General features: G+C 44.7%; 4 protein-coding genes, 2 long non-coding RNA genes and 1 other non-coding gene across 12 annotated transcripts; 3 read left to right on the top strand and 4 right to left on the bottom strand.

The window, feature by feature from the left end:
- Nucleotides 1-52,533: 52,533 nt before the first annotated feature.
- Nucleotides 52,534-60,097, top strand: TARDBP (TAR DNA binding protein). Of its 3 annotated transcripts, none has more exons than XM_077311531.1 (7): nucleotides 52,536-52,679; nucleotides 53,495-53,748; nucleotides 54,064-54,227; nucleotides 55,048-55,188; nucleotides 55,880-56,050; nucleotides 56,877-56,994; nucleotides 57,977-60,097. In XM_077311531.1, exons 2-7 carry the CDS (start codon nucleotides 53,511-53,513, stop codon nucleotides 57,997-57,999), a joined length of 855 nt encoding a protein of 284 aa, XP_077167646.1. In that variant the 5' UTR covers nucleotides 52,536-52,679; nucleotides 53,495-53,510; the 3' UTR covers nucleotides 58,000-60,097. The 3 variants fall into 3 exon arrangements, with proteins under 3 accessions (XP_077167644.1, XP_077167646.1, XP_077167645.1); XM_077311530.1 differs by having other exon boundaries at nucleotides 57,916-60,097; XM_077311529.1 differs by having other exon boundaries at nucleotides 52,534-52,679; nucleotides 56,877-60,097.
- Nucleotides 60,098-61,898: 1,801 nt separating this feature from the next.
- On the bottom strand, nucleotides 61,899-76,994 carry MASP2 (MBL associated serine protease 2). 3 transcript variants are annotated; one of them, XM_077311525.1, is made up of 11 exons: nucleotides 76,836-76,994; nucleotides 75,780-76,002; nucleotides 74,740-74,917; nucleotides 73,986-74,117; nucleotides 70,122-70,318; nucleotides 68,173-68,320; nucleotides 66,653-66,771; nucleotides 65,389-65,467; nucleotides 64,358-64,495; nucleotides 63,655-63,729; nucleotides 61,899-62,722 (listed from the first exon to the last, which is right to left on the bottom strand). In XM_077311525.1, exons 1-11 carry the CDS (start codon nucleotides 76,841-76,843, stop codon nucleotides 61,947-61,949), a joined length of 2,073 nt encoding a protein of 690 aa, XP_077167640.1. In that variant the 5' UTR covers nucleotides 76,844-76,994; the 3' UTR covers nucleotides 61,899-61,946. The 3 variants fall into 3 exon arrangements, with proteins under 3 accessions (XP_077167640.1, XP_077167641.1, XP_077167642.1); XM_077311526.1 differs by lacking the exons at nucleotides 61,899-62,722; nucleotides 63,655-63,729; nucleotides 64,358-64,495; nucleotides 65,389-65,467; nucleotides 66,653-66,771 and adding an exon at nucleotides 67,249-67,375; XM_077311527.1 differs by lacking the exons at nucleotides 61,899-62,722; nucleotides 63,655-63,729; nucleotides 64,358-64,495; ... (2 more) ...; nucleotides 68,173-68,320; nucleotides 70,122-70,318 and adding an exon at nucleotides 73,292-73,452.
- On the top strand, nucleotides 67,335-105,076 carry LOC143824345 (uncharacterized). Of its 2 annotated transcripts, XR_013226754.1 has the most exons (10): nucleotides 67,368-67,495; nucleotides 68,750-68,973; nucleotides 72,385-77,048; nucleotides 78,051-78,183; nucleotides 83,258-83,342; nucleotides 87,726-88,069; nucleotides 91,337-91,434; nucleotides 102,674-102,777; nucleotides 104,216-104,306; nucleotides 104,894-105,076. It is a non-coding gene; the product is annotated as an uncharacterized LOC143824345 (long non-coding RNA). The 2 variants fall into 2 exon arrangements; XR_013226753.1 differs by lacking the exons at nucleotides 83,258-83,342; nucleotides 87,726-88,069 and having other exon boundaries at nucleotides 67,335-67,495.
- On the bottom strand, nucleotides 83,550-83,624 carry TRNAT-GGU (transfer RNA threonine (anticodon GGU)). Its single transcript has one exon. It is a non-coding gene; the product is annotated as a tRNA-Thr (tRNA).
- On the bottom strand, nucleotides 84,914-87,819 carry LOC143824344 (somatostatin-2-like). The gene is made up of 2 exons (XM_077311532.1): nucleotides 87,687-87,819; nucleotides 84,914-85,507 (listed from the first exon to the last, which is right to left on the bottom strand). Exons 1-2 carry the CDS (start codon nucleotides 87,786-87,788, stop codon nucleotides 85,298-85,300), a joined length of 312 nt encoding a protein of 103 aa, XP_077167647.1. The 5' UTR covers nucleotides 87,789-87,819; the 3' UTR covers nucleotides 84,914-85,297.
- Nucleotides 92,536-95,817, bottom strand: LOC143824346 (uncharacterized). The gene is made up of 4 exons (XR_013226755.1): nucleotides 95,219-95,817; nucleotides 94,372-94,480; nucleotides 93,610-93,774; nucleotides 92,536-92,933 (listed from the first exon to the last, which is right to left on the bottom strand). It is a non-coding gene; the product is annotated as an uncharacterized LOC143824346 (long non-coding RNA).
- Nucleotides 105,077-113,181: 8,105 nt separating the features above from the next.
- On the top strand, nucleotides 113,182-120,865 carry LOC143824605 (uncharacterized). Its single transcript, XM_077312033.1, has 5 exons — nucleotides 113,182-113,239; nucleotides 114,342-114,433; nucleotides 114,884-114,974; nucleotides 119,318-119,452; nucleotides 120,027-120,865. Exons 2-5 carry the CDS (start codon nucleotides 114,374-114,376, stop codon nucleotides 120,068-120,070), a joined length of 330 nt encoding a protein of 109 aa, XP_077168148.1. The 5' UTR covers nucleotides 113,182-113,239; nucleotides 114,342-114,373; the 3' UTR covers nucleotides 120,071-120,865.
- The last annotated feature ends 21,717 nt before the right edge of the window (nucleotides 120,866-142,582 follow it).

The following is a 142,582-nucleotide window of genomic DNA, read 5'->3' as shown; positions in this document are numbered from 1 at the left end:
TTGGCCTGCTAGCCAAAGTGATAGTAACCAGAAAAGAACCTTTTTGGAATTAAATGTTTTTTGTTGAATTTATAAACACAGGAAATTAAGATAACTGCTCAGAATGTCACTTGTGGAAACACCCTTTGTTGTTGTTGTTGTTGTTAGGTGCGAAGTCGTGTCCGACCCATCGCGACTCCACGGACAATGATCCTCCAGGCCTTCCTGTCCTCTACCATTCCCCGGAGTCCATTTAAGTTTGCACCTACTGCTTCAGTGATTCCATCCAGCTACCTCATTCTCTGTCGTCCCCTTCTTCTTTTGCCCTCAATCGCTCCCAGCATTAGGCTCTTCTCCAGGGAGTCCTTCCTTCTCATGAGGTGGCCAAAAGGGGCCTATCTACAAGTCCTTTACAGGAGTGTGACTCCCCTTTGTACTCTCTTATTAATACAATATAAGCATCACCAGGGCCAAGTAAGATCTGGATATAATCTATTCTAGTCCATTACTACAGTTCCAAAGACTGGTGAATGGGAAACAGCCACAGTTAAAAGATGTTTGGAGAACTACTCTTGCCAAGTGGAGGCAGCAGAAAGGAAATGAATGGCCCTTTGGGATCATTCCAGAATTAGACATTTTCCTCCCTCTGAGAAACACTCACACTAGCAAGAACCCTCAGACTCCAATGGACACAAATGTAGCCCTGCTGTATTGGAAAACACACACACACACACGTGCGAATACACACATAAATACACAACCACTAAAAATAACATAGTTCCAAAGAAGGCTCGCACAGCTACAATACAAAGTCACTTTTGAGAGAATCTAATTTTAGTGTATCCCTTTGAGTTTGTATAGATTGTCTCCCTACTGAATGCTCAGACAAATATTAAAAAAACTTGTGAAAATTCCAAGTCATAACCAGCTAAATAGCTAAAAGCATTGCGAGATTTGCTACCCAAACTAAAGAAAGAAATATTGACAAGAATTATATTAATCAGCTTTCTTCACAAAGATATTTTGTGATTTTATCTGTTCATTACAGTCATGTAGTAGGATTCTTTTATATTACAAAGAACTTATTATTCTAATTGTATGTTTCCACTGTTGTCTCCAAAGTTTTTTGACTTTGTCAGCTGGACTGTGACAACCTCCTTCCTCTTGCTGAGTATCAGAAATTAAACCACCAGGTTACTAGCATGTATAGCCAAATGCTGCCTCTGGTTTCCACCTTCTTAGGGAGCACACTTCTGCAGTGGCCAGGTGCCATGGCACAGATGCAAGCAGCTCTTCTTTGCATATGCACACCCTTCAGGTGCAGCAAAGCCTTCCACACAACAGAATTGTTGCACTGATGTACAAACAGCTCTCAAAACAGTCACCACACCCATTCTGGACTTCAGTTTTTAAAGATCTTGTTAGTCATGATGGCCATTCTTAAAGCTGTCAGGAATCTTAGTGCTTACTTCTAGTCCACATAGTTGCATGGCGGCAGAAGCTTGTACAAAGGCAGCCAGCCTGATTGCATTGTCCCCCATTATGACCCAGGTCTGCTCCACTGTCTCAATGTCAAATTTTAATCTGCAACTAAAACTTTAGTTGATTAATCACATTAAATAGTTAATTGGCTAAAAGCAGGGCTTTCTGTTCCAGGACTGTGTGCATGTCTGTTATAAGAGCTGAAATCATTCTGGGCTTGAGAGTGAGTGGCAAGATCCAAAGATTCCTTATCTGGACAAAGAACAAATCTGTAACATTCTTCTCTCTCATAATCTCATATTATACATATAATGCCAGGAAATAAAAACACACATTTTGTTTTTGAAATAATTTATGCAACCTAACCATGGTTATGAACTTATAACCTGGAACAGAAACACCAATATCCCTGCCCCTACATATGCATGGGGAAAACACTATGAAAAGTATGTGGGTAAGGGAGATGCCAGGGCTAGCTGAACAAAGGTATGCAATAGTCACACTGTTGATATAGGTCACACAATTCCTTTTCTCTTTTGGAGCAGAATGTTTGTATTTCCTAAAATCCCAGTTTGCCGCTTGCAGCCCCAGTGGCCCCTCACTTACCCCTGAGGCTGCAGAGAGGGAGAGTGACCGCCTACCAACATGTCCTCTTGAGCAATCTTCCTCTGCATCATCTACTTGCCTGCCTTTGCTTCCATTTCTGATACTACAGCAATGCAAACATCTCCTTTGCTGAAACGGAGCCAAAACCCAGCTGTCTTAAGCATGCAACAGGCTTGGGAAATCCTTCAAACCCTGAGGGCCCTTGTAAAAAGCAAAGCTCCTATGTGTCCCTTAGGCCAAACCCTGTCCCCACATCACTCAGTCCAGGTTGGAATTGTCAATCCCAGAGATTTTTTTCCTCTTGTTATTTCTCCAAATCTAAAGCAAAGCTGGTGAATTAAATGGAAGACCTGATAAGGTGTAATCTTGATTACGAGATTTCTAGGCCGCTCCTCTCCAAAAAGACCTCGGGGTGGCTGTGCCCACCTAAACTGGGCCTCTCATCTAAATGGGGCTCCCAGCCACAGCAACTACAATGCCAAGCACAACACAGACAGACACATGAAGTGGCATTATTAGCCCCATGATCCATCAAGTTCAGTACTGTCTACTTGGACTGTCTAGGGTCTCAAGCTGAGTTTTTTCACATCATCTCCTAACTGATCCTTTTTAACTGGTGATACCAGGGATTGAACCAGGGGTTTTGGCAAGGCAGGCAGATGCTCTACCACTGAGCCATGGTGCCTCCCCACAATCTGGGTGGGCATTATGCTGTAGTGCAAATGTTGACTGCATTGCAGGATTGCATGTGAAAGGGGCCAGTCTAAATGAGATGTGCTTGCATGGGTAAATTCTTCTTGCTCATCAGGGTCACATTTAAATGAAGCTCAATATAAGATGTGTGGTGCTCCAAGTTTCTCTACACCCACAGACAGTATCCAGTGAAAAAAGAGTGGGACTGGGAAATCTCACTGGACAGTGATGTCACACTGTACAATTAGACATTATGGGAAGAGCAAGAATAAGAGACTAGAGGTCAATATCAACTCTAGCTCCAACCTAAAACTGCCTCACCTCAAACAGCAGATTACAAATAACTGAGCTGGCCAGCAAGAATTACTTGATATTGTATACCCTTGCAAGCTTTTAGGTATTTACAATACTAAACACTTATGACTTTAAAGTTCTGCTTAATTGGTTTATTTTTTGTGGTGGTGGAGGCAATGAAGTGCTCTATGTGCCTTGAATCCTCACTGACTATAGGTCCACTGCAGACCCACAGAAACAACTTTGATAGTATAAGAGATGCCACACCTCAGCCTTGCTGTATACCAGCAACAATCCGTTTCACTTAGTATAAAGATCCTATTTCCAAGTAGTTCCAGAATAAATGTAGTTCCTGCATTGTGCAGGAGGTTGGACTAGATGACCCTGGAGGTCCCTTCCAACTCTATGATTCTATGAAATGCATCCTCATCCCCCCCCACACACACACACACAACTGTGCCAGCTCCAGAGCTGGCTCACAGGCTGTTTTCATCAAAACCTACATTCCAGTTATTTCCCATTATGACCTACAACCTTACGGGAGATTTTCTTTATTTCCTTCTTTCCTTCCTTTCTTTCTTGGATTATCCCAATGCATATTTGACATCCCTGTTCTATGAAGTACTCTTTCCTCCTACACCTGTGAGTTACACCCAGATCTGTTCTCTGCCGGGCCCCACCCAGGTTCAGTTCTTTCTTTGGTCACCTTTCCTAAACCCAGCATTTATGGTAGCTCCTCCTACATTCATCTTTCTGAGAAGCATCAGGGCTTGATTTGCCCAGAATTTCTCACCCACATGGGCACCAACTCATTGACTTTAGCAAATCACTGAAAGTGAGAATCTAAAAGAAAGGGTTAGAGATTACAGAAAAAGTTGTAGCCATTCTAAATTTAGCAACTACATTTCAGACTTCCTGAATTACCAGCATCTTTTTAATAATGGAAATTCAACTTTAAGAAGAAGAGTTGGTTTTTATACCCAGCTTTTCACTATCTGAAGGAGTCTCAAAACGGCTTACAATCACCTTCCTCTCCCCACAACAGATACCCTGCGAGGTAGGTGGACTGAGAGAGCCCCGACTGAATGAAGGAATCAATACAGGAGTCACTGTGGCTCTTGAGAAAACAATAATGATCTTGATGGATCAATGGTCTGATGCAGTATAAGATGGCTTCATGTGTCTTCATATGTGTTGGTTCTGTACTGAAGTACCTGATATGTATGGAAGACTTTTGATAACTTAACCTTTTATGGAAGACCGATCTTACTTTTGTATTGTTGAAACATATCTTCTGCACTGGAGACATCCCTTTCTTCCTCCCTTGAAAGCAAGATTATGTTCACTGAATTATAGGAAAATAGAGTCTAGAATAGGGGTCCCCAGTATAGTGTCTGTAGGGGCCAATGGTGCCTACCAACACCTGTTTTGGTGCTCCCTGGGAGTTTCCCCCTACAAAGCTTCTAATTGACCACTGCAGATTTGATGGGGTTTTTTTAGTTGCTTTGGCAGCTGTTATAACCAGTTATACCTAACTGCCACCAGTAGGCCTACCACCTTCCATGAAAGTGTCTGAAAGTGTTTTACTGGCCATTAACTACATCCTCTGCAGCAACGCATTCCAGTGACGTCACACACTGCAGTGTCTATTGTCTATGCTGGCTTCACAACTGCCCTCATTTGTCACAAATGAAGGCAGCTGTAGTCTGTAGGGGATGTCTGAAAACCTCCATACAGGTGAACCAATGAAGGAGAGCAGCTGTGCAAACTTAGACCCCATATAAATTGCACTTCAGTGAATGGCTAACAATGTTTGATCAGGAAATTGATTAGAACTCCGTTATGAATGGCTGTACAACAACTATTCATAGTTCAAAATAAAAGTATGTTCTGTTTAATTGTATATAAGGCTGATTAAAATTAGTTATGCAATATATGCTAAAAATAAATGTCTCGAAGCACCTGAAAGACCAACAAAATTGTATTCCAGCAAAGCTTTCATGGATTAGAACCCACTTCTTCATTAATACAAATTTCTGTACTTTTTGGATAAAATTTAGCAATATAGCAGTGGTCTTTTAAATTATTCAGTTTCCCACAAACCTCAGTATTTACCAACAATTTCCCAGAGAAAACAATTTGCTACTCTACTGCTACTGCTGCATGCAAACCCACATTAATTAATTGTGGCCTAAAATTAATTGTATCCTACAAGGGGGGAAATGAAAAGCTCCCCTTCCTCATTGTCTAGAGGAGATTTTTCTTGGTCAAAGTCAACATGAGTAACTATTGACAAGACTAATATATTGCCATTCTGCCATTCCAGTTTCTAAGGCATCTGCATTGTCAAGAAGTGGGCAAAGGCATCAATGAAGGGGAGACCAGCATTATTTCACATGTGTGGTGGAGAGTGACATCGACATCAAGTCACAGCCAACATATGGTGACCCCATAGGTTTTTCAAAGCAAGAGATGTTCTACATAGCAACCCTTGAATTCCTTGGTGGTCTCTCATCCAAATACTAACCAAGGTCAACTTGGGCTTACCTTCTGGAGACTGGAATAGATTGGGCTAGCCTGAGTCATTCTCTGAATTTCATATGAATTTTTTACAATTCTCTAGGTAGGGCAGGTTTAGCCCTATGCTAACTGGTAGGCTAGGGGGAAAGCAACAGCAACATTGGTTTCTTTGATTGAAGTCTATGGTTTGTCAATGTTAAATGAGAAATGTGGCTGTGGAACTCATGTGCAACATAGTCCTTTTCTTGCAAAAACTTTGGGCCAAACTATGCACACAGGAATTTAAAGAGCTTTATTCCATCCAGCCACACAGCAGCTATATGGAATGACTATTAAAACAATAAAGGAGAGCCTGTTTGGGCTTGGATTGTTGTTGAGGGGAAAGGGGTTCCTGGCTTCCCCTAAGCTGGTTTCCCATGCTAAAAAGGCACTGGGGGGTTAAATGTGTTTCTCCATTTTTGCTGCTCCCCTGGAAATAATGCTCCCTTGTGGTATTTCTGCACAGGAAAATGGGTTGGGGGGGGAGGGACAGGAGGAACCCTTCCCCTTGCAGAGGGGCTCTCCTTTATTTTTTAACAACCATTCTCTGTGCGGACTCTAAGTCTTTAAAAACCCCACACATTGTTGCAATTTGTTTTTCTTTGTTTTGCTTTTCTGGGAGATGGCAGTAATTTCAGCGATTTGGGTGGAGCACAGGGCTGGCGCTGCATTAAGGAAACTTTTAAAGATACATTATGTTCATTCTTCATTATTTATGCAAACGATACAGAGATGCTCATTACATGTGCCTTTGATATTAGTACTGTAATGTGAGAAAGGCCCACAAGTTTGAATGGATAATGCAAAGATGTGGCTTGGATGTGGGGTTCTTTGTCTGAATTAATAAAATAAATAGTTAAGTGGGGCTGCAGATAAGGCATGCAGATCAATGGCTCAATAGTGACTGTCTGATAACAGCAATGTCAGAATCTGCCCAACAATTAGATTTGTGGGAGGGCAAACTGTTCTGATGGACTGATACATAGATGAGCTTGTACAACAATATATAAACGGTTTTCGGATACTTACATGAATTAGTGGATACTTTGCTATATATTCTAATGGCCAATAATATGATAGTATCCAACACTGTCTAGTAGTTCTGAGATCTCTTGGGAGCTGATGCTGGTGGATCCAGTCCAGGTGGTTTTAAAAAGTCTATAGGCAAGATATGAAGACCTTTTCTTACTGAATTTATCATGGCAAGCAAATTTATACCATGGTGTTCAAGTGTCATTTTCCAGCTGTCCTTTGTTAGCTGTAGGCTCCTTTTATGGAGAAAAGATAAAGCATGAGATCTCACCAGAAACTTTTACTCCACTTTACCTCCTCACCACTTGTCCTGTCTTCTCTCTGAAAGGGAGAGAAGGTGGATGGATGTGTTTGTTTCCTCCTGAAGCACTATACTGGTCTTGCTTTCTCTCTTGGGTAGAGGTAGGCAGTGGTGAAGTGAACTTATACTGTATTTTGGTTCAGAAGCAGAAAGTGACACTAAAAGACATCCTGGCTAAAATGGAAGGTACTGGTTTTCCCCTCATCCCAGGTCTCCAGAGCTGTTAATGATCTCTGTTGACGTAAACATTAGTTCTTCTGTTTCATGATAATTGAGTGGCTCAGCTGAGGCCACTATCCCAGTCAGCACTTACTGACAGGATAAGCTCAGCTCAAGACATGTTACCATGGTATTGGCTTAGGCTGCCATGGTATCTCCCCAGCTGGAGAAAGGCGAAAGCACACCTTTTGCTTAGATATAATAGAAGAGGACATCACCTTAATTCCACCTCCATTAGACCTCGAAAAGTCGACAGCGACCCTTCTCACCTCATCAATATTCAAAAGATCTCCACCCCCCTACTGCCAAAAAAGCTATAACTGGGGAAGTCAGAAATAATGTAATGCAGTATTGATTATTTTATGGTACGATTAGGTGTAATTACATCTCTCAAATTTTATTTTAATGCCACTTTCTACTACTTTTAAGCCTTTTAAAATGATCCCAAACATCTCCCTTTAATGGAATGAACATGGCTTCAATTTAAACGCAAAACAGTCTTTTTTCTGTTAAAGTGTGACCTCAATCTATTTGAAAACATAAATTACTACTATGTATAAAACCATAAAAAATGAATGATGAATTTAATTCTGGTGAAGTACAAAGGACTTTGTGAGGAGGGAGACGGAAATAGGAAAGAGGGTGGCCGTAGTTAAAAACGCTGTTTATCCAGATGAGAAGGGACAGTTGAGGTGAAGAGAAGAAGGATAAGGGGGAGATGCGACTTTTACTGAGACACAGTGGGACAAGTGAAGGACTTTTTTTTCTGATGTATTTGAAACAAAGGAGGAAGAACAGCCTTCTGCATGTGAATAGTACCAGGTCAATGCTCCATATCGATGACCTTGATTTCTAAGAGTATAAGTGGTACAGCGTCAAATAATGTAATAGGATGGGGGCAAATGATTTAAAAGCATAACCTTAACTGGTAGCAAAATAAAACAAAAATCCAGTGGCAACTAAAAAGCATGAGCTTTGGTAGGGCATAGCTCCCTTCCTCATAAGCAGAGAGAAAACTAAAAAAAATTGTAAGTCACTTCAGGTCCCCATTGCAGAGAAAAGTAGGGTATAAATGAGGCAAGTAAAGCTGTGACTCAAAAAAGCTCATTTTGAAATAAATGTTGTTAGACTTGAAGGTGCCACTGGACTTGTGCTTTATTTATGGATTCAAAGGGCTACTCTAGACATGATGGACTTGTGGATACCCCTTGGGAATTTGGGCTGGTTCCCCCCTTCAAAATAAAAGGCATATATCTGCCATGATCTATCAGACCTCTATGAAATGACCTCGAGCAAGATTCATGACCATTCTGGTAGTAGAAAGTAATCTATGGAAATAATGTTTAGGGAAAACCTTCCCAGATCTCTCAGAGGCAAAGAAGGAATCACTAGACTCTGACCCAAAACCTGGGAGGAGAAGGAATCTGTGTCAATCCACCAACCACCCAACGCCATTCACTCTATTAGGGACTTGTGTTTGAGGCAGAGCAATGTGAAGCCAGTCAACAGCACTGCAGTGCTTGGCACCAAGCCAGAACACCAGTCTTTTAAATTCCAATTTATTTATTTTATACATTTATTAGTCCTGTGTTTATTAACTCCTCCACTTCAGGGTGGGGCTCTGGTAGTCCTCAAGCAATGCTTATGGCTGTAATACTTAGTTTATTATTTTAATGCACATTCCATCTTTTGGTGAGACAGAATAAAGTGTTTGACAGTCAGGTTTCACTGGAAAAATTTAAATAATTTGAAAACTGTAGTGTACAGTCAATGTGAAACAATAGAACAAAAAACACTGCGTTGTAAGTTCTCCTGTAAATATCTTTGGCATGAAAGCAATAAATTTGGGAGAGGACTGAAACTTCTCCCTAGATCATCGTTTTCCCCAATTGTCCCTTGACCAGTTAGCAGCCACATTGGTGTGATTGTTTTCTTCTTCCTGGGAAGTGATTCCAGCCAATGAGCAATTACAATACTACCTAGCTGATCGAATTTGGCTATTTGATGTCACAAAACCAATTCACACAGTGCATAGTGAGGATGCATTGCACACAACCCTTCCCCCCCCTTGTAATGTCTCCCTGAATTAAAAAGGAAGCACTTTTCACAGCTGACTGAAGCTGTGCAAAAAATGCCCTTCTGCCTCAGTCCTAATACAAAAATTGAGAATCAAAACTGGGGTGCTGACACTGTTGGCTCAACTCCTGAGATCCTTTGGGAGCTGTCCCAACTATTTAAATCAGATAATCTGATTCCTTACTCATGAGATTAGAAGAAGAGACTGGAGATGAAATCAAAGGGATGGTGGTTCTTTATAAAGTCAACCAAAGAGGCACTACTTGGGAAGAGCCAGGAAACTCTGATGGAGTAAGAAACAGTATAATAACTCTCTGCTTCTCTCAAACTACCAGAGCCAATTTGGTGTGCTCATTCACAACAGACAACAGCTGGATGAAACTACCTGCCCTTTCAAATGTGAGACTGAAGATTCAGAGAAGATGGAATTAAATCTAAAACGGAGAAAACAGATGCATAAACTGGCTAATTGTGATGGGGGGAGTGACAACCACTTGAGAACCAGAAATATTAAAATATAATTGCCAGGTAAACCCTGACAATACTAATGTTCGCTCGTTACACTTTGCAAAGGAAAAGAAGTCTAAACAGTCATGGTATCAGCTACTTGGGGATGAAATGATTCTTCTGTCTCTCTGCTCTCCATTACATACTTCAAAAGACATTAACCAACCCAGAGCCTCCCTAAATAAGAATGTCAGAGAGGTCCATTTGCGGAGTGTTGTAAAGGCGGAGGGGGAGAAGGTATGGCAGTGGATGTATTTAGTGAGCTGAAATGCATGAACTTGACTGAACAAGTATTGATCAGGGAGGTCAAAGAGGGCATGCCCAGTGCAGGGAGGCCGCCTAACGAGCCCTGGAGTGAATCTCTGACAATTAGATGAGGCTGGACCTTTAGGATTATGCACCGAAGCTGTATGTTCATCAAGGGTGACATGGAAATACATCACAGAAAGAAACCCACTGCATGGAAGAAGCCATTCTGTATTTCTGCTGGCAGACGTACACAGAAAACAGCAGATACAGCAGCTGAGAGATGCCTCCACCTTGAAGAAATTTTCAAAAGAAAGCAATTATTTACATTTACAGTAAAGATTTTGTGGTTTTACAGGCTCATCATCTGGACAAATCAAGAAACTGACAGGCTCAGGGCAAGGGCCATGCAACATGGTGAGTCACGCTGCTACATAAAAACACAAAAGGATATTGCACGGGCGTAGCAATTTGAGGCAATGGAACAAGACTTAGATGATGTAGGTGCACTTGCACCAGGCCTCAGGTGAGTAAGTCAGATGGTGGCAGAGAGGGGGTGTGGTGATGCAGCATCACTAAGCACAGCCCTTGCTGTGTCCATCAGGGGAACACAGCTCTGCTCTTCCTCCACTGACATGTGACCACACAAAATGTAAATAAACTGTAAAGAATGGCACCGTCTGTCAAGGTCCATGTGAAAGGACTCCATATTGGTGGAGTGGATGGTTTAATGAGCACATTAACTGAAGCAAATAGGGACCCCTTGGGTAAACCCAGTGACTATTATTCTTCTGATTGTGTAGCACTTTGAATACAATCTCCAATAAAAATGTTTAAGAAATAGGTCTAACAAATCTGCAGTAGGAGTCTCTTGCCAATGGGAGTTTAAAAAAAAAGACTTCTGAGATATTATGAGGCATTCATTTCCCCCACATTGTCAAGCTCTTTTCGCCCTTGCTAAAAGTTGCTGTTTGCTACACCTTTCATAGAGAACATTGTCAGAGATAAACAAAAAGAACCTTGGAGTTCTGGATGCATTTTAACCACAACCACCCCCAACTTTTGTTCAGCAAATTTATCCACATCCACCTACCCTGCTGCATATCCATTTGCTATGCTGATCTGCAGCAATCTGGTCTTCCAAGTATTCTCTCACATGCTTTTCATCAAAGGCCAGAGCTCCAAGGTTTTCATTACTTCCTAATGGCCCATGGGCCGGCTGTATATATTTTTCTTCTTAAAAACTAATTAAAAACAAAACGCTAAGTAGCTTGGGCCAATCTAGACCAGCCATTGATTTTGCCTCCTTTCCTCATCTATTAATGGGCATACCTACTTTCTCGTAAATCTTTGCCGTGATATATTTGAAAAGGCCCTTTAGTGCATACCTCCATCCAGCCCAGCATCAATTCATTCTCTTGTCTACCTGCCCTTGAAAATCAAAATGGTACTCTGATTTGGCTGACTTTCATTTCCTTTGTGCATTTGGATTGCTAGTTTTGACATTTCCAACTCATTCCACATTGTTAAATTAGAATCCTGCAAATCCTCCCAGACTGAATCTTGGTCCTCAAAGTCTTCTTCACAAGAATCATCATTTTATAATCCTTAATTACAGGTATCAGATTAGACACAGCAGCTATTTTCGCCCAATGCATACCTCAGACTAATGATTTGCCCACACAAATAGCAGAAGGTAGAGTCACAAGGCTGGAAAAGATCAGTAGCACATTCAGGTCAACACCCTGCTGTAAGACAGGATATTGTATCCTTCAGAGATGACTGTCTTTCTTCTTTAAAAGGTTCTGAGAAAGACCATACTGCCTCCTTTGTTTCATTCTTGAGCTGCTCTTAACTTTTATTATTAAGCTTTCCCCAATCTGTTTCTGCTTCTCTGTTGCTTATATAGCTCGTTGCTCTAGCCACCCAGAGCAATCATCTGCTCTCATCTACTTCTGTTTTACAAATGCATGAACCCTTGTATAGCCCTTCCTGTTAAAATAAAGGTTAGGAAGTGGTTCCATTGGATTTCAGTGGGTAAAGAGAATTGTGATCTTGCTGTCTTCTGCCTTTTTTTACATTTTTTAAAGCATCTGCCTGTTGAAGGGCTGTGTGTATAAAGTGCCATCAAGTCACAGCCAACATGGTAACCCCATACAGTGTTCAGGACAAGAGACTAATAGAAGCGGTGTGCCACTTCTCCCATTCAAGTATTAAGTGGGACTGACCCCACTTCGCTTATGGGATCTGACAAGAACCGGCTAGCCTGGTCTATCCAGGTCAGGGAATGAAGAACTCTGTAGAACCCACAAGGTTTCACAGTATTCATTATTACCTTTAAAGCCCTTCATGGCCTGTATCTTCCAGTAGACTTATGTGCCAGAAAACCTTCATCTTGTGGTGTTGTCTCTTAGGGCTGTCCATACAGACACAGCTAGGTCACAGGCCTCTGGAATGGCCTACCAGAGTGGGTGCAGAGGGTGCCTCCATTCACTACATTCAGGAAGGTGTGTAAGAAAGCTTTAGTCCAGAGATAATTTGGTGGAGGACAGATTATTTCAGCAGAGTTGGCTGCATTCTGTACCCTCTTATACTGTATATTTTAAAATCATGTTAATAGACTGTTGTAAGGTAAAGCAGCAGAGTATAGCCTGATCTCATCAGATTTCAGAAGTTAGCAAGATCAATACTTGGGTAGGAGACCACCAAGGAAGACTCTGCAGAGGAAGGCTATGGCAAACCACCTCTGTTTCCTATTTGTCTGGAACGGCTTTCACTAGAATTGTGATAAGTTAGCTACAACTTGATGGCCGTTTACATACATGCAATGGACTGTCACATTTTACAGCCTTGAAAGTTGGTGTTGCATCATAAAACAGAATATAAACGGTGACAGAGCACGGAAGAGTCCATGAACAGATCTCCTGTGTTGTTAAACATGGCAGCTGCTTGTGATAGGTTCAAATTAGTGCTGTTGATTGGAGTGAGTTCTTTTTTGAGAACAATTTCCCTCATTTTAATTCACTACAACCAGTGACAAGGAATAAGTGAATTATAGAAAATGGCTCCCTCCTCTTGTACACCTGCCCAACGGCTGCTATTTAATCTTTTAAAATTATGGAAGATGTGTACACAGATGCATTGGCATATCTCATTTGACCTTAAATACAGTACAGGTCTCTGCCAGTTAGTTATGGAATGTACTGGGTAGCCTTAGATTTGACTCTATTCTTTCTTCTTCTGACCCTCATCTGCAAAATGGGATAACAACACTGGCCTGCCTTACAGAGGTAATGTAAGGAATAATGAAACAATACATGTAAAGTACTTTGAAGATTCAGAGGAAAAGATTACATAAATACTAAGTATTATTATTGTGACTGGATCCTAGTTTTAATCACCACACCTACCACCTACGTGCAGGGCAAATGTTTTCTCATGTAGCCATCTGCTGTAATTGCTACAAACAGGCAAGGCAGTGAGAATTAATGGATACTTCACTGCTTTAAGGAAATGTCCATGCATTCCTCTCTTGTTGAAAGTCCACCAGAGTCATCTGCCACAGCACGGCTGACTTTCAACGAGAGTGAAGTGCCTCAATCAATTAGGTTTCTTGAAAAACTCACACCTGTGTGGCTAGCCTCACTGACTGCTGACATCAGCTTGACATTATCACCTTCTTTAAAGATGAGTATTTTATTCATAAGGCTACGCCTCCCTGAATCCAATCAAGTTTTCACATCAATTAGGCAGACTGACATCAGGTTTAACAATGTTTCCCTGTTCCTGGATTGCCAAATCTAAGTGTCTGTAAGTCACGAGGCTCAGTTTATTCTACCACAGTCAAGAGATGTACCAGTTGGAACAAAAAGCAACATGCTTTTCATAGGTCTGTTTTAATTTGGAGGGGAGCTGGGGTTGCATTGGAAGTAGTCTACCTCTAGATGAAATTTTGAGTTTAAAAAAAAACTAAGGAAAATAAAGTAATATTGCAAATGAAATGTCAGAGATGATTTGTATGCTGTGATCTTATTTATTTATTTATTTAGATTTATATACCGCCCTCCCCGAAGGCTCTTAGTGCTACTAGCAGGTGAGCAATAGGAAAACCTGCAGAACCTGCTTGCCCAGATATCATAGAAGGACAGAAATGGTGGACAATGGTGGCTTATAAGTCCCTGGGAAGCTGAATGTGTAAATTGGTCCAGCTAGCTCACTCAGGGTCTCAAGCTAGTGTACTGGTTAAGGGCAGCAGTATCTAATCTGGTGAGCTGGGGAAGTTCTCGCTCATCCACATGCAGCCAGCTGAGTGACTGTGGGCTTGTTATAGTCCTGATAGTAGTGTTTGTACAGGGCAGTCCTGCCAGAGCTCTTTCAGCCCCACCTACCTCACAGGGTTTTAGGGATAGGAAAGGAAGGCGATTGTAAGCTGCTTTGAGACTCCTTTGGGAAGTGAAAAGGGACATAAAAACCAACTCTTCTTCAATCAAATCAAAATTTTTCCCAACATGTGAGATAATTTGACTGGAAATACCAAGTGAATCAGACTTTCTCCTTTATGTACAAAAATGGCGAATGTAAAATGCTTTGAGACTCCTTTGGGTAGAGAAAAGTGGCATATAAGAACTTTCTTCTTCTTCTTCTCCTCCTCCTCCTCTTTCTTTTCCTTCTTCTTCTTCTCCTCCTTTCGAATGAGATGGGACTAGCCTAGGCCAGCCAGGTCAGTAATAGTCCTTAGGTAACCATTCTCCATTCCCTTATAATACAGGGAACTAAATAATTCTCGTGTATTACATGCATCAGGAAATAGGACCCAATAATACCACTGTTGTCCCATTTCCCACTATTAGGGGATAGGGCCTTGCTGAGCCAAACTGAAGACCCTGCCCACACCATCCCACATCCCTCACCAACAAGGCAGGCTCCCTCATCATACACAAAAGTGGCCCTAGTCAAATTCACCGATATCCATAGTCTATTTGGCTCTTTGTGGTTTTCAGGTAAACAATATTGTCAATTTGTCAAGCTGTCTTTTCTATGCACTGAACTATGTAGTGACAGCAAGCCAGACTCACACTACAAATTAGGTAACTATTATGCAGAAATTTATCACAGGGTCCCTGCACTGTAGAATACTAGGCATAAAAGTTAATGCAGTCCTGCATGGACAATCTCACTCATTGCTGTTTTCTCTGTGTGCTCTGAGGGGGAGAGGGGAATCAAGCAATATTTAGGACTTCCAGTCAGATCAATTCCACCCCTTTAGGTTGCACTGGAGGAACAACATGATTGTGCAGTCAATCCCTGGGGCCATCTCCTTGCAACACCAGAGGGGCCTTTTGGTTTCCTGTTTTAAAGGCTGGCCAGAGGCTGTTTAGGTGAATCAGCGCATTTCTTATGAAGATTCCCAGGGGATCTATCCACATGCGCCACAATCTATTTAAAAGTTGGCAAAGGCTAATGCTCTGGGAGATCCCAAAAGGACAGTCTTTGTACTACCTCTTCCAGCAGGAGAGAGTCTGTCTTGTTATACTATCTGCCAAGCCAATACAAACAAACGAACACAGACATACACGATGCACACACCTGGTCATGTTTGGCAATGTACAAGTATTTTATTGATCTAACAGACTAAATTTGAGGAACATTCAAGAAATTCAGAAGACCAGAAAGCAGCTAATTTCGGGGGGGGCGGGGGGGAGATGCTTGGAAAGCAGACTATAAATTGTGAAGCCCACATGCCCAAATGGATTGTACTTGCTCAATGGTGAGACCACACACTCTGCATATGTCCAGAGACATGATGCTTTTCAGGCATTTGATACAAGCATTTATAGCTCTTTAGGATGGGCTGGATATGAGTCATCAAAAACTGCAGTGGAATAGGGGAGGGGATCAGCATAGGCTTGACAGATGAGGATATGGAACACATTAGATCATTTGTAATGGACTGTATGGCATAAATATGTTTGAGAGCACCTAACTACTATATGATGCTCCTTGAATTAAGTAATTTTCAACTGAATTTCTTTCCTCATTGCTCAAGTCAAAGAGCTCCAGCTTTGACTCCCCATTCTATAAGCTTAAGAAACTTGAAGATGAAACAACTCAAAATTAGCATTGCATATTCCTTTTGCCCAATTCGGCGGCGGCAGGAGGGGGGAGCACTTGTTTTGATATTTGCAGGAGCAAATTAATTTGAGCCTTCAGATAAGATCTCAGACACACCCAGATGACACTTACACCCCCAGCCACAGAGGGTGATAACATCATCGGCTGGCTTTGCTGCTGTTGTCTTTTTCGCCTGTTTCTAGGGTTATGAAATACATATTTTGTGTAGCTGGCTAATGCCAAAGTTTCAAAATCCATGTAATTAAGATTAATTTAAGAGCTGCATTGGATCATCTTGTGGCATCCACCCATTAATTAAAGAAACACTTTGAATCTCAGGTGCCTGCCTTAATATTTCACCTCACTCTGGCACTGTTAAACTGAAGTTGGCCAAGAAAATAAAAAAATGCCCAGGTGTACAATGCTAGGAGTCACTGGTTAAGAACAGGCTGTTTTCTCCTGGGAGACAGGTGCCCTCTTCTGGAAGGCCTGCCATTAAGTGGAAAGGGAAACATTCTTTGTATGCTTATATGGATACACATAGGGCCTTTCTCTATCTTCATATTATACAGAAAATTAACTGCAAGCATAGCTGGAGTAAGGCAATATGTAGGGCTTGTTGTGGTTTACTCCAAAATCCATGAAGCAGAAGACTCAGCAGCCAAATTAAAGAGTGATTCATTAAAGAATCAAGGTTTTTTAAAGAATCAATTGAGACTTCAAAACATGTAGAATTTTATCTTTTTCATCTATGCTTGAACTCAAAGAGAAAGTCAGCAAAATTTAATCCTTTATGTAAGTTACCACACAGAATCGTCATCAAATGGTCTGTATGTGTGGAGTTGCTATATTTCTAAAGTGCATGCATGCTATGCTCGCCAAGGTACCTCAAACACCACCTGTTGTCATAGGTTACTAGTATAATCTAATTTTCATCCAGAGTGATGGGGCCTTTATGGTGGTAGTACTAGCTTAGGTTCCTGACTAAAGCAATTCAATTCCGAAAGAATTAATTGATTGTTTTGCTATCGTTAGACTTGGGCGTCTGGGCTGAACCTTTCTCTACTAGTTGGTTTCATATATGTATCGTTTTTAAATTGTCTAACTGCTGCTGCTTATCTGACTGCATTTTTGTGTTATTATTTTAGTGGACTGGAAACCAGGAAAAGTGATCTGGTTTTTTTAGAAGCATACAGAGGCTGCAAGTAGCATTTTGTAAGATATATTCAGCAGACTGAATATATGCACATGCATTAGTCTCCTAGCCACTGTCATGTTGATGAGTGAAGCATACCCAGCGCTTAGCCAGAATCTCTCCCTTCAGCAAAAATCTGCCTGCTTCCTCAACTCTGGTCAGCAGCACCCAGCAAGTGCCACTCCTAAGGGGTCAGAACTGCCTAGGGCAGGCAAGCTGTAGAAGGTCAGACTCCCCCCTACCCATCTGGGGAATGCCTATATAGAACAGGGAGCATCCTCTACAGCAAAAACATTTTGCCGATGCTCAGGAATATGCTATTATTATCTTTATTTCCTCCCCTCCTCTTCATTCCTTTTAGGAAAATGCAACTGCAAGACAGATATGATACTACATGTGGGTTACCCAAGAAAAATAAACATATGGGAAGAAGCATAATGACAGGGTTTTCCTCCCTCCCCTGCTCTCATCGTCTGCTGAAATGGTACAAAAGTGTCAAAAATCTTTTTTTCAGATTTTTATCTGCATCTTTTGGTTTCTGCAGCTGCTGAGGCTATTTGTTCCATGTATTTTTTATCATCTGATCTGTTGTTCTTGCAGAAATATAGACATGGGTTTTAAATGGTGGGAAATGGCATTTTTCTTTGCTCCATTTCCACAACACTTCCTGAGACCAAGCCCAAGGTGCTCTGTGTTTCCCCCCTGCAGTCTCAGTGGCCCCCTGCTGGCTACGGCAAAAAGTAGGACTATTTTTCATTCAATCTGACTTGAACTTCTGCCACACTGTCACCAAGGGATGATCCATAAAGCACAATACTCTTACAAGCAAAAGATTTCATATTATAATTGGCATGCAGCCCCAGTGGGACCATCCTGTGTGATTACTGTGCATGCAATGCCTATAGTGAAATATTGGTATATTGGACTGCCATACAGCTATGAGCAATGGCAAGCTAAGTGATTTTGATTTTTTTTCCTAAATAGCCCATGATCTGAATATAAATTTTTGCCTTCCTTTCCCATTCTTCCTGATTAAGAGTTCTGTGAAATCTGAATGCCTGCCTACCATATGAATGACGTTGTTCTGGTCAAACATACAAACCTATTTTCCTGCATATCCTGTTCACTGGAGCCAACATGGTTACATTACTGTCTTCTAAATACCAACATGTCCCACTCCACCTTGTAAAGCAGCAGCTACCTGTTTAGAAATCAACAAGTAGGACTGGCCAGACCTGACCCATTCTTCGCTTTCTGCTCATTTCTGCCACACTGCTGAGAAACAGTGCACTCAAAAGTACACCATGATTTGAAAGCGCAATATACTTCTGTGTAGTCCTGTTTTTCCTGCTCCTGTTTGCTGGATTTGCTGATCTCTTGTAGTGGGGAAAGAGAACAAGGACTGCCAGCCCATCTTGCTTGGCTTTCCATAGGACCATGGCAGAAGCTACTAGGTAAGAAGCTGCCTCGTGCCAAGCCAGACTAGTGGCCCAGCTAGCCCAGCCTCCTCTGACTGGCAGAGGCCTTCAAGATCTGAGGCCTAGCCCTAGCCAGGATCTTAAGCCCAGCCTCTACTATGTACTCAGGACACCGTAAGCACTGAATCTTCTGTAGGTAAAGGACAAGTTCAACCACCAAGTGATAGCTACTAAACTGCTGCCTCAGAGATAAAGTGCAAATTTAAGGAGCCCTTCTGGTAACACCACCATTTGCAAAGGAGAATTCAATCATGTGCTGTTATTAGGTGCACCTCCACCTAAAGTTGGGGTATGGTGCCATTTTTTTCCCTGAGGTGTCAGTGCAACTCTACATGTGTTCTCATTCTTGGGGAAAATGTTCATGATTATTTCATTTTGTGGCGGTAATGGAAAATACATTTTAGTGCTTGTGTTCCACATTTGCAATTCATGTTCCCATACATGATTACATTAAGTCTGTGTTCTGTCATTTTTGATGAATGTAGCTTGTTTTCTGTAAAAAACAGACCATGGGATGGAAAGTGACAGAAGTGAAGCTGTAACAAAGGGTGATCAATTTTTCATAACCATGGAACCAAAAGCAAAAGGAAGTCCCTTGGATCCTCAAGGGCAGCTTAGGGAGGAATGAATAGGGGAAAGGGCACTTCAGTCACATGGTGACCCACAGCTATTGCTGCATTGGTAAAAGGCAGTAATGGGGCAGTGATGGCTAATGATGATGCTTTTTCTTTGCCTGAGGTTGACAGTCTGGCTTTTCATTATCAGCTCCTTGGATCAAATGTCGGTGCAAGTGGATTTAGTATTAGCTGCTCTGGGGATGAGGCATATTTTAGTGAAAGGGCATATGCTTGGCATGTAGAAGGTCTCAGGTTCAAACAGTAGTGTTGCTGTTTAAAGGATGTTACATAGCTGGGCTGGGACGAAAAACCTTGCTCGAATCCCTGAAGAGCCACTGTCTGTCAGAAAATATTGGCTAGATGGACCAATGATATTTGTTTACATATGAGACTTAAATGTTGTTGTTGTTGTTAAATTGGTTTGTAAATGGAAAACCTACACTGGCCAAAATGCACACAGGAATGATGTATGGTTCTCTTCTGCTCTACCCAAATAACTTTAAACCCACAAATTGGTACATTTCATTGAACAGTGCATTAAGGGTATATGCACAGGATTACTTTCTCAAGTTATTTGCAACAGAATAATTTGAGCTTTAACATGTAATTGAACATTGGGGTAGATTGACTGATTAAAGACCTTTTGCTCAACTAAAAATGTGCCCCTGATTAATCAAGCAGCAGCTGACGTTTAAAATTACAATTCTTAACACTAGTATTTCTAAAAATTGCAGGTGACATGCCATCTTAGAAAATGTATTCTTTTTTCTTCTCTTTTGCTCATGAGGGAATACCTCTTTGAGGATGCCTTCTTTGAAACATGCATGCATCATCTGGAAACAAAGATTGCATGCTTTTTGCCATATGCAAATTTAATCTTAAATCTTATACAATTAATTAATGAGTAGCACAGTTCTGTGCAGGGGTATTCTAGTCTAAATCAAGTATTTTTGTGGAGTTCAGTATTTTCGTCCAGGACCAACCAGTGGCTCTACAAGGCTGTTTGTATTATTTTGCAATTCCTGAAGCAAACCTTTGAGAACTGAGTGATATGAGCCTGTTTGAATTTTGTAGTAATAAGGACATGAAGTCTTCTTTGATTTGGTGCGATTATACTATGAATTTTGATTGTTCATGACTTTATTTTTTATTCATTATTCATTATTTTATAGTTTGTAATCCGCCTTGAGATATGTAAGCCAAGAGAAAGTAGCAAACAAATGTTCTAAATGAACCCATTGTAACCCATTCATGTTGCAGTTTTTAATAATAACCTAAAATGAGGAAAATCATGGACAAAACAGATTTTAATGAATGGTGACAATGATCTGCTTTGTTTATTTAAGAAAATATGCAAATAAATGTTTATGGACACCTGCACATCTTCAGGTATGTTGAAGACAGCCCTAGGAAGAATTATAAAAATCAAAACTTTAATGAAGGCAGTGGAAGTAATCTATTAAAATGTATTTCTTTTTTTTTTAAAGGGAGAGAGAAAAAAGCTTGAGGAAAGGTATTCTTTGAAAGCTACGAAAGGCAAAACAGGTGTGAGCTGAGACAGCTGCCTGTGTCCTATGCATGGCTATTTCAGCTAAAGCCTCCTTAGAACTTAATCTCAAGGACCATCTGCTTACAGCAAGCACTTGTTTCTAGCTGTGGCAAAATGGCAACAACCTCAGAAAGGAACCTGTACACCCCCCCCCCCATTTGTTCTGCTTGCCGGTTTTCCAGAAAACAAAATGGACTCCAATTGTATGGCAAACAGCATGATTTTTTTTAAGTTCGCTGTCATTCTTGGCCTTTTACAAAAATGTAAGCAGAGGCTAGAATCTGCCCCCCAGGTTATCTGGCCAGATTCTGAGCAAACATTCCCTCTGCACAAGAAATAAACAAATACAAAGATACAATAATATTTGATTGTTGCTTAAAACAATAGCAAGGTTTTTAACATTTAGTGGGATGTCTCATAGATTATCCCCCTCCCCATATCCCACAGCCATAATGACCAGCTGGAGAGGTCCTGCTCTGGATCTCCCAGTTTAATGTGAGGTTAGCACCTGAGTGCCCGCACTTTTTGTTACAGTCCTAGCTTTAAGAAAACTAGCAACTAATGCATTGAAGGGGGACACATTTATATGTTTACATTCTCCTGAATTACCCAGAAGTCAATCCTGTGGCATTGATGGGCACAGTGTTCACTACCTCCAATGTCAGGAGGAAATTGTCTCTCCTGGGCAGCTACAGAGAAGTCCAGCCAAGAAAGAACCTTCCCTTAGCATCTAATAAAGACTAATATTGCTTTTAAGTAAATATTAAAGGAGGGAAAAGACTCTCCACTTCCTTTGCAGCAAGTTCATTTTGAGTCATTTTATCTCTTTCACTCACCTCTGTATTTTTCTTTCCCTCCCCAAATAATGCAATTAAATGAGTCAGCTTTCTGTCTTCCTGTGGCAGCCTCTGCCTCTAATTCAGTTTAAGGATGGTGACCTTTGACTCCTTTTTACTATACTAAACTGGCTAAGAGAACACTTAGCAATTTCTCCACTACCTACTGGAAGAGAATCTGGATGGATGGGGAGGGGGGGGATGAGAGTGAGAGATAGTGAAGGGTTGGGGTGGAGGGGGAGGAAGGGAAACAAACTTTCACATAAAATTATGGTATATGGATAATTGAGAAGTTTAAAAACATGAATCTAATTGTGCTGTCCCTGGAGAAGCCGATATTGAGCCCTCCTATAAAAGGCTTGGAGTTACCCAATGGTGATTTATTGCTAAATCCTAGTATTTTTCAATACATTATAGTTTTTAAATTGTGTTTAAATTGAGTGTAGAAGAGCAGAGGCCATTAGGAGATGCAGAAATGATGATTATATTTAAATATTCATGCACGCAGTACCTTATTATTGAATCTGAACACTAACAAAATCAATATTAAGTGCGGTTTGACATGAATTTATTTATGAATTTCGACTCTCTAAGTACTGTATTTTTTCACTCAAAAAATGGTGGGTATAATGTAGTAATGATATCAAAACAGAGTGTCAGAGAGCATTAGCTGGGGAGGTTATAAACCTCCATATTACAGGGCCCAGTGCCGCCCTCAAAAGTGCTTAGTACACAAAACCAAAATGCTTTTTTTTATTTATTTGAAACACGTAAACACACACACACACACACAAAGAAATAGGAAGGAAATTCTTGGTCGGAAATTGCACTGCCGTGGCTTTCTTTACTCTCAGGGCCAGTGGAGGAGGTGGGGATGCACAGCATGCAGGGGTCTGGAGAAAAAAAACAACAGCAAGGAACATCCCCTATCCAACATGTTAATTTCTAGTGGAAGTTCATTGTCAAGACCAAGGCAGGATCAAGGATCTAAACACAGGAGAGTGCTAGGACTGCCAGCTCCAAGTTGGGAACTCCCTGGCAATTTAGGAATGGACCCGTGGAAGGGCAGGGGTTGGGGAAGGGATAGATCTCACCAGGGTATAATGCCATAGAGTCTATCCTCCGAAGCAGCCATTTTCTCCAGGGGAACTGATCTTTGTTGTCTGGAATATCCCTAGGCCCTGCCTGGAGGTTGGCAACACTGTATATGGCCTGGAACATTGACAATTACGGGGCTTATGCTATAAAATCAGAGTCCAGTAGCACCTTTAAGACCAACAAAGATTTATTCAAAGCATGAACTTTCGAGTACAAGCACTCTTCCGGAGACAGAAGAGGACATTCAGCACCAACTAGGAGAATAGAAGCAGAATAAAAAATTGAATCACTATGTATTCTATGAGGAATCGGAATGAGGCAAGGCGGGCAAAAGGAACTAGAATGTGGAAAGAAGATGGATGGAACAGAAGAAGACAAGCTAGAATTCTTGAACAGAGAAAATGGGATTCCAATATAGGGTTCAGGAAATACTGCTCAGTTGACCAGCCAAAGACATGAGGCCAGTGTGGCTTAGTGATGAGACAGGTATTGGGAGCCAGAGGGTTCCCAGATTTTACAGAGCTAAGCTGACAAGGTCTAGTTTAAGCTCCTCAGGGCCATGACTCTGGCCCAATACATGTGGACATTTCTCAGTATTTCTGTGATAGAGCAGTGTTGTCGTCTCCTATACTCTAAGAACATTACCACTACTATAGAAGGTGGACCAGCATAAGGCAAGAGGTGAGGGCAATAGTGCTAAAACAGTTCATCTGAGAAAATGGTAGATTATAACACCCTGCAGGTTCAAATCCAGACTTGCCCATGGTATTCATGGGGTAAGTCATCAGTGGGTCACAGCTACAGTACTGTGATCAATAAAAAGGAAATTTAAACTTCCTGAGAGGATGAATGTAAGGCATTCTGTAAATGATGAACAGCACTGCTGGACAACCTAGTAACTGGCAGTTACCAAAATTTTTTGCCATGACCTCCAGATGGAGGGGAAGGAAATGGCCAAATTGTATAAACTAAAAGCATGGAGATCTATGATCCCACACTTTCAGACTGTATTCCAAGCACAGAGTACCTGGAATACCATCAACTGAGTAACACAATTGACTGAATTGGCTAGAGGTAAACTGTACCTGTTTTCATTAACAGTGTACCTTATTCCCTGTATCTACAGATAACGACCCTAAGACTGAACCAAAAGCAGAATTTAGCTCTCATGACTTTAACAACTGAGTAACCAGCAGTAACTGAACACTATTGTACCTTGCTAACAGGAAAAGCTGCATTTCTATACGCTATGCCATTGTTAAAGACATTGGAACTGCAACAGGTCTGGCCCAGGGTGACAATTCATGGAAGCAGAGATTCAAAATAATAGACTTTCTGTCTTCTATTTCTGATGCAACAATTATTTCAAGTTAGAGAGCTGTTTCTGGCCAAGATACCTCATTGCCCCAAAATGTGAGTTTGGCAACAAAGTTTCCAGACAATAGCTTCCCCAAGTGATGGCAGTGTCTCAAAGATGAGGGATGTAGAAGAATAGCAGCTACCAATTCTGTAGCACAATTGCTGTGCCATCCATGGTGAATGTGCTACCTGTTTCTGGTGGCCGTCAAGCACACTGATGCCTTGCATGTGGAAGAATCCCTTGAATTCTGACATGTTTTCCATCTCAGTCTGGGGTTGACATGTAGCATTTTATTGCTGGCTGCTACAAATTTTATTCTAGCATCTAGGGAATGGATTTTTTTGCCAGCTCTGCCTCTATGCACGTAAACCATTTTCTGTCATTTTTGCTTTTCACATAGACATGGATAGCTGACTATACTTCCTGATGTTGAATTGCAGCTCAAATTAATCTCATCCCCATTTCCTCTTGAATCATTTCCTTACCCAGTCTACTTTTCTCTATTTCCCAGTGCTGTTTCTTGGGCTTTTAAGGGATTGGCAGAGATCTTGAGGGGCTCTCAAACTGACACAAAAATGCTTGTAAAGAATCCCCATTTGGAAAGAGTTTGATCATGGAGCAATGCCACAACAGAGGATCATGATGCATACATGCCACAGGCAGCTTAGGGTTGGGGCCATACAAACAGACCTCATTAAAATTAAATTCCTTTTTTAATATCTGAAAAAGAGAGCTTGGGTATAGCAATCTCAGCTCGAGTCCCAATGAGAAGAAGCATGTTCTAATTGTGGTCTATATTTTAATTTCTACACTTGTGAATATTGTGTGCAATTCGACAGCCTATCCACAGTGAATGGGTTCCAGCAATTCCAGGTAGATTATGCTGGGTTAGCATTCGTAAAATGTTTTCATTATACAGAATATCTCCCACACTTTGCTTTTATATAGCCTAGTCCTTGACCATGGACAAAAAGGTTTAGAGCCAGCACAAGGTAGCAGTTAAGCAGCAGCAGCCTCTAATTTGGACAACTGGGTTTGATTCTGCACTCCTCCTCTCTAGAAAGTCCATCAATCCAGACAGAGCCCAATTGAAGAAAAAGGTCAGTTGGGCTCCTCGACATGCAGGCAGCTGGGTAACCTTGGGCTAGTTACAGTTCTCTTAGAGCTGTTCTTACAGAGCAGTTCTCTTAGAGCTCTCAGCCCTACCTATCTCACAGGGTATCTGCTGTGGGGAGAGGAAAAGAAAGGTGTTTGTAATCAGGTAGTGAAAAGCAGGTTATTAAAAAAACAACTCTTCTTCAGTTTAATGCCCCTTGGTGGCATGCAGCTACTCTCAAGCACGGTAAACTGTGTCTTATTCCATTTGCCTTACTGAAAGGAATAAATCCAGTGGGTCACTGTGCTGAATCATCACTTACAAACACTCTCAAGTTGATAAGCAGAGGAGAGGGGGACGCAACAATCTCATGCAACCCGTACTTGCTTACCCTTTTTGTGGGGCATTTGCCACCTGTTTGCTCATTGTCTGAGTGATATTTCATCATTGTGCTGTCTACATGAGCCTGGCTAGCGCAGAATTGTCAATCAGATTTGGCTATGTGCCTATGCTAGAGCTGCCTCCTCTGTATGCATGAAGAATTTCACCATATCGCCTATCCTCCTCAAGCAATCACCAAAATGTGTGCTTTTTCTTGAAATCTGTCTCCTGACTTCACCTCAGCCCCAAGACTTAATATTGGTCTGGGAGTCAAAGGTTTGGAAATGGCTGGAGAAGCATTGAAAAGTGGCTCCTAAGTGGCAATTTCTGTCTAGAAAATTTCTATACCACCTTTCAATTTTAAAAAAGTCCACATAGCAGCTTATAACATCATAAATAAAAAATTAAAAGAAAGCGCCTACAGAAAAGGTAACAAAAGTTTACATAAAATAGACATGGTGCTAAAACACATAGCAAGATACTATCTTGCATTCTAGGATAAGGAAATGGAGGGCTTAAAAGTAATCCAGTTCAAAGGTGATGAGACATATTTATGGAGAATATGTCTATTAATAAGTAACAGCTAACAGAAAGTGGAAAGTGCAAGTTAAGAAACATTATGCTTAGTAATTTGTGTTTAGATCTGTATTTTGTATGCCTTTTGTTTCCATATAGTTCCAATATGCATGTCCATCTCTTGGAACTGCGATTCCGGCATTTAAAATATTTTAATAAAAATTCATCTTGTACAATTATGCTCATGAATTCTCAGCAGGAACTGTAATACCATGTGCTAAAGCCAGGAGGAGTATATTATGTATTTGAGGTGAAATCATGAAGTAACATATTAAGCTCCTGCAAAAGAAATTCACTGAGTAAGACAAGGGGAGCTATTGTGAAAAATCATTGCCTTAAAAAGTGTGCACAATGAGAGGGGGATGCAAGACAGAAATTAGGAGAATGAACAAAATGTCATATGTAGCACAAATATGTTGCAAAAATGGGAGGCTAGGACCTGAATGGAGGCTGGTCTTGCTTCCTGACCTAAGAATGCTCTAAGAAAAAAAATGGATAAAAGAGCAGCCACTAACTCCACAATCTGAGGATCAGTTCACACCTGTCCTCTCAAGTGGCAGTAATTCACTCCAGCAGTAACATCAGTCGCACCCTGCCTCTTTTCAATACCATATGCACTGATATTGTAGTAGGTGGTAAACTAACCCTGTTCACGTCAGATTACTACACCTGCTGAAATGAGATTAAACACTTCTGGCTGAAATTACTGCTGGAGTAAGCTAACATTTCTTGAAAGGGTAGGTGCAAATGCAAGGCAGAGAAACCACAAGTTCTGGCCAACACTTCAGACAGGTTTAAAATGCAACTGCCTGTGAGAATACGAACCAAGAAAATGACGGGAGGTCTTTGGGAAGTAGATCCAAGTCAGTGCGCATATCCAGACTGTTTCATTTGAAAATTGGTGTGTGCGGTTGGGGGTGGGGAGTGGAGTGAATTTACATTAGACTTTAGCAGTTATTCTTATTGTTCAGTACTCTCGAAATCCAAGCCTATTTTTTTTAATCCACCCCAAACAGCTACTGAATAATGGTGGTAATTCATAGTCTAAGGAAGAGTGCTTGCATTCGAAAGCTCACCCCTTTAATAAATCTTTGGTCTTAAAGGTGCTACTGGATTCTGATTTTGTCATGCTCCTTCAGAACAACATGGCTACCCATTTGAAGCTACTGAATAAGTTCTTCAGCAGAAGTGTTCTGATTTGGTGGCTCTTTACCCAGAAGAAAATTCATCCACCAAAGCTAACATGGTTTAATTTCTCCCTACCATTAAACAAGGACTGGTATCAGCATTACAATGTACAAATTGTTTGTTTCTGCCCTCTCCAACTCATTCTGCCATTTCAACCTTACTTTTCTTCCTCCTACTCTCAGATTCTTATTAAATCAGCATGATAAGACTAGTTTATTCCTTAACTATGTGAATATCCTGGAAAACGTAAATCCCCAAAGCATAGCAACTGGATTTTGAAAGCTTCCCAAATCACACAATGAGTGCACAACTTCAGCGGAATCAGATGCTTCTTGGCTTTGAAAGGGAAATTATAGGTGGGCACCCTAATATGACAAAATAAGGGAAAAGTAAAGGAGTGGGGAGCTAGATTAGGAATAACCATATCCCTTGGAATAGCAATGCACTTCAATATGCCACTGTTTTGCAAGGCTACAGGGGAGGGAAATGCTGGTCTACCTTATAGAAGTACTGAAAGGATTACTAAAATAATGAAACATATTTAACACATTTAATGCACAGTGTATGGTTGAGGCCAGATAGAACAACACAAGGGCTGGCCTCACTGCCAAAGTAGAAGATCTGCCCTCCAGGAAAATCTGGAAGTCCCCCCCCCCCCCAAAAAAAAAGCTTACTGAAGGGGGCTGAAACGATGCATAACGCTTTTACTAACATTTTTTTGTAAAGATTTGATTGTTTTAACTTATGTTGTCACCTGCCCTGAGCTGTCAGGAAGGGCGGGGTATAAAAATAAAGATGATGATGATGTAAGCCAAGGTCTCGGCAATAGAACACATGTGCTGCATATAGAAGATTTCAGATTGTATCCTTGGTGTGTTCTGCTAAAAGAGGCTCAGGTGTTCAGAAAGATCTTTCTCTAGCTGAGACCTGGAGATCTGAAGCTTCATGGAATGGCAGTTATATTTGCTACAAAGCAGTTACACATGGTCTTTTGTTATGAAGACAAACTATAGGTTCTAAGCTATACATTCAACAGTCCCAAGATTCAGTTTGTGGCAGCTCTAATTAAAAATCTCAGGTGCTGGGAAAACTTTAGACCCTCAGGAATTTCTACTTGTCAGGACAGGTAGTCCAATACTCTGATTCAGGATAAGGGAGTCCAGTATTAGGTAGTCCAATAGTCTGATTCAGTATAAGGGAGCTTGGTATGTTTATATAATTAATGGGGCACTGATCCCAAGTGCACATACTGAGGGGAAATACGGGTCAGACGTAAAGAAAACATTTCATGTTTAATTTTAGAAAACAAATTCATGCAAAGGCTTTAAAGAGGCAAAGAACCCCCCCCCCCACACACACACACACAAGCAGACCACTATGCTGGGGGGGGGGAATGGGACAAAAAGGAAAACTCCCTGCCTTTCCCAATAAATCGATGTATTTTGCTCTAATTTTATTTGGAATATAAAAGGGAGCCTTTAGAAAAGTGCTTAGGAGAGCAGAAAGGAGGAAAATGATAGAGGTGGCATGCACAGCTAACATTACTCTATCTGTATTAAGAATCCCATCCTCACATTTTATTGTTACTGTCAGCCGGCAAAAGACAGTGCTTAAAACAAAATAATACATAATGTATTACAGGGGCATAAACATCAGTAGCCATTTTTATCTTTAAAAAAAATGTGAAGGAAGGAAGGAAGGAAGGAAGGAAGGAAGGAAGGAAGGAAGGAAGGAAGGAAGGAAGGAAGGAAGGAAGGAAGGAAGGAAGGAAGGCCAATACAACAAAATGTAAACTATACAGAGACAGTGAACTAGAGGAGCCCTAATTTAAATGTTGGCCACTAACATAATCAAAAAGATATTACAGCAAATGATCAAACTAGAGACCCACAGAGATCTCCTCAGTATTTTAGTAGCTGCCTTCTCTCAACTTGGTAGTAGAGAAGACAGAGAATCCTGCACTGAAAGGGCAAAACTTTCAGGATAACAGGATGAACTATGAGGAACATGTTATTAGAAGATTTTGTCTGACAGGTACCCAAGGTAATGTATATGGCACATTTTTTAAATTGTTGGAGGGGAGGCTTTGTGCACCTAATGCACACAATTAAGTCCTGTGGGGATTTTCGTTCATTCAATTTCTAGGCAGTGGCTCCTGGCCTGCCACCTCATGGTATCTTACAACATAAGCGTGCAATAAGTGCAGTTACACCATTATAAGTCAAGGGACTTAGAAGGCTGCAGGTCAGCTTAGAATGGCACTGTGAACACTCAGGCCCATGAAATAACAGTCTACTTGAATCCAGGCATATATTAAGAATCTTAACTCTTCCTGCTTTATTTTAGAAAAGCAAGTTTCCACCATTTAAGCGCGTGCAGAAGAATTAAAAAAATATGTAAACACTGCAAAGTCTTAGAGACCTATGCAAGGGTGGTAGTTGGAGGGCAAAGGAATATTCTGGTTGAGTAGATTATCCTGTGACCAGTGTATATGACCTTGATTTTCCAACCTCATTCACTGAAATTTGGCACTGAACATTTTTTGGGCAGGTCTACAGTGATGTGCACAGAGTGCAGATACGTTCCTTCAAAATATGGGGAAATTAAAGAGCCTGCAAGGCTTGTGAATATGGCAAGAAAAAGGCCTGAGCCCATCAGCAAGATTCCTTTTTTTAACGTGAAGAATATTCATGTTAAATATTTCAGCTGACATCTGGATTCAGACTCTTCTGAACATCTGGATTCAAGCCCTCATCTACTTTCTTTCCTATAACAGACAGTTATTACCTTTCATTTGCTACCATTTCCAGGTATCCGTGGGGACAATGGAGGAAGATTTACCCTCTACTTCCCTACATGGTGGCCTCTGATTTGTCACTTTATATCACATAGCTCAATGTGGCAGGATCGCAAAGGACAGCTTGAGCTTGAATAAGTCCTTTTTTAGAATAGGGGAAGGAAGAATGTATGTCATGAAGATGGAGAAAATGTCATTAAAAGACGTAAAAAATCAAGCAAAACGAAATAATGGGGAGAACTGCATGTTTCAACCTCTTGTTGCATCCAGGGTCATATGTACCATGTACTAAATGTAGAAATTCTACACAATTCAAATGTTGTAACAGAAAAAGCTCAGTTCCATGACTTGTGCATATAAATGTAATAATATAAATAAAAAATAGCCTGAAACAAGTACCCTTGCATATATTCATTTACTTCTAGATTGGACCAAAGGCCCCTCCAGTTCAGCATCTTGTTTCCCACAGTAGCCAACAAAAATATTCCTCACAAGCAGGGCAAGAAGGAAAACAACTGCCAATACCCTCCATTCCCCTACTCTAAAATTGGTATTAGTAGTATGCTGATTCTGAATATGGAGGCCCTATTTAGCAGTGATGACTAATATCCATGAACATGATGTCATAATATCCATGATGTCATCCTCCATGAATTTGTCTAGTTTCCTGTAAAAGCTATCTAAACCAATGGTCATCATGTCTTAAGGCAGTAAATTCAATTAATTATGTATTATGTGAAAAAAAATCTTTCTTCTGTCTGTTCAGGGTCTACTGTTGATAAATTTTATTGGATAATCTGAAGTTTTTGTATTGTGCGAGAAGGATAAAAAGTTCTTTCTCCACTTTCTTCCACTTTGTCCCCACTTATATAAACCTCTAACTGCCTTTGTTCATAATAGGATGGGAAACAGATCTATGCAGGTGACTGAAGCTGCACTTCTTCTTTGCATGAATTCTTATCTCAGTCCAGTCAATTTCTGAAGTTTCAATTTCTGAATTATTTCAAAGCTATCATTGCAGCCACTAGGATGAGAAACTATATTTTGTTTAAAAAGCAGTGAGATTCTTGGGTCATGAAAATCTGCATTTACTACCAAATTCTACAGCAGATTTGTATCCCTGATTATATTCCTTACCTATGTTTGAATAACACATCAAGAATGTTCTTCCTGCTCTCCATAGTATAACACAAACTGACATCATTAATATTCTGTTAGGAATGTCTGTGCATGCAGGATCTTGCTTCAGAGCATTGAACAAGATTAGATGATTATTGGGGCCACTTCCAGTCCATTTACCACCCACTTCTTCCAGCAAGAGACAAGATGAACAAACAAGAGGTGAAGACATTATGCTAGTATTAGCCAACATCATGTGAACCTGGCATGCTGGACAAGTATCCCACCTGTTTTACTGAAAAAACTAGGCCAAGATTGCTTAGGGTTTGTTTTCAACATTAAAACTGAGAACTGGGTTGAAAGGTGTCAAAGAAAGGTTTTAAATAAATAAATACAATCAATAAAGAATAACAATCAATAAGCAACCAGCAGCAACAAGTCACTAAACAACCACAGTAGCAATGGTCGTTACAGAAAACAACAACAGCATAGGGCAGACAGGAAAGCAAAAACCATTATTGCTAATGACCTGGGAAAATATGTTTATTGGGTGACAACAAGGAGGCCATGGAGAATAGATACAGGGAAGGAGTTTCCTAGATGAAGCACCTCAACCCCTTGTACCTCATGCAACCCATTTTATGTGAGGAAGCAGCTACTCAGAGCAAGTTCAAAGAACTGAGCAGATTAATATAGGAGCAAGTGGCTCTTAAGATGATGTTTTGTTCTAAAATACAGCAACCTTCTCTACTTCTATTATGATATAAAAAGACAGGCAGACTAGGTGAAGGAACAATCTATAGATGGCACTGCAATCTATATGCACTGCCTGAACACCCACGAACACACCACATGTGCTGCATTAAAAGATGCCATACAGAATCACATTCTGCCTCTCATCAATGCTGACCATTTCTATATACCTTGGGAATGATGTATAGGAGATATAGAATTTAAATTTAAAATAAAGAAAAAAGCCAATATATAAAGTTGGACTATTCTGGGATAGATATACAGGCACCCCAAAAGCATTGCCTCTACTAGACAGGGCTGGATATTGGTGTAGGACGGACACCAGAAAAAGTTAAAAGGCAGTAGTATATTTGCATGTGATGGTAGGTAGCAGAAGGCTGAAACCTGCTCCCATCCCATTGGGGGGGGGGGGAGGGAACAACTAGTGAGCAGGAGGGAACGTGGCAAGATATAATATAACCATGTCAAATCTCAGAAGCTAAGACCAGTACTTGAAAGGTAGACCACCAAAGAAGACAATGTCAAACCTCCTGTCCTGAAAGCCCCTTGCTGAACTGCCATGTTAGCTGTGACTTGACAGCACTTTACACACAAAATTAATACTTTGGTAACCTCAAGCCTACTGACTTTAGAGACCCTTCTGTTTGGCTTAATACAACTGGCTCTCCATTTGGCAAAAAGGGTGGAGAAAAGGAGGTTATCAGTGAAATGGGCCTTCTCCTCACAAACTATATTTTTCCATAGCACAGCTCCCTTTTCCTGTTCAATTGCCAGTTATCTGGAAAGAAGGAAAAAACTGCAAGGAAGCTCTTGAATATTCTTCTAGCTGGTTGCAAGAGGATTCCTGGTGCCATCTAGTGCCAGGAAAGGAGAACTGTAGAGCTCTTGCAAGGAGCATGAGAACTCCAGGCACAGTGGGGAAATTTGAATAATAATAATAATAACTATACAATAAGTTGATTGGTATTTATTTATGCTGCCATCACATGAAATATACATGATTATGAGGCTGATAAACAGTTGATAATTTATACCTCTTCCAGTGATCTCAGTGATCTTTAGCATGTTTCCACATTTTTTTTTGAGGACAGACAATGGGTTTCAAAAAAATGCTCTGAGAGACCTTCTTCTTCCTTTGGTGTAAGATAACCCTATCCTTTTTGCTTCTCCTTCTTGCCAAACACATTTTTAAACTACACAAAGATTGTATAAGTAGAAGCATTAGGGTCTACAAGTGATGATTTCTCTTTCAAACTAACTGCAGCACTCAGAAATAAAAATAAGTCTACAGTTTGAGAGATAAGCAACAGGCAGACATCCAGCTGGTGTGTATTTTGCCTGTCTTGCTGCTGTTAAAGAAGCAGAGAAGAAAAAAGACTGCACTTTGAACAGCAACAACAATGGCAATACTATCATATGCATTTTATAGATGGAAAGTTTTGTCAATACCATGACAGAACCAGGATTTGCACTTAGAGGATTTATCTTGCAGACTGTTCTTTTGTTTGCATTTGTAAGTTGGTTTTCTTGAGAATTTTCTGCTGTTTTCTTAGATTACTATGCTTATTAGGATGAGGAGGAATGACAGAAAGAGTAGGAAAAGGCCAGAAGGACAGGGGGTTACTAAAAATAATCAGGCAGTAAGAAAAACACTGCTACTTTCTCCCTACTTTCCTGACCACAGTAGTGTGGGATGAAAGGCTGTCTACAGGAAGAAGTATGAAGCAACAAAGATCCTTGCTCTGGAGAGAGGTAGGGAGCCAGCATGGCAAAGGGTATAATTAGCACCCAATAATCACACTTCACAAGCAAGGAAAATGTCACTCTTCCCCACCTCCCCTTCCTGCATATGACAGGGATAGAAGCACACAGTCATGTGAGTTGTTATGGGGATGGGGGGAGAGAAGAATTTGTAAACAAAAGATATTTTACCTATCCTTTGGCTGGATGTGATAATGGAAATAAATCTGGAAAGTTTGGACATACAATTGTATTTAGGGAGTATCCAACAGATTAAAAATATGGACCTCTGTGTGGTATGTATGGTACTTCCTACAGTATATCTTTAGTTGTTTTTCAGAATCAATATTAGACAAACTAAAATGAGATGTCCTGGCCACATACTATGATACATTAACTTGTGTATGAAAATGACAATTAAAGCTGTGGTGTAGAGATTCTATTGCACCAAATCCAAGATAATTATTCCCTTTTCTGGGAGGGGGAAGATACCAGCTGGCCCTCCTCTTCTCAGAACACTCTCTTTGAGGAGCAGAATAAGAATTATTTGTGATCATGCTTTGCGAAGCAACAGAGTGGCAGTGCCTCTTTGTGAGTAGATCTATTAGCAAGGAGGGCTAATAGAGGCCTTCACAACCCACAGGTTTTTGGCTAGCAAGTTGCTCACTAGTGAAATATCTTAGGCTGCTGCATCACCTGACAAGCTGGGGTAAGCAGACTCAAGAGAGAAATCCAAAGCAGGTCTACCTAGAAATCTACTTAAGACTATTATGTGGGGCTTAGTCTCAGAAAAAAATGTTCGTAGGGTAGTACTACCAAGTGTTCGTGTCAGTTTAGACTTTGTGGAGGATGTCAAATGAGCCGTGCACACCGGCCAAATACAGGAGCACTAATCAATGATTCACCTGGGATTTGATGCAAACTGAATCAGCATTTTCTAGTACCCCCTTGTGGGGAAAAGAATGTTGATGCAAACACACCCTAAGTTTTAAGCTTGCTCTTTTCTTATTGAGGCACATTCCAGCCAGCATAAGCAGCTCTGAAGAAACCCTCCTTACCTACAATGATCTTCCTAAACTCAGTTAACAAGACGTTTAAAAAAAATGCTGAAAGGAGATAATCAGACCATCTTTATTAATTTTCCCCTTCCCCACAAGCTAATAATTGCATTAGAAGGATGAATATATAACGAAGTCAAAACCACAGGAGTTGCAAAGGAAAGAGGGGAGATTGAGTGATCATTGCAGGTGGAAGTCCTCACATCAGAAGGAATGCAAAACCTGTGTGGTTTTCACAGCCACAAGCACAGAAACCTCCAGAAAGCCTATCAAATTTAATAAGAATAATAAGAATAATCAACATTTTAGAGTTACAGCACAAGGCAGAGAATGGTGACGCAGATAGTCCAAGGAACTTCTTAGATTAGCACAGTCTGTTTCTCACTCTGGTACCCTTAAGAGAGCCCAAAAGCTAACATCTGAGAAGATTCTATGCAGGCTTATGGCAGAACTGCCTCTGGAATAGTGTTGCCAACCACCAGGTGAGGTCTTGAGTTCACCTGGAATTAAACTATCTTCAGACTACAGCGAGCTGTTCCCCTGGAGAAAATGGCTTCTTTGAAGGGTGGACTCTATAGCATTATATCTCACTAAGGTCCCCAACCTCTCTAAACCCTCTCTAAGCTCCACTCCCAACTTCTCCATGAATTTCACAAACCAGAGTTGGCAAGCCAACTTTGGAGGTATTCATGTTTCTGTGGTGTTACAAGCAGGTCAATCATGATAGCTTTTCAGTTTTATGCTAAGCCTACCTGTCTAATGATGTTCAAAGTGTGATATGTTCCCTGAAGAACCAAGTGTCTGTTTGGAAGAACAAACAGCTGCAGGGGTGGCAATTAACTCACCATGATTTTGGGGGAAGGGCCTCTTCCTCCCACCACAGCCCAGACTCTGCTGCCCCCTGCGGTGTATGCACCATCTCCACTTGGCTGATCCACCCTCCATCTCTCTGGTGCTGTTATGAACCCTCCAGCACACACAGTTAATTAGGGAAAATATCCTTTCTAGCAATTTAAATGATTTTGGCATTTTCAGGAGGGCACATGTAATATTCAAATTACTTCCACTCTGTGCCGCCTTGTCTTTGCTTGGCTCGTCTTCCCAGGTGAATTTGCAGTCTCTGAAATGCTCTAATTTCCCCACACAAGCCATGTCAAATATAATTTTGGTGCAAAGTTGGTAATTATACCTAACATCAGTCTGATGTTAAAAACACTGAAAAATTTAGCAAGAGGAGACGAAGGGAGAGACACGCACGGCTGAGGCCAGAGAATGAAGGCGGGTGGGGGCCCCCTCAGTATTTGTGCTCTTTAATTAATAATAGCATGTTTTCAGGAACCAAAAGAAAAAAAGATGTGTTTCTCCTGAACTGACTGGAATTTGCTTCTGTCCCAATTACACTTTCTCACCCAGAAGTTTGGTTGTGCAGCTGGTTTGCTGGCAACACCACAGACAAAATGCAAAGCTTCAGTAAACTCCTACTGAGACTGAAAGCATGTAAGCAACCACAGATTCACTCCTGCCTTCCTTAGAGATAATCCTAGCCATTTTCACCCTCTCTAAAAAAAAAAAAGAAACCTTATTGAGTCAATCACAAAAGAGCACATCATTGAATCATGAAAACTGGCAGGATTTTTGTTTGTTTCAGTCTAAGACCTCACAAAGCACAAAAGAAACATTTCAACAAATGTAATGTGTCTTTGCTCCAAAGAGAGGAATTAACATGACGAATGAATTAACTGGCTGTCATCCTCAGTTCCCCAGCTCTAGTTCTTTTGTTCCCCAAAGATACCATGTCTGCCTATTTTAGCAAAGTTCTCAAATTCAATATATTTTTTTATTTCTGACACTACCGTCCCTGTACAAATCTGTCTTATTCTCAGGAGGGCTTCCTGATCCTTTCGAATGTTAACGCCTGATACTCAGAAACAGGCTACTGTTAAAAATTCTAGGCAGCACAATCCTATTCTGGTCACTGTAATGCTGTGGATATAGTGCGGTGTTTGGTTACAGGATATGCAAGCTCATATCTCTGTTTGGGAATAACTTCCTGCCATTGCTAGGTAACAACAGTTTGCTTTCTACTCTTATATTCAAACAGGAAGTTGAAAGTGTGTGTATGCGTGTATAGGGTCAATTGTTTAGTACATTTCATTACTTTAATTTAAAACCTTCATTTTTGTACATTTCCCCTCAGTATGTACTCTGGGAAAGTGGTCTGGCTATATCAGGTGAAGTGGCCCTGAATATTCACAGTCTAGTAAGATATGACAGCAAGAACCTATCAGTTTGCCATGGATGCTGCAATGTTGTGATAGCTATGATATCCCTGGATAACAAAAATGTTGCTTGTGTCCAAGATATATAATACTCAACTCACTTTGCAGGTAGCCGATAGGCAAATGCCTCTGCTGGGTGGGATTGCGCCTGGGAGGCCAGGCTAACAAGGTTCTGCAGCATGCCTCATTGAGTCCTGTCAACACCACCTCCCAACTGCCTTAATCTAAAACATGCCTCAGACTTAACCCTCCCACCCCAGGAGGATCAAATACAGTTGTAAAGCACAAGGGTGTTGACAGGGTCTCCGTCTGTAGCTTTAAGTCTGCATGTTCCTCACATTCCAGCCAGCTCTCAAGTAGATGGGAGGAATCTCTGTGGATATGTATCTCGAGTGGCTCACTCCACTTTGCCCTTCCAACCAAGGTTTGTTTTCCTGCATTCTGCAGAGAAAGTCATGTTGGGGAAATGGCTGCTTCCTAGGAGGAAGCTGTGCAGCAAAATGGTCATCTCAGCTATCACCACATATGCTGACCCCACCCTGTAGAAGGCAGGTAACATTTAAGTGATCTTAAAATCCCTTGTTGGGATTCACCCTGGCTCAGCAAAGGTCTACCCTACCACTCCTCCTCCAGGGACAGATGGCCACCATAATTGCTTCCAATAGATCCTTCCTGAACTACTGTCTTCTTTGGTTGGTGGTGGATGTAAATGAAGCCAGGAATGACTTTCTGAGCTAGACAGCATTCCCCCCCCCCCTCTAATAGCTTTATTGACATCCTGCCATGTCTTTAATTTACAGACCTTATCTGCAGCCTACCTAAGATTCTTTGTGACATGGATGCTCCAGGGGTAAAGAAGCACTAGCCTTGGGAGCTTATAGTTTATAATAATGTGTACTGCGAGTCAATGTGGGGTGGGGCCATTTTTTTTTTGTCCTACCTCACAAGTAGGCTAAATGCTCCTCTGAGTTCCTTGGAGGAAGGGAAGGATAAAGACAAAGAAAAAAGAAACACCAAACATTGGACTATCCTGTTTTAACTGTCATGCTGACCCTGAAATTATACGAAAGGTGAGGTAGAATTTTTTTTAAAGTTTTTATTATCCTTCCCAAGCTAATTCCAGTGCTTATTTGAAGGAAACCAGTGGCTGTTAAACCTGTTGGAAACTGGCTTTCATCTATAGCATAGATCCACCTAAGAGCGTATGACATCCATTCTCAACTTTGCCAGTTTTACTCAATCTATATAGGAGGAGTTTCCCTAAAATGGCCAAATGTCTACAATGTCAAATACAAGACAACACATTTCCTGAAGATTCCTTTTCATTGCCTATATTTTTGGCACAGGTCTGGCTGCTGACCGTCAGTTCTACATCACTGCTGGAGTGACATGACTGAGCTATGGTTGATAGGTTGTTGCAGCCTCTTTCTCTTCCCCTGAGCAACACTGTGCCAAAGTGAAACATTTCACTCCACCCCGCTTATCCATCCCTGCCACAAAGGCTGCATCTGTTTTGAATTAGGCCTCACATTTGGTTTCAATCTGCCAGTTTCCTGCTACTGTCCCTGATGAAGAGAGACCGACGCTGTGGCTTCCCGCACATATAATGGTCTAATTGGTGCCTTGTTGTGCGCTGCAGGGGTGGGGGAAATGTTGAAAGTGAAAGAGACAGAATGACTACACAATGAGAGCAGATTTCCCTTCCCAGATTACTGCATTCTCTATGTGTGCAAAATGCAACTTTCGTTCCTCAGGTTCTAGTACTTATTTCTGCCTCATCCCCTGTCCCCATCAAAAGCTCTTCCAGTCTCCTAATTGAATTCTTCCTTAGCAAAGGAAAGTTTTTCTTCATTAGGGAGAAGTCAGCACATGGATCCAATCTGGGTTCGTACAGAGCCCTTAAAGTCTTCTGTGGGTGGCTAACTACAGCTACCGTGAATACTACCAATAAGTTACAGAACTGGGAAAACACCTAAAAGGATAACAGGAGAAGAACAAACCTGTTCCATCTTTGCTGCAGGGGGGATTAATTCTGAGGACCAAACCAGATATTGACCATCCTGGCCTGTTAACATATAAACCAGGGTCAGGGCACCTTGCATTTAACAGCTCAAGACTTCATGGCCACTATGACAGCCATTGGGGACATTCTTGTTACTATGCACACAGTAGAGCATATGCTTGACTTATCTTTCAATGGAGATTAAGTACTTGGTCTGGGAATGGAGGAATTTTCCACTCGACCCTTGCTGTGGACTGACCATTACCTGATGAGTTTTATAGACATTTGGATCTTCCACGAAAGTCCAGGACCTGTTAGGTTGGTCTGCTCTAGAAGGCTGGTGGATCCAAAGATGCCTAAAACATTGTTTTTTGTCCAAGCTTTTAAACCAAGGGCTTAAAAAAAATATTTTATAGTCTGCTTTTGGCATGCGGATTATTTTATTTATATCATTTCAGGTTGCCCAGTATGTATTTAATGCTGTCGTTATGCCCTGTTTTGTTTTAATGGCATTGGCCTGTTTTTTAATGGTTGTGTTTTAATGACTTTGTTTTTAATGGGTGTTGTTTAATGGGTTTTGTATTATTAGCTGTAACTGCCTCAAGCAGATCCCTGAAGAGGTGGCATATACATTTTCTAAATAAATTAATAAACAAGAAGTGCCCTGATCTGGATACCTGAGGCAAGGCTGATCAGGTCTTGGAAGCTCAGCATGGTCAGCCCTGGCTGATATTTGAATGGAAGACCACCAAAGAACACCAGAGTTGCTACACAGAGGCAGGCAATCTCAAAGGTTCTTGCATTGAAAACCCCACGGGGCTGCCCTAGGTCAGCTGCAACTTGATGGCAGCCCCCCCCCCAAAACAAAAGAACAACCAAAAACATGTCCCCCACCCCCTCCACACCTCCCGTACACAGAAGAGTACAACTGAAACATCCATCTTGGAAGACCTACTTCTAGCACTTTTCTCCATTCTAGCTCCAAGTGACTTAGGAAAGGCCTAGAACTACAGACTGAACAGAGATTAGACATTGCTTCCTACATATTTCCTTTAGTAGTAAAACTGCTGTCCATCTCCATCTTAAAAGCTTGAGAGTCTTGACTCCCACACTGAAAAAGCAAGGGAGTATGAGAAGAATTACCATTTTTCAATTTCACCTGACAAAAAGGTAGTATCCTTTACTGAATTCTGCCCACACTGATAAAGGATATGGTAATCCTGAGGCGATCTTACTGTGATGTGCTCTATGTAGGACTGCCCTTGAAGACAACCCAGAATCTTCAATTGGCTCACTTTGCACATATTATTCCCATCTTGAGATGCTAAGATGGCATCTTGTTTAACTCCAAATTCAATTCAAAGTACTGGTTACTCTCCTTAATGCATTTTACAACCTATCATCAGCACTCTCTCTCACTGTGAACTTTTGTGGCCCTTTTGTGCATCATATCAGTTCTTCCTTCCCCATCCTCTCATGTAGAAAAAAAGAATGAATTGCAACCCATTCTTAGGCCTTTTCTGAGGTATTAGTCTTTGAGGTTGTTAGCAGCACGCTGACCCTCTTGGTATTCCAAGAAGGTAAACAGCTGTTTAAGAGGGCATTTGAAGGTAGACAGTAGTGTTTCATGCTGATTGGTCTGTTTTATTCCTAGTTGGATTTATTGCTGGGAATCTACGATTGTAATGCTTATTGAATACCACATTGGGGCCTATTCTAGAAGAAAATAGGTCAAGAGGATTTTAAGAAAGCTAACCAAAATATACAAAAGAAACTGTGTTTGCTTACATCTGATCCTTCTTACTTTGGCTCATCCGTTTTGGCATTCCCTCTTTGTGGTGCCTTTCCCTCTCTCAACATATCTTGTCTACCACTGATCTTTAAAATTTAGATTGGGAGCTTCTTGGGGAAGGGTTGCATCTCTTTTCTCCTTATGTTACAGTATAAAGTGCCACAGACACTGATGGCACTATATAATAAAAATCTACTGCTAATAATTATGAGGAGAGGAAGAGATACCATAAAGTGAATGAGGAGGTTGTCAGCGGCCCTGCCACTGAGGCTGCTGCATGGCACACAGTCAATATTTGTTTGTGCCTCTTTGAAGATGGGAGATGAAAGCCGTGCAGGCCTGGGCTGCCTTTGATTAGCTCCTCAATTTTTACAATGCAGCTGCAATTCTCTTTAGCTTTTTCTTCTGAGCATTGCTTTCCCCAAGTGCTGCAAAAGTCTACCACCACCCCACTTCTCTGGGGAGGTTCAACTTCAAGGAAGGATAACAAAGAAAAGGGTTCGATGTAAAGGAGACTGGACAAGATAGGGGACCCTAAGGAAACTGTTGTCGCTTTTGTTTTTAATTCCCTTTTTGCCCTCAAACCACAACAGGCTCCAGGAAGAGTGTGTGTGTCTGTTTCTTCTGCTTGTGAAACAACAGAGAAAATACAGTGAATCCCAAAGTTTTTTTAAGGTCGTCATAGGGAACTCAATGGAGGTGTGATAGCACCAATTCTGCCAATTTTCTTCATGGGAATGAATCTATGTTCTCTGGAGGTCAGCAAGTCTGTACCAAAGATCCCTCTGGGATATCTATACAAGAAAGGGCTAAGGCAGGCATGGGCAAGGGACCGATGCCAGTCTGAACAGACAACGCTGGGGTAAACTAATTCGTGCTCTGATTCGCTATAAAACACCTTTCGGTGTGCATAGCATTTTCATTAGAGTAACAAAAGCCTATGTAAGGACTCTCTTGACTGAGACTCCACATTCCTATCTCAACACTGTGGTGGGACCTGGATGCCACATTTTAGTTCATTCCCTTTCCACATGTCACATCTGGCTAATGTAAAAGGGGGAAAAAACTCAGCCGCACATGTTTTGATTTGAAGCCCTTTTCTTCCAAAATGCCAACATTAAAGAAAGGTTTTTGCTTTGTAAAATTGAAACTCTAAAATGGCTCTGTAACCCAATCTGGGGGATTAAAAGGACCACATGAAAAGGAGGATAAATAGCTGGACATTTACTTCCTACACAAAACTTAGAGGGGAACATGTGCCTTCCAGCCTGCTGGGGAAAAAATGGGACCTTTTGTGAACATCTCCATCTTTTGATTTTGCATTCAAGGAAGGAAAGATGTTTGGGAGCTGTCATAGATCCCTATATGCTGTTATGTATCTTTTTGGTTCATGTGTGTCCTTGGAAAGGCTGCCAGATCTAATCCCCAAACTCTTGAGGAAAGGACTATATTATCTCCAGTATTCTATTTGTATGAGAATTGGTTGATGTGTTTGGTAAAATTATAGAAATACATGAAAAACCACCACTGGGGCATTCTAGCAATGCTGGAGAAAAGATTTGACTATTGGTGAGATACAGCAATGTTCTCTGTACAAAGAAGACACATATACATTGCATCTCATGTGAAGAATGTGAGACTGATAAGCCACAATATTTATTTTCATACAAGCCTGAAAGATGCTCTGAATGTGTTCCAAGTCAGAAAATCCTGATAAGAGGGGGGAAAGTCATGCTATGAGCTGGAGACTGCCCATTTTCTAAGTCAGTTATGAGCTGGAAACATGTTAACGCTCAAGCCCAGGTCCAGGGGGAAAATTTGGGGGCTTATTCAAGCTGAGAAGTATTTCTATTGCATTGATTGTAATGTTTTGCCACTATAGCCTCATTTCCAAATGCTCTCTTTCATAAATTTCACTGTCCTCTAGTGTCTCTGAGCAACAGCTTTGTCTAATATTAAGATATTAAAAGATATACAGAAAGATTTTAAGAGACTTAATAAAACACAATTAGCAGAGTGCATGACTTAAGCAGGAAGATTATTTTCTCTGTTTGAAAGAAAAACCTACGCGTTGATGGTGTTGGATGTCAGGAGCCTTTCAGAGATAATAAAACTGCCAATCGAGGATATTTTCAAATATGGAAATTCTCATCCTTTATGTTTTATAGTCCCCTCAGTGAATATTAAAACTTATTATAAAGCTCTCAATGCAGCAACAGCAGTAACCCCTTAAATTTGCATTCATAACTATGGCAATTATACTTCTTTTTAAAGAGGCCATGCCCAAGTCTGGGGGGTATTGCCCCCGTGAATCTTTGGAAAGCCAGTACCCTCACTGATTTATCCCTAGTGACATTAAACACCTGTGAGATTTTTGATTTTAGCAAGGAGAATGGCATCCTACACTTCACCATGCAGACAATTTAGATCAACAGAACAAAACAGGTTTTCTTCTTCTATAATATGATTGGGTCAAAATAACACCCCCCCCCCCATACACACACTGGAAATAATATAACAGGTAACACTGCCCCCTCACGTTAGGACTGCAAATCCCATTAGATTTAGCGCACTGTGATCAGATTAAGGAACTGAGATCAAAATCACACAACCATTGTGAAGCTAAGAAAGGTTGAAGTGCAACTGTAAATCAGCTTTTTCCCCCCCTACAATCAAGAAACTTGATACAAACATTTAAAATAACCTCAGTATTCCATACTTACTTAGGCAAATCTATTTAAAACTGCCTTCCTGATCTTCACTGATGTACAAAACCATTTAAAATTGCCTATTTTTCAGCTGTCCTAACCTGGATAGCTCAGGCCAGCCCGAGCTTGTAAGATCCCAGAAGCTAAGCAAGGTCAGCCCTGACTAGTATTTGGATGGGAGCCCAACATGGAATACCAGGATTATGAGGCTGTTGAAGGCAATGGCATGCCACGTCTGAACATCTCGGGCACTGAAAACCCTTCAAGGTTGCCATAAGTCAGCTGTTATTTGATGGCAAAAACAATAAACACATTTTTCACACATGAATAAATGCATTTAAAATGGCCTTATCCCACACATGCATAATATTATTAGACTAGAGGCAAAATCCGTTGCACCCAGGAATACAACAGGCACTAACACAGACACCTGCACTGTGACCTTCCTGGGTTCTGGCTCTCCTTACCCCACCTGCTCCCTGCTCGATCTTGAGATCCAGTGTGGTGAAGTCGTTAAAAAGCAGCAGACTCTAATCTCAGGAGCTGAATTTGATTCCTAACTCCTCCATATGCAGCCAGCTAGGTTGCCAACTTCCATGCGGAGGCCTGGAAACGTTCAGGAAGATGAAAAAGAGACAAAGAAAGAGGGAGGAGGGGAAGGCATTAGTTCTCCTGGAGAAAACAGCTGCCTTGGAGGGGCACTGGCCCTCCTACCCCACTCCCATACCACAGTGGGTGGGAAGACCATAGAGGCTGACTCCTTCCCATCCATCCCCATCCCCATCCCCCAAAGGCTGGGCCAGCCATGAAATGCCCCATCCCCTATATCTCCCAAAGGCCAGACTGCTTGGGGAAGGACATGGGGGATGGGCTGCCTCCTTCCCACCCACTCCATCTCCAAAAGCGCAGGCTAGGCAGAGAAGACCATGGGGAAGTGGGCCGCCTCCTTCCCATCCCCCCACATCTCCCAAGGGCCAGGCTGGAAAGGGAAGGCTGCTGGATCCCCCCCAGCATCTCTGAGGAAAGGGAGGGTGGGGGAAAGCAAAGAGTGCTCTGATAGCCAATTGCAGGGCCATGGGGAGGTGCTGTGAGCCCAGGTCCTTCTAGGGAGGCCTCCTCAGAGGAAAAGCTTTGCCAGGAGCTCCCAGCTTTACCCAAGCTTCAGCTGGATGAGTTTAGCCCAGCCAGATGTTCAACAGGCAGAGAGCTCTAACCAGCAAAAGGGAATGGAGCTGCACACAAAGCAGAGCTTAGATTCCAAAGTTGTTGCAGGAGCTCCTCATTTCTCTACCTAACCTCCAGCTGTAGCTCCCTGCCTTGTCAGCTCAGCTGGCTCACCTGAGCCAATTAAGCAATGACAACTATGTGCTGGAAGAGAGCTCCAGTCAAAAAGGCACCACACCATGTTAGCAAGACAGGTGATAACTGCAGAAGATGGTGAGTTATCACAGAGTGAGGACTGAGAGACTACAACCTGTGACCTGTTCGTTCTGCTGATGCCCTTGGGCTGCATGAAGGAACCCTTGACTCACTGGACTGAGTTAAGACATTCATTGTATTCTGTCTGTTCCTTGGCATTTTGTTTTTGAAATACTGATTATCTCTACCTCCCTGACAGTTCATCTGTGCTTTCTTCCAGCAGAGAGCTGAAACCTGAGACCAACATAGGAGGCAAAGGAAGCAGCTGGCTTCTCCCCCTTGCTTAAAAGAGATGGATGGCAGGAAGAGGCTGGAGCAACTTACCAGTAGCAGGACCTTTCAGAGGAGCAGTACCTCTTCCACCCAGCAAGTAGCAGGAAGACTAGGACAGATAAGCCCTATGATTGGCCCTCATTGGCCCTCTCTTTAATGGAGGCACACCCTTAGGGATGGCCAATCAGGTAGGGAGTCAGTTGTCTGCATGCAATTTGACCTGATTGGCCCTCATTAGCAAAGTGCATTTTGACCTGATTGGCCCTCATTGGCCGAGTGCTCTCTCCCTATTGACAGCAAACCCCCAGGGAGAGCCAGATAGGGAGGGAATTGGCTGCACGCAACTTCAACTTTGTTTAGTGATGATGATAGTGATCAGGAGGAAACAGCTAAATTAGTGCACCAGAAATTCCATCCAGTCAGCTTCATCATTTCCAGCTTGTACAGGGCATGCAGGACATCTGGGAAGCATCAATAAATCTTGGACAATCCAAGGCAGAATAAAAAATGTTAAATGAATCAAAACACCATGAAATAATACTCAGTAAGAACAAAGCAATAGTGAAAAAACCTAGGAAAAGGGGGCATATTTTTTGTTGGGTGGGAAGTTGTGGCAGCAGAAGCTGTGATGGGAACAACACATGCAAACAATGAAAGAAGTGTAAAAAGAATAGTAAAGTTCTTTGGGGATAACATTTTGTGCCTCCTGAACCCCACCATCCTATTTCCAGAATGGACTGCACTGTTATTTTGCAAATGTTTGTATTTTGTTACTGTCATGGAAGGCATAATAAAAATAAAAACAACAAACCTTGTTCCCTTTTTGATATTTAAAAATGAAGTCATCCCCAAAGACACCCCCCCCTCCTTTCCTTTGCCAGGAAACATATCCCAAACTGAGCTGGCATCTTACTCTGTGAATGGTCGATCTCAAAATCTGGCTGGCTCAACACATCTTTTCAATTCCCCTCAAGGGGTCAGGCTTGCTCTTTGTAGGGAGATATTCTCCTTGCAGCTCCTTTATGGTGGCTGGAAGGCAACAGCACACTTGCTTCTTGAGATGGGGGCCATCACCACACCTTTAAGAAGGAAAATAAGAATGTTATAGCTTTTGTAATTTGATTCCAAAAGAGATGCTGAAATTATCTTCTTGCAACAGCTATGTGGGAAATAATAGAAAACATAACTATTTAGTAGCCATAAATATCTAACTAGGGAAGATTATAGTCTGTTATTAGGCAAAAGGATTGCATAGTAGCTATGGTCTGTACATATCCTTGTTGCAAATTTTAAAAGGATATCACCCTTGTGGCTATAATATGAATGCTAGCTTTATTTCTAAACCAAGTGTTCTCAAAATATGAGGTAGGACTGAAAAGTTACTTGAGGAGATGTAAACATAGGATTAATTCAAAAAAAAAAAGCTCACATAACTGCTTATATGCTGTATCATCTCAACTGGAAGCCTTGCCATATAGCTGGTAGTATACTTGGGTTGCCAACTCCAGGTTGGGAAATTACTGGGGATTTCAGGGAAGATCCTGAGGAGGGTGGGGTTTAGGATGAAAGAGACCTCAGCAGGGCAGCCGTAGAATCAGATCTCCAAAGCAGCCTATTTCTCTAAGTAAAGGGATATCTGTATTCTGGAGATTAGTGGTAATTCTGGGAAATCTCCAGGCATCACATGGAGGTTGGCATCCCTATGGTATACATGGCACTCTGTGGAAAGGGCCAGTCATTCTTCACATGTTCAGATGTATGAGGCTTGTAGTAAAGTACTGCATGCAGAAAACCAGGTTCAATCCACAGCCTCTCCAGGATGTAGGAAATGCTGGGACAGATGTTCAGCATCAAAGGCTTGCGGTGCAAAACTGTTTGCTGTCAGCTAGATTTTAACAGAGGCACAACTGCTTTTTTTGGCCATATTCTCCTAAATCTGACTTTGTGCAGTGAGCCATGAACACATTTTAAGGAAGAGCTGCTTTTTCAGGATACCATTGACACTAACCCCAGCTCCCTGAAAATGGATTAACTGCTTCTGAAACTCTGTCAATGTTTGGGGACAACTTGAAATACTGGGACAGGAGATGCTGCCACAACCACCACTGTCTGTGCTACTTGTCCCACCCACCTACTGCCACAAGCTTTAAAATAGCAGGTTTGAACACTTCCCAGCAGCACTCCCGTACAAAGGCACTGTTACTTCTGAGAGAAAACGAGTGTGCCATCCAGGCCATTTCTAATGTCTCTGGTAATCTCCTGGACATCACATCTCCCCTTGATTTCTGGGGGAAAATTTAAGAGACGTTTATTCCTTGGTCTTTTTGTTGATGAGGCTGCAGCAACTCCCTGAGTGCAAATGACTTTCTGACTTTAATGAGAAAACAGCTGTGATAGTGCAGCTCTGCTGACATCTCCTGCTGTGGTAATTGCCAGCTCTTATATGTTATTTAGACTAGGATCTTTTAGCTGCTTACATCTTGCTGTGTTAAGGGAGCTAATGGCTGAAGATAGTGACTTCTAGCAATCCGGTAATGGCTGCTTTACGAGAGGCACCCAGGCAAACAACGAATGCTAGGATGCACACCTGCACTGCGGCTTTTCTGGGGGCTGGCTACATGGCAAAAGATCCTCCCCATCCATGGACTCTTGAGGCCCCTTCTAAGCCTCAAGGAACATTCCTGACCCAGGGGTCACCAACCTCCAGGTGTGGCCATTGGCCAGAAGGTCCAAATTTAAAGGAAAATAATTCCATAACCATCAATGAACAAGTAAAAAAAGGCACCATCCTCCTGCAACAGCTGCTTCTGCCTGTGCTCTAGCTACATTAAGGCAATGGCAATTTGTACAGCTTGGTGTAGTGGTTAAGAGCAGCAACTTCTAATGTAGCAAGCTGAATCTGATTCCCTGCTTCTCCACATGCTGGGTGACTTTGGCCTAGTCATAGTCCTATTAGAAACTGTTCTCTCAGAGCTCTCTCAACCTCCTCACCCTTCTGCACACTTGTAATTTGCTTTTAACAGAGATCTGTGATCTTCATTGCATCTGTTTTGGTGCTTTAGCTGAATTATCCTCATGTCAATTGTTTTTGATATAAGATTCTTAAAAATTATTGTTTAGAATTGACATTGTATGTCTGTACGGTGGTAAGGCAGCGGACGCTGTCTGCTCATGAGGCTGGGAGTTCAATCCCAGCAGCCGGCTCAAGGTTGACTCAGCCTTCCATTCTTCCGAGGTCGGTAAAATGAGTACCCAGCTTGCTGGGGGGGTAAATGGTAATGACTGGGGAAGGCACTGGCAAACCACTCCCTATTGACTCTGCCATAAAAACGCTAGAGGGTGTCACCCCAAGGGTCAGACATGACTCGGTGCTTGCACAGGGGATACCTTTACCTTTAATACTCTTAATTTGAACTGTTCCTTGGTAGATTTTTACCAGAAAAAAATCACCAGGCAAATTAAATTGGCAATGTTGTGAAAAAAGTGTGGGAGCTCCCAAAATCTCTGTTTCTGTCCAGTTCTTCATAAATCAAAGGCTCCAGGCAACTTCAGTCTAATATATATATTCCATTTTTTCCTTTGGAAACAGATAACAAAAAACTCCATCTGTTTTTATTCTTTGAAGGTTTTGCAGAACATGGGATTTAAAAAAAAATGTTTACGTGCTGATAGCGCAATACTGGTGAGCAGGATCAATCAAAAGGCCTAGTAGCCACAAGAAAAAGCCAGGAAACTCAAGCCACACAGCTCAACCACTTGCTTCTGAGCTTGAACCATGAAGGCTAGAAACTTTTTTTAAAGAGAACATCATTGTGATGAGGAAGGAAGGACAAATTTAGTGCTAAAAAAGTCTTAAAGAGTCCAAGGAGACTGTAGCATATAGTTCTGACAATCAATTCTTGTAGGAGGCTTATCTCAGGTTCACACAGATATAAAGCCAAAACTGGATGGAAGATCAAGTATGCCACAATAGTTACTTGTAGCTAACCTCTACACAGTCGAGACTATATTTAGATGTCTGTTAGTGTCCCACTTGGTGAAACCTTTATGAGGGCCAGTGGCTAATCATTACAATGTGTCTGCTTGCCCACATGGGTGTACTTAACCTGGGTCAACAAATCATCATTGCACTCTATATAGTATATTAACAAGTACTCTTAGCTGCACATGCTTGGTGGCTACAAGTATTTTTGCCATTAATACCCTGGTGGGCACTTGCTGAACTCTTGCAATGGCACAAGGGAGCTGGCGAAGCACACATCTGCATGCCCAGCAGTGTTATTATGCTGAGGGAAATTCTTTTGTGAAATGCCTGGCTTAAAAATGGAGGTTCTAGGTATAAACCATGAGAGAGAAATTGAAAGAAAGCAAAGGAGCACTGGGAAAATTATTATCAGGATTCAAAAACTATGCTCAGCCTGACCTTATATACCACCAAATACTGAGTGAGTTTAAAGTCAAGGGAATCTTCTGTTGCTGAGGATTTCCGTTTGTGTTTTTATTTTCACATATAAGACATGCACAAACAGGGTGCTGTTACTCTTGGGGACATGCTAACCTGTGTGAAACCTTCTACCCCCAGTAGATGCTGCAGGACTCCCTAGAAAGGTTCTTGCTGTCATGTTCATTAGGCAAAAGCTGCTTCACCAACACACTGTGAAGAGAAAAAAAATCTTTTAATATCAGTTTTTAAGGGATGAAAGGAATATTCACAGGCACCATTAACCCCACTCCATTTTCATTTCCTGGCAATTGAATAATTTGGTAAAATATAATACATCTTGAATGTTTAGTCTACAATATTTGGGTGTTCTCTGATAGCTATGTTTGTGACTGATATGCTGAGAATTGCTAACAGAGGAAAAAAGACAGCAAACAGGTTTCCAAGTTGCCGGGGGGGGGGGGGGGGATGCCATAGCATAATGCTGTGCAGAAAGAAAACTCATTCTATTTTCCCAGTTCTCCCAAGATGAAAACAATTTGGATTACAGAAAATCCATCACAGTCAAGCAATGAATGCTTTACAGAATTTCCAACAGGATGGTTATTTGAAAGAAAACCTGACAGAGCATTACAGATGTCCCCGCTATACATGACTTGCAGCTAATGAGGCTTCCTTGATTGATGAGTTGATGATGAAGGGGATTTAACATCCGTAATCCTGATATTTTTATAATAATGTACAGAAACACGGAAAGGCAGTTATCTGGGGGACATAAAAAAGATTGATTTAAAAAATAACAGGGAGAGGCTCTTAATTGATTGTTTTATAGTTTTATCATTATAGAGAACAAAATGGGAGGATTTATTGCATCCAGAGAGCTACCCTGCATCAAAAGAAGACCTTTAATGCATTTCAAGCAACAGACTGCTTTCTTTCCCAAACTTTCTGAAGTCCAATTTTGCTTTGAAACACTATTTTCTGCTTCTGCTGCTAGCACCAGCTATATCTTTCCCAGATAAACCCATGGGGAAACTCAAATACAAATGTATATGTGTGTGCCTGTGTGCAGTGCGATGTGTCAATTCTTGTTGCATAATTCCAAATATTATGCAAACACCTCCTAAAATTATGATCAGGGATGCAGTGTTTTAAAAAGCTATTTTAACGGTTTTGATTATTTGCTGCCTAAGTTGGGTGATAAGGTGGCATAATAACGTTCTAAATAAATTAAAACATGTTTGAACATAGAAGCAAGCTTTCTTCCCAAACCAGCCTAAGATGTGCGGGCAGAGGGTGGAACCATGTCCCTCTTCGCTGGCCAAACATTGTAGTTCAGTGAAAGTTCCCAGCATAGTGGCATTCTGCTCCTGCATGGTTAGTAAGAAGCATGGTTAAATCTCATTCCAATTGGGTTTTTACTGGCAGGGACATGACACCAGCCAGCAACTAGCCATGTATCCAAATCTTCCTGCTTTTTCTCTGCCACCCCCTTTAAAACAGCAGTGTGCTAGTATGGTGTAGTCAAACTGCGGCCCTCCAGATGTCCATGGACTACAATTCCCAGGAGCCCCTGCCAGCAAATGCTGGCAGGGGCTCCTGGGAATTGTAGTCCATGGACATCTGGAGGGCCGCAGTTCGACTACCCCTGGTGTAGTACGCAGTTAAAAGTATAGGATGAGATAGAGATCCAGATTCAAACGCCCTCCCTGCAGTGAAGTTCACAGGAAGACTTTGCCCCATCCTTGTCAGTCAGCTTAACCCACCTCACAAAATTGGTGTAAGAATAAAATGAAGGATAGGAGGCCTCTGTGTACACTGCTGGTTGGAACAAACTGAAAAATATAATAAATAGCCATTTTAAGGCTACTGCAGCTATTCTCTGCTCTCCTCAGGAGGGGGGGGGGAAATTAGAGGGAACGTTGTCCCCCTATTTGATTACTTTTTGTTTCATTGGGCAGTTCCTCACTAATTCTTATTAACATTAAATATTTTAATTATTATACCATTGTTATATCATGCTCATTGTGTTGATCCTGAGCTACGAGGAAGGGCGGGATAGAAGGACGAAGCGCGTCACCGCACTCTGCACTGGCTCAGAGGCACCGGCCTTATGGGATCCCATGCGCGCCTCGCTGCAAACACGACTTTGACTTGAAACAGATTGAGAAGCTGAGGTTTGTGATGCCACAGCGGCCAAACAGAAGCAACGCGTCCCCATCCCCACAGAAAATGAAGAACGTTGGGAAATCTCCTCAGGCCTTTGGCGTCGCGCAACGACTTTTCCCGCTCTTTTCACCGTCAATCATCTCCCCGCAAGAAATAGGGTTCCGGCGCACGCGCGATAGCAGCAAACATCGTGTCGCGCTTTTAGCGCTCTCCTTTTCCTCTCCCCCCCCCCCGTCTTAGCTCATCCTTTCCGACGCAGGCGCATTGCGGTTTCGGGCAGGCCGTACCACTCACGTTTGATGCGGGAGGGGGAACCACCCGCACTCAAATGTCCCCTTTGCCGTAGAACGAGGAGAAAAATCCTGGCACGAAAAAACGGGCACAAACTCAACCCCTGAGGCGTTCTCTCCCGGGCCGCCGCGACTCCCGTAACATTTAGGAAACGACACAAAAGCCCTATCATTTACGAGCGCCCCCTTCTCCGGAAGGGCGTGGTTCCTTCCTGGTCCGCGGCTCCCACTCGCCGCCTCTGAGGGAAAGTGGGGGCCGCCATTTTGTCGGCGCGAGAGGGAACCCGGAGGCCTTGCTTTTCCCGAGCCTTTGTCGGCCGCCGCCCCTTGGAATCGCCGCCCTCGGGGCCAAGGCCCGCGGTAAGCACGGCGGGAGGGAGGGAGCGGGAAAGCGGCGGCTCCGCTCGGCCCGGGGGCTGGCTGGCTGGGAGGGAAGGAAGGAAGGGCAGGCGGGCGGGCCTAGCGCGCGGCGAAGGAGAAGGAGGGCGCGCGTCACGCTCCTGGGGTTCCGCGGAGGGAGCGGCGCTGACGTGGAGCTCGGGGCCTCCGTCCCGATTGGCCCGCGCTGCGTTCGCTCCGGACGCCCTGGGCCGCCGGGGATGGAGCCTCCCCATGCCAGGGCAGTGCACCCCGCCCGCCCTGAGCATAGGTGAGGGAGCGTCGGAAGCGGGGCTTTCCTGCCTGCCCCATAATGTCCCTCCATCGTGTTTGGACGTAGGGGAGCGTCCTGAGGCCGCGTCCCCCTTGCCAGGTACGGCCCGTTTGGGTAAAGGGGATTGGGCGTGCGACACTAAAGAAATTTAGTGTTGTCTGATGCGGCAATGATAGCTAATCTAGCTAGGTCTGTAAAAAGGACCAGAGAAATTCATGAATCGGCAGGGTGCCTTTCCAGATCCTCTGAATAGCAGGTGCTGAGAGCAAACACAAGGATCAGGCCTTCATATCGCCTTTTGGGTTTCGGGGGCCTGTATACGAAGGGCTGCATGGAGTAGTCAGAAAAGTAACTTACTTTAGTTAGAGAAGCAAAAAAGCAGCCCTTTTGTTTCAAGACCTTTGGTACCTCTGGTAAAGGGACTTTAAGGCACCTGGATAGAGAGTAGGTGCTACCATAATCTCATCCTGTGGTTTGTTTTACTGTGCTTCACACCTTTCCTTTAATCTTTTTATTTCATTAGTTACCCCACGGCAGATATGTCAGAGTACATCCGGGTTACTGAGGATGAGAACGAAGAGCCCATTGAGATCCCCTCAGAGGATGATGGGACTGTGTTGCTGTCTACGGTCACTGCTCAGTTTCCAGGGGCTTGTGGCTTGCGGTACAGAAACCCTGTGTCACAGTGTATGAGAGGAGTTCGATTAGTGGAAGGAATTCTGCATGCACCGGATAATGGCTGGGGAAATCTGGTTTACGTTGTTAACTATCCCAAAGGTGTGTGTTACGTATAATTTTCAATTCAGTAGATAATTATGATTTGATTCTTGACATAGAAGTCTGTTTGGGTGCAAGGATTCAGATGAACTCAAAAAAGTGATGCAAATATCAGGAGCATATGTGTTCTACTAAATACTAAACGATCCTGGCTTTGTTTCCCTTGGAGTAAGCTCCATTGAGCATAGTAGAGCTTGCTTTTGAATATACATTGCACAAAGCTTTAAAATTGAGCTGCCTCCTCTAATGCCTTTGCTTTGTTTTGTTCATTTTCGAAAGTGCTCTTGTGATAGGCCTGACTCTTTCTCTCATTAGACAATAAGCGTAAAATGGACGAAACAGATGCTTCATCAGCTGTGAAAGTGAAGCGAGCAGTGCAGAAAACCTCTGATCTCATCGTTTTGGGACTGCCATGGAAAACAACTGAACAAGATCTAAAGGAATATTTCAGCACATTTGGAGAGGTTCTCATGGTGCAGGTATTTGGCTTTCGTTTCTTTGAGAAGTCCCTGGGCTTTTCTAGTGGTTGATCACAGAAGCTTATTAAGCAGGGGCAGTACAAGCCCTGAGGACCTCACTTTGTAGTTGCAAAAATACATACTTCGCAAACTTTGCTCTTGCTGTCTATCACATGACAACTGCCCTTATGGCTTCTGCTTTGGCTTGTCCTGTTCAGGCTCCTCCTATGACTTGCAAATCCTTTGAACAGTTATATGTTATGCTTAAGAAATAAAATTACAGTCTAATCCCAGGTCTCTGAAGTAAAAAAAGGAAATCCCACTGGTTTGTTATTGCTTTCACTCTCAAAGAAGCATGCATGTATTGGTGTTGGCTTTAGTTTGACTCATTTGATTGTAGTTCAGAGTTTTTTACTCTGTTATTGGTGTCAGTTTAATCTTTTTATGCAATTCTGAAAGTTACTTGGTGACATCTTAAGCATTGCCTGTTTTATCTCATGCCATGCCTAATGTGTTTATCATGGCAGTGAAAGCTACCTGCAGACAAGATAGGGGTATTCTGCATTTTTGAAGGACTCCCTAAATTAAATATTTAAAAAAATTCAAAACCTAAAAATTGAAAAAGGGACTGGGTGCTATGAATATTAGTTTATAGGTGAGGCAGATAAATCTGGAGGCTGTTGATTTCAGTATATCAAATTTTAACTTTTTTTGGCAAGGTGGGCCAGTTTATGAAATTTGTACTGCCTTCATCTTTACAGAAAATAGTGAAATTAACTTACAGTTGCCAGTTTTACTTCTATTATGGTTTTAGCAGACTGATTTCTTCTTTTATTCCCAGGTTAAGAAGGACATCAAAACTGGTCATTCCAAGGGGTTTGGGTTTGTACGATTTACAGACTATGAAACACAGGTGAAAGTCATGTCTCAGCGACACATGATAGATGGAAGATGGTGTGACTGCAAACTTCCAAACTCTAAGGTACTTTAGGGGTCGTTTGTTAGAGGCTTTTGTTAATATGCAAGCCAAGTTGTTGCCTCAATTAATTGCCAGAGAATGAAAGACTCTACAATGTTGAACATGATATTGAGGATCCAAATTATGGGGCAGTCATGCCACATGAACAACTTAAGAAAGGGGGAGATTTAAAAGCAGATCGTGATGTACCATGTAGGTCTTGGTAGCTATGCTAAAAGAACATCTTTGATCCTGGCCACTTAATAGGCTCCATTGTAGATGTTTCTAGGAAAGACCTGAAATTCTAATTACCATGTTGGCTGAAATTCTAAGTATCTGGCCAGTATTTATAATGTAGTACTAAATTATCTAGAAATGTAGGTGAAACACTTTACAGCTGAGTGCAAATTCTGTTCTAAATATTGTTCCTACGCACGAAACATAGTCCCAGAAAAAGTCCTTCTATTCTTCAGTAAAATCTGTAACCCAGGTAGCCCACCAGCTGTTCTTTTTCTAATCTTATTTCATGCTATACATTTAAGCTTTAGTAGGCACCATTCCAGAGCCTGCAGTGACTTCCGTGTTTAGCTCTCACCCGCTCATTTGGCTAATCCATTTTTTCTCATGTGTTTGTGTGCTTGCATTTGATTATTACAGTATCTAAATAAGACAGTTTTTGTATTAATGGGAGTCTCTTGTTCTGCATTGGCACCAGCAAAGTCCAGATGAACCTTTGCGTAGCAGGAAGGTGTTTGTTGGACGTTGTACTGACGACATGACTGCAGATGAGCTTCGTCAGTTTTTTTCGCAATATGGAGAAGTGGTTGATGTCTTCATCCCCAAACCATTCAGAGCTTTTGCCTTTGTTACGTTTGCTGATGATCAGGTATCCATCTGGTTATTCCCTGGAGCACAAGACAAATAGTTACTAATATTTTTAAAGTTTCTGTTTTCCTTTGATTGTCGTAAAACATAATTGCAATTGGCCTGAGAGATACCAGACAATTCATAGACCTATTTATACCACTCCTTTCTGGTACATGAGCACTTGTACTTTAAGCCAGGTGTTGTTCCGGAAAAGCTACTCTCTGGAGTACCTCCATTTTGCTGATTACTCTCCTAGTACAGAAGATACATCTCTAGCGTGGCAGGCCTTATTTACAACAGGCTGCTGCCATAAAACAAAAACAAAAGGCCAGACTTGCTTGTTAGTACCAAAAAATTATTAGTTCAAAAAGTGCCTTCATATACTTGTGCTAATCATCTGTACAGGGGGTGGGCAGATTCTCAACTTTGCTTGCCTGGTTGCCTGAAAGTTGCCACAGGTAACCAGGTGAGCGGCTAGTGACAAATCTGTACAAGGCAGTAATTAAGAGAGCAGTAAATTGTATTAAACATTGGCTGGTAAGAATAACTGGGTGTTTTCTAGTCTGGAAGTCTTAAATGAAGCTTTTGTGAGCAAATGAGCTTCTATGTTCTGAAATGCAGTTAACTGCTGTTTATATAAACCAATGCAGTTAATATGAATGGCATTCTGTAGAGATATTTGAGAATGGAACTTCCTTTTGCAAGGAAGGAAGCAGTAATACTCAGGAAGTGCTACTGTTTGGTTAACATTAAGCCTTCTAGACCTGACGACTTGCTTCTATTTTTAAAGTTGCTTTCTGCTACTCTCTCTCAAGATACTCATCTTCTTGCCTTATTTCTTATAGGTTGCCCAATCCCTTTGTGGCGAGGACTTGATCATAAAAGGAATCAGCGTCCATATATCCAATGCTGAACCTAAGCATAATAGCAGTAGACAACTAGAAAGAGGTGGAAGATTTGGTGGTAATCCAGGAGGCTTTGGGAATCAGGGTGGATTTCCTAACAGGGGGGGAGGAGGGGGAGGGGGAGGACTGGGAAACAACCAGGGCAGTAACATGGGAGGTGGGATGAATTTTGGAGCCTTTAGCATCAACCCCGCCATGATGGCGGCAGCTCAGGCAGCACTGCAGAGCAGTTGGGGGATGATGGGCATGTTAGCTAGCCAGCAGAACCAGTCTGGGCCAACTGGGAACAACCAGCCGCCGGGCAACATGCAGCGGGAGCAGAACCAGGGCTTCAGCTCAGGGAGCAATTCCTACGGGGGCTCTAACTCTGGTGCAGCCATCGGGTGGGGTTCCTCCAATGCAGGCTCTAGCAGTGGCTTTAATGGAGGTTTTGGCTCAAGCATGGATTCCAAGTCATCTGGCTGGGGAATGTAGGCAATCCAATCCTGACTGTGGAGGGGAAATCAGGTTTTTTTTTCTAGAACGTCTGGTAAGTATATTATAAGATGCATATACTAAAAGAAAAAAATAATTCCAGATCAGTTTGTTTCAGCGTGTAGTATATTTGAACAGTATTTTTGACACGTTTTCTTTTGTAAGGGGGGGAGGGGGGGAAAGAAAAGCTTAAATGGAGATTTATAGGTTTTGTTACAATGAGTTGGGATGTTGAGTGCTTGAAAGTGGACCTGCTGGTTTGCCTGCTGGGTAAACGGACCCACTGCAATTGGACATGGATTCGTTTAAAAAAACAAAACGATTCCTCATTTCCTAGTCAGCTGAGATCTTTGCATGTTTCGAAAATGGAAGCCATTTTTTTTCCAGAAACTGCATCCTTTCCTTGTTAGTTTTTTTTCTTTTAAAATTTAATTTGATCCCCCGCCATAAGAATTTCTCTCTCTCTTTCTCTCCCTCCCCCTCCCCCCAAATGTCCTGTGTGGAGAATGCAATGTTGGTGTCGGCTTCTTTTCCTTTTAACACTGTCTCCCCTCCTCATACTAAAGTACGGTATGAAGACCTCATTTAATCCTTGCAGTTCATCTCATTTCAAATGTCTATGGAAGAAGCACTTCATTGAAAGCAGTGCAGTTAAAAAAAAAAAGTCTGCCTTAGGAAATACTTCCGTCTCCATGCTTTCTCATCCAAGACTCCCATCACACTGCACATGCTTCGTCTTAAGACGGTGGGTGTTCCATTTTTATCCACTACTCTTTTATTTCATGGAGTCGTATTCAACGCTGTGAACGCAAGGCTGTGAGATGGATCCGGAAGGCTTGTTTGAACTCTTGAAAACCTTGTGTGGTATTGGATTGGTGGTGCCGAGGCATGTGAGGGCTTGGTATGTGCGAGAAAAAGGAGGAGGCGCATGCAGAGAGAGACCTGGTGGTGCTTAATGGGATTAAAAAAAAAAAAATTCTTGACGCGATGTCCCTCGATCCTGTGGCTTTGGTGAGAGAGTGTGCGGAGAGCATTGGGAGCGGACGTACGAGTGTTTTTTCTTGCATTCAAAGGACATCCCGATCTGGAAGAACTTAAATGGGGGGGCTTTTTACCTAGTTAACCAATTATTTGAATGTGTTAAGTGAAATGAATATCTGTATTTTTTTCCCCCCTCCGTTGTCAACTCTGCTGTGAATGCTGTATGGTGTGTGTTCTTTTCTGTTAATGATTCTGTAAGTGTGGTAATGTGAACTGAAGATGGACTTTTGGTGGAACACCCAGCTTGGGGTGCGTTTTGTGGAAAGGTTTTTTGTTTTTGTTTTTTGGTAGCAAAGCTCAGTCCCAAGCTCGGAGGTTCCCTTGGGTGGAAGTTTTCTCTGCCTGTAAGATATCTATATGAATGCTGTTTGCTGCAGTTCTGTGTTTGGATGCTTTTTATAAGATTTGTCAATGTAGGAAATTCTTAAATAAAACTGATTTAAGTAATATGTGTGTGTGTTTGACAGCCCCCCCCCCCCGAGTGCAAAGAGTTCATAGCCATCAATTTAATTTGAGCTAGCTGTAAAATGTATTTGCTTCTTATGTTTTATTTTTCACTGATGTAATTGAGACCGGTAATTCTAATGCAGTTCTGACTTAGTAGCATTTAGTAATATATCTGAAATCCTACTTTACCAAACGAGACAACCCTTCCCTGGTGAGTGATTTCTCTCCCCTTAGTGAGTGCTCGTAGGCATGAGCTAAAATCGCATTTAAGCATAAATGTTATTACTCATGTCCACTGCATTTTACTTAGATGGCTGAGCTGGTGGTACAGTGTTAATTTCCCTTGTAGTGAGTATGGAGAACAGCTTGCCCTTCTATTGGCACCCTCCAGAATGCCAGTTAGCAAAGCACTAGTGATTCAGCTTGAAGAAAGAAAGATTTGTCAAAAGGAAGACATCCGTCAAGGTTATGGACGTGGCCCTAAAGATTGGTTGAAAAAGTTAGCAGTGTTTTGTTGATCCCTTTATTATATCTGATACAAATCTAAAGCCCTCTGAAATTGATGGTGTCCTGATTCATTGCAGATCTTCCAAGTGTGCTTGGAAGGTTAATTTAACCTCCCTCTTTTTCCTTTGGATCTTAAGCTTAAAGCCTGAAACTCTTCTTAAAGAAATATTAGTACATGTAGACTCTTAAATTCTCATGGGGTGCTTTGACTAGCTTTGCTGTTTAATGCTAAAGCCCATGCCCAGTACTTGTTTCTCACTGTAAAACAATCTATGATTCTTCTGAGAAGAAATATTCTTTCATAAGATGCTTAATTTTTTTTCCTGCACCTAAATCAGATCTATTGCCAAACTCTGTACCGTCTGAATTTTGCATTTTAGCATTTGCACTAATGCCAGCTACTGCTGCTGAATAACACTTAAAATGGTATTCTTGGACCTCCAAAGGCTAAACTCTGTCATCTCGGGAAGGATCTTGAGGGTAAGTTTATTCATCACTAGCATGGTTTCAGTAACTTGTTTCAGCTTGTCTTTTGAGTCTAGGGCCAACTGATATTTTTAATGCTGCTAGAGCATGAAGGGTTCTGATATCCCCTCCCTCAAATCCCTGCGTGTATTAGAAATGTTTTCAAACATTATTCATAGTTTTCTTTTTTTAGTGTTTAAAGTGAGTTAATAAAAGTGTTCTTGCAACTTTAGTGTCTGGAGTCTTGTTTTGCCTTGGCATTCAGTAGACTTGTGTTTGTTGCACTAATGCAATTTAAAGTGGGAAAATCAGGAACACAGTCAGTTTAACACTGCGAGAAAGATTATCTTGCTAATGAGCTTCATTTAGTAATAAACAGTGTAGTAATTTAACAGAGGCCCTGAGTGATCCAGTGAGTTGTGTCTTTCGGTTACCTGCTGAGCATCTCTTAATTACTGAGTCTGTGCTGTTCAAATAGATATAATGTTGGCAGTTTTCCTCTTGCAGGCTAAATTTGTGTGGGTGTGATGGAGGCTTGGAGCACTTCGGTCTCAGCAGTTGCAAATGTAATGTTGCAGCTGATTGAACAGCACCGCTGGGGGGTCTTGTCCTATTACTCTGAGCTGCATAAATGTGTTCTTTGGCTGACAGTAGAAGAAGAAGAGTTGGCTCTTATATGCCGCTTTTCCCTACCCAAAGGAGGTTCAAAGCGGCTTACAGTCGCCTCCCCTTTCCCCACAACAGACACACTGTGGGGTGGGTGAGGCTGAGAGAGCCCTGATATCACTGCCCGGTCAGAACAGTTTTATCAGTGCCGTGGCGAGCCCAAGGGCACCCAGCTGGCTGCATGTGGGGGAGCGCAGAATCGAACCTGGCATGCCAGATTAGAAGTCTGCACTCCTAACCACTACACAAAACTGGCTCTCAAAGTACTTCCTGCTTTTTAAATTCTTAGTATTCTAAACTCACAGTAGGGTCTATGGCTACTGCAGTGATGGCAACCGAGCAAGTTTTAGTAGACTTAAGTTAAAGACCTTGCTTCTTAAATTGGCTGTAGAAGAACATTAACCTACATATAAGTCCAAAGCAGGTTTCCCCAACACTGTTACCATGGCACCCGCCAAGTGTTGTTTTTTTTTTTTTAATGAATGAGACCAAACGGGACTCCTGCCCAGTAGGGCTTCAGATGAACCATTGGTGATCTGATTGGCTTTACAAATTAAAATAAATGCAGTGCTTCTCCTCACTCTTTCCCAGTGTATTTTTAAAAAGTATTATTGTCCGCTGCACTTGGGCTTCTCTCTCACTCTCCCTCCCTCCCTTTTCTCCTAGTGCAGGGGTGACCAAACTGGACTACCATGCTGCAGGGGCTCATGGTAATTGTAGTACGTGGACATCTGGAAAGTCACGGTTTGGCCACTCCTGGTCTTGAGGGGATCCCTTTCATTCTTGGAGCAATTCTGTCTCTTTGGGAGAAGCCACAAGTGAATTTAGGGAATAGATTTAGCACTCCCATGAATCGCCTGATCTAGGATGGTAGTTTGCTGAGAGAATTAGAGCACTTTGCATACAATTTTGCTTTAGTGCTCCATGATTTTTTTTTAAAGGTAACAGGTGGATGCATGAAGCAGAATTGTGCCTAACTTGATTCTTGGTTTTAGTAAAAGGTTTCTGTCCTGCCACCCGTATCACTTGAAGGAGCTTGGTGTAGTGGTTTTTACAGCCCAGTCCTTTGTGCTTTCACTGGTGCACGCAAGCAGAGTAGTGTAAGGATGCAGTGGTTGAACAGGCTGCACTGCTTGAGGCTTCCAGTGCTGGATTCACGGAGTCGTGTGCATCTGCCTTATACGGAGTCACACCGTTACGCTGTCAAGGTTAGGATTGTTTTTTCTGTGTACTGAAGGTGCTATCCTAAACAGATTTGTACTCTTGTAAGTCTGTTAACTTCCTTGAGCTTAGGATGGTATGCCTGCTTTAAGGAGCAATGCTACAATTGCAGAGCTTTCTGTATTTAAATATCAAAAAAGGAAGGTTTTGAATTCTCTTTATTGAAATGGAGCATCCTACAAATCACAGTCAAGAATTATGTACAATTATATTTTCAATCCATGAGATGTAGTTGGCCACTTTAGTGTACACTCCATACAGGTGTGCCTCACCACACTGGAGGCCCCAGGAAACGATGCCACCTACAAACCACCTCCCAGTTTGAAAATCAAAAAAAGCTAATGCCCCGCCACTATCTCCACTACAAGAATCTCTTCCCCCTTGGTCGTAGCCAGCACAAAACATGTTTCCTGTCAGTACAAGTGGCTTTCCTGCCATACTCAGGTTTGCATACGCTGCTCTGCACTTCTCTGGGTCCACAACATCTAGTTCTGTGTACAGCAGGAAAAGGGAAGGCCTCTCCTTCTCTGTTTTTCCCCAGCCAGCTACTAACCCAGTATCACTCATGTTCAGGTTGAATCTGCTTTCTTTTCCTGGCAAGCAAATGGGAGTGACATTTGCATTAATGGGAACTTTGTACTTCAGTTTAATCAAAGCAATATCGTGGTTGAAGTTGAAACCGTCATTCTTGTACCCTTCGTGAACAAAAACAGATTCTGCCTGAGCTGGCTGGTGATTCGTGGCCCGTTTGTTCACCAGGCCCATTTTCAGGCTCAAGGAGGATGCATCTGCTGGATCAGTGATGACATGTGCTGCTGTTAAAATCCAGTTGTCGTACAAAAGGGCACCGCCCCCTGTTATTCCTTGTGTGTCAGTTATCAGGACTTGCCAAGGGAACTGTCCATGTCTTGCCCTCTTTCCGCCATATATGCGTCTCAGAGGCTTCATGTGTTGGATGCCACAGACTGAAGAAATAATTGTAATAGTTAAAAGCCTAACACTACATTTCTAAACCAAAATCACAGACATTGTCATTCCTGATCCATAATCTTGCATATCAGGTTGAAGGGCCCCTATTCTGACCTGTCTGGGATGGTATCAGCTGGTATGAAGTATCAACTAGGAATATTCAAGTATATCACTCCCCATCCACATTTAAGGACATGTAAAGAGAATAATAGACTTGTAATGGGCCATACAAGTTATCAGGCCCAACTTCATGCTCAGTGCTATCCTAAAGAGGGATGTGCACTTCTTATATTGTATGAGCATGTATAACATGGAGGTATGTCAACATTTAAGAATATCAGTGGCTACTAGCAGTGCAATCCAAAACACAGTTCTAAGTCCATTAGGAAAAAATCAAGTCCAATAGCATCTAGTAAGCCAACAAAATGTTATGGTGTATAAACCTTTGTGTGTCAAAGCTCACTTAGAAGGGTGTAACTATTTAGGATTTCACTGTAGGTTTATCACTGGTTATTAGATAAATTCATGAAATGGTAGGTTCATCAGGCAAGGTCTGTCTCATGGATTTGTGATCCCCCTTTTAAAGCAGCCTGTTGGCCATCATTGCGTCTTGTGGAGCTAAAGTCCATAAATTGACAAACTTGTATGACGTTATTTTGTTTAGCTGTCCTGAATCTACTGCCCTGAGTTCTAGTATTGTTTTCTGCATTGTGATGGTGGAAGGACAGAGTGGTTCATACTTCCATTCTCTCTAATCCTATGAAAAAGTCTCATAGAAGATGGTACCGAGGATGACACTGGGGTATTTCAAATCTTGCATTTATCATTAGTCAAGATTGCAGCATTATGCCTGTTAAAGAAAAAATTGTAAGTCCAAAGCAGTTGGGCTTGCCTGGCTTATTTGTTTTGTAGCTGTCCTGTATCTTACCTGGTTCACAAACAGGTGGTGCTTGCTCTCCATTGGAATCTCTCCAGTAGCCATCATGGGCACACCTGTAGTGACCTGCGTAAAAACGAGTAAGTACTATTATAGAGTAGAAAATTGTAGAGTCTAGCTGGTTCCTACAAATCAGTGAGATCCACCACCACCTTGTAGATACCTTCTTGCCATTTGTGGCCTTAGTGTGCAATTTGTGTGGACACCATCTCACTCCTGCCTCTAAGGACTCCTAATACAATTTTTGTTCTTGAACCATGTCTATGGGCTCATTGCTTCTCATTCCTTCCAAACAGTTAATACTAACCACTTTAGTTATGCTACTTTCTCTCCAAGGAGCTCAGAGTAGAATGCCATTTTCATCCTCCTCAAAGTATCTTAGAGAATGAAGTTAATGGCTGAGTATGGATTTGAATTGGGGTCTGTGGCCCAAATCCGGTATTGTCATTAACAGTATGCTGACTAGTTATTTTGTGAACAGTGGGGTGGTAGGGCTTGCACCCTAATTAAAGCCTGTTTTAGTCCATTGTACATTTAGAAAGCATCACTTAAAACCACAGGGATGAAACTAAATGTTAGGAGACCCTGTTCCTTACTAGATCCTGTATGTATTGATTTAAAAGCAAGTACCACGTTGATCTCTCAAAACGTCTTGCACATTAAGTGTGCATTATTTGTGAAAGAATCGTCTTACCAGCATTTCCTTTTCTTAGAGCATAGAAGGAACCCTCACATCTATATTCAATCTTGGCTTGGTAGAAGTTCTCATTGACTCGTGTGACATATACAACTGTACCATTGGCTGCATCTTCTGGTGGCCCACAGTCAACAACTGGAAAACAGCAATAGTTACAAAAAATATCCTGGAAGAGAAAGTGAGAAATCTGGAAGATGGACATTGGTCATCGTGTATACTCATACATTCACTCTTTGCTGTATTTGCCAGGCCCGCATGCCTGTACTGTATGTGGGCTTTCATCGGCAAATGAGGGACAGTATTCAGAGGTGGACATCCCTGTGTCTTGCAAGGGGATGTGTGCAGACTGAATGTTCTCTGCTGAAATACCAGAGCAGGCTGTGCATGAGTTGAGCCAGCCCTGTTCAGCCAGGGAAAACCTGAGCGGGCATGCCTTGTTTTCAGAATTATAATCCAGCCATTCTTCCCTGTAACGTTTCTCTTAAGTAGTTCTACTGGCAGATGAATGCTGATGATATGAGCAACACGGTGCCAAGCTTCTGTTGTGACCTAAAACAGGTTCTCTTGCTAGCACGGCAGCTGAGTTGTGACTAGTGTCCCGGTAGTTCTTGGCGGCATCAGAAGCAGGATATTAGGACTGCATACATAAAGCTGCCCATCTCGCGTTTGGGAACTCTGCCTGGCCATCCATGTTCTAAGAGCCTTGCTGGATCATACCAGGGGTCAGTCTTCCTTGTCATTTATCCTTTCTTGAACTTCTGACTGCCATAAAGGCATTGAAAGTGGCAGCTTCTTAGCAGTGTTGTGTCCAGGGATCCTGTTGGCCTGTGCTGCTGCTGCGAATGTTCCCATTAAAGCCAGTTTCAAACATGCATTTTTGCTTCCCACACTAACCACTTTTTCTAAAACGAAAGAGCTTTGCTGCGTCAAACAATATGGATACCCGCAAGAAATGATTAAACCGGTAATCCAACTTGCAAATGCAAGCATTCCCCCTCTCCGCCAAAGAGCCACTAGCATTGACATACTGGTACACTGAGCCATTGGCTTGTTCCAGGATCCGTCCTTCTGGCATGTTGCTGTGAAGGATTCAACAATCCGTTCATTCTGCGGTGGGGTAGAGAAGAACAACACACAGCCATTATTATTTTTCCCTTTTGAAAGCAAATCATGGGGCTGACAGCCCGAATGGATATATCCCAGCCATGAAAAGTGGTCAGTACCATCTGCAAATGTGTATAAGGCAAGAGTTGCTGGAGCTGAGGCGGGCTGGGAATCCAACCGCCACACCAGTGAGTAGCCATTGCCATTTACTTTCAGTGAGAAGAGCCACACGACTACCATATGCTTCGCGCACCACCCTGCCACACCACACGCAGTCCTGTAAGATTTAGCTATCAAAGTAATAATTGTGGCGTTGAATTACCAGAGTAACTTTGAGTATGTTGGGCTCTCTCTCCACTACTGTTGCTGATCAGCCCATGATCCCTGAGTCCCCTGGAGGAGGGAAAGGAGGGAAGAGCTTCCTTGGCTGCCTTCATTCTTGCCCCTTGGCATAAGGCACAAGAGTTCTGGTGAGACATTGGGTGCCAGGATGACAGCAAGCTGATTGCAGGGGAGGGGAGGGATAGAATCACGGGATGGAGGAGTAGAGTTGCCAGATCCAAGTTGGGGAATTCTGAGAGATTTGGGAAAGGAGCTTTCTACAAGGAGTTTGGGCAGTGCACAAGGTTCTGCGGTTTCCATTGTATCCTCACGACACCCCTTTGAGTTTGGTTAGAGAAAGTGATTGGCCAAAGGTTGGTTCTGTTGGTTCTGAGAGTAGGTTCTTTTATGGGAATAGTAAGGCAGATGAAGTCATATTAAGAAAGTTGGATGAGTGTAAACAGGACTATTAGTACTTCCTTACATCGAATGCTTTGATAGCAGGGACAGAAGACTCAGGGTAGACCGGAGAGGACAATCCCCCCTACACACACACACACACACAGAGAGATGCACACCTTGGGAGGATCCGGAGAATTTGCATCTTTAGGGGTTTGGGGAGGTAAAAAGCCTTTTCACATTGAGAGTAAATTTAATTCCTAATATATCTAAGAGAGTCTGGCCATGATCTTTCTCCCAGTCCTTCCACTTAAGTCTGAAACTCTGCCTGTCGGGAAGCTTAATACATGCTGAGTTGGGGTGAGAGTTGTTTTGGGAAGTGCCCAGAAGGACTGCTTTGGCATGGGCTTAGTAATTCATAATTTACAAATATATATAAGGGGAAAGATGGCAATGAGAAAAACCTACTTCCAAGAGTGCATAGCCAATGTTGCAGGAGAGGCTGAAGGAATCTTTCATGATATATTTTGCTTGCACTGGATGGATCTGTCCATGGGGAGGCGCTTGAGGGACGGGGCACGGCAAAGCTGCAGAAAGAGGAACATTTGTTTGAGAATGTGGACTTAGAGCTCTGCATGAACACCAAAATCCACTGGCTGTCTTTTGGCTGTGTCTTGCTAATCATAGAATTATGATACTTCTTCAGCTTAAACGTGGCAGGCTGCTGGCAGAACGCGTGCCCCTCTTATTAATTACAAGCAGGTGGTTTTAATTGTCACGGCTTGCCATAGACTCTAGTCATCCTGGAAACTCTTGTTTGGAGAGGGTGTAAGAATGCTCTTAGTAACAAAAACAACCAGAACAGGAAAAATTGTGGAAAAATTCAGAAAGGATAAATAAACGAACCACAGAGAAACCTCAAATACAAAAAAATATGCAAATTGAAAAAGTATACAATTTTAATAACAAATTACAAACTCTGCAAAACTATACTCAAATACAATATACTTTGTGAATTATCAGAGGAACATGATATGTGAAGAAATCAGAAAATTACACAACATTTCATGATATGATATTTCAAAAAGTCACAAGAATGCAAGATTACATAATGTCTCCTAACAACCAATCACAATCTATGCATGTAACTCCCAACAGGACCCAGGAGCTCAGCCTGTTTCACACCAGCTTCTGCAGGAGGATATACAGAGGAGCAAAGAGATGAATAAGGCTTTTATTTTAATATAGAGTTGTTTGTAATTATAGAGAAGAGCAATCAAAGGCTTCACTGGCTGTCTATGCTGCAAACAGGTACTTGGAATAAGTTTCTATCCAACCTAGAACAAAGGGAATCCTTCACAGGCTAGCAATAAAGACAACAAACATTGTGTGTCTCTAGCCACAAAGATTCTGAAGAAATCGAGGTTTCTTTGAAGAATGCTCTTAGAGCATCATTTGCCGAGACTTCTTCAGTTTCCTTTTACTTCTTTTCCAACCTGGACACCAATAATTCCCTGCAGAGGTGCCTATGTGGATCTTGTACGCTGGAATACATCCTACTGTTTCATATAAGGCTCAATAGGTTGTAGAACTACTGCCCCCCCCTTAAAGCCATATTTCATGAACAGTCTTTAGGATAAAGAAGGAGCAACTAGAATCCTGTGAAGGTAACAAGGAAGTAAAGGAGCAAATCTTATGCGGATCTGTGAAGCGCTATTTAAACATAACCTACCCTGGCTGATGGGGAGGGGAGCTCCGGACACCTCAGACTCCTCTGGAGCTTGTGAACTTCTATACTGCCCCTCCCAGTATTTACCTGCTTGGGGCGGCTTGCATCATTTAAACATTTTGATTCAAAAGCAACCTCACCTGCAGTCTGAAGGGGGACAGTCCACCCCACCATTTTATGATTCTGTCAACTCATTTTGCACGTGGGAAAGGGAAGCACTGGGCTCCACCATCACTCCCACACGTCCAAAGTGACCCACCTGTAGTTGTGTATTTGATTTTCCATCCAGCATGAGATCCAGACAAGTCAGTGGTGAACTGGATATCCACAATATGGCTGCGGGTTTCGATTTTGGGAGGGAGAGTATCCCCACAGAATGGACCGTATTCTTCTGTTGGTGTTTTGAACTGGAGAAAAGGAAGGAAAAGATCATCCCCTTGCTGTGCCCCTGCCTGCAATAAGAATAATCCGTGACTATTTGTTTTAGATCCTTTATGTCCTGCCAGGCACCTAAACTGGCTTGCTAAATTATAAAATCAGTTCAAAATAAAAGAACAACTTTTTAAAAAACAACTTTTTAAAAACAACTTTTTTGCCGTGCTGGTGGAAGGGACTGGAGGAGGGGGAAGAGACCCTCCTACTGCTCCATGGTATAAAGTGGTAATTGCCACTTCATACTCAGGGTTATAGAAAAACGATTGGCAGGAAAAATAAAAAATATTTTGTAGCTAGAAACCAGCAAAGCAGTTTCCCCTTTGGTATCTGAGTGTTCATCAATCGTTGCTTAAATGTTTCTTCCAACCTTAAGAAGACTTCTCTCTCTTTCTTCTCCCCAGACCTTTGCTTAACAGTGGCTGCTTCTTTGTTGGAAAAACAGACTGGGGGTGACTTGCCAAATACCAAGCGTTTCCATTTGTGGTGGAGTTGTAGAAATCCAGGCCCTTGTTGGGTTCAAGCTAACAGCTATACACTTGACACTGGGCGGTGTATTCCAGCAGTTTCCTCCTTGGGGCACTAGGCTGGGCCATGCCAGATGCAAAAGGAGGATCCATATCAAAAGGTGAATAGTTCAAGGATTTTTACCGCTGTAGTGGTGTGTTGTTAGATTATTTATGTCTCAAGTGACCCTCAAAGCTGATATGCATATATATGGAATCTTCTGTTGAAATACTTCTTTGTCTTCCTTCAAAACCCCTCTCCTGTTTCGTCTGAGTTGGAAACTCCCAAATCACTGAAACCTGGTAGCAATTGGGAGGTGGAGTGGGGGGGGGGGGGGTAGAAATTGAAGTGCTTCTTTAAAAACTAAACTACAAATGCTAATATGGCAAGTTGTAAGTCAAACAGTGAATCCCAAAACCAGTTAAGTGAAGGATTTACTTAGGGGAAGATAACTGGTTTAAGAAATTGTAATCGGTGATTCAGAGCAACTAATGATTGGGAAATCAAATCAAAGAATGTATCATCCTAAATGGGATCCTTAAGAGAGCAGGTGGAAGGGATTTGACTGTCTTTGGTTGGCGCCATTGGCCAGACCTGAATGATCTGTCAAGTGACTCCGGCTGGTGTGATCCCTTCTTCCCTTCCAAATATATTTTGTGTTCTGCAGGCTGACCTTTAAGGAGCCTCATTTCCCATTCTTCTGTTCCATTGTCACAACAATATTATGAAGTTGGTTAGGCTAAAGAGGAGCGAGGGACCCACTGATCTTCCAGCAGAGTCATTCCAAGGGTGCAAGGTGCTCTTCATACGTTGCGTTGTGATCTTCACAGTAGCACTATAAGGTGTGCCAGTGCAAACTGGGGATGGGATGAGGATTGAGGGTGAGTGCCCAGCCGGTAGCCATCTAGTTTGTAGTACAGACAGTTTTTGAATCAGGGATCACTTGGTTTTGCCCCGATTTGTAACCCCAGTCCTAGTCTGGAGTGGACCACTTGAACCCCTCTACCAGACTAGTGTAAGATTATAACAAACACAAGCGTATTATTCTGTGTTTGTCTGTATGCGTGTAAAATGGAGGCCTTCCGTGAAGGAGAACAAAAATTTTTTTTTTAAACTATCTTCAATAATCCTTTGCATGTTGGCGAACAGCAGCAGCTGTGCGTTTTGTTGGCTGTGTGGGGGATGTCTTGACTGCTACTGGTCAGGATTGGTCCTGTTCAAAGCGTAAACACATTAGCAAGACAGACCTGGAACATGAGTCCAACTGACCTTGAGGATGTCATAGGGGCAGGGCACTTCCGGGTGGGTTTCAATGTCAAAGTTTTCCACAAATTCCAGAATGACCATGAAGCCCTCTTCCACTTGAATATTATAACTGCAGAGGGAGAGTTTGGGATATGGGTTGGGGTAATTTGGGCTGGAGATTTCTCCGGATCTTGCGGTCAGTACCTTTTTTTGACAGTCAGCTGAAAGGGAGAAAGCACAAGTCATCTTCATGAATACAAATGTGCTTGTTTTTGCTTCCTTGAAATACTTTTCAAAATTTATTTATTTACTAGATTTATATGCCGCCTTCTCTTTTGATTCAGGGCGGTTTACATAAAGTTTATGATGTGGTATGTGGTGAAGTACAATGAACATTCAATATGAAACTTATTTACCACTGAACTTGTATCAAACAAATTTGAAGAAGTGTTCATGCACTTGGAGGCTTATACCCAGAATTAAATTTTGTTGGTCTGAAAGGTGCCACTGGACGCCAACTTTGTTTTCAAGATCACATCAACCTATAGGATATATGAATGTTTACGCAGTCCAAAATTCTCATTATTTTTTAAACCTAAAAGGTCGCTACCCAGGGAGGGGGAGATCAGTTCAACATAAGAGAACTTACATTGCCCTGCTTCTTCCTGCTCCCACATGGGGGAGCATTTGGCCTGGTGCACTTCGCCCCAGATTTGTGCTCCCGCACGGGTTCCCCATGTGGAAATGGTCCCAGGCACTCAGGTGTTGAATCCAAGCCCTCCAGATGCTATTCTGAAGGTAGTCTAGCCCTTCTTGGGGGCCAGCCACAGCCAATCCCTGCTTCAAACTTTGCTGCAAATCCTGCTTTTTTTTTTGCTGTTTTATCACATACTTTGCAGACAGCCTTGAGCTAAATGAAAGCCTTCCTTTAATGTGTTCAGGCCATGGCAGAGTTTGGAGCATAGCCCTCTGTTTCCTCCCTGCATGAGCCATTCCTCAGCTGCTCTCTCATTTACCAGACACGTAGGAGTGGAAATCGTTGTAACGTGGCACGATCCAGCTGTAACTCCTGCTGGTTTGTTGGCGCTGTAGCTTCTCCTGCTGGCAGCAACAGGCGGGATCAGTTGGTTCCTGAGCGCCTGGAGGATCTTTGCTTGCTGACACTGCTTGGTTCTGACTGGGGCCGAGAGTTGCTCACTGCCAGCGGGAGATCGCAGCAGCAAGCTTCTTCCTAAACTAATTTATGGGGGGAAGATAAAAACCCCTGGAATCCACGCTTGGAATACCCTTTTGCCTTCACGGATTATTCAAAATCTGAAAAGCACTTCGCTTTCAAGGCTCCCCTCTGGTTTGCCTCGTCCCCTGTTCTTTTCGTTTGCTCTCCCATCTAAACTCGGGAAGAGGTTTCTTTTCTTTGAGGCCTCCTCTTCCATCCCACCCTCCTTGCATCTAAGCAGCTAGTCCTGGTGGTTCCACCTAATGTACTACAGTGTCCTGTGGTGCCATTTAAAAGTACAGGGTGGGTTCTGCTCAGTTTCTCTAACAGTGGTCTGTGTTGGATATATGATCGGTGTTATATCCCTTTATGGTGGGCCGTGAATACAAGAAAAGCCTGCTCAATCAGATCTGTGGTCCATCTAGTCCAGCATCCTGGTATTCAGAGGTCTCCTGCCTTTTTGGATGGAGACTCCCTTCGTTCTCCAGGGCTAGTAGTCATTGATTGAACTCTGCTCCATGAATCTTGTCTTTTGACAACATTTATGCTCATGGCCACCACTGTCTGCACTAGCAGGGAATTCTTCAGTTTCATTATTTGTCGATTAAAGAAGTCTTGCCTTTTGTCTATCCTGAACTTCAGGTCATTGAGTGGTCCCCCCCCCCACCTCCCCAAGCTGTCTGTGAGCTGCTTGTTTTTACTCAGTGCTCGGCACAATTGATGTGCTAGTTGGGGTGGGACGGGAAGGGCGGTAAAACTGACCTGTGGCTATTAAGAACAAATGTTCCAGTTGCGATCATGACAACGGAACATTTTAGGACAGGTTCTTCCTTGCCATTTAATATCTCGCCGTATGAGACCATGGGGAGCTGCTGTTATCAAGGTCTGTATTTTTATTTCACACATCTGCGAGCAACAGAAATCTATTTTAAAAACAGATTTTTCAAAGGATGGCTTGCAGAAGTGGAACGGGGTGATTTTTCATGCAGCCCTTGGACATAAAAGCCAGCTGGGCCTTCAGGGCTACCAAGAGGGCATTCAATTACACCCAGGTCTATATTTTTATTTGAGGTACGGTGTGCTACCCGCTGGAGACTTGAACCCGGAGAAACAAGCTCCCTCTCAACTTGTGAACTCGCGATGGCAGGATCAGTAGTTCTGAGGTGAAGGATGAGCTGTGAATTGTGCTGCTGAGGAACTGCACGGTGCTAAGCTGAAGCTGCCTTGTAGTGAATCGGAGCATTTGGCCCTCAAGGTCAGTTTTGTCCACTTAGATTGGCAGCTGCTCTCCAGGGTCTTGGCTGAGGTCTTTCCTGGACCTCCTACTTGGTCCTTTTCAACTGGAGATGGCGGGGATTGAACCTGAGACCTTCTGCGCGCCAAGCTGAGGCTTTACCAATAAGCCATGGTGGAGGTGGGAAAGTTCAGAATGCATGTTCTGTATGTCATCAATGGCTGCCACCTGCACTTGGAGCTGCCATGGAGAATTTAAAGCTAGAATATCAAGTGATAGGCATTCTGGGCAGCGCTTAGTATTTTTGGATGGGTCTGTCACCATTTCTAAGGTTTTGCAAGTTTAGCTTTGTGCATTGGCATGTCACAATCTTGACATGTTTTAACATGCAGGCATTGTGGTCTTACAGTGGGGCTACCAAGTCCCCCAGGTCCCACCTGCAGGCTGGTCTTACAGGTCCTGACTTGAGAGCAAATATGTTGGAAATTGAGGCACCCACCATAAACCTCATCAGTTCCCACCTTAGGAGCTCAGAGGTGTGCAGGCAACTCTGTTCCAGTCTAATCCAATTCTGAAGGATGTTGATCCCACTTACAATGCAATTCTTATCTTGATTCTATGACTGTACCCTCTGCCATCTCTTCCAAAGCCTTACAAAACAACCTGTGCTCTTTACTGATGCGCTTTCCTCTTGGTGCTGCAATGTCAAAATGCTGCAGGCTCCATAGAGCTTGAGGAAGGAAGGAACAGAAAAAGTGCCATTTTTATTAACTGCAGGAAGCCGACTAGAAGGCAGGGGGGGAATGCAAGCTAGCCACTTGTATGCAGCAGGATGCTATGGGCGGCTCAGCAGGGAATGTTGGCGCTTCTATCTCCGTCTAAGAAACGATTACATTTATTTCACGCTGGAAAATAAAGGAGGGAGAAGAGAGGGACAGAAAAAAGGGCTAATGAATATCTGCCTTCTAGAGTGAGTGCCTAACAAACATATCAATGACTCAGTCTCAACTAATTTAAGACTCATTCCTTTTCCCCCAAAGCACTCTTGTTGCCCATTTGTACATAACTGCTGTCAAGTCACAACCAACTTCTGACCACCCCAGCCAATGGCTTTCAAGGTTTGCCATTGCAGAGTCTTTCTTGGTACCAACCCTGCTTAGCTTCGGAGATCTGACAACACAAGACTACAACGTCACCTTCCCAGCCCAGAGACAACATCAACCAAAATGTTTTCAAACCTATCACGGTGGCCAAAAGATTGGTTGAGGAGGGGAGGGAATGAAACTCAAGGAATTCCGTATGGTTGGAATGGCATGTCTCAGGTGGCGCAGGTGTCAGCCGCGTTGCTATGGAGTTGTACTTGAAAGTCACTGCCGGTCACCACTCTGCTCAACACTTATCAGAAACCATATTGCCATTTTGCATTGGACAGACTCACCTGTGCAGGTCCTCTTGTTTTTGTGCAGCACGTAGCCGATGTGACAACTGCAATAAAAACCGCCCAGGTAATTGTGGCAATAATGGTCACAAAGGGGCTCACTGTTGATCAGTTGTTGACACTCGTCAATATCTGAGAGGATGGAAGGAGAGCAAGTTAAATCTGTCTGGGCCAAAGTGAGATGTCAGGGGCAGGATTTATAGAAAGGTGTGGTTGCAGACCCAGCACCAAGACTGATACTGGGGCATGCAAAGGACCTGGTGCATTTTCCAGACTGCCTTAAAATTCCATTTTCATCCTCCAGTGTTAGCTTTCCCCCCTTGTGTCCAGACGGCTCCATAAACAGCCCAGTTCTTGTCCATTCCCCTCCCCTTAGTCTTCTGAAAACTTATTTCTCCCCCACTTTTTATTTTCACTGCCCATGAACGTGCATGAAAGCCTCTTCCTCAGAATCTGAGCAATCAAGCCGTGAGGATTCAAGTTATTGTTGTTATATGTATTATTTTTCTGTCCTGTGTTTTAAAGATTCACAAGATGCTTCATGAGCTAAAAATACCCATCTGCTTAATAAAACCCAAATAAAAATCAATCTCCTTAAAATAATCTAATAAAAGAGAGAAATCAAAACTAAAGCGTACATCGGCATGCTACCCCACACAGAATCTCTGGAATTCATCCACTGCAAAAGAACCACAGGCAATAGGCTCTAGACTGAGTGCAGGGGAGGGTCAGCATACCTCCTTTCACCCCTCACCTTCAGCAGCGTAGAAGGCCTCAAAGCCCGTGAAGCCCTTCTCATTGGAGTAGTCCGATCGGAAGGTCACTGCGAGGTTGTTGTCCACTGAGTGGAAAGTCTTGTCCCCAGGGGCTTCCTCCGTGTCGGTGCTCTCCTGCCCACAGAGAGTAGCCAAGACCTTCCCTCCTGACTGCATCTGTAATGCGGGTTGTGCGTGAGGGGCATGTCTGTAGGCCTATCTATTTGGAACAGTTCTATGCGGCCTCTTCAGAGTCCTGCTCAAGGCAGCTTACGGTTAAAAACCACAGTATTAAAACACAAGTATTAAAACATAAGCAGCATAAATTGAAAACACTCCATAAAACAGAAGCCAGACCTATAAAAGGCAAATAAGATAAATCCCCATAAGCCTGGGTTAAAAGATGTTTTTCCGCTTGATGCCTAAAAGAAAGCAAAGTAGGCACCAGGTAAGCCTCAGGGGGGAGGGCATTGCAAAGCAGGGCTGCCAACTTCCAGGTGGTGACTGGAGATTTCCTAGTTATTCAACTGGTCTCCAGGCAACAGATCATTTCACTTGGAGAAAATGGCTGCTTTGGAAGGTGGGCTTTATGCTATTATGCCACCAACAGTCTTCGATGTACTTGGGGACCTGGCTAGAGCTGTTAGCCAGCTAGTGGGGGATGGAGAAGTACTGGGAATGTGATGGGAACAACCAGGAAGTTAATGTGACAGCCCTGCGTCACCTAGAAGTGATATAGCACATTGTGGACAATGCTCTGGTTTGTGGGCAAAATCTCTGGTAGAATTAGCTTCTTACCGTAGAGCTTTGCCCCAAAACCAGAGTGTCACCCTCATGTCACCGACTTCCTGGTATGACACAGGAACATTGCCTTTACTTCCTGGTTGTTCCCTCTCTGCACCTGGTAAGAGCCTTAAAATGGGGGAGGGGGAGATTCCAAGCTGGGGGATCCCCTGGCTCCAACAATGAATTAGCAACTATAGAACTGACATGAAAACCACGTGAAACACCCCACTTGTCCCACAACAACTGTATCTACCTTCACATAGTCATAGTCACACTGGTAAGACAGCTCGAGGTTGAAGTGGGTGAAGTAGATGCGGATGGTGTAGCCCAGGGGCACGGTGATGTTCCACGTCCTCTCCTTGCTGTTAGGATATATGTTTGGAAAGTCAGGAGATGCAATCCTCCCGTACATTCTCTGTAGTGGGACAACATCACTGACCACCACGTGGCAAAAGGCAACCAAGAAGAAACAAATCCTGTGGGAAGGGGGAATGAAGAGGTTAATAGTTCATGCTGGGCCAGGCCTGCTTGCATTTTTTAAATTTATCCCACCTTTCCTCCTCAAGGCAACTCACAAATGAAGAAAAGCTTTCTTTTTGTATCCCGCATTTTACTACCTAAAGGAGTCTTAAAGTGGTTTACAATCGCCTGCCCTTGTTCTCCCCATGACTGGACACCCTATGAGGTAGGTGGGGCTGAGAGCTCTGAGAGAATTGTGGCTAGCCCAAGGTGGCCCAGCTGGCTGCATGGGGGGGGGGAGTGGGGAATCAGGCTGGTTTTCCAGATTAGGGGCTGCCGCTTTTAACCACAACTCCATGCTGACTCCAATAGCCAGTTAGGGAAATAGAAATTGGGCCCAGTTTCACATAGGAAGAGAAAATTCTTCAGGATTTCCACCCAAACACTCAGATTTTGAAGTGACTCAAGAGAGGCATTCCTCCCCTTGAAGGATCTAAGAAATGTTGCAGGATTAAGGATAAAACGTTTCAGTGACCTTTCTCAGAGGTATTCCTCATATCCTTCAGGCAGGCAAAGAAGACATTCAGCCCCTGTTTTTTGTCCTCAATATAGTAAAAGAAATACTGCCTGTGAACATGGAGCTATCACTGGATTGGCTGGAACCCCAAAATCTCCAGAGTTGGCTGCTCAGTGGGACAATCTGTATATTGGTCCTCTGAAGCCCAGTCCAAACAAAGCCCTTCTGCCAGAGTATATTTTAGGAGCAATCCTATACATAGTGATGACATTTCACAGCTAAGGGAAATGTCAGCAGATTTCCTGGGGGGTGGACATAGTGGATGGAACTCACCTTATCATCGTAAAAGTCCCAGGAAAAGAACGCCAAGATGTCTGTAGATGCAGCCTGCTTTCCCAGCTCTGTTTGCTCCGTTGGGGGAAGGCTGTCCTTCCTCTCGGCTCAGCGGTGTTTGTCTGTATTTTGAACTCCAATCTTTATCTTGTCCCTTCCCCTCAGTCTGACAGTTCCACAAGAGGTCGATTGATCGGCACCGCAAACGAGTGTGTGAGTATGTTTCAGTCCGTTTGCCCTCTTTTTGCGCATGAAAAATAGCAGCAGAGGCAGCTTAAGATCGTGTGTTGTGAATTCTCAGCTCTTGAGCCAGTTGGTCCTGTGCTTGTGAAGGGTAGAAAGCAAAGGCAGGAAGGGAACTTGGGGCAGGAAGTGCATAATTACTTGGGGGGGGGGGAACCTTGGAGCAACATTAGCTCCCTTTCATCAGCTTGGTCTTCCCCACTCTTGTGCAATGTGTGTAAATAGATTGAGAAGCTTGGCAGCAACCACTACAAACAAAAGCTGATCCAGACTCTGGTGGAATTCATACACAGCACCAGCAATTGTGAGCAGATAATACCCACTTAAAAGTGCATTTTCTGCTATAAAGTCCAGGAATTTGGTGCTTTTCCATCTGCCTTTGAATTTTCTCCAGCTGCACACAGTATTCCACCTGAGGCACCACCATAGATGTGTATGATGGCAGTCGAGGAAGACTGGGCCAGAAGAAAGGCAGGGTTTATTTGGTTCCTGCCTGCAGTTTTTGAACAAGAAACGGCTAATCACTGCCAAACCTCAGAACTGCATAAGGTTTTTGCTATATGCAGGTCACTTTGTCTTTTCTTCAAACCACGGAGAAGCCTTGCAGGTAAGAGTAGCTTGAGAAGAAACTGCAAGTCCCAACTTCAAGAAATCTCACACCAACCCTCAACCTTACCAAGACTATTTTGTCTAGCTTCTTAACTGCAGCCTTCTGTACATACCATGGCTCCCCTCACCCTCATGCTCAGAAGGCTTGAGGGATAGGAATTCCAGCTTGCCTTGGTGGAGACTCTCTTCTTTTCGCGATCCGAAAATGAATTGTGCCCACAGATCCTGTAATTACCCAGCCATCTTATCACGTCAACCCTTGTTATCCAAGGTGTCTGTTCCCTGAGGCTGCCAACGCTGCCTGCCACCCACGAATCTGCAGCAGCTCACAATTCTGAGAATCAATTTATTATTTTTCAATAGGTGGAAACATTTTGAGAAGAGGTTGCAAATGAAAAATAAGAAAACTCCACTTCAGGCAGGCAGCTGGGCGGCAAAGAGAAACAGAACGTGAAGACCGAGGACAAATCCACAACGCATCAGCCCTAAGCGAGAGGTATTGTGAGGAGGACCAAACAGGCTGCCTGATAGTAGGGTGTTTGTAGGACTGGAGGGCTGGGTTTGGGTGGGCGATGTTGCTCCTTCCTCTGGCCTGCGACCCCAAATGGTTCTTGGATGGGAATCCACTAAGGGAGGCCCAGGTTGCTGTGCAGAGGCAGACAAGGGCAAACAGCCTCGGAGCATCGCTTGCCTTGCCACTGGACAGGACTTTACACACAAGCAAGATGGCCACCGACTAGGGTTGCCAGATCTGGGTTGGGAAACACCTGGAGATTTTGGGGGGTAGATTTGGGATGGGGAGTGAACTCCATGGAATATAATGCTACGGAGTACACCCTTCAAAGGAACTGATTTCTGTTGCCTGGAGATGAGTTAAAAAACCAGGGGATCCCCAGGTCCCACCCGGGACCAGCATCCCAACCACAGACATAGATGGCTTCAGAAGGAGATTAGACAGATTCATGAAGGAGAGCTCTGTCAGTGACTATCAGCCATGGTCACTAAAGGGAGCCTCCAAACTCAGAGGCAGTAAACCTCTGAATACCAATGCTGGGAGGCAAATTTGGGGAAGGCCTTGGCCTCTATGCCTTGTTTGTTTGGCTTCTCAAAGCAACTAGTTGGTCAGTAAGAGACGGGATGCTGGACTAGATGGGCCACTGATCTGATCCAGCAGGGCTGTCCTTATGCTCCTCTGTTCACTATTGCACAACAAAACAGGAAACTCTCAGTTTGAGTGCCAGCTGGAGCCAGTATCAGCAAGGGTGCTTGAAGCCCAAAGAGAGAGACCCTGAAACTAATGAGCAAGCCAACAGGAGAGCCTCCCTTTCTAGGGCTTGGCAGGTGCCCTGAACTTGGAGCACCAGTCTAGTTGCCAAGCCAAAAGGTTCTTCCTGACATTTTGAGAAGTGGCTTTTGAGGAAGGATGGATGGCATTGGAATGAACAGGTGCCATGTTGACTCTGAGGAGCAGGACCCCCTAGGATGCTTTTCATCAACTCTGCGCTTGTTGATACAATAGTCAGACCCTGTGTTTGTTCCGACACCTCTGCTGCAATCAAGAATCAGCATTTCAGGCTGCCTGCAATCAAGAATGAGCAGGCCGTGGAAGGGCGTTGAAAACGATCCATTTGCAGGATTCCTCCGGGCTGCAAATATAGCTTTGTGTGGGCAGTGAGGGCCCGTTCCAAAGTTCTGAGGTTTATTAGCAAGGGTTGAGGTGGAGTGCTGGAAGAGTGAGGGAGAAAAATGTAAGGAAGGAGGAGAAAGAGGACGTCTTGTTTGGTAACCCCGTGTAAGTCACATAGCAGCTTTCTTGGGCATGAATCACGATCTGAAAAAGACGGAAGTGGAGCCTGATGAGTTTCTTGTTTCTTTCAAACTCTATCTTTGTCATCTCCTTGACTCCAAACGTAAGGCCCGTGTGAGTGGCATCTCACTAATAGGAGCTGATGTGTTTTCGACGGAACTCCGTAATGGGCCCTGAAAGATCTGAGAGCCCTCACTTCCTCTGCTCCGCTGCTCTGGCAACTCAAAAAACAACTTCTGAAGTGTATAATTGCTATTTCACACCATTGAGAAGCAAAATTTTGTGGAACTAAATAAGTTAGAAAGACCGAAAGAAAGGTTAAGTCGAATTTTGAACATCTAAGGCTGTACTTTTCCGTCAACAGTGTGCTAGGTGCTCTTTTAGCCAAAAAGCTTCATGAGCTTTACGCTCAATGATAAGTTGAGTGACATTACTCCCACACAGTCTGTCACCTTAAAACTGGTAAAGAAAGGTTAGAATGTTTTTTCAACACATTTTTTATTTTTTCGGGGGGGGGGGGGAGCCAGTATTTCTGCCATCTTAAAATTACCTGCGTTCTGGTTTTGTCTTTGAAAATCATGTTGTGTGGGTGGGGGTGGTGCTCTCTTAACCATCGAAGCACAAAAATTGGAATATATGTTGTTTGTTTTGGTAAAGAACTGGGAAGAAACATAACCACAAACCTCCTAGGCCTATAGAGATCCAGCAGTATGGCCGTGGGGCCTGTAAAACAGAGCTCTTCCACCAGGTCTTTGGTTGAGGCCAGGATTAAGATCTAGACCCCCCCTCCCTCAGGCTGCACTATACCATCTTGCGGCCTCCTTCAAAGGTGATTTTTGGTTCTTGGCTGAGCCACACTTGGCTCTAGACTACAGCCGCAGTATGCAGATCCGTGTGTGAAACTGGTACCCAAGAGGCCTTAAGGCGGCTTCCTGCCTCCACAAACTGAAAGCGGCCCATGGATCAATCGTGAAAGTCACTGTCTCTTTCCAAAAAACATTGCCCTTCCTAAATTCGTCAACAACAAAAAAATTAAATTAAAAGACAGAGTAAATGCTGAACGAGGGCTTCCAAGGAAGAAAGCTCCCTGCTTCTGTTTTCCAAATTAAAAAAATAATACATTTCAAAGCGGCCGAGTGAAAAAGCCATTTGGGGCCATCTGTGCCCCATTTACTGCGCAAGGACTTTCCATCCATTCTCATTAGGCAGGCCTCCAGAATGTGGGCGGAGGGGCATGGCCCCTGCAGCTGCCCTTCGTGCTCAGCTAAGGAGCGCCATATGGACATCCCTAATGTATGTTAACAGGCAAAGGGAGGATAAATTGAAAGAATAATGGCCCATCCTTGGTGTGGCAGCCACGATGAGGCAGACTTCAGCACCGATTTATCAGAGGCAATTTCTGATCATTACGATGCTGTTAAGAAATGCCTAACAGACAAGCAGGAGAGATTAATCTGGTGCCGATAAAAGTGATGGGGCTTTTCTCTCTCTCTGGAGTAATCTCTCTTCATCTTGTGTCTGATAGGATATGGCCTTCTACCTCTTCTTCTCTTTGTAGGGACATCTCCTTAAAGGTTTGTAGATCAGAGTAGGAGGACTTTTTCTGCATGCAGAAGATCCCTCCCCCCAAAATGTCCCTAATTTCCTCCCTGAAGCTCCCCTTTTCCCAAGAAACAGTATTTTGAAGAGCTCAGTGGGCTGCTGATAGGAGTGGTGGGAAGGCAGAAAAGTTCCCTTCCACTCCCTGAAGTGCCTTCAGATACTGGAAAATGTATTCTGGATTCAACCAAATATATTGTATTTCTAAACCCCTCCTTACAGTCAAAAACTGACTCCTAGATTAGCTCAAAAACCTAATAAAATGACAAAGTTCAATAAATTTACTGTCCTAATTATACGAAATCCAATTGCTAAAAATTATGACAATCCATAATCTCTGACAGTCTTTGGCTATGTAAATTATTCTGGCTTGTTTTCTCTTTTTTTGGGTTTTCCTAACTACATGAGCCAAGGACAGGAAGTAGGAGGGGCGGTGAAGGGAGAGAGGGCTTCAGCAGATAATCCAATTGACACAGGTGTCTTCCATCCAGAAAACCATAGCTGAAAACTGAGGAGGCTTTTCCCCAAGGGGGTTTCTCTGCATGGCATGTCTAGTTTTTGCCAGTCGTAGCACTGCTCCCATTAATATGGGGAGAGGTTTCTTACCCCTTGATAAGATGAAATTTACTGGCGGTTTCATTCTTTGATGTTGGTTCCGCTAGAGGACCCGGGGGCAAACCCAGAAGCCGCGGTGATATCCCACCCGTACTAACAATCTTTGTTTTTGTCATTCAAAGAAAGCCAGCCTCTGGCACTTATGGCTGCAGTGCTAATATAGAAACCAACCTGTGTCCAATTGAGTGCATTGGAACTAGGGTTTTTGGAAGTGACAGCGTGAATCCCCTCTGTGGGATCTTTGTCTATATTCGGGGGTGGGGGAGAAGGAACCTAGTTTCTTGTGCATTGCGTCCTGGTTGGAATCCAGACTGACATCACTGTAGTACAAGCACTGCCTGCCTGTGTGCCACCCCCACCCCCACCCTCCCAGTCCCCTGGTCTCTCTTCTCATCAGATGGGAAGGAAGTCCCCTTTGTTGACTAAAGTTTCAGGCACATGAAGGAAAACCCATATATTGCCTGCATAGTCTGTAGACTTGCAAATAAGTAGGTTACTGTCAAGGGACCAGAGGACCAACCGCCTGTGATATGCTTTCCATCTACTTTCCGATTCATCAGCTATACCCGGCAGTTTTGAATCTGCTTCAGTTCCAATGAACAAAATTCAGAGGCTGTCTATAGTCCTGTATGCTGCGTGTGAAGCTACTTGAAAAATCAGTTTAGAGACCCATAATTTAGAGGCAGGAAGACTGACACATGGTTAACCGAAATAGATGCAAGGGTCTTTCTCTTTGCCTTAAATGTCTGCCTGAATCTCTCTTATCTTCCAAGGCAATTTAGAGAATACAAATTTTCTCTTCATCTAGTCTGAAAAAGCAGAGGAAAGAGAGCAGAGGGGCCATTCCCCCCTCTCTCGCCCACTCTTGACTGTGTCTCTCCTTCCAATCTGCTCAGGACTTATATATACGCAAGTTTCTGTATAAGAACCAGCTTTTCTTCTAAAGTCAGCTGCAAGGAGCTGCTTCCTTTCCATGCAGATGAGGCTTAGCTTCCAACATCCCCACTCCCCCGGCCTCATGAGCAATTCAGCCAACGCAACCCCTTGAGGTTCCCCCCCTCTCTTGCAAAGGGCACGTTCCCCTTTGGTGTCTTGCTCTTTGTCAGACTACGTTTTTGATGCCTCGTTTCCTGCCAAAGATTCCGGCTGTGTGGCTCGTCTCTCTCTCTCCAGAGTCTGCTGGAGTCTCGCATTTGGTTCACCCCCAGTTATCTGCAGGAATCCATCCCGGCATGCCGGAGGCGAAGATAGGATGTGCACACGCCTTTGACTGGGGCTGCTGGATCATTGGGCAAGAGAAATTAATGTTCAGCGTGTTCTCTTTATTCGTGGCAACAGCCAAGTGTTGGACACAGCCCAAGGGCACATCTGCGGGAGAAAGATAGGGGTCCCACTTACAGCCATTGCTGCACAGTTTCTGTCCGTTTCTCTGCGTTTCTGAGAACAAGGCAGCTTCCTTTGAAGGAGAGATTGGAAACACACATCTTCTGAAACATGGAGCTGGATAGTCTTTCACCTGCTATGGGGTCCTCGTCTCTTGAAACTGCAGACCCAGGGTCTTCACTCAGCGCCACCAGCTGGACGAAGCGGAGAACAGCAAGCAGCTGACTGGGCAGGCCCCGCTACGGAGTCAGGTGAGCAATGAGAACCAACCAGCTCTTAGCCTATTCCTCACCTTGAGTCAGAGCTGCTTGTTGAAATCTGAGTGTCCCTTGTGCTCATGAAGGGGCCTTATACTGGGTCACCCTATCAGGGCTAGTACTGTCAACTTAGACTGGCAGCTGCTGTCCAGGGTCTCAGGCAGACATCTTTCCCATCCCCTCCTGCTTGGTCCTTTCAACTGGAGATGCCAGGGGTTGAACCTGAGACCTTCTGCACACCAAGCAGAAGCTCTTCCACTGAGCCATGGCACCTCCTGGCTAACATAGTCTTTGATATGCTCCTACTAACCACTTCCTGCATTCTTATTTTGTGTAGCACTTTTCCTCTTTTGCTTCCTACTCCTGTTGTGGCAAATGCCTATCACTGTTTCAACCATCTGACCACCTACTATGGGAGGTCTTGAATCCATGACCTTCTAGGAACTAAACTGGACTCTTCTCTCCACCTTCTGCCACATTAGTTAAACTTGACTGTGAACCAGAGACCTGCCTAAAATTCAGAGAGAGAGTTCTAATTTTCAGAAGTAGCTCAAGTTTGCTGAGGCTTCCTAAGAACTCCAGAGCATGCAAAATTGGTTAAAGACTTTTTTGCTTTGCTTAGCCTCCCTGCAATAATAGCTATTTTGCTTTGTTTAGCATAGCCCTAATTCTGATATTGCGTGTTAGTGTGTTTTTATTGAACTATTTTGTATTGTTAAGTCCTGTTTTTAATTGTTGTACCAATTGAATGTTCTTGTGTGCTGCCCTGGGGACCCTGAGGGGGGTGAAAAAGTGGTGCACATAAAAAGGTTTTAGATTTTTAAAAAATCACACCCAGTTGCTCTTACGCTGGCACGTGGTTGGGGTTGGGCGCGTACCAGAGCCCAGGTGCTGTCAGGGAGCCTGCCCTCAACACCCACTTCCCTCTTTCCTGCTGTGACCTCCTGGGTGTCCTTTGTAGCAGGATTCCAGATGTGGCTACATGTGATTGGCTAATTGCCTTAATGATTTATAACCAGAGAGAGAGAGGACATTGTTTGCTTTGAGACAGTGATGCTTCCACACGTGATAAATAATGCAGTTTCGGTGATGACTTCTTCATATGTATATGTCTCCAATGAGGGTTGCTCTAGCTTTGACTCCCTTGTAATGAGCAGGAGAGGGGGCAAGGCTCAGTACTTAGAGCATCTGCTTGGCATGCAGAAGGTCCCCAGTTCAATCCCCGGCATCTCCAGGTAAAAGGGCCAGGCAGTAAGAGATGTGAAAGGCCAGAGATCCCCGGGAGCAGCTGCCTGTCTGAGAAGACAAGACTGACCTCAATGGACTGAGGGTCTGATCCAGTGTCAGGCAGTCTCGTGGGTCATATCTGTTCAACAGGGGGCTGGGCTAGATGGCCTGTATGGCCTCTTGCATTTCTGTGACTCTGACCTGTCTGGATGTGCAGATGGGAGGTCTAGTCCCAGATTACAGCCCCACCCCCCAAGACCTTTCGCCACACATGAGACCACGCAGGGAGGCTGTGTCCCAAGGTGCCTCTAGGCCATGCTTTATTTGCAAATGGAACCAGAATACAACCAACATTTGAAGCACGGGACGAGAGAAAGTCAACACAGATAGGCAGATGCTATTTTACACTGGCAGACAGGGGTCGTTATATCCTAAAGAAATCAGAGAAGGGGAGACAAAGAACGAGGAGGAAAGCTGCCCACTCTTAAGCTGCCCCAGAGCTGTCCCTTTAATGGCAGTTTGACTCTGCAGCAACAAGCAGGTGTCCCATGCAGTTAGTCCCATGCAGGAAAAGCTCCTCCTGCTGATGTCTGCACAGCAAACCTCTATTAAAGGCACAGGCTGGGGAGGACTGTTTTTCTGGTCATCAGTCGACCCTACATCAGAGGGCCCCACGTCCAAAGGCAGCAAAGGGCTGGCACAGGGAAGGGCAGGAAGTGGTGCTAGCAAGCAGTAAATGTTTTCCAGTAGAAGTTCGTGCAGGGAGCTTTGCGGTCCCGCTGGCCAGCCTGGGATTGCTGCTCGTCCCCCAGCTCATCTTCCAGTGGATTGTCCGAATTTACGGAAACCGTGGTGTCATGGTGCCTCTCCACCTCGTCCAGCAGGTTTGCCAACATTTTGAGGATCAGGCCTTTCCGGGCTTTGAGTTGTTCCTGTGGTGGGAGAGGGAGAGAGACAGAAGGGGGTGAGGTTGTCTCCCTCACTAGACAGTGGTTCCTGGTGTGCATGGGCATGCCAAGCAGCTGCCTAGTGTAGGTAGGATTGCTCCCAGGACAACAAGAAACGGTCCTTCTCTCTTGTCATTTTCACAGACGAGAGAATTGAAGCAAGTTTTTCTTCTCTTACTCCTGTAATGACTGGCAACGCCTAGGAAGTCCCCTCCCAGACTGTCCAAACTTACCGAGCGCTCTCCTTTAAAAGGAGCAACAACACGTACATCAGGCATATTTAGAGCCTAGATCTCCTGGCTGTGAATCAAAACCTCTTTTTTCTTTCTTGTAATAAAATTTTTGAAACCCTTCTTTAAAGGTAACCCTTTGTCCAGGTTGGTTCTAGTATTATGATTACAAAACTCATGTTGTTTCTATCTAACTACTCATTTTTGTTCCCTACAAATCCTCATCAAAACCAAAAATTTCTAGTGATGAAGTAGTCTAAACTTGCTTTTTTGTGTGAAACTGGTTTGAATATATCAAAAAGAGAACCCCAAATTTCCAAATGTCAGGTGATTTACATCAGTTCCGATTTGCCTAGCCACATTCCCACAAGGTTCAGAGAACATCAGTTTTTCTGATTCTTGCTTCTGTCTCCTGGGTCTATTTTCTTTCAATTCAGAATTGCATTGTACAAAGTCAGTGTGAATTTATCTGGGTGAGACACACACTTGTCAGTTGAAGTAATAAGCATGAAGGAGAGAGATCACCTCCCAGGATATTGCCTACGTAAATTTTTTTTTAACATATTGCAGTACTCCTTCTGAGGCCCCCCCCCCTCTTTTCTGTCTGGTCCGCCCCAGGAGCATTTGGCAGTAGACCAGGTTTTGTGGCTTTTATTAAATGTTTGGAACACAGAAATAATTGCTACTGAGCCACTTCAGTTTGCCTCTTGCCTTGCCACAAGTCAGCTATTATACGATGACATGCTCCACAATCATAGTTTGTCCCTAAACCCCCACAGAGATGGTTTGATGTGGGCTACAGCCTGGACTGCCAACTTTTAAACTGGTCCCCCTGGCTCCCCCTTTAATATCAGTTTGATCCATGGTGGCGAGAAAATGATATTTTTTACCCTTCATGTCATGAAGAGCATCCATTTTTCCTTTCCACTTGTTAAACCTCTATTGAAAAGGCAGGATTGCCCCCCCCCCAGTCAAAACAATCATTTGGATTTTAATCGGTTTCAGCAAATACGACTCCATTCAGCTAAGATTCCTGTGCCTTTGCAACCTTCAACGACAGGCAGTTTTCTTAACATTGCACCCCTACTCTGATGTAGAGCTGGACCTGTTAGATTTCTGCACATTGTCTACCCGTTACCCGGAAGTGATGTGCCTGGCCATAACAGCCCTAACTGTGGATGATAGCTTAAAACTGGATTTTGAAGATATACTGCAGTGATACATTACAATACTCATGGTTTCCAGGCTTAGACCCCAGAAAGATTAGAAGCAATATATATGGCCACAAAACCCACCCCAATAATCACTGTAGCCCCAACATTTTACTTCTTCTCAGACTATATGACCAGGAATTCAGGTATGAAGGATGTGCCAGAGCCACAGATTGTCCCAAATAAAACAGTGAGGTCCAGAGACCATGCAGTTCGGAAGCAGGGGGGGGATTCTTTCCGGTCTAATAGATGGTCCTTGTCTTTCAAAAAACAAAAAACTTTTCTCACCTGTTTCTTCTTCTTCTCTTTCCCACCTTCTTTCTTGTCCTATTTCTCACATTGCCTCTTACCCATTAGTGTAAAAGACAGAACATTAATTCATAGGTTGAAAGTGAGTGGACATCACACACCCATTCTCAGCGCATCGTAAACTCCAGCAATCCTCCTTTCCTTCCTGCTCCTTTATTTACCTCACTCTTCCCTGTCTCTTTGCTCTTCTCTTTCTCCTCTTCGCTCAGAACGCTGTCCCTGTCTTCCTTTTGCCACTGTCTTTATGCCTCTTTAGCTTTTCTTTTTGTTTAAAAAGCCCCTTTTGTGCACGACCCCTTGCCAGCCAGCAACTCCATCCTCATTGTTAAAGTCCCCGAAGGCTTAAAACCCAGTGAGGACATCCCACCACCCTCTGTAGCAATTCCTGAAGCGTTGCCGTTCTTTTTGACTCACCCTACTGCTCCGAACCAAAAACTTGTCCTCTCCTGGCAGGTCCCATGCCCTCACGCTCCAGACCACCAGCAGCACTACGACGAGGCTGGCCACCAGCTGCATGATGAACAGAGCTCTTTGGAGGATGCGTTGCTGCTCCTTGGTCCAATTCTTTCTCAGAAGGTGGCTGCAGCTCTTTTTATAAAGCCCTCCCGGAAGAGTGCCAAGTGACGCACAGTGTCGAGCAGTCTCACAGGCCAATGACTCCTGTCAGCAGAAGGATGCTGGAGGAGGGAGAGAACCCTGAAATCCCCCCTCCCCAAAAACTGGCAAGCCCGAGGGACTGAGATAAATGAAAGGTGGAGGAGGACGGTAACTGCAGACTGTGCCACATTGTTCTTCCAGTGAGTTCAGACCACACTCAGGTGTGAAACCAGGGCTCTGAGCTCGGGGGGGGGGGGGTTATGGTTGCTTCCCTGGGGATTAGTGCTAGCTGTGAGCTGCTTTGGATCCCCAAGTGGAAAGGACAATAAATAAATAGATATTAAACATTCTGTATGAAGATAGTTCTCTTTCCAACTGTTTCTTTTCCTGTGAGGTAGGCCATGGCCTGACACTGGTTCTCCGTTTGGCTTGTATTTTGCAGGGGTGATGTTCTGTTTTGCCCGGGGCAAAGAAAAGGGGGGGGAGCTGACAAAGTCTCATGAAACCCGTTGGGATGTAGAATCCCCTATAAGAGGATGCTCTGACTTGCTACAAAGGGCTTCCTATAAACAAATAAGTTGCTCATGCTAAAAATAGCCCATGTCGATCAATCAATGGCACTTCCATCGGTTAATCTGCCAATGGCTTTATATCATGCCGTCCCTCTCCCCCAAAGCCACGGTGGGCTTGGGCTGCCGGAATCTTGAGAGCCCCCTGAGAGAGAAGATTGCCTGGTGCCTGTTCGCCAGCCTACGTGTTCCTGGCTGGGAGGTATCTTATTAAAACACTCCTGTGCTTCAGTTCTGGATATTAAGTATGTAAATTTAAGTTAAAAGATTCCTCAGCTAGGCTAAACGTTATAAAAGGAGTGCGTCTAGGAGCAGGGCTCTTGCATGTAAATTGCTGTTCTGAAGAAAATCGTTCTCTTTGGTGACTGCAATGTAAAATTGGAAAAAGACAATAACCCCGGAGGTCTTGAACTGAGTGGCGATTGTGTAAGATAGCTTCCGTAAGACACAGCAACAGCACACGGGCCCCGCCCACACAAAAGCATTTATGTAACCGACTTTATAAAGTCCTTTAAACAGCTGATTGCAACACACACTATGGAACTCTGCAAGTTTAATGATAAAAATAAACAACAAATTTTAATAAACAAAAACAAGCTTTAAAGGATAAATAATAAATAAGCCTATCAGAAAATTTGAAAATAACACACTAACATCAAATCCACTTTAAGTTCTAAGTCAGAACGGCAATAACGTGGAACGAATAAAAACTTCACGAGTTCCTCGCATCTGATAAATGACATCAGATTGGCCCAGACCTTCCCAGTGAAGCAAAAACAATGTGCAGCCCGAAGGCATGTGAACTTTCCTCTCTCCAAATCAATTCTTAACGCATTAAGGACACCCACCCGGCTTGGACCAGACCTCTCTTTGGATGGATGGTCTTTGGCAAGAAATTGGTGTTTCTCAGTCACTGTGCCAATGTTGCGGTACAGCCTGCCAAAGGATATGTGAGAGGAGGTTCTCTTTATGGGCAATTAGAAGCTCCCCTCAACCCTCGATGGCTCAAAAGGCACTTAGTCAGCTGCCAGGGCGTAGTTTAACGGGGGTTTGTTCTGACGAGGGTTAGGATTGCTTAGGGGAAATGTTTTACAGGATGCAAGTCACCTGGGGCTCCCAGAAAGGCAGCATATAAAAATGTGAAGTAATAATAATAAAACAATCCCAAGAAGCCGAAAGTCTTCTATAGAATATATTATTCGTGGTCATGGAGGATAAGTCATCCTAGCCCCTGAGGCAAGATTTTCCCCAGGCAGGAACTGTTTCTCATCTGGAAAGGAAAAGTCAGCTGCCCTCAGCTGGAAGCAGAGCAGCCACTTCATGCGCCTGTATTGCGCAAGGCGGGAAGGTTATGACATTTTTAATAAGATTAATATTGTGCAGAATCTGTGTGCATAACAGGAAAAGAGCCAAAGAGAGTCCTGTACAAAAAAAGGAACCAATCTTTATTTTTTTGGTAGGACTTTGTGCTGAGAACTGCTCTGGAGACATAAAAGTGGTGAAGACTGTTCTAAGGGACGCCATAGTCAGTGGCAGGTTCATATATTTTCATGGAAAATGCACAATCTAATAGGCTGTGCAAGTTTGGGAAGCCCCCCAAAAGAAATCTGTCTTCCCCCGATTCAATCCCAATATCTCTAGTTCAAAGGAATCCAGGGATCTCAAGTGCCTCTAGTGAAGAGGATCCCAGGGAGCAAAGCTAAGAAGGACCCTTTGCTTGAGAGGTTGGCAGAGGAAGCCTACATACAAAGGCAGAGTGGGAAAGATCTGCACTTGGTGTGAGCTGTTCCAGGTGACCCAGTGGGAGAGCAGGGGCTTTGCAGTAGAGTTATACTGACATGACATTTTTTGTGACTTTTTGGTTTTGGGTTGCAGTCTGACTGCTTTTTTTTACTTTTTTCAGCATAACCCCGCGTTTGACTGCTAGAAGCCAATAGCAATACTATTCTGGTTGCCTAGCAACCTCAAGATGGCCCCCAAGATCTCAGAACATAATCTTGTTAAGTGGGCATTTGTATTTTAAAGCTGCAGATTTTACTTCTACTATTTTGGTTCTGTTTTGTTTTGTTTTGGGTTTTTTTATGGTTCTTGTGTGGCGTTTATTATCTATTTAAATCTTATCCTTCCCCCAAAGGAAGTCTGCATTGTATCATGCATCATTCTCCCTACATCCATTTTGGTTTTGTTAAAAACCCCAATGTGTGTATGTTTATGTTTCTCATTTTTCTGTGAATATGGGGCTTTCCTCAGGTTAGTAAAAAAAAACTCGCCTTGTCTGTCCATAGTGTTAGTGCGTGAATTTGTTATATTCGACATTATAGGGCACAGTTCAGAATTAGATGTAACAATTCTCATCCCGGAATGTAAAATCTCCCCTCTCGGATTCTTTGAGCTCTTGGGGTCTTTGAGCAGACTGATTTCTGCCCCTCTGGTGCCCACCTCACCCTGTCCTTTTTAACTGACACATCACTGCTCTGAATATTCTTGCCTTTATGGACCATGTTAAGGCTTCATCATGTTGACTTTTAGTGTTTCCTTTTGGATAATTTACAAAGTCATATATTTTTTTATGTAGCTGGTGAATCTCCTGATTAGGTGAATGCCTTGTCGTCTGTGGGTAGCTCAGGTTTGTGCCATCCAGTTTCCTATTAGATACAGTGCAGTTTGTCACATGCCTGTTCTTGTTTGGTTTCATACTACAATCTGCTAGAGCTGCAGATCCCAGTTACCCATCCCAGATGCCTTGACAAGGAAATGGTAGGTGTTTCAGGACCATGGAGAGTTCTGTCTCGTCCAAGGGTAGAGAGAGATGTTCTTGTTCCCAATATAATGTTGTTTTTCTGTCAGAGTAAGGAAATGTCCTTTCCTAAAACCTTCCTCTTGATCATTGTACTACAGTTGTCCTGCTAAGTCACAAACAGCCCTACCTGAGCTAGCAGAGGCATGACCTAACCATCCTGGACAACTTCGCCCCACTGAAGAGACGAAACCTTCAGGTAAGACCAATGTTTCATTCTCCCACAGTAATTTAGTGTGCATATTTCAGCAGCATTGCAGCAGAAGACCACGAGATGCCTGGAACTCTTTGAGCACTGACCACTTTCTCATTTTGCTTCTTGGAGGCCTCTTTACCTCCTTCCTTGGAGAACATTTTACTTCAGTTTCCTTTCCCTCATATTCTGTTGTTAGCCAAGCTTCTGTCATGGACCCCACACCCCAGCAATTTCTATATTGTCTCAGAAAGAGAATATTTTCACACAAAAGAAGATTACAGGTCAATAGATCTGATGCCATACAACTCTGAAACCACCAAGGGCAGTAGAAGGAAGTGGGGATGAGCTAGTAATTAAGAAACATTAGTTTCAAGGCTCCCCACCCTCCTTAGGAGATATTTGTTGGTCTTAAAGGTGCTACTGGACTCTGATTTTATTGTGCTTCCTTAGGAGATAGTTGAACATGCGGCCAGGTCTGTTGCTCTGAGATAAGGGTTAGCCAGGGATTGTGTGAGGAAACATTAATTTGCCTACCAGTGTTCCTTTCTGAGACAAAGGAATGGCAAAAAAGGATAATCAAGATTGCCATTTAACAGTTACTTGCCAGTCTGCAAATCCTGATTCTTTGTCATACAAAAGACCTAGTAATCAATCTCTCATTTGGATTATTGCAACCTCAGCAAAGCTTAGTTTTTCCTAATTTTAAAAAAGTTAAAGGTTTTTATTTGCAAGAGGCACTTAATCTACAAGCATTAGCTAATTAACTGGTTTCTTTAATTGCTGGTAGAAAGCTCACCTAATAATGAGGCTGCTCTAGTGTCTGAACATATGAAGCGACTTTATGGTGAATTTGACCCCAGTATTGTCTCCTCTGACTCACAGCTGCTGTTCATAGTCCCAGGCAAAGAATCTTTGTAAGACCACCTACCCTACAGTCTCTTATCTGCAGATACTCAAGTCTTGCTCTTTTCTGAAGTGAGATGCTTTTTTTGGGGGGGGGGACCCTTCCAGTGTACTACAGTTTAAATACTACAAAACCAATAAGGATTCCAGCCTTCCCCACCACCACCCATCTAGCCCTGGTAAGAGCTATACATTCTGCACCTTGTCAGAACTATTCTTTATTTTCCATTTTCATGTACAGGGCATGTTCTGGATTCAAATCAAGAGACTGCCACTATCAGACAGGCATCTAGGCCATGATTTCTTTATGATTTTAGAATGGGATTGTGGGGGGGGGGGTCTGAAAGAGCTGGGATAGTGTGTGTGTGTCTGTGCGTGTGAGAGAGAGAGAGAGAGAGTGCACAAGCTGCCTGTGGGCAATTTGTTCAGAGACGGAGGCAACAAACTGGAGTGTGGAGCCTTTGCAGGGTGCAGTTTAGTTGAGGGACAGAAGGGTCCATAGTTTTGTGCAGTCTTGCTTGGGCTGCTCTGAGATGTCTTGTTTGATGCTGTGGAGATTTATTCCCAATTCATCCTCAGCGTTCATCCAGTTCTCTGACCTGTTAGCACAAAACAGATGAGAAGTTCAAGGAGGAGGAGGAGGAGCAAGATTCCTTAGGGCTCAAAGATTGGCTGTGGTGGTGGGGATTCATTTGCAAAAAGCAAATATCTTGGAAGATTGTTGAATGAGGTGTGGAGTGAGGCCGCTCTTATTCAGTACAGTGCAGACTCCTCTGATGGAAGTCAACTCTGCCTTATCCCATTCCTTCAGAATGAGAGGAAAGTGTGTGTATGGGGGAGGGGCAGCCCGGGACTTCCTGGATGCAGAAGTGTTTCCCTTTGTCCGTCCTGAACCTACCGCCCATCAGCTTCACAGAATGCCCTTGAGTTCTGGTCTTTTGGGAGAGGGAGGAAAAGCTCTTTTGGTCAAGTTCCTTTTGACTGGAGATGCCAAAGGCTGAACCTGGGACCTTCCGAAAGTGAAGCAGATGCTCTGCTACTGAGCCACAACCCCCTAAGATGCAGCTCCATGTGTGATTACTTCTTTAACATGGACTATATTATGGACCCCATCAGCAGTTTTCTAGCCCTCATGATGCTTAACTGCAGGACACTAAAGAGCTTCAGCTCCCAACGTTTTGCAAGCATTTGCATTTTGTGTGGTAATTTCATTAATGATGGAAGGGAAGTACAGGGAGCATTGTCGAGGAAGTAGAGATTAAGAAAGGTACTCACCCAACTGCATTATTTCCCAATGTCTTTAAGGCGGACCTTAGTACACCCTTTTCTAGTGTCCCTGGTACACATGAGCACATATTCTTCCTCACCATCTTCCCTCCGTTGCACATCTAGAATGTCAGCCTCCCCCATGGAGCGGCGCTCTAATTCTGCCACTCCATCCTGTGAAGAAGAATATAGTGAGGAGCAAGTGTAACGGTGGGCACCCCTGGGCCTTCCCTCTGCTTCGTGAAGTCTTTTAAGCAACTTGGCAGGTTCTTGCTCAGGAGAGAGTCTTAAAGATCTGCAGGGAAATCTAAAAGAGATCCCACAAGCCATCTATCTCAGAACGCTCCGTGCATCACAATAAACTCTATTTCCTGCAAGGGGAATCTAGTTAGGAGGCTCCCGCTGAGAAACTGCAACTGGAACATAGCCTCTGTGCCTGTGTTTTTAAACCCTGGGAGTTCAAAAAGAGATCACTGATAAATTAGCCTGAGGAATCCTTTTATTATTAAATGTATTGCTGCTAACCTACCTTGAGCTCAGTTTATGGCCACCTCTCCCCTTCCCCAAAGGAAATGGGGCTCCTGCTCTAAGGGGCACAAACTGATTGGCTGTCCTCCCACCCCATTGCAGCATCTCCAAGCTGGGCTGAAAAGATACAGCTTTGACTGTTGAGTTTCTACTTTTCATATCTGTTCATGGAAAATACGGGAACATCTCATATGTCCCCCAAAGTCCTGCATCTGGAAAAATGGCATTTCTTTCAGCACTGACCTGGTCAGCCCTCAGCATGCCAAGCAGAGGAAGCACAACCAAGAGGGTGAACAGAAACATCATGTTGCCGGGGCAGCAGGGAGGGAGAAGGAGAGACGGCTCAGAGTCCCTAGAAAAGAAAAGAAAAACCCATCTGTTAATTTCTGTGGCTCAGTTCAGCTGCCCAATGTGGCATAGACTGAGCTAATTCCATGGTTCTGGATCAAAATATGGGTGTCATTGACCTTTTCCTCCCCCCATCCCTTTTCTGTTATGTGTATTTCACATCTCTGAAATTTCTTAAGTCTTTCCAACTGGAGAAAGCCAGAGAAAAAGATTGAAGTCCACAGGCCAATGGCCGTCTTAGAGGAAGACGTAAATATCCAGACAGGGTCTTAATTTATACAAATAATGTCCTCTCACAGGAAACAATAGTCTGTATACTTTTAATCCTTCATTAAGTTTCCCTCAAGACCTGTATCTTGCAGTCACAACTAGACAGCTATCTTTGCAGCACAATCAGGATGGAAGGACAAAATGTTTTTACCACCTGTTGAATAGGCCTAATTTTAAACAGAGTGCAATCATGCTGTGGTTGATCAGAGAAAGAAATTTAGTTAGGAAAATTTTTTTTTTTAAAAAAAAGGACATCCAAGCAAACATAAACTCGCATGATCTAATTATTTGCTTCTAGATGGGGAACAGAATGCTATTTTTGTGTCAGGATCAAAGAATTGTTCTCCTGATAAGTATGATACATTCTTCTGCTCTTCCTGGAATGGATATATAGAAGCTACAAAGGAAATTAGGCTGCAATACTGAAGGCACTTACTGGGGTGTAAATGCCATTGAATAACATGAGACTTACTTCTGAAGAGGTTTGTTCCCTAAGACACTTGCTCAGCTGCTGTTCTTGGGCTTCTTCTGCAGTGAGAAAAGACATTTTCTGTGATTACCTTGAACCTCACTGGTTTTTAAAGTTGAGTCATTGCTCACTTACCCAGAAATCCCAGAGTTGTTCTGCACAGTTTTGTGCCCATTAAGCAAGGATTAATGGTTGCCAACTGGACCGGAAAATAAACTACCTGTTCCTTTAATAGAGAGTAAATGGACAACTGAAGCTTTCCGTGGCAAGAAATTGAAAAACATCACCAGATGATTACTTGCAGATCCAATTGACCTTGAAGGGACAGAGAGAGGAGCTGGTCTGAGGCCACTTTGGACATAAAGAACTGGGATTGTGCTGGGCTGGCCAAAAAAAAAGTCTTGAAACTTGGTTGGTTATGTCCTGCTTTATGTCCTTTCTCCGGAATCATTGTGTGTGTCCATAATTAGACCTCTGAAGAAGACCCCATCTGGGTCAAAACCAGATGTGGGTCAAAACTAGATCTAAAGTTTACTCTTGTGTAGTACATAGTATTGTTTTCCAGGTGTATGTTTTTAATTTTATAAGTTGCGCAGATTAAATGTTTAGATCATTTTACTGTATATATACAGTTTAGACATCCAACCTTATGGGTCCTAACCATTTTTCAGTTAGTTATTTTTTGTTCTTCAACTGTATTATGAAGCCCTGAAAGGCATTTTTTTTTGGGGGGGGGTTGATTCCCAGGCCCTCTGCATGCTAAGTAATCATTGCAACAAAAACAGTTTGCGTTTTTGTGCTCTTGTCGAAGAAGCAAAGCCATTTGCTTTGAAACAAATATGTGGTTGACAGGAAGGGGCAGGGTCACGTTCACACCTCTCCTGTTAAAATTCAAAACCATATCATGAGTTTAAAAAAAGACAACAACTACAAAGTATGCTTTAAAGTTCAATGGAACTAATTTTTCAGAATTGTGTCTTTTGACACAAAGCTAGCAAGGAATCCTGATCTCTTGTCCCTTTATTCTTCTGGCACTCCTGGGTTTTATCTGGCAAGAGAACCAAAGGAAAACGTTTGTGTCCTAAAAAGATCCGTTTCAAGAGTAGAAGAGCTCTGCCAGGAGATCCAGCCCTCTTAATAGGTCATTTCGACAATGAGTGTCACATTTACTGCGCTCTGTTCAATGGCCCTTGAACTAAACAGCCTGCAATCTTCATCAAGGAGTGACTGTACCCAGCAATGGTTTTTTGCTGTTCCCATTTCTGCTAGTTATGGTTCTGCCTGCAAGAACAACAAGGTCTAGACTCCAGATATGCATGAAATAGGCTTATGCACATTCTGGCTACCCAAGCTTGGTCCAGATGTTCCTCCTTCTCATTAGGCAGAGAACCCTGCCTATCAAAGCCAAGGGAGTGGCAGGTGACAGTGGAGGAGCAATAGGGCTGAGAGTGTCCTGCCTTAGTGCATGGGGTTGGATTAGATGACCCAGGAGGTCCCTTCCAACTCTAGGATTCTGTGAAAGCAATGTGATTCCCCAAAAGGCTGAACAGACATTCGAATGATACAAATTTCAATTAAAATGATTGTTTTTAGTGAAATTTCAGACCAAGCATGGTGTGGAAATGCTGGCAGGGGCTCATGGGAATTATAGTCCATGGAATTATAGTCCACAGGTTGACTACCCCTGCCTTAGGGTAAAGGAAAGTTGGGTGTAAAGCCTTCTCTTCAAGCACACCTGGTGCCATTTCCCTTCTCCTCTCCCCAAGAGGCTCTCAGAGCTTTCTTTTATATCTGGCCTCTCTACCTCCAAAGAAGGGCTGAACCATTAGGAGTGAGCTATTGTGACTCAAGTGCACAGCAGATGCTTCTTTGCAGATGTTCCTAGTTGAAGTCCTTGGACCCCCAAGGACACGGATCTCAGTTGCAGGGAAAGCCCTCTGCTGGGCTCTGGGTGGGCTGCTGATTGCTGGAGAGAACAGTGTTGCACTAGAAGAACCAATCGCACAGGGGTCAGCACAACCAGAGTGCGAAGGCTGAGACTCTTCCTGCGAAAACCTCTTTCATAGCTAAGGTGTCTTCCCTGCTTGGCAAGTATGGTGATGCAGTGATGCTAGATCAGTGGTGTCTTTTTCGTATGTATATGTCCCCATGTGATGGAGGCCAATGAGGGTTGCTCTAGCTTTGACTCCCTTGTAATGAGCAGGAGAGGGGGCAAGGCTCAGTACTTAGAGCATCTGCTTGGCATGCAGAAGGTCCCCAGTTCAATCCCCGGCATCTCCAGGTAAAAGGGCCAGGCAGTAAGAGATGTGAAAGGCCAGAGATCCCAGGGAGCAGCTGCCTGTCTGAGAAGACAAGACTGACCTCAATGGACTGAGGGTCTGATCCAGTGTCAGGCAGTCTCGTGGGTCATATCTGTTCAACAGGCTAGATGGCCTGTATGGCCTCTTGCATTTCTGTGACTCTGACCTGTCTGGATGTGCAGATGGGAGGTCTAGTCCCAGATTACAGCCCCACCCCCCAAGACCTTTCGCCACACATGAGACCACGCAGGGAGGCTGTGTCCCAAGGTGCCTCTAGGCCATGCTTTATTTGCAAATGGAACCAGAATACAACCAACATTTGAAGCACGGGACGAGAGAAATTCAACACAGATAGGCAGATGCTATTTTACACTGGCAGACAGGGGTCATTATATCCTAAAGAAATCAGAGAAGGGGAGACAAAGAACAAGGAGGAAAGCTGCCCACTCTTAAGCTGCCCCAGAGCTGTCCCTTTAATGGCAGTTTGACTCTGCAGCAACAAGCAGGTGGCCACGGTTAGTCCCATGCAGGAAAAGCTCCTCCTGCTGATGTCTGCACAGCAAACCTCTATTAAAGGGGAGGACTGTTTTTCTGGTCATCTGTCAATCTTACATCAGAGGGCCCCACGTCCAAAGGCAGCAAAGGGCTGGCACAGGGAAAGATGGAATGCAGTACTAGCAAGCCGCGTACATTTTCCAGAAAATCTGGCAGGGGCGTTTGCGGACTGGCTCCTCCACCTCCTCGCCTGTAGGTGTCCCCTCTGTGGAGTCGTACATCCGGTTTGCCATCATTTGGAGATTCATGGCTTTCCGGGTGTTGAACTGGTCCTGTGGTGGGAGAGGGAAAGAGACAGAAGGCAGTGAGGTTGTCTCCCTCCCTAGACACTGTGAACACACTTTTGTTTGTGTTTGTGGGGTGTGTAGGCATTCCAAGTGGCCTGCCTAGGTGTAGGTAGGGTTGCCTGAAGGGTGGCAAGACAAAGTCCTCTCTTGCATTTTTTGCAGGAAAGAGAATTGAGGAGAATTAAAGGGAATCACAGCACTAAATCAGAAGTCAGAATTGCAGTAGTGAATTTCTGTGGGGCTATATCATGGTGCCAGACTCCGTTCTGTTTATGAAGACTTTGACATTGAAAATGTTGAGGTTAAGGAAGTTTCAAACAGACAAACTAAACCTGGGGGGGGGGGGGGGTCTGTCTTACCATTCCATGACATAGGTTTACAGCCATTTACTATTGTGATTCTGGAAAGAAAATTGAAACAAGCCATGCTTCTCCCACCTCTGCAATGACTGGCAACCCTTAGGAAGTCCTGTCTTCTACAGCAATCCTCCTTTCCTTCCCCCTCCTTTATTTACCTCACTCTTCTCTGTCTCTTTGCTCTTCTCTTTCTCCTCTTTGCTCAGAACTCTGTCCTGTCTTCCTTTTCCCACTCTAGCTTTACTTTTTGTTTTAAAAGCCCCTTTTGTACACAACCCCTTGCAGGCCAGCAATTCCATCCTCGTGGTTAAAGTCCCCAATGGCTCAAAACCCAGCTAGGACATCCCACCACCCTCCGTAGCAATTCCTGAAGCGTTACCGTCCTTTTTGACTCACCCTGCTTCTCTGAACCCAAACCCTGTCCTTGCCTGGCAGGTCCCATGCCCTCACGCTCCAGACCACCAGCAGCACTACGACGAGGCTGGCCACCAACTGCATGATGAATAGGAGTTCTTTGGAGGATGCGTTGCTGCTCCTTGGTCCAATTCTTTCTCAGAAGGTGGCTACAGCTCATTTTATAAAGCCCTGCCAAGTGACGCACAGGCCAATGACTCTTGTCAGCAGAAGGATGCTGGAGGAGTCAGAGAACCCTGAAATCCCCCCTCCCCGAAAACTGGCAAGCCCGAGGGACTGAGATGAATGAAAGGTGGAGGAGGAAGGTAACTGCAGACTGTGCCACATTGTTCTTCCAGTGAGTTCAGACCACACACAGCTGTGAAACCAGGGCTCTGAGCTCAGGGGTTATTGCTTTCCTGGGATTTAGTGCTATCTGTGAGCTGCATTGGATCCTCAAGGAGAAAGCAGGACAAAAAATAAATAGTCATTTCTCTTTCCAAGTGCAAAATCTTGGGATAAGCCAGAGAAGATGAGCCAGCCTACAGGGTCGCACTGAGAACTTTTATTATTCTTAATCTTCTTTGCTGATCTTGTGCTCTCTCAAAGGACCCCCCCCCCCTTAAGAAGCAGAACTGTACCTTCTCTTATTGGAACACCCTGGCTATAGCAGGGCACTGCCTGGGTTCAGTAGCTCCTCAATGGGGACATTATGCTTGTGGTTTCAAGTTCCAGTGGTTGGTGTGCTGTGAATTTGAAGTTCATGTGCCCAGTGTTCTGTGAATGGGACCATCTCACCCTGCAGACACAAATATTCCACAAATTGTTTTGGACAAATATTATATGAAGCAGGGTTAGAAGCAGAAATGTTTGGGAGGTTAACAGAAAGCAGTGGTTGAAAAGCATTTACAGGGGAGGAGAGGAATTCAATATATTTCCATCCCATAGCATTTATTTGTGCCTCAGCCCAGTAAGCCCAGGTTCCAGAGCTCCCCATAAACATGCTTGTCTTGAGCATGCAGCCTAGGACCCAATCAATTGGCAAGGCCCTTCTGTCTGCCTTTGCAGAATTGAAACTAAACCTGCAATCATCCCTCTCCAGACAGTGTCCAAGTCTCCTGAACCAGATGAAGACCTTGAGCTAGTCACCGCTGTGCCAAAGAAGACCCTCAATGATCTCAATGAACAAATCATGGTTTGCCATGTTGCTCTTGGATGAACTCGATGCTGGGGAGCTAAACTGACAGAAGGAGAACTCTCAGTCCAAGGAGGGAGAGGAGTCACAATCCCCCATGAGAACATGAACTTAAACACAGTTTCTCCAGCTGCACAGTATTTCCTTGTTCTGGAGTTCCTGAACAGAGCCTCTTGTGGCGCAGAGTGGTAAGGCAGCCGTCTGAAAGCTTTGCCCATGAGGCTGGGAGTTCAATCCCAGCAGCCGGCTCAAGGTTGACTCAGCCTTCCATCCTTCCGAGGTTGGTAAAATGAGTACCCAGCTTGCTGGGGGGTAAACGGTAATGACTGGGGAAGGCACTGGCAAACCAACCCCGTATTGAGTCTGCCATGAAAACGCTGGAGGGCGTCAGCCCAAGGGTCAGACATGACTCGGTGCTTGCACAGGGGGAGTTCCTGGCCCTCAAGAGAGTTCAGCACCCCATGGCAGAGAGACAGAGCCCCATGGAAACCTAGCTGAAACCTAGCGCCCCCCCCTTTGTTTGAGGGTCTTGGAGTTAGGAAAACCAGTTGCTTGGCCAGTCTCTTTCTCCTGTTCCCACCCCCCAATACATGCTGGGTGGGGGAAAATGAAGGAAGATGATGCAAACGTCTGTGTGTGGAATTGAAGTCCTTGAGAAATCAGTAGGTGGTTGAATAAACATCTGGAGCAGGGGACTGTCAGTGGCTGTTAGTCACAAGGTACAGATAGAATACTCTGTCTGAGGCAAGGGGGCTCTGTCTTCTTGGTGCCTGGGGGAGGGGGCAAAAGATGGGAGAGCTTGGGAAGTCCACTGTGTGACGCAAGAATGTTGGGCTGCATGGGCCACTGGCCTGACCTAATATGGCCTATATTCTTATGTCTGGAGCAGTGATGCTCTATATTCTGGGTGTTGGGGGCAACAGTGGGAGGGCTTCTGGAGTTCTGGCCTGCTGTTAGACCTCCTATTGGCACCTGGGTTATGGCCACTGTGTGACTGGATGGGCCATTGGTCTGATCCAACATGGCTTCTCATGTTCCCACATACTAATAGCATGAAAAGACCTTGTTCACCGGCATATATTCAGTGAAGGCTTTGTGCCTTCAGATTGGCCCCTCACCTGGACTGACCCCGCTCACTCTCTGCCCACTTAGCTCTTAGCCAAATATGAATACAGTGAAAGCTGTATAAAGATGATGATACAGTTTTACTTGTACCCTGCATTTCCTTGGGTACAGCCTATAGGAACATGCATCTCTCCTTGCAGACAACCTACACCGTGAACAGTGAAAATGTGGAATGGTAACTGCTGGCAAAAAGACAAATGAATGCCAAAAGCAAACCAGGGAAAACATGCTTGTCCCTAAGTAGCAAGGATGGAGGATGAGGACTTCAGTGGAGTGAAGCTTTAGGCCCTAGCTCTCTTGTTTCTTCCTGAATGCTGTATCCCCAGTGCAGACTTTGCTGTGCTCCACTGACCTGGCTGAACCATGTTGTCTCCGATGGACATCCCCAATAGGCAGTGGACCTCCTCTAACTGGTACAGCTCAACTTTATCAGAATGTTTTTCGGGGTACAATAACTCAGCAATGGGGACAGTGTGTAGTTGCTTCAAGTGCTGGTTAGTGGTGTGCAGTGGCCTTGAATAAAGAAGAATGGCCTGGCCTTGCGCCCAGATAAATGGCGATTGCCCGTGTCCAGGATCGCTATAAAAGTCAGGAAGTCTTTGGGTCCAGGGTGAATGCCATTGCCTCTTCAGAAGGAGTCAAGAGCACAAGCCAGGTAAGAGTTCAGGGATCCTGGACTGAAGAAAAATATCGTATTATAAGATGTTCTATTTGTATGCAGCTATCTTCCCCTCAGTTTGCAGGAAAAGCTATTGAATGTGAGCATAGCCCCAATCCACAGTTTTATGTATCTGCAGATGGGATCAGAGTTTGCTAGGAGGTCTATAGCTCACATTAGCATGCATCAGTCTCCCAAATCGTTTTTGTTTAGAACCCACAGTTCTCTTAATTTTGGAGACTGCTGAAGCTTGGGCCCTTTCCATTTTAGGAGGGGTGGTTTTGGTTTTTTTTCCGGAATAATCAACAACTTTTCCTCCTTCGTGTTGTTGAGACAATATTATATCATTGTATTACCAATATACTTGCCAGTCATAACATGATGTAATATCGAATCTACCATTAGAGGGAGCGTTCCACATGCAGAAAAGATCTCCCCCCCCCCCCCAGCATGGGGCGCACATGCAATGACAAATAAGAGGGTGGAAGTATCCTTAATGGCACTGCAGCTGTTCTTTCCAAAGTCCATTGGGAACAACCCCAGCAGCTCCAGGTGTGGCCTAATGCTCTTTGTTGTTTCTCTCTCCCAGCCTGTCCTGAGTGCGAGACAGTTCCAACGACCATGAAGCTCCTGTTGACCCTCCTTCTGGTGCTGCCGCTCCTCACCACTCTCAGAGCTCAGGAAACCTTTCATGTAAGATGCAGACTGCAGAGCCATTTACCAGACCTTATAGCAACAAGGATGTATCTTGGCACCCCTACTGTTTAACTTTTAAATCAGTGATCTAGTGCCTTATCTATCCTAGCCTGAATTTCATCCCCTCATATAGCAGACAGACATATTTCTTATTTTACACAGATGATGCCGTACTTCTTTCAAGGACTCCCATTAGTTAGAAAAGAGTGATGCAATCACTTGTACAATATTGCCATGAAAATCATTTAGAGATTAATTACTCAAAAATAAAAGCCAAAAATTATATTCATGACTAGCTGTAAAGCCTGCTGAATGCCAAAATGCAGCAGGAACTAGCAGGAGGAAGGTTGGGGGGGGGGGCAACGGGAATGGAAGCCCCCCACCCCAAGGGCACTTACATGTGTCCTGGGGAGTGTCCAGGGGCAAACTGCCAGCAATGCTGGCAGAGAGCCCCTGGCCAAGCTGGAAGGGTGGGCCTGCCAGGACTGTGGGCCCACTGATTGGGCCAAATTCCTGAGTGGGTGTGGCCTGCCCGAGGCAGGGCCCTCTTTCCACCCATTAAGCCCTTAGGCTTTTATTTTAACAGCGAACCTGCTGTTAAAGATGTATGCTATTTTTATACTTTAGTACTGTGGAATATGTATTCTGGAATCCATTTTTCTTTGCTGGTCTTGACCATGATAAATCAATTTATCCAAGCTCAGGTCTTGCCCTGGGATGCTGTTCTCTCACGTCCTGGGACTTTGAAGGGGAGGGATCCGGCACAATCCCTTGGACTGGGGAGGGGGTGTGGCTTAATGGTAAATCCTATGCTCAGTATGCAGAAGGTCATCGGTTCAGTCTTCAGCATCTCCAGCTGCATGGACCAAGCAGTAGGTAATGCAAAAGGCCCTGGAGAGCCACTGCCAGTCTGAGTATGTTTTAGGACCCACCGACTTTATGTTGCCCTTGGTGGCTTTGAAAGAAGGTATTATGAACAAGCCGAACCTAAAGGACATCTTTTGCAGCACAGCTGAAACCAATAACCCCAAGGAGCCCAATTGAAGTCAGAGGAACTTCTAAGTTACTGACCCCTAGGTAGGGGCTGGAATTTCCCCAGTATTATACCATACCTCCAGAATGGAGATCTGAGTTTCCCTGGAGGAGGGCAGCCCTCATGGTTTCCAAGCCTCCTCAACCTCAGCCCTCTCCAAGCCCTGTCCTCTGCATCTCCAGGAATTCCCCCAAGCCAGAGCTGGGAATTTCCCTCTCGGTTATAGTCGCTTAATGCCCCTTTAATTGTCACAGCAACCCCTGAAGAACATGTTTCATGTGGAGAGGCCTCCATGTCCACATCCCAAGTGGCAGGTCTTTGGGTTGAGCAGACTCTTGTTGGACTGATTTAAAGATGGTTTAACTCCAAAGTTTAACTCAGTCGACTAATGTTTCCTTGTAGGTCATCACCGGGAAACGAGCACTTGACGAGGGAGAAGGCGAAGTGCAGAATGAGGGCGAGACCCTCCAGTTCCGGAGGGAAAGTGATGCAGGTCAGTTTGGCTTGTGGTTGAGTGGTTTGGGCCAATGGATGGTTAGGACCATCTTTATCCTTCCCTTCTAGGCAATGCTCCATAAACCCCAGTATTACACAGGATCATTATTACACTCCTGTTGCTGGAATGTATAAATCTGCACTTAATAATGTTTAGTCCTCACGTGTTCTGCTTCAAAGGTGGCCTGTCTGGGAAAGACCTCTTGGCTGGAGACCTCAGCCATCAGCTGCCAGCTGAAGTCAATGTTCCTAGGGGAGAGGGACCCTCGGTCCTGCTCAGCACCAGGCGGCTTCCTTGGCTCACAACCTCCAAGTTCTCTTTGGTCAATGTTTGGAGCCACATTGATGCATCTGGAGGTCTTACATGTGTCACCAATGGATCCCAGTGTTCCAAAGAATGCAGAGTGTTCCTCTTCACTGTAGTTGAGAAATAACCAGTTTTTTTCCCCAAACTGACTTTAGTGTCAATCCAGAACCACCCTCTGTGACCTGGGACCATTCCAAGAGGGTTGTACAGGGGAGGGCTGCAGGGACATCTCTGCTGCTGGTGGGAAGCCTAACCTCTCTGCTTCTTCCTTCCCACAGGAGAACTGAACTTCGATGATTTACTTGGTCCCCGGAGAGGATGATATGCTTTTCCGGAATGTGGCAAAAATAAAATCAGAACCAAATGATAAATGAAGGTTCACTGCCAGAAAAGCCAAATTGCTGAGACAATCAATCAATCAGTCAATCAATCAATCAATCAGTCAATCAGTAAAAGAGCATTAAATACCTGTTTGTATTTGTCCGATTTTTCAAATGCTCCTGGGGTTGCATGGGAGGAGGGAAGTCCCGCGTCCCAGATCTGCAGGCCTCAGTCCTATTCCTCATGATATTCAACATCTTGTTATGATTTCAACCAATCCAAAGAACATCTCAGTGTTGCTTAGACCAGTGGTCCCCAACCTTTTTATCACCGGGGACCACTCAACGCTTGACGATTTTACTGAGGCCCAGTGGGGGGGGGGGTAGTTTATTCCTCTACTCTCAACCACTGCCCTAACGCTCTCTGATCGCTATGGTAATGTTTAAACATCCCTTCAAAATAAGATACAGACACGCCACAACAATGAACATAAGGAACATTTTATTTTCATGGGAATTTTAACTCATGACAATGGCAAATCAATGGGAACCCTGAGCTTGTTTCTCTGCAACGAGATAGTCCCATCTGGGAGTGATGGGAGACAATGATACCCGAAGTGTGTTGTAAAGGGCTGGGGCGGGGCGGAGAAGGCGTCCTTCGTGGCCCACCTCCAATTAGTCGACAGACAACATGTGGTCCGTGGCCCACAGGTTGGGGATCGCTAGCTTAGACCACCACAGGAGTCAAGCGATGCTCCCTGACCTGTTTTGTCGTTCTTCTCCAGGGAGATGATTCCTTGGTGAGGATCCTGGTAGACCTCTCTCTGGTGGGATTCTGGTAGACAGGCTGAATCGCAGTCCACCATCCCTTTGAGGTTCATGGCCTGATAATATTATAACAATAAATAAATAAGGGTGGTCTGCTGGGGAATGAAGGGAACAAGAAGGGAATGAAGGGAGAGCCACTTTGGTGTAGTGGTTAGGAGTGCAGACTTCTAATTGGCATGCTGGGTTCGATTCTGCCCTCTCCCACATGCAGCCAGCTGTGTGACTTTGGGCTCACCACGGCACTGATAAAACTGTTCTGACCGAGCAGTGATATCAGGGCTCTCTCAGCCTCACCCACCCCACAGGGTGTCTGTTGTGGGGAGAGGAATGGGAAGGCGACTGTAAGCCGCTTTGAGCCTCCTTCGGGTAGGGAAAGCGGCATATAAGAACCAACTCTTCTTCATCATCATCATTACAATTCATCTTCTTTGGGAGACTGGTTAAGTATGGTGGCTCATTTGGGGAAGGGAAAGGCTGGGTGATAAGGAATGAGCCATCAGGGGCACAATATGACACACAGTTGTGAGACCATTTGGACACCTTAGTAAGAGCGGAATGCTGGGAAAATCTGGGCAGTTCAACGGGGCAGCCAGCAGACCAACAAATGGGGAATGAAGCAGGCCATTGAATGGCACAGAGACAACTGGTAGTCCTTAGCGATGACCTCAGACTTAGCCAGAAACATCCACAGGCAAGTCATATCAGAGAGGATCCAATAAGACACTCGGAAGGCGTTGGACTTTATTTTATTTACAAAACACGATAAATTTCACGTTGAAACCATTAAAATCAGCCTCCAGCCCCAAACATACGTTGCTAAAATGATTAAAAAACAGAGTGAAACTGCAGAGTCAATGCTCCCCAAACTCCAGTATTACTCCAGTATTACTCAGGGTCATTATTGCACTCCTGATGCTGGAATGTATAAATCTGCACTTAATAATGTGTGATAGAACTAGTTTGACAGGCAGAGCATTCTCCAGTTTAGCAGTTGCAGCACTGCAAGGATACACGGCATGCACAGAGTTCCATGTTCAGTCCTCACATGTTCTGTTTCAAAGGTAGCTTCCTTTGGAAAGATCTCTTGGATGGAGAGCTTGGCCATCAGCTGCCAGCTGGAGTTAATGTCCCTAGGGGAGAGGCACCCTTGGTCCCACACCACACCAGGGAGCTTCCTTGGCTCACAACCTCCACTTAACCTTGGTCAATGTTTGGAGCCACGTGGATGTCTCTGGAGGTCTTTCAGGAGTCACAAATGGATCTCAGCGTTCCACAGAAGGTGGAACGTTCTTCTTCACTGCAGTCAAGAAAGAACCAGTGTTCCCCCCAAATGACTTTGGTGTTAATCCAAAAACACTCACTCTGTGTTATCTGGGAGCATTCCGATCAAATAGGACACGGAGGGCTGCAGGGGCATTTCTTCTGCAAGAGGGAAGAATAACCTCTCTTTTGCTTCCTGCCCACAGGAGAACAGATAAGAGATCGTATACCTCGATATGTTAAACGGAGAACATTTGGTAAAAAAAAATTTTGCATCAGAAAGCCAAAACCAAGGCTAGGTCACACAAAAGTGCTGAAGTCACTTATCCATCACTCTGTCCGTCTGTCCATCCCTCCACCCGCCCAGAGCTACAACGAATATAGAAATACAACAATGGAAATATAAATAAATAAATAATTCAAAGAGATTTAAACAGCCATCTATCTGTATTTGTCTGATTTTTCAACCAACAGCTTGGCTCACAACCTCTAAGTTCATCCTCTGCTTCCTTCCCACAGGACATCAGAAAAGAGATCACTGGCCTGAATGGCCAGGAGGCTTTTATCCTTACCTGTTTTCAAGAGGAAATCAAGTTTAGCTCCCACAAAAGCCAAATGGCTGAGGCTATCCATTCATCCTTCTATCAATAAAACAGAATGAAACACTGGTCTGTGTTTGTCTGACTTTTCAAACCAAGTTGGCTCCTGGAATGCCCCAAGACAACCTGGCTGCAGCTGGTGATGACTGAGGCCTCAGTCGGAAACTTTGATATGCAGATGAGGTCAGGGAGGGTCCAATGAGTCATGAGGAAGACTCCAGAATGGATTTCTTTCATTCCCAAAAGTTGCATTCCCATCCTTCTGCCTCATGGCTGGCCATTTAACTGAGCCAGCCTATAGTCGTGTCTTTCTGGTCCAGTATCTCTTCAAAGGGGACAGTGTGCTGGTTGCTTCAGGTGCTGGTCAACGGTGTGCACAGTGCCATTCAATTTCATAGTCCTGGGGGCTGGCCAATAAGACTTTGTCCAAACCAATGCACCGTTTTTGCTCTGTCTTTATTCTTTAATTTGAGGTTCATTTGTTAGCACCACAGAGAGAAAGGTCCCAACTCTGGAATTCCAAGGCCTATTCTTGGATCCTTAAAAGCTGTCTTTCGGGGAAATCCTCCAGTGTTTTGATTGGCTTTTGATTCCTGTATCAACATTCCTTCTCTGTGGAACGTCCCAGCTATCAAAGGGGTTTCACAAAACCCTGGTTGACGAAGACTGCCCGGGGGGTTGAACTCAGCCCAAGGGGGAAGCACAAGGCTCCTCACCCAGAAATCTTCTTTCAGTGGCAGTAGGACAACCCCGGTCAGGTAGTCTTGCCTGAATCCTATGGGGCTCTAAGTGCCCTGGAAATGCTCCTGTCAGGGGGCATACTTTGGCCTGGCTTAAGTCATTCTACTCCAGACTGAAAGGGTTTCTTCTGGGGAACAGCACATCCTGTGGGGCGCCACAGCTGCAACCATATCCACCCCCAACTTCCAGCATCCATGCAAGGACAAATCACACATAGTTTTGGGACTGGCAGTCATCCATGGGCTGACCCCATCCAGGTCTGCATCTTCTCATCCAGATATCCATATAGGTTAGGGGGGACCACTTGTTCTTTCTCGGCTGCTTTGAAGAAGACCGTTTTGCGTCCTGTAGAACACTTGGAATGGTTGTGACACCCGAAATACCTCCAGAGGCATCAACGTGGCTCCAAGTGTTGGCCAAGGTGAACTTGGAGGTTGTGATCCAAGGAAGCTGCCCAGTGCCGTGTGGACCAAGGGCACCTCTCCCCTAGGGACACTAACTCCAGCTGGCAGCTGATGGCCAAGGTCTCCATCCAAGAGGTCTTTCCAAAGGAGGCCACCTTTGAAGCAGCACACGTGAGGAATTATATTTATTTGTGTTGTGATTGTTCTTCCACCCCTTCTAAAAATGGCTCAGAATGAAAATTTGAGAGTGTGTGGGGATATGGCCTGTGACCATGTTGCAGTTGAGGCATGAGTGATACCCCATGTGCATCCGGCCCTGCAAAAAGCCCACAAAGTGGTCACCAAGCAGTAGGTGACCCCTGGGGTATCTGAACCTCCTCAACCTCAGCCCTCTCCAAGCACCGCCCCCTGAATCTCCAGGAATTCCCCCAAGCCAGAGCTTGGAATTCCCCTCTAGGTTATACTTGCTTAATGCCCCTTTAATTGTCACAGCAACCCCTGAAGAACATGTTTCATGTGGAGAGGCCTCCATGTCCACATCCCAAGTGGCAGGTCTTTGGGTTGAGCAGACTCTTGTTGGACTGATTTAAAGATGGTTTAACTCCAAAGTTTAACTCAGTCGACTAATATTTCCTTGTAGGTCATCACCGGGAAACGAGCACTTGACGAGGGAGAAGGCGAAGTGCAGAATGAGGGCGAGACCCTCCAGTTCCGGAGGGAAAGTGATGCAGGTCAGTTTGGGCTTGCTGTTGGGAGGTTTGGGCCAATGGATGGTTAGGACCATCTTTATCCTTCCCTTCTAGGCAATGCTCCATAAACTCCAGTATTACACAGGATCATTATTACACTCCTGTTGCTGGAATGTATAAATCTGCACTTAATAATGTTTAGTCCTCACGTGTTCTGCTTCAAAGGTGGCCTGTCTGGGAAAGACCTCTTGGCTGGAGACCTCAGCCATCAGTCAATGTTCCTAGGGGAGAGGGACCCTCGGTCCTGCTCAGCACCAGGCGGCTTCCTTGGCTCACAACCTCCAAGTTCTCTTTGGTCAATGTCTGGAGCCACATTGATGCATCTGGAGGTCTTACATGTGTCACCAATGGATCCCAGTGTTCCAAAGAATGCAGAGTGTTCCTCTTCACTGTAGTTGAGAAATAACCAGGTTTTTCCTCAAACTGACTTTAGTGTCAATCCAGAACCACCCTCTGTGACCTGGGACCATTCCAAGAGGGTTATACAGGGGAGGGCTGCTGGGACATCTCTGCTGCTGGTGGGAAGCCTAACCTCTCTGCTTCTTCCTTCCCACAGGAGAACTGAACTTCGATGATTTCCTTGGTCCCCAGAGAGAATGATATGCTTTTCCGGAATGTGGCAAAAATAAAATCAGAACCAAATGATAAATGAAGGTTCACTGCCAGAAAAGCCAAATTGCTGAGACAATCAATCAATCAGTCAATCAATCAATCAATCAATCAATCAGTCAATCAGTCAATCAGTAAAAGAGCATTAAATACCTGTTTGTATTTGTCCGATTTTTCAAATGCTCCTGGGGTTGCATGGGAGGAGGGAAGTCCCGCGTCCCAGATCTGCAGGCCTGCAGCGATACTCCCTGACCTGTTTTGTCCTTCTTCTCCAGGGAGATGATTCCTTGGTGAGGATCCTGGTAGACCTCTCTCTGGTGGGATTGTGGTAGACAGGCTGAATCGTAGTCCACCATCCCTTTGAGGTTCATGGCCTGATAATATAATAATAATAATAATAATAATAAATAAATAAGGGTGGTCTGCTGGGGAATGAAGGGAACAAGAAGGGAACAAGAAGGGAATGAAGGGAGAGCCAGTTTGGTGTAGTGGTTAGGAGTGCAGACTTCTAACTGGCATGCTGGGTTCGATTCTGCCCTCTCCCACATGCAGCCAGCTGTGTGACTTTGGGCTCACCACGGCACTGATAAAATTGTTCTGACCGAGCAGTGATATCAGGGCTCTCTCAGCCTCACCCACCCCACAGGGTGTCTGTTGTGGGGAGAGGAATGGGAAGGCGACTGTAAGCCGCTTTGAGCCTCCTTCGGGTAGGGAAAGCGGCATATAAGAACCAACTCTTCTTCTTCATCATTACAATTCAACTTCTTTGGGAGACTGGTTAAGTATGGTGGCTCATTTGGGGAAGGGAAAGGCTGGGTGATAAGGAATGAGCCATCAGGGGCACAATATGACACACAGTTGTGAGACCATTTGGACACCTTAGTAAGAGCGGAATGCTGGGAAAATCTGGGCAGTTCAACGGGGCAGCCAGCAGACCAACAAATGGGGAATGAAGCAGGCCATTGAATGGCACAGAGACAACTGGTAATCCTTAGCGATGACCTCAGACTTAGCCAGAAACATCCACAGGCAAGTCATATCAGAGAGGATCCAATAAGACACTCGGAAGGCGTTGGACTTTATTTTATTTACAAAACACGATAAATTTCACGTTGAAGCCATTAAAATCAGCCTTCAGCCCCAAACATACGTTGCTAAAATGATTAAAATTTTTACTTCGCCCCTTCTAAAAAAAGGCTCAGGATTAAAATTTGAGAGTGGACATGGACAATCAATGGCACGTGTGACCAGGTTGTGGCCAAGGCATGAGTGATATCCCACGTGCATCTGTCCCTGCAAAAAAACTACAAAGTGAGCCCTGAGAAAGACGGCTTGAAATTGCTGCAGAAAGACAAGACTCTGAAAAGGTAATCAGGAAAACCTGCAGGTCCCTACATGGGGAGGGGGTGGATGAGGAACTGAGAGGAGCTTGCATTTAGGAACGTCATCTCTCCTCTCTTGCTGGACCCTGTAGCCAATGCAGACTCTCTGACTGATACAGCTTAGCTTTACAGGAATGTACTTTGGGGTCCAGTAACTCCTCAATGGGGACAGCGTGTTGGTTCCTTCCAGGGCTGATTAATGGTGTGCAGTGATGCTGAATTGCACAGTCAAGGGGGCCTGCCAATAGACATTCCCGGAGTTAAAGCACCATTTTTTCTCTTTATGGGGCAAGAATTTTCAACTCCAGTTTCATTTGGGAGCCCCAAAGGGACCCAGGCTGGGATTCCATTCAAAAGACAGTGCCTGTTCTTGGATCAGTAAGTTTTACTTAGGAATAATCCTCCACTGTTGCAATTTTATTCCTTTTGACCCTTCAGAAAACAAGAACAGTCCATCCCTTCTCGGTCCTGGGGGGAACTCTCTTCCAAAACTCTCTCCATGTGTGCTTCGCCCAGAAAATGCACCGAAATAACTTTCCTTCTGAGGAAGTAATCCAAGTGTCTAGTAACATGGAGACTGGGATGGACTACTGTCCTATCCTCTGCTTAGGGTTCCTCCTGCATAGCATTCAGATGCCCCTATCGGGGGCAGGTCATCCTTGTCCCGTGGCATTTACACAGGCTAAACAACTGACCAAACAAGGGAAAGAAACTCAACCCAAGCTACAACAACCCCCCCCCAAAAAAAATATTAAGTAGTGTGCACATATAAAATTAGAAACATGAGGGGTCTGTCAGACAATTTGCAGATATTCCCAGTAGATGAATATAGCCTATGAACCACCTTAAAGCAGATGTGTGCCTCCTTCTACACCCTTCCTTGTGGTTTCAAATATACATAATCCACATTCAGAGAATATTGCTTATTTTTCACAATCAGCATCTCTCCTGCAGTGTACGGCTAGGTCAAGCATTTATTTCCAATAAGGCCATTTGAGGGTTTGTCCTCATGATGCCTGTACTCACACCACTTCCATCTGCTATGGAATTTCCAATAGGTCTGGATGTGAGCAACAGCACCAGCAGATAGAGTTGAACCCCTGTGTCTACTGGTTGATGTTACACACAGCCAGAACTGGTGACCATTCAGCCCCTGAGCCTAACTCATAAGGGTAGGGTTTGATCATCAAAGCCCTTCATGGCTTGGAGCCAAGGTATCTGGACTGCCTTCAACCCACAGTTCCTGCCTAGGAATCAAAGTATCTCAGGCAGGGGCCCTCCTGGCTGTCCCATCAATGAACACCATTGTCCAGTGGGAACACAAGAGAGGGCCTTTTCAGTGGCAGCCCCATAATTACCTGACAAACACCCAAGGCAGACACCCCTTCACTTTTGTTCCTTAGGAGGCAGTGGAAGGTGGATTAATTCAGGATCACATTTATTTAAGCTTACTAGCAATTACAAATGCAATCAATCAATCAATCAATAATTGTTTTCTGGGCATTCCATTTGTTGTACGCTACCCATATTGTAAGCCAGCTTCAGCTCCATAAAGGAGAGCCATGGGCGTCACCCCCTCTTCCCACCCTCCTGGGATAAACAACAATGGCCTGGCCTTGCGCCCAGATAAATAGCGATTGCCCGTGTCCAGGATCGCTATAAAAGGCAGGAAGTCTTTGGGTCCAGGGTGAATGCCATTGCCTCTTCAGAAGGAGTCAAGAGCACAAGCCAGGTAAGAGTTCAGGGATCCTGGGCTGAAGAAAAATATCGTATTATAAGATGTTCTATTTGTATGCAGCTACCTTCTCCCCAGTTTGCAGGAAAAGCTATTGAATGTCAGTGTAGCCCCAATCCACAGTTTTATGTATCTGCAGATGGGGACCAGAGTTTGCTAGGAGACCTATAGCTTGTTTTTGTATGCACTGGATTCCACTTTTATTTAGAATTCAATCCTCTTAATCACAATTTCCCAACGGGCATTTCGTTTCAATGGGATTTTGTTCTGAAGAGTCTAGTTTTGGATTATAATTACAGCTCATTCTCCACACATCTTTCACTTTCATAGAAATACGGATATTTCTCCTGGAATCCATAGATGTCTGGGGCATAGACAATGGAAATGTTATTTCCCATATTTTCTTATCATAATCCAAACTGCTTCTGGGGTCTCCCCTGTCCCCCAGGAGCAGGATTTTGAGAAATGCAACTTGCTGCAGCAATAGAAGGAGTGGGCAAGTGAGTAGCATCCCAGTCTTGGGAAACAAGCGTAGATTCTAACCCACTGTGACTGCTGTTGGTTTTGAATACAGATTCTACCCAGAATTTGTATGTAGCACTGGCGGTTGAAATCTTCAACGCCCAGAAATATTGTCCAAAAGCAGTCGTTACTGTTATGTGGAGGGTAAAACCTCTTTAGAGGACCTTGCAACCTGAGGTTCTCACCCCTTGAGGGACAGCAATGGAGGAAGGGAAACTGTTCCTACACATTTTCCTGCAAGAAAAGGCCATGACGCTGGCCTCTTCTGCACTCTCACCGTTTTCACCTGTGTGTCTTTTTGGCTTTTCATATCCCCCCTATTCTGAATGTCTTTTCCTCCCACAACTGGTTAATATTATATAGCCATACTTACCATGAGGTGATGTAATATCGAAGCTACCACTAGAGGGAACATTGCAGAATAGATCTCCCCCTAACATGGGACACACAAGCAATGACAAATAAGAGAGTGGAAGAGTTCTTAATGGCACCACTGCTGCTTTTTCTGAAATTCGTTGGCAACAACCCCAGCAGCTCCAGGTGTGGCCTAATGCACTTTGTTGTTGTTCTCTCTCAGCCTGTCCTGGGTGCGAGACAGTTCCAGCGACCATGAAGCTCCTGTTGACCCTCCTTCTGCTGCTGCCACTCCTTACAACTATCCATGCTCAGGTCCTGCCCTGGGATGCTGTTCTTTCAAGCCCTGGGAATTTGAAGGGGAGGGATCCGGCACAATCTTTAGATGGGGGGGGGCATGGTGGAACCTACGCTCAGTATGCAGAAGGTTCAGTTGCTTGCATATCCAGCTGAATGGACCAAGAATAGGTGACCCCTGGGGTATCTGCACCTCCTCAACCTCAGCCCTCTCCAAGCTCTGCCCCTCAAATCTGCACGAATTCCCCCAAGCCAGAGCTGGGAATTTCCCTCTCGGTTATAGTCGCTTAATGCCCCTTTAATTGTCACAGCAACCCCTGAAGAACATGTTTCATGTGGAGAGGCCTCCATGTCCACATCCCAAGTGGCAGGTCTTTGGGTTGAGCAGACTCTTGTTGGGCTGATTTAAAGATGGAAACCAGGGTTGGCCTCCAAAGTTTAACTCAGCTGACTAATGTTTCCTTGTAGGCCATCACCGGGAAACGAGCACTTGACGAGGGAGAAGGCGAAGTGCAGAATGAGGGCGAGACCCTCCAGGTCCGGAGGGAAATTGATACAGGTCGGTTTGGGCTTGCTTTTAGGAAGTTGGGGGCAATGGATGGGTTAGGACATTCTTTATCCTTTCCTCCTAGGCAATGCTCCCCAAACTCCCGTATTACTCAGGGTCATTATTGCACTCCTGATGCTGGAATGTATAAATCTGCACTTAATAATGTGTGATAGAACTAGTTTGACAGGCAGAGCATTCTCCAGTTTAGCAGTTGCAGCACTGCTAGGATACACGGCATGCACAGAGTTCCGTGTTCAGTCCTCACATGTTCTGTTTCAAAGGTAGCTTCCTTTGGAAAGATCTCTTGGATGGAGAGCTTGGCCATCAGCTGCCAGCTGGAGTTAATGTCCCTAGGGGAGAGGCACCCTTGGTCCCACACCACACCAGGGAGCTTACTTGGCTCACAACCTCCACTTAACCTTGGTCAATGTTTGGAGCCACATGGATGTCTCTGGAGGTCTTTCAGGTGTCACAAATGGATCTCAGTGTTCCACGGAAGGTGGAACGTTCTTCTTCACTGCAGTCAAGAAAGAACCAGTGTTCCCCCCAAATGACTTTGGTGTTAATCCAAAAACACTCACTCTGTGTTATCTGGGAGCATTCCGATCAAATAGGACACGGAGGGCTGCAGGGGCATTTCTTCTGCAAGAGGGAAGAATAACCTCTCTTTTGCTTCCTGCCCACAGGAGAACAGAAAAGCGATCGTATACCTCGATATGTTAAACGGAGAAAATTTGGTAAAAAAAAATTTCGCATCAGAAAGCCAAAACCAAGGCTAGATCACACAAAATTGATTAATTCATTAATACATCACTCTGTCCGTCTGGCCATCCCTCCACCCGCCGAGAGCTACAACGAATATAGAAATATAGAATATAGAAATACAACGATGGAAATATAAATAAATAAATAAATCAAAGAGAATTAAACAGCCATCTATCTGTATTTGTCTGATTTTTCAACCAACAGCTTGACTCACAACCTCTAAGTTCACCTTGGCCTAGGTTTGGAGCCACGTTGATGCATCTGGAGGTCTTTCATGTGTCACAAATCATGTTCTATAGAAGGCAGAATGTTCCTTTTCACTGCCATCAAGACAATATCCAGTGGTCCCCCCACCTGCCTTTGCTGTCAGTCCAGAACCACCTTGTGTGACCTGGGACTGTTTTGAACGGGTCACATGGTGAGGACTGCAGGGACCTCTCTGCTGCACGTGGGAAGCTTAAACCCTCCTCTGCTTCCTTCCCACGGGACATCAGCAAAGAGCTCTCTGGCCTGAATGGCCAGGAGGCATTTATCCTTACCTGTTTTCAAGAGGAAATCAAGTTTAGCTCTCCCAAAACCAAATGGCTGAGGCTATCCATCCATCCTTCTATCAATAAAACAGAATGAAACACTGGTCTGTGTTTGTCTGATTTTTCAAACCAAGTTGGCTCCTGGAATGCCCCAAGACAACCTGGCTGCAGCTGGTGATGACTGAGGCCTCAGTCGGAAACTTTGATAAGCAGATGAGGTCAGGGAGGGTCCAATGAGTCATGAGGAAGACTCCAGAATGGATTTCTTTCATTCCCAAAAGTTGCATTCCCATCCTTCTGCCTCATGTCTGGCCATTTAACTGAGCCAGCCTGGAGTCGTGTCTTTCTGGTCCAGTATCTCTTCAAAGGGGACAGTGTGCTGGTTATCTTCAGGTGCTGGTCAACGGTGTGCACAGTGCCATTCAATTTCATAGTCCTGGGGGCTGGCCAATAAGACTTTGTCCAAACCAATGCACCGTTTTTGCTCTGTCTTTATTCTTTAATTTGAGGTTCATTTGGGAGCACCACAGAGAGAAAGGTCCAAACCCTGGAATTCCAAGGCCTATTCTTGGATCCTTAAAAGCTGTCTTTAGGGAAAATCCTCCAGTGTTTTGATTGGCTTTTGATTCCTGTATCAACATCCCTTCTCTGTTGGAACAACCCAGCTCTCAAAGGGGTTTCACAAAACCCTGGTTGAGGAAGACTGCCCGGGGGGTTGAACTCAGCCCAAGGGGGATGCACAAGGCTCCTCACCCAGAAAGCTTCTTTCAGTGGCAGTAGGACAACCCCGGTCAGGTAGTATTGCCTGAAACCTATGGGGCTCTAAGTGCCCTGGAAATGTTCCTGTCAGGGGGCATAGTTTGGCCTGGTTTAAGTCATTCTACTCCAGACTGAAAGGGTTTCTTCTGGGGAACAGCACATCCTGTGGGGTGCCACGGCTGCAACCATATCCACCCCCAACTTCCAGCATCCATGCAAGGACAAATCACATATAGTTTTGGGACTGGCAGTCATCCATGGGCTGACCCCATCCAGCTTTGCATCTTCTCATCCAGATATCCATATAGGTTAGGGGGGACCACTTGTTCTTTCTCGGCTGCTTTGAAGAAGACCGTTTTGCGTCCTGTAGAACACTTGGAACGGTTGTGACACACGAAATACCTCCAGAGGCATCAACGTGGCTCCAAGTGTTGGCCAAGGTGAACTTGGAGGTTGTGATCCAAGGAAGCTGCCCAGTGCTGTGTGGACCAAGGGCACCTCTCCCCTAGGGACACTAACTCCAGCTGGCAGCTGATGGCCAAGGTCTCCATCCAAGAGGTCTTTCCAAAGGAGGCCACCTTTGAAGCAGCACACGTGAGGAATTATATTTATTTGTGTTGTGATTGTTCTTCCACCCCTTCTAAAAAAGTCTCAGAATGAAAATTTGAGAGTGTGTGGGGATATGGCCTGTGACCATGTTGCAGTTGAGGCATGAGTGATCCCCTATGTGCATCCGGCCCTGCAAAAAGCCCACAAAGTGAGTCATGAGAAGGAGAGACAGCACCTGCTGACCATAGACTCTGAAAAGAAAATCAGCAAAACTTGGTGGTCCCTGCATGTTGAGAACAGCGGATGAGGAATTCAGAGGAGTTCAGATTTAGGCAGGATCTCTCTTCCTGCACCCTGTAGCCTCCAGCCAATGCAGCCAATGGAGACTTCATTTTGCTCCACTGACCTGGCTGAGCCCAACAGCTCAGCTTTATGGGAATGTTTTTCGGGGTCCAGTGACTCCTCAATGGGGACAGTGTGTTGGTTCCTTCAGGGGCTGATTAATGGTGTACAGTGATGTTGAACTGCATAGTCGAGGAGGCTTGCCAAGAAGAAGAAGAGTTCGTTTATATGACGTTATTCTCTACCCGAAGGAGTCTCAAAGTGGCTTCCAATCGCCTTTCCTTTCCTCTCCCCACAAGAGACACCCTGTGAGGTGGGTGAGGCTGAGAGAGCCTTGATATCGCTGCTCGGTCAGAACAGCTCTATCAGGGCTGTGACTAGTCCAAGGTCACCTAGCTGACTGCATGTGGTGGGAATGGGGAATCAAACCCGGCTCACCAGATTAGAAGTCCGAACTCCTAACCACTACACCAAACTGGCATTAAGACATTTCCTAAGTTAAAGCACCATTTTTACTCTTTATGGGGCAAGAACTTTCAACTCAAGGTTCATTTGGGAGCACCAAAGAGAGAAAGGGACCCAGGCTGGGATCCCACTAAAAAAACAGTGCCTGTTCTTGGATCAGTAAAAGGAAACATCCTCCTGTGTTGTGATTTGATGCCTCTCGACTGTTCAGAATCTAAGAACTGTCTATCCCTTCCCTTTCTCAGGATCGCCTTGTCCTGGGGGGGCGGATCTCTTTTCCAAAACTCTCTCCCTGTGTCCTTCACCCAGGAAATGCACTGAAATAACTTTCCTTCTGAGGAAACGTTCAAAGTGTCTAGTAACATGGAGACTGGGATGGACTACTGCCCTTGCTCTACTTGGGACTCCTCTTGGAGAGCTTTCAGAAGCTTGCAGAACACTCAGGTTAGGCTGCTGGTCACAGGCAACTTTTGAGGGGACCTGATGCTGACCTGGTGGCAGTTCCACTGGCTGCCCATCTGCCCCCAAGCCCAACTCAAGGCATTGTTTCCCCCTTCAAGGCCCTTCATGGCTTGGAACCAGGGCTTCTGAAGGGCTCCATTCTCCCAGCTCTTCCTGCCTGGGAATCCAGATCTCAGGGAGAGATCCTGCGGACCGTCCTGTCAATCAAAGACCCTTGTTTAGTGGGTACACAAGAGAGGGCCATTTTGGTGGCAGCCCCATGATTACAGAACACCCTCCCAAGGGAGATGCCCCCTTCACCTTCATTCTTTAGAAGGTAGTGAAGAAAGGATGGAATCAGGATTGCATTTGTTTTAGTTTACTAGCAGTCTGAATTTTTTTTTTTACTTTAAACTTTGGGTATTAAGTTTCCTGGGCATTTAATTTGATGTTCTTCCACTCCATAAAGATGAAATGTTTTAAATCAAAATATTCCTCCAGGGATAAGGGGGGATTGCCAACTTCCTGCTTGCCATGCATCAATAAGAATTGCCAGCCCTTGGCCCCGGATGAATCAGGACGGCCAGCTTTGGGGTCCAGGAAAGACCGTCCGGTTCCGGAGGGAAAGTGATGCAGGTTAGTTTGGCTTGTGGTTGAGTGGTTTGGGCCAATGGGTGGTTAGGGCCATCTTTATCCTTCCCTTCTAGGCAATGCTCCATAAACCCCAGTATTACACAGGATCATTATTACACTCCTGTTGCTGGAATGTATAAATCTGCACTTAATAATGTTTAGTCCTCACGTGTTCTGCTTCAAAGGTGGCCTGTCTGGGAAAGACCTCTTGGCTGGAGACCTCAGCCATCAGCTGCCAGCTGAAGTCAATGTTCCTAGGGGAGAGGGACCCTCGGTCCTGCTCAGCACCAGGCTCACAACCTCCAAGTTCTCTTTGGTCAATGTTTGGAGCCACATTGATGCATCTGAAGGTCTTACATGTGTCACCAATGGATCCCAGTGTTTCAAAGAATGCAGAGTGTTCCTCTTCACTGTACTTGAGAAATAACCAGTTTTTTCCCCAAACTGACTTTAGTGTCAATCCAGAACCACCCTCTGTGACCTGGGACCATTCCAAGAGGGTTGTACAGGGGAGGGCTGCAGGGACATCTCTGTTGCTGGTGGGAAGCCTAACCTCTCTGCTTCTTCCTTCCCACAGGAGAACTGAACTTCGATGATTTCCTTGGTCCCCGGAGAGGATGATATGCTTTTCCGGAATGTGGCAAAAATAAAATCAGAACCAAATGATAAATGAAGGTTCACTGCCAGAAAAGCCAAATTGCTGAGACAATCAATCAATCAGTCAATCAATCAATCAATCAGTCAATCGGCTGCCTTTGACATCGTGGACCATGAACTGTTGGTCCATCGCCTGGCCGGTACGGGGATACGGGGCACAGCCTTGTGCTGGATACGCTCCTTCCTCCAGAACCGGTTCCAGCGGGTTGCTGTGGGGGATGAGCTCTCGCGGCCCAATAGACTCCCTTGCGGGGTCCCTCAGGGTGCGGTCCTCTCCCCCACATTGTTTAACATCTTTATGCGCCCTCTGGCCCAGCTGGTACGGAGCTTTGGGCTGGGTTGCCATCAGTACGCTGATGACACCCAGCTCTATCTCCTAATGGACGGTCACCCGAACTCCCCCCTGGAACCATTTGCCAGATGTTTGGAAGCGGTGACAGAATGGTTCGAACAGAGTCGCCTGAAACTCAACCCCTCCAAGACGGAGGTCCTGTGGCTGGGGGGAAGGGGGCGGGAACAGGTAACGCGTTTACCCACCCTAGCAGGGGTGCAACTTACCATCGTGCCCCAAGCTAGGAATTTGGGTGTGACCATTGATGCCTCCCTGACTATGGAGGCTCAGGTCAAGAGAGTAGCGGGCCAGGCATTTTTCTACCTTCGCCAGGCCCGGCTACTAGCGCCCTACCTGTCCTCTGACCACTTGGCCACAGTGATCCATGCGACAGTCACCTCCAGAATAGATTTCTGTAACTCGCTCTACGCAGGTCTACCCTTGTCCCTGATCCGGAAACTACAGCTGGTACAAAATGCAGCTGCCAGGGTCCTCACTGGAACATCTTGGAGGGCCCACATCCAGCCGGTCTTGGGACCCACATACCTGAGGGACCGCCTACCGCTCTATGTCCCCCGCAGGGCCTTACGCTCTGCGGGTGAGAACCTGTTGGTCGTCCCCGGCCCGAAGGAAGCGTGCCTAGCCTCGACCAGGGCCAGGGCTTTTTCAGTCCTGGCCCCTACCTGGTGGAATGAGCTCCCGGGTGATCTGCGGCCCCTGCGGGATTTGTCAGCTTTCCGCAGGGCCTGTAAAACGGAGCTCTTCCACCAGGTCTATGGTTGAGGCTGGGGTCAGTGAATCAGGGACATCGCTCCCCCCTAGGAGTTGGAGTGTACGCTACTCCCCTATCCTTTCCTCTTCACCTCTTAATAATTGGGGGAGGGATGGGATTTTTAGCCGCCATGTTAGTTAGTAGATTGATATTTTAATGGGAATTTTAATGGGATTAGTTGTTGTGACCCGCCTCGAGCCTAGAGAGGGAGAGGCGGGAAATAAATCTAATAATAATAATAATAATAATAATAATTTAAAAATACCTGTTTGTATTTGTCCGATTTTTCAAATGCTCCTGGGGTTGCATGGGAGGAGGGAAGTCCCGCGTCCCAGATCTGCAGGCCTCAGTCCCATTCCTCATGATATTCAACATCTTGTTATGATTTCAACCAATCCAAAGAACATCTCAGTGTTGCTTAGACCAGTGGTCCCCAACCTTTTTATCACCGGGGACCACTCAACGCTTGACAATTTTACTGAGGCCCAGTGGGGGTGGGGTAGTTTATTCCTCTACTCTCAACCACTGCCCTAACGCTCTCTGATCGCTATGGTAATGTTTAAACATCCCTTCAAAATAAGATACAGGCACGCCACAACAATGAACATAAGGAACATTTTATTTCCATGGGAATTTTAACTCATGACAATGACAAATCAATGGGAACCCTGAGCTTGTTTCTCTGCAACGAGATAGTCCCATCTGGGAGTGATGGGAGACAATGATACCCGAAGTGTGTTGTAAAGGGCCGGGGAGCGGGGGGGTAGAAGGCGTCCTTTGTGGCCCACCTCCAATTAGTCGACAGACCACATGTGGTCCGCGGCCCACAGGTTGGGGATCGCTAGCTTAGACCACCACAGGAGTCAAGCGATACTCCCTGACCTGTTTTGTCCTTCTTCTCCAGGGAGATGATTCCTTGGTAAGGATCCTGGTAGACCTCTCTCTGGTGGGATTGTGGTAGACAGGCTGAATCGCAGTCCACCATCCCTTTGAGGTTCATGGCCTGATAATCTGTACACCGCCCGTGGCGCCGCGGGCGCCACGGACTAAATAAAATAGTAAGGGGTTCTGGGGCGGGATGTGTCCGGGATGAGGAAGGGTCCGGATTGGACCCTTCCTCATGATAGACAATCAGAGGGACCAATCGGCAGGCGCGAAGCGCCTGCCGATTGGTCCCTCTGATTCCCAGCCCCAGTAACTGCGAGCCGCGCGCAGCGCGGCTCGCAGTTGCTCCCGGCCTGACGCGTCAGGCCAGCCCCTGAGGGAGCCCCCGGCAAGACTCCAGCCGCCGAATACCTCCAGCCACTGCGACTCCAGCAAGACTCCAGCCGAGGCAAGACTCCAGACGCCGAGAGGGAATCAGGGCCAGGGCGCGGCTCGCGGGTGCGGCCCGATCCGCGGGCGCGGCCTCCAAGAAGCAGCAGAAAGAACCCACCCCCCCCAGCCGCAGAAGATCAAAAAAACCCAGAGGAGCCGCCGCAGCCTAGCGCACCACGCCTGGGACTCCCCACCAAAAACCAGGAGACACCGAGGAGCCGCCACCCGCCTCCTCTTTCAGGTAGCCTGTCCCTTGCTCTGTCCCTTGCCTGCCCCTCGATCTGGTCCCTGCCTGCTAGCGCCCATTGTCTTCTGGATACAATGGGCTTTTTTACTAGTATAATAATAATAAATAAATAAGGGTGGTCTGCTGGGGAATGAAGGGAACAAGAAGGGAACAAGAAGGGAATGAAGGGAGAGCCAGTTTGGTGTAGTGGTTAGGAGTGCAGACTTCTAATTGGCATGCTGGGTTCGATTCTGCCCTCTCCCACATGCAGCCAGCTGTGTGACTTTGGGCTCACCACGGCACTGATAAAACTGTTCTGACCGAGCAGTGATATCAGGGCTCTCTCAGCCTCACCCACCCCACAGGGTGTCTGTTGTGGGGAGAGGAATGGGAAGGCGACTGTAAGCCGCTTTGAGCCTCCTTCGGGTAGGGAAAGCGGCATATAAGAACCAACTCTTCTTCTTCATCATTACAATTCATCTTCTTTGGGAGACTGGTTAAGTATGGTGGCTCATTTGGGGAAGGGAAAGGCTGGGTGATAAGGAATGAGCCATCAGGGGCACAATATGACACACAGTTGTGAGACCATTTGGACACCTTAGTAAGAGGGGAATATTGGGAAAATCTGGGCAGTTCAACGGGGCAGCCAGCAGACCAACAAATGGGGAATGAAGCAGGCCATTGAATGGCACAGAGACAACTGGTAGTCCTTAGCGATGACCTCAGACTTAGCCAGAAACATCCACAGGCAAGTCATATCAGAGAGGATCCAATAAGACACTCGGAAGGCGTTGGACTTTATTTTCTTTACAAAACACGATAAATTTCACGTTGAAACCATTAAAATCAGCCTCCAGCCCCAAACATACGTTGCTAAAATGATTAAAAAACAGAGTGAAACTGCAGATGAAACACAAAAGCAGCCATTAAAGTCTTGGTTCAGGAGGAGGGTTCCTTGAGAAGATGCCAAACATGGTCAAAATGTTTGTCCCCTGCTGGCAGGAACCCCCAAAAGGGATGGATGAATCTCCCTGGGAAGAGAATTCCAAGGCTATGGGGCCTTGACTGAGAAGGTCATGTCCCAGCTGGCTGTTCCCCTAATCTCAGAAGACAGGGACATGTGAAGGAGGCTTCCGAAGGTGAACGAATGTCTCATTTCCTCTGTGCCAACTGCCTGTTCCCTGTGTTTACTTCTCTGGACCCGGCCAACAGTTCTGTCTTTCTCACTCTCTTGGTTTTAATGTCCTCACAATGAACTTCCCCCGCAAAAGGGACTCCGTTTAGTCTCTCCCTGTTCAAGCAGAATTCAGTTTACTTATTTATGTTTCAATTTTTACTTCGCCCCTTCTAAAAAAAGGCTTAGGATTAAAATTTGAGAGTGGACATGGACAATCAATGGCACCTGTGACCAGGTTGTGGCCAAGGCATGAGTGATATCCCACGTGCTTTTGTCCCTGCAAAAAAACTACAAAGCGAGCACTGAGAAAGACGGCTTGAAATTGCTGCAGAAAGACAAGAGACTCTGAAAAGGCAATCAGGAAAACTTGCTGGTCCCTACATGGGGAGGGGGTGGATGAGGAACTGAGAGGAGTTTGCATTTAGGAACGTCATCTCTCCTCTCTTCCTAGACCCTGTAGCCAATGCAGACTCTCTGACTGATACAGCTTAGCTTTACAGGAATGTACTTTGGGGTCCAGTAACTCCTCAATGGGGACAGTGTGTTGGTTCCTTCCAGGGCTGATTAATGGTGTGCAGTGATGCTGAATTGCACAGTCAAGGGGGCCTGCCAATAGACATTCCCTGAGTTAAAGCACCATTTTTTCTCTTTATGGGGCAAGAATTTTCAACTCCAGTTTCATTTGGGAGCCCCAAAGGGACCCAGGCTGGGATTCCACTCAAAAGACAGTGCCTGTTCTTGGATCAGTAGGTTTTACTTGGGAAAAATCCTCCACTGTTGCAATTTTATTCCTTTTGACCCTTCAGAAAACAAGAACAGTCCATCCCTTCTCGGTCCTGGGGGGAACTCTCTTCCAAAACTCTCTCCATGTGTGCTTCGCCCAGAAAATGCACCGAAATAACTTTCCTTCTGAGGAAGTAATCCAAGGGTCTAGTAACATGGAGACTGGGATGGACTCCTGTTCTATCCTCTGCTTAGGGTTCCTCTTGCATAGCATTCAGATGCCACTATCGGGGGCAGGTCATCCTGGTCCCGTAGCATTTACACAGGCTAAACAACTGACCAAACAAGGGAAAGAAACTCAACCTAAGCTACAACAAACCCCCCCCCCCCAAAAATATTATGTAGTGTGCACATATACAATTAGAAACATGAGGGGTCTGTCAGACAATTTGCAGATATTCCCAGTAGATGAATATAGCCTATGAACCACCTTAAAGCAGATGTGTGCCTCCTTCTACACCCTTCCTTGTGGTTTCAAATATACATAATCCACATTCAGAGAATATTGCTTATTTTTCACAGTCAGCATCTCTCCTGCAGTGTACGGTTAGGTCAAGCATTTATTTTCAATAAGGCCATGGCTTTGTCCTCATGATGCCTGTACTCACACCACTTCCATCTGCTATGGAATTTCCAATAGGTCTGGATGTGAGCACCAGCACCAGCAGATAGAGTTGAACCCCTGTGTCTACTGGTTGATGTTACACACAGCCAGAACTGGTGACCATTCAGCTCCTGAGCCTAACTCATAAGGGGAGGGTTTGATCATCAAAGCCCTTCATGGCTTGGAGCCAAGGTATCTTGACTGCCTTCAACCCACAGTTCCTGCCTAGGAATCAAAGTATCTCAGGCAGGGGCCCTCCTGGCTGTCCCATCAATGAACACCATTGTCCAGTGGGAACACCAGAGAGGGCCTTTTCAGTGGCAGCCCCATAATTACCTGACAAACACCCAAGGCAGACACCCCTTCACTTTTGTTCCTTAGGAGGCAGTGGAAGGTGGATTAATTCAGGATCACATTTATTTAAGCTTACTAGCAATTACAAATGCAATCAATCAATCAATAATTGTTTTCTGGGCAATATGGGCGCTACCCATATTGTAAGCCAGCTTCAGCTCCATAAAGGAGAGCCATGGGCGTCACCCCCTCTTCCCGCCCTCCTGGGATAAATGGCGATTGCCCGTGTCCAGGATCGCTATAAAAGGCAGGAAGTCTTTGGGTCCAGGGTGAATGCCATTGCCTCTTCAGAAGGAGTCAAGAGCACAAGCCAGGTAAGAGTTCAGGGATCCTGGACTGAAGAAAAATATCGTATTATAAGATGTTCTATTTGTATGCAGCTACCTTCTCCCCAGTTTGCAGGAAAAGCTATTGAATGTCAGTGTAGCCCCAATCCACAGTTTTATGTATCTGCAGATGGGGACCAGAGTTTGCTAGGAGACCTATAGCTTGTTTTTGTATGCACTGGATTCCACTTTTATTTAGAATTCAATCCTCTTAATCACAATTTCCCAACGGGCATTTCGTTTCAATGGGATTTTGTTCTGAAGAGTCTAGTTTTGGATTATAATTACAGCTCATTCTCCACACATCTTTCACTTTCATAGAAATACGGATATTTCTCCTGGAATCCATAGATGCCTGGGGCATAGACAATGGAAATGTTATTTCCCATATTTTCTTATCATAATCCAAACTGCTTCTGGGGTCTCCCCTGTCCCCCAGGAGCAGGATTTTGAGAAATGCAACTTGCTGCAGCAATAGAAGGAGTGGGCAAGTGAGTAGCATCCCAGTCTTGGGAAACAAGCGTAGATTCTAACCCACTGTGACTGCTGTTGGTTTTGAATACAGATTCTACCCAGAATTTGTATGTAGCACTGGCGGTTGAAATCTTCAACGCCCAGAAATATTGTCCAAAAGCAGTCGTTACTGTTATGTGGAGGATAAAACCTCTCTAGAGGACCTTGAAACCTGAGGTTCTCACCCCTTGAGGGACAGCAATGGAGGAAGGGAAACTGTTCCTACACATTTTCCTGCAAGAAAAGGCCATGACGCTGGCCTCTTCTGCACTCTCACCGTTTTCACCTGTGTGTCTTTTTGGCTTTTCATATCCCCCCCTTTTCCTCCCACAACTGGTTAATATTATATAGCCATACTTAACATGAGGTGATGTAATATCGAAGCTAGCACTAGAGGGAACATTGCAGAATAGATCTCCCCCTAACATGGGACACACAATCAATGACAAATAAGAGAGTGGAAGAGTTCTTAATGGCACCACTGCTGCTTTTTCTGAAATTCGTTGGCAACAACCCCAGCAGCTCCAGGTGTGGCCTAATGCACTTTGTTGTTGTTCTCTCTCAGCCTGTCCTGGGTGCAAGACAGTTCCAGCGACCATGAAGCTCCTGTTGACCCTCCTTCTGCTGCTGCCACTCCTTACAACTATCCATGCTCAGGTCCTGCCCTGGGATGCTGTTCTTTCAAGCCCTGGGAATCTGAAGGGGAGGGATCCGGCACAATCTTTAGATGGGGGGGGGGGCATGGTGGAACCTACGCTCAGTATGCAGAAGGTTCAGTTGCTGGCATATCCAGCTGAATGGACCAAGAATAGGTGACCCCTGGGGTATCTGCACCTCCTCAACCTCAGCCCTCTCCAAGCACTGCCCCTCAATTCTGCACGAATTCCCCCAAGCCAGAGCTGGGAATTTCCCTCTAGGTTATAGTCGCTTAATGCCCCTTTAATTGTCACAGCAACCCCTGAAGAACATGTTTCATGTGGAGAGGCCTCCATGTCCACATCCCAAGTGGCAGGTCTTTGGGTTGAGCAGACTCTTGTTGGACTGATTTAAAGATGGAAACCAGGGTTGGCCTCCAAAGTTTAACTCAGCTGACTAATGTTTCCTTGTAGGCCATCACCGGGAAACGAGCACTTGACGAGGGAGAAGGCGAAGTGCAGAATGAGGGGGAGACCCTCCAGGTCCGGAGGGAAATTGATACAGGTCGGTTTGGGCTTGCTTTTAGGAAGTTGGGGGCAATGGATGGGTTAGGACATTCTTTATCCTTTCCTCCTAGGCAATGCTCCCCAAACTCCAGTATTACTCAGGGTCATTATTGCACTCCTGATGCTGGAATGTATAAATCTGCACTTAATAATGTGTGATAGAACTAGTTTGACAGGCAGAGCATTCTCCAGTTTAGCAGTTGCAGCACTGCTAGGATACACGGCATGCACAGAGTTCCGTGTTCAGTCCTCACATGTTCTGTTTCAAAGGTAGCTTCCTTTGGAAAGATCTCTTGGATGGAGAGCTTGGCCATCAGCTGCCAGCTGGAGTTAATGTCCCTAGGGGAGAGGCACCCTTGGTCCCACACCACACCAGGCAGCTTCCTTGGCTCACAACCTCCACTTAACCTTGGTCAATGTTTGGAGCCACGTGGATGTCTCTGGAGGTCTTTCAGGTGTCACAAATGGATCTCAGCGTTCCACGGAAGGTGGAACGTTCTTCTTCACTGCAGTCAAGAAAGAACCAGTGTTCCCCCCAAATGACTTTGGTGTTAATCCAAAAACACTCACTCTGTGTTATCTGGGAGCATTCCGATCAAATAGGACACGGAGGGCTGCAGGGGCATTTCTTCTGCAAGAGGGAAGAATAACCTCTCTTTTGCTTCCTGCCCACAGGAGAACAGATAAGAGATCGTATACCTCGATGGTTAATAGATCGATATGTTAACCGGAGACCAAGTGGTAGAAAACCCAAAAACCAACGTCCCACCAAAAAGCAAAAACCAAGGCCAGCTCGTACAAAAGTGCGGATGCCATCTTTCCGTCCCTCTCTCCACCTGTCCATCCCTCCACCCGCCCAGAGCTACAACGAAACTAGAAATATAGAAAATAGAAATACAACGATGGAAATATAAATAAATAAATCAAAGAGAATTAAACAGCCATCTATCTGTATTTGTCTGATTTTTCAACCAACAGCTTGGCTCACAACCTCTAAGTTCACCTTGGCCGAGGTTTGGAGCCATGTTGATGCATCTGGAGGTCTTTCATGTGTCACAAATCAGGTTCTATAGAAAGCAGAATAAATAAATGTGGTCTGCTGGGGAATGAAGGGAACAAGAAGGGAACAAGAAAGGAATGAAGGGAGAGCCAGTTTGGTGTAGTGGTTAGGAGTGCAGACTTCTAACTGGCATGCTGGGTTCGATTCTGCCCTCTCCCACATGCAGCCAGCTGTGTGACTTTGGGCTCACCACGGCACTGATAAAACTGTTCTGACCGAGCAGTGATATCAGTCCTCTCTCAGCCTCACCCACCCCACAGGGTGTCTGTTGTGGGGGGGGGGGAAGGGAAGGCGACTGTAAGCCGCTTTGAGCCTCCTTCGGGTAGGGAAAGCGGCATATAAGAACCAACTCTTCTTCTTCTTCTTCATCATTACAATTCATCTTCTTTGGGAGACTGGTTAAGTATGGTGGCTCATTTGGGTAGGGAAAGGCTGGGTGATAAGGAATGAGCCATCAGGGGCACAATATGACACACAGTTGTGAGACCATTTGGACACCTTAGTAAGAGGGGAATGCTGGGGAAATCTGGGCAGTTCAACGGGGCAGCCAGCAGACCAACAAATGGGGAATGAAGCAGGCCATTGAATGGCACAGAGACAACTGGTAGTCCTTAGCGATGACCTCAGACTTAGCCAGAAACATCCACAGGCAAGTCATATCAGAGAGGATCCAATAGGACACTCGGAAGGCGTTGGACTTTATTTTCTTTACAAAACACGATAAATTTCACGTTGAAACCATTAAAATCAGCCTCCAGCCCCAAACATACGTTGCTAAAATGATTAAAAAACAGAGTGAAACTGCAGATGAAACACAAAAGCAGCCATTAAAGTCTTGGTTCAGGAGGAGGGTTCCTTGAGAAGATGCCAAACATGGTCAAAATGTTTGTCCCCTGCTGGCAGGAACCCCCAAAAGGGATGGATGAATCTCCCTGGGAAGAGAATTCCAAGGCTATGGGGCCTTGACTGAGAAGGTCATGTCCCAGCTGGCTGTTCCCCTAATCTCAGAAGACAGGGACATGTGAAGGAGGCTTCCGAAGGTGAACGAATGTCTCATTTCATCTGTGCCCACTGCCTGTTCCCTGTGTTTACTTCTCTGGGCCCGGCCAACAGTTCTGTCTTTCTCATTCTCTTGGTTTTAATGTCCTCACAATGAACTTCCCCCGCTAAAGGGACTCAGTTTAGTCTCTCCCTGTTCAAGCAGAATTCAGTTTACTTATTTATGTTTCAATTTTTACTTCGCCCCTTCTAAAAAAAGGCTCAGGATTAAAATTTGAGAGTGGACATGGACAATCAATGGCACCTGTGACCAGGTTGTGGCCAAGGCATGAGTGATATCCCACGTGCTTCTGTCCCTGCAAAAAAACTACAAAGCGAGCACTGAGAAAGACGGCTTGAAATTACTGCAGAAAGACAAGAGACTCTGAAAAGGTAATCAGGAAAACTTGCTGGTTCCTACATGGGGAGGGGGTGGATGAGGAACTGAGAGGAGTTTGCATTTAGGAACGTCATCTCTCCTCTCTTCCTGGACCCTGTAGCCAATGCAGACTCTCTGACTGATACAGCTTAGCTTTACAGGAATGTATTTTGGGGTCCAGTAACTCCTCAATGGGGACAGTGTGTTGGTTCCTTCCAGGGCTGATTAATGGTGTGCAGTGATGCTGAATTGCACAGTCAAGGGGGCCTGCCAATAGACATTCCCGGAGTTAAAGCACCATTTTTTCTCTTTATGGGGCAAGAATTTTCAACTCCAGTTTCATTTGGGAGCCCCAAAGGGTCCCAGGCTGGGATTCCACTCAAAAGACAGTGCCTGTTCTTGGATCAGTAAGTTTTACTTGGGAAAAATCCTCCACTGTTGCAATTTTTTTCCTTTTGACCCTTCAGAAAACAAGAACAGTCCATCCCTTCTCGGTCCTGGGGGGAACTCTCTTCCAAAACTCTCTCCATGTGTGCTTCGCCCAGAAAATGCACCGAAATAACTTTCCTTCTGAGGAAGTAATCTAAGGGTCTAGTAACATGGAGACTGGGATGGACTCCTGTTCTATCCTCTGCTTAGGGTTCCTCTTGCATAGCATTCAGATGCCGCTATCGGGGGCAAGTCATCCTTGTCCCGGGGCATTTACACAGGCTAAACAACTGACCAAACAAGGGAAAGAAACTCAACCTAAGCTACAACAAACCCCCCCCCCCAAATATTAAGTAGTGTGCACATATAAAATTAGAAACATGAGGGGTCTGTCAGACAATTTGCAGATATTCCCAGTAGATGAATATAGCCTATGAACCACCTTAAAGCAGATGTGTGCCTCCTTCTACACCCTTCCTTGTGGTTTCAAATATACATAATCCACATTCAGAGAATATTGCTTATTTTTCACAGTCAGCATCTCTCCTGCAGTGTACGGCTAGGTCAAGCATTTATTTCCAATAAGGCCATGGCTTTGTCCTCATGATGCCTGTACTCACACCACTTCCATCTGCTATGGAATTTCCAATAGGTCTGGATGTGAGCACCAGCACCAGCAGATAGAGTTGAACCCCTGTGTCTACTGGTTGATGTTACACACAGCCAGAACTGGTGACCATTCAGCTCCTGAGCCTAACTCATAAGGGGAGGGTTTGATCATCAAAGCCCTTCATGGCTTGGAGCCAAGGTATCTTGACTGCCTTCAACCCACAGTTCCTGCCTAGGAATCAAAGTATCTCAGGCAGGGGCCCTCCTGGCTGTCCCATCAATGAACACCATTGTCCAGTGGGAACACCAGAGAGGGCCTTTTCAGTGGCAGCCCCATAATTACCTGACAAACACCCAAGGCAGACACCCCTTCACTTTTGTTCCTTAGGAGGCAGTGGAAGGTGGATTAATTCAGGATCACATTTATTTAAGCTTACTAGCAATTACAAATGCAATCAATCAATCAATAATTATTTTCTGGGCATTCCATTTGTTGTACGCTACCCATTTTATAAGCCAGCTTCAGCTCCATAAAGGAGAGCCATGGGCGTCACCCCCTCTTCCCGCCCTCCTGGGATAAATGGCGATTGCCCGTGTCCAGGATCGCTATAAAAGGCAGGAAGTCTTTGGGTCCAGGGTGAATGCCATTGCCTCTTCAGAAGGAGTCAAGAGCACAAGCCAGGTAAGAGTTCAGGGATCCTGGGCTGAAGAAAAATATCGTATTATAAGATGTTCTATTTGTATGCAGCTACCTTCTCCCCAGTTTGCAGGAAAAGCTATTGAATGTCAGTGTAGCCCCAATCCACAGTTTTATGTATCTGCAGATGGGGACCAGAGTTTGCTAGGAGACCTATAGCTTGTTTTTGTATGCACTGGATTCCACTTTTATTTAGAATTCAATCCTCTTAATCACAATTTCCCAACGGGCATTTAGTTTCAATGGGATTTTGTTCTGAAGAGTCTAGTTTTGGATTATAATTACAGCTCATTCTCCACACATCTTTCACTTTCATAGAAATACGGATATTTCTCCTGGAATCCATAGATGTCTGGGGCATAGACAATGGAAATGTTATTTCCCATATTTTCTTATCATAATCCAAACTGCTTCTGGGGTCTCCCCTGTCCCCCAGGAGCAGGATTTTGAGAAATGCAACTTGCTGCAGCAAGAGAAGGAGAAGGCAAGTGAGTAGCATCCCAGTCTTGGGAAGCAAGCGTAGATTCTAACCCACTGTGACTGCTGTTGGTTTTGAATACAGATTCTACCCAGAATTTGTATGTAGCACTGGCGGTTGAAATCTTCAACGCCCAGAAATATTGTCCAAAAGCAGTCGTTACTGTTCTGTGGAGGGAAAAACCTCTTTAGAGGACCTTGCAACCTGAGGTTTTCACCCCTTGAGGGACAGCAATGGAGGAAGGGAAACTGTTCCTACACATTTTCCTGCAAGAAAAGGCCATGACGCTGGCCTCTTCTGCACTCTCACCGTTTTCACCTGTGTGTCTTTTTGGCTTTTCATATCCCCCCTTTTCTGAATGTCTTTTCCTCCCACAACTGGTTAATATTATATAGCCATACTTACCATGAGGTGATGTAATATCGAAGCTACCACAAGAGGGAACATTGCAGAATAGATCTCCCCCTAACATGGGACACACAAGCAATGACAAATAAGAGAGTGGAAGAGTTCTTAATGGCACCACTGCTGCTTTTTCTGAAATTCGTTGGCAACAACCCCAGCAGCTCCAGGTGTGGCCTAATGCACTTTGTTGTTGTTCTCTCTCAGCCTGTCCTGGGTGCAAGACAGTTCCAGCGACCATGAAGCTCCTGTTGACCCTCCTTCTGCTGCTGCCACTCCTTACAACTATCCATGCTCAGATCCAGCCCTGGGATGCTGTTATTTCAGGCCCTGGGGAATTGACGGTTAGAGATCCGGCACAATCTTTAGATGGGGGGGGGGGGGGGCATGGTGGAACCTACGCTCAGTATGCAGAAGGTTCAGTTGCTGGCATATCCAGCTGAATGGACCAAGAATAGGTGACCCCTGGGGTATCTGCACCTCCTCAACCTCAGCCCTCTCCAAGCACTGCCCCTCAATTCTGCACGAATTCCCCCAAGCCAGAGCTGGGAATTTCCCTCTAGGTTATAGTCGCTTAATGCCCCTTTAATTGTCACAGCAACCCCTGAAGAACATGTTTCATGTGGAGAGGCCTCCATGTCCACATCCCAAGTGGCAGGTCTTTGGGTTGAGCAGACTCTTGTTGGGCTGATTTAAAGATGGAAACCAGGGTTGGCCTCCAAAGTTTAACTCAGCTGACTAATGTTTCCTTGTAGGCCATCACCGGGAAACGAGCACTTGACGAGGGAGAAGGCAAAGTGCAGAATGAGGGCGAGACCCTCCAGGTCCAGAGGGAAATTGATACAGGTCGGTTTGGGCTTGCTTTTAGGAAGTTGGGGGCAATGGATGGGTTAGGACATTCTTTATCCTTTCCTCCTAGGCAATGCTCCCCAAACTCCATTATTACTCAGGGTCATTATTGCACTCCTGATGCTGGAATGTATAAATCTGCACTTAATAATGTGTGATAGAACTAGTTTGACAGGCAGAGCATTCTCCAGTTTAGCAGTTGCAGCACTGCAAGGATACACGGCATGCACAGAGTTCCGTGTTCAGTCCTCACATGTTCTGTTTCAAAGGTAGCTTCCTTTGGAAAGATCTCTTGGATGGAGAGCTTGGCCATCATCTGCCAGCTGGAGTTAATGTCCCTAGGGGAGAGGCACCCTTGGTCCCACACCACACCAGGGAGCTTCCTTGGCTCACAACCTCCACTTAACCTTGGTCAATGTTTGGAGCCACGTGGATGTCTCTGGAGGTCTTTCATGTGTCACAAATGGATCTCAGTGTTCCACAGAAGGTGGAACGTTCTTCTTTACTGCAGTCAAGAAAGAACCAGTGTTCCCCCCAAATGACTTTGGTGTTAATCCAAAAACACTCGCTCTGTGTTATCTGGGAGCATTCCGATCAAATAGGACACGGAGGGCTGCAGGGGCATTTCTTCTGCAAGAGGGAAGAATAACCTCTCTTTTGCTTCCTGCCCACAGGAGAACAGATAAGTGATCATAAACCTCGATATGATAAACAGAGACCAAGTGGTAGAAAAACCAAAAACCAACGTCCCACCAAAAAGCGAAAACCAAGGCCAGCTCGCACAAAAGTGCGGATGCCATCTTTCCGTCCCTCTATCCATCTGTCCATCCATCCACCCGGCTAGAGCAACAAAGAAATGGGCGATACAGAAATATAAATAAATAAATCAATCAAAGAGAATTAAACAGTCATCTATCTGTATTTGTCTGATTTTTCAACCAACAGCTTGGCTCACAACCTCTAAGTTCACCTTGGCCGAGGTTTGGAGCCACGTTGATGTATCTGGAGGTCTTTCATGTGTCACAAATCATGTTCTATAGAAGGCAGAATGTTCCTTTTCACTGCCATCAAGATGGGAAGCTTAAACCCTCCTCTGCTTCCTTCCCACGGGACATCAGAAAAGAGATCACTGGCCTGAATGGCCAGGAGGCATTTATCCTTACCTGTTTTCAAGAGGAAATCAAGTTTAGCTCTCCCAAAACCAAATGGCTGAGGCTATCCATCCATCCTTCTATCAATAAAACAGAATGAAACACTGGTGTGCTGGTTGCTTCAGGTGCTGGTCAATGGTGTGCACAGTGCCATTCAATTTCATAGTCCTGGGGGCTGGCCAATAAGACTTTGTCCAACCAAATGCACCGTTTTTGCTCTGTCTTTATTCTTTAATTTGAGGTTCATTTGGGAGCACTACAGAGAGAAAGGTCCCAACTCTGGAATTCCAAGGCCTATTCTTGGATCCTTAAATGCTTCTTTCAGTGGCAGTAGGACAACCCCGGTCAGGTAGTATTGCCTGAAACCTATGGGGCTCTAAGTGCCCTGGAAATGCTCCTGTCAGGGGGCATAGTTTGGCCTGGTTTAAGTCATTCTACTCCAGAGTGAAAGGGTTTCTTCTGGGGAACAGCACATCCTGTGGGGTGCCACGGCTGCAACCATATCCACCCCCCACTTCCAGCATCCATGCAAGGACAAATCACACATAGTTTTGGGACTGGCAGTCATCCATGGGCTGACCCCATCCAGCTCTGCATCTTCTCATCCAGTTATCCATAGAGGGATGAGGGAGAAGGCGAAGTGCAGAATGAGGGTGAGACTCTCCAGGTCCGGAGGGAAAGTGATACGGGTCAGTTTGGGCTTGCTGTTGGGAGGTTTGGGGCAATGGATGGGTTAGGACCATCTTTATCCTTTCCTCCTAGGCAATGCTCCCCAAACTCCAGTATTACTCAGGGTCATTATTGCACTCCTGATGCTGGAATGTATAAATCTGCACTTAATAATGTGTGATAGAACTAGTTTGACAGGTAGAGCATTCTCCAGTTTAGCAGTTGCAGCACTGCTAGGATACACGGCATGCGCAGAGTTCCGTGTTCAGTCCTCACACGTTCTGTTTCAAAGGTAGCTTCCTTTGGAAAGATCTCTTGGATGGAGAGCTTGGCCATCAGCTGCCAGCTGGAGTTAATATCCCTAGGGGAGAGGCACCCTTGGTCCCACACCACACCAGGGAGCTTCCTTGGCTCAAGAGGGAAGCATAACCTCTCTTTTGCTTCCTGCCCACAGGAGAACAGAAAAGAGATCGTATACCTCGACGGTTAATAGATCGATATGTTAACCGGAGACCAAGTGGTAGAAAAATATTTCTCACCAGAAAGGAAAAACAAGGCTAGCTCACACAAAAGAACTGAGGCCATCTATCCATCCATCCATCCATCCATCCATCCATCCATCCATCCATCCATCCATCCACCCATCCATCCACCCAGAGCTGCAAAGAAATGGGTGGTATAGAAATCTAAATAAATAAATCAAAGAGAACCATCTATCTGCATTTGTCTGATTTTTCAACCAACAGCTTGGCTCACAACCTCTAAGTTCACCTTGGCTGAGGTTTGGAGCCACGTTGGTGCATCTGGAGGTCTTTCATGTGTCACAAATCATGTTCTATAGAAGGCAGAATGTTCCTTTTCACTGCCATCAAGATGGGAAGCTTAAACCCTCCTCTGCTTCCTTCCCACAGGACATCAGAAAAGAGATCACTGGCCTGAATGGCCAGGAGGCATTTATCCTTACCTGTTTTCAAGAGGAAATCAAGTTTAGCTCCCACAAAAGCCAAATGGCTGAGGCCATGCATCCATGCATCCATGCATCCATGCATCCATGCATCCATGCATCCATCCAACCATCCATCCATCCATCCATCCATCCATCCATCCATCCATCCATCCATCCATCCATCCATCCATCCATCCATCCATCCATCCTTCTATCAATAAAATAGAATGAAACACTGGTCTGTGTTTGTCTGATTTTTCAAACCAAGTTGGCTCCTGGAATGCCCCAAGACAACCTGGCTGCAGCTGGTGACGACTGAGGCCTCAGTTGGAATCTTTGATAAGCAGATGAGGTCAGGGAGGGTCCAATGAGTCATGAGGAAGACTCCAGAATGGATTTCTTTCATTCCCAAAAGTTGCATTCCCATCCTTCTGGCTCATGGCTGGCCATTTAACTGAGCCAGCCTGGAGTCGTGTCTTTCTGGTCCTGTATCTCTTCAAAGGGGACAGTGTGCTGGTTGCTTCAGGTGCTGGTCAACGGTGTGCACAGTGCCATTCAATTTCATAGTCCTGGGGGCTGGCCAATAAGACTTTGTCCAAACCAATGCACCGTTTTTGCTCTGTCTTTATTCTTTAATTTGAGGTTCATTTGGGAGCACCACAGAAAGAAAGGTCCCAACTCTGGAATTCCAAGGCCTGTTCTTAGATCCTTAAAAGCTGTCTTTAGGGAAAATCCTCCTGTGTTTTGATTGGCTTTTGATTCCTGTATCAATATTCCTTCTCTGTTGGAACGACCCAGCTGTCAAAGGGGTTTCACAAAACCCTGGTTGACGAAGACTGCCCTGGGGGTTGAACTCAGCCCAAGGGGGAAGCACAAGGCTCCTCACCCAGAAAGCTTCTTTCAGTGGCAGTAGGACAACCCCGGTCAGGTAGTCTTGCCTGAAACCTATGGGGCTCTAAGTGCCCTGGAAATGCTCCTGTCGGGGGGCATAGTTTGGCCTGGTTTAAGTCATTCTACTCCAGACTGAAAGGGTTTCTTCTGGGGAACAGCACATCCTGTGGGGTGCCACAGCTGCAACCATATCCACCCCCCACTTCCAGCATCCATGCAAGGACAAATCACACATAGTTTTGGGACTGGCAGTCATCCATGGGCTGACCCCATCCAGCTCTGCATCTTCTCATCCAGATATCCATATAGGTTAGGTGGGACCAATTGTTCTTTCTCGGCTGCTTTGAAGAAGACCGTTTTGCGTCCTGTAGAACACTTGGAATGGTTGTGACACCCGAAATACCTCCAGAGGCATCAACGTGGCTCCAAGTGTTGGCCAAGGTGAACTTGGAGGTTGTGATCCAAGGAATCTGCCCAGTGCTGTGTGGACCAAGGGCACCTCTCCCCTAGGGACACTAACTCCAGCTGGCAGCTGATGGCCAAGGTCTCCATCCAAGAGGTCTTTCCAAAGGAGGCCACCTTTGAAGCAACACATGTGAGGAATTATATTTATTTGTGTTGTGATTGTTCTTCCACCCATTCTAAAAAAGGCTCAGAATGAAAATTTGAGAGTGTGTGGGGATATGGCCTGTGACCATGTTGCAGTTGAGGCATGAGTGATCCCCTATGTGCATCCGGCCCTGCAAGAAGCCCACAAAGTGATTCATGAGAAGGAGAGACAGCACCTGCTGACCATAGACTCTGAAAAGAAAATCAGCAAAACTTGGTGGTCCCTGCATGTTGAGAACAGCGGATGAGGAATTCAGAGGAGTTCAGATTTAGGCAGGATCTCTCTTCCTGCACCCTGTAGCCTCCAGCCAAAGCAGCCAATGGAGACTTCATTTTGCTCCATTGACCTGGCTGAGCCCAACAGCTCAGCTTTATGGGAATGTTTTTCGGGGTCCAGTGACTCCTCAATGGGGACAGTGTGTTGGTTCCTTCAGGGGCTGATTAATGGTGTACAGTGATGTTGAACTGCATAGTCGAGGAGGCTTGCCAAGAAGAAGAAGAAGAGTTCATTTATATGACGTTATTCTCTACCCGAAGGAGTCTCAAAGTGGCTTCCAATCGCCTTTCCTTTCCTCTCCCCACAAGAGACACCCTGTGAGGTGGGTGAGGCTGAGAGAGCCTTGATATCGCTGCTCGGTCAGAACAGCTCTATCAGGGCTGTGACTAGTCCAAGGTCACCTAGCTGGCTGCATGTGGTGGGAATGGGGAATCAAACCCGGCTCACCAGATTAGAAGTCCGAACTCCTAACCACTACACCAAACTGGCATTAAGACATTCCCTAAGTTAAAGCACCATTTTTTCTCTTTATGGGGCAAGAACTTTCAACTCAAGGTTCATTTGGGAGCACCAAAGAGAGAAAGGGACCCAGGCTGGGATCCCACTAAAAAAACAGTGCCTGTTCTTGGATCAGTAAAAGGAAACATCCTCCTGTGTTGTGATTTGATGCCTCTCGACTGTTCAGAATCTAAGAACTGTCTATCCCTTCCCTTTCTCAGGATCGCCTTGTCCTGGGGGGGCGGATCTCTTTTCCAAAACTCTCTCCCTGTGTCCTTCACCCAGGAAATGCACTGAAATAACTTTCCTTCTGAGGAAACGTTCAAAGTGTCTAGTAACATGGAGACTGGGATGGACTACTGCCCTTGCTCTACTTGGGACTCCTCTTGGAGAGCTTTCAGAAGCTTGCAGAACACTCAGGTTAGGCTGCTGGTCACAGGCAACTTTTGAGGGGACCTGATGCTGACCTGGTGGCAGTTCCACTGGCTGCCCATCTGCCCCCAAGCCCAACTCAAGGCATTGTTTCCCCCTTCAAGGCCCTTCATGGCTTGGAACCAGGGCTTCTGAAGGGCTCCATTCTCCCAGCTCTTCCTGCCTGGGAATCCAGATCTCAGGGAGAGATCCTGCGGACCGTCCTGTCAATCAAAGACCCTTGTTTAGTGGGTACACAAGAGAGGGCCGTTTTGGTGGCAGCCCCATGATTACAGAACACCCTCCAAAGGGAGATGCCCCCTTCACCTTCATTCTTTAGAAGGTAGTGAAGAAAGGATGGAATCAGGATTGCATTTGTTTTAGTTTACTAGCAGTCTGAATTTTTTTTTAACTTTAAACTTTGGGGTTTAAGTTTCCTGGGCATTTAATTTGATGTTCTTCCACTCCATAAAGATGAAATGTTTTAAATCAAAATATTCCTCCAGGGATAAGGGGGGATTGCCAAATTCCTGTTTGCCATGCATCAATAAGAATTGCCAGCCCTTGGCCCCGGATGAATCAGGACGGCCAGCTTTGGGGTCCAGGAAAGACCCTCCAGTTCCGGAGGGAAAGTGATGCAGGTCAGTTTGGCTTGTGGTTGAGTGGTTTGGGCCAATGGGTGGTTAGGGCCATCTTTATCCTTCCCTTCTAGGCAATGCTCCATAAACCCCAGTATTACACAGGATCATTATTACACTCCTGTTGCTGGAATGTATAAATCTGCACTTAATAATGTTTAGTCCTCACGTGTTCTGCTTCAAAGGTGGCCTGTCTGGGAAAGACCTCTTGGCTGGAGACCTCAGCCATCAGCTGCCAGCTGAAGTCAATGTTCCTAGGGGAGAGGGACCCTCGGTCCTGCTCAGCACCAGGCGGCTTCCTTGGCTCACAACCTCCAAGTTCTCTTTGGTCAATGTTTGGAGCCACATTGATGCATCTGGAGGTCTGACATGTGTCACCAATGGATCCCAGTGTTCCAAAGAATGCAGAGTGTTCCTCTTCACTGTACTTGAGAAATAACCAGTTTTTTCCCCAAACTGACTTTAGTGTCAATCCAGAACCACCCTCTGTGACCTGGGACCATTCCAAGAGGGTTATACAGGGGAGGGCTGCTGGGACATCTCTGCTGCTGGTGGGAAGCCTAACCTCTCTGCTTCTTCCTTCCCACAGGAGAACTGAACTTCGATGATTTCCTTGAAGTCCCCTGAGAAGATGATATGCTTTTCCGGAATGTGGCAAAAATAAAATCAGAACCAAATGATAAATGAAGGTTCACTGCCAGAAAAGCCAAATTGCTGAGGCAATCAATCAATCAATCAATCAGTCAGTCAATCAATCAATCAATCAATCAGTCAGTCAATCAGTAAAAGAGCATTAAATACCTGTTTGTATTTGTCCGATTTTTCAAATGCTCCTGGGGTTGCATGGGAGGAGGGAAGTCCCGCGTCCCAGATCTGCAGGCCTCAGTCCTATTCCTCATGATATTCAACATCTTGTTATGATTTCAACCAATCCAAAGAACATCTCAGTGTTGCTTAGACCAGTGGTCCCCAACCTTTTTATCACCGGGGACCACTCAACGCTTGACGATTTTACTGAGGCCCAGTGGGGGGGGGGGTAGTTTATTCCTCTACTCTCAACCACTTCCCTAACGCTCTCTGATCGCTATGGTAATGTTTAAACATCCCTTCAAAATAAGATACAGACGCGCCACAACAATGAACATAAGGAACATTTTATTTTCATGGGAATTTTAACTCATGACAATGACAAATCAATGGGAACCCTGAGCTTGTTTCTCTGCAACGAGATAGTCCCATCTGGGAGTGATGGGAGACAATGATACCCGAAGTGTGTTGTAAAGGGCTGGGGCGGGGGGAGGGGGAGGAGAAGGCGTCCTTTGTGGCCCACCTCCAATTAGTCGACAGACCACATGTGGTCCGCGGCCCACAGGTTGGAGATTGCTAGTTTAGACCACCACAGGAGTCAAGCGATACTCCCTGACCTGTTTTGTCCTTCTTCTCCAGGGAGATGATTCCTTGGTGAGGATCCTGGTAGACCTCTCTCTGGTGGGATTGTGGTAGACAGGCTGAATCACAGTCCACCATCCCTTTGAGGTTCATGGCCTGATAATATAATAATAATAATAATAAATAAATAAGGGTGGTCTGCTGGGGAATGAAGGGAACAAGAAGGGAACAAGAAGGGAATGAAGGGAGAGCCAGTTTGGTGTAGTGGTTAGGAGTGCAGACTTCTAATTGGCATGCTGGGTTCGATTCTGCCCTCTCCCACATGCAGCCAGCTGTGTGACTTTGGGCTCACCACGGCACTGATAAAACTGTTCTGACCGAGCAGTGATATCAGGGCTCTCTCAGCCTCACCCACCCCACAGGGTGTCTGTTGTGGGGAGAGGAATGGGAAGGCGACTGTAAGCCGCTTTGAGCCTCCTTCGGGTAGGGAAAGCGGCATATAAGAACCAACTCTTCTTCTTCATCATCATTATTACAATTCATCTTCTTTGGGAGACTGGTTAAGTATGGTGGCTCATTTGGGGAAGGGAAAGGCTGGGTGATAAGGAATGAGCCATCAGGGGCACAGTATGACACACAGTTGTGAGACCATTTGGACACCTTAGTAAGAGGGGAATGCTGGGAAAATCTGGGCAGTTCAACGGGGCAGCCAGCAGACCAACAAATGGGGAATGAAGCAGGCCATTGAATGGCACAGAGACAACTGGTAGTTCTTAGCGATGACCTCAGACTTAGCCAGAAACATCCACAGGCAAGTCATATCAGAGAGGATCCAATAGGACACTCGGAAGGCGTTGGACTTTATTTTCTTTACAAAACACGATAAATTTCACGTTGAAACCATTAAAATCAGCCTCCAGCCCCAAACATACGTTGCTAAAATGATTAAAAAACAGAGTGAAACTGCAGATGAAACACAAAAGCAGCCATTAAAGTCTTGGTTCAGGAGGAGGGTTCCTTGAGAAGATGCCAAACATGGTCAAAATGTTTGTCCCCTGCTGGCAGGAACCCCCAAAAGGTATGGATGAATCTCCCTGGGAAGAGAATTCCAAGGCTATGGGGCCTTGACTGAGAAGGTCATGTCCCAGCTGGCTGTTCCCCTAATCTCAGAAGACAGGGACATGTGAAGGAGGCTTCCGAAGGTGAACGAATGTCTCATTTCCTCTGTGCCCACTGCCTGTTCCCTGTGTTTACTTCTCTGAGCCCGGCCAACAGTTCTGTCTTTCTCATTCTCTTGGTTTTAATGTCCTCACAATGAACTTCCCCCGCTAAAGGGACTCAGTTTAGTCTCTCCCTGTTCAAGCAGAATTCAGTTTACTTATTTATGTTTCAATTTTTACTTCGCCCCTTCTAAAAAAAGGCTCAGGATTAAAATTTGAGAGTGGACATGG

The sequence above is a fragment of the Paroedura picta genome, chromosome 15 (genome assembly GCF_049243985.1).
Source record: "Paroedura picta isolate Pp20150507F chromosome 15, Ppicta_v3.0, whole genome shotgun sequence".
Taxonomy (NCBI): Eukaryota; Metazoa; Chordata; class Lepidosauria; order Squamata; family Gekkonidae; genus Paroedura; species Paroedura picta.
This window is presented reverse-complemented; position numbering and strand designations above follow the sequence as displayed.

Coding starts and splice junctions, on each gene's coding strand:
- TARDBP (XM_077311529.1), top strand. CDS start 53,511: ATGTCAGAGTACATCCGGGTTACTGAGGATGAGAACGAAGAGCCCATT. Junction 53,749..54,063: donor CGTTGTTAACTATCCCAAAG/GTGTGTGTTACG, acceptor TTCTCTCATTAG/ACAATAAGCGTAAAATGGAC. Junction 54,228..55,047: donor GAGAGGTTCTCATGGTGCAG/GTATTTGGCTTT, acceptor TTTTATTCCCAG/GTTAAGAAGGACATCAAAAC.
- LOC143824605 (XM_077312033.1), top strand. CDS start 114,374: ATGAAGCTCCTGTTGACCCTCCTTCTGCTGCTGCCACTCCTTACAACT. Junction 114,434..114,883: donor TTACAACTATCCATGCTCAG/GTCCTGCCCTGG, acceptor GTTTCCTTGTAG/GCCATCACCGGGAAACGAGC. Junction 119,453..120,026: donor CCGGAGGGAAAGTGATGCAG/GTTAGTTTGGCT, acceptor TCCTTCCCACAG/GAGAACTGAACTTCGATGAT.
- MASP2 (XM_077311525.1), bottom strand. Junction 66,772..68,172: donor AATCAAATACACAACTACAG/GTGGGTCACTTT, acceptor CTCTTTCTGCAG/CTTTGCCGTGCCCCGTCCCT. Junction 65,468..66,652: donor TTGGCTATGCACTCTTGGAA/GTAGGTTTTTCT, acceptor ACCCCACCGCAG/AATGAACGGATTGTTGAATC.
- LOC143824344 (XM_077311532.1), bottom strand. CDS start 87,788: ATGCAGCTGGTGGCCAGCCTCGTCGTAGTGCTGCTGGTGGTCTGGAGC. Junction 85,508..87,686: donor TTTTGGTTCGGAGCAGTAGG/GTGAGTCAAAAA, acceptor CTCCCACCACAG/GAACAACTCAAAGCCCGGAA.